The following is a 141439-nucleotide window of genomic DNA, read 5'->3' as shown; positions in this document are numbered from 1 at the left end:
TTTATTAGATAGCCGAAACCAGCTGGGGACACTGTTTCCCACCGTCACTCTTTCACTCTTTCCTGGTCTCTGCATCAGGGAAAGTCACTTTTGAATCAAAATTAGCCCATCATCCAGTCTGGTCATTTTGGCATTGTTTTGTCTGTCTGTCTTCTGTAGTCAATTTTCTCTATTCCTGTTAAACAATTGTTTTAATCTGCAATTGTATTTGCTTACACTTTTTTCCCCCTTTGCGCAGGTAAATTAAGGTTTACTAATGAATCATGCGGTCTTAAATGATCAATTATCTTCTACCGCATCAGTCTGCTCCATCTTCATTCATTTGCAAGTGCAGTGTTTATACTCCTGGCACATTTTCACATTTTGTCAAGTTGCAACCACAATTCTCTTGGCATTTTGGGGGCGTTTAAGGAATTAACTTGTGAAAGGGAGATGCTCTTATTAGATGAGACCAAAATGTAACGTTTTGCAACAAACAAAAGAAGAGAGAAGGTTCTAGCTGTGTCCTAAACCTAGTCAGAACCATAAAGGAATGGTTTAGAGGTGAACATCCTCATGTGTCTAAGCTAATATATAAATCCAATTAAGAACCTCTGACCAAACTCCAAAATTGATGTTCAGAGATCCTCTCCCTCAAATCTGACCAATCATGAGCTTTCTTGATTAATCTTAAGTTAATCATAAATAAACAGGGTTTTTTTTTAGAATATTGCTTATATCGCTTGAGTTTGGTTTTTCATTTACTTTCATACCTTTATTATTAGCTTTTTATTTGTAAGCTATCTTAAAAACTGGCTACCCTTTCCCTCCTCTGCTCAACTGCAAACTAGTGAAGCACAATTCACTTTACATTATGAGAACATGTACGAAACATTATGAGAACATGTACAAACATTATGAGAACATGTACCAATTCAGTCTATTTGCAAGAAAATTCCAGGTTTATGAACCTCCAATCAGATTTGCTGGAAACATTTAAAATCACAATGACGATGTTTTTTTTTTTGTTGTTTTTTTTTTTTCAAATTGGACATTTTGCTCTTTCCTTGACCACTTTTTAATTCAGCTGTTTCATATAAAATCAAAAACAAAATGCTTTGAAGTTTGAGGATGCCAAAAGAAAAAGTATGAATACTTTTAGAAGGTCCAGTATATTTTGATAATATTTCATGCTTTCGATAGCAGACGTTCCTGCTATGGAAATGAACCATTTTCTGCTTAGCAATTCCTTTATTGCCAGCATGCTTGCATGCATGACTGCTCACCTCCAAATAAAGACATTTTTAGCAGCTGATGCTCGCCATACACATTGCCGGCTAGACTCTAAAACAAAGACAGAGCCACAGTAAAGAGACGAGAGGGTGTTTTACTGAAACTCATGCATATGTATTGTACGTGTGTGTGCGCACACAGTTGATCTCTCCGCCAAGAATATCCTCCAGGTTATGGCAGTAAATGATAAAAACAACATGCATGTGTACACACAAGGGCAAATAAACACACTCTCCTGTCAGCCTCTCAGGAATCCTTCAGCACCTGGAAAAAGTTTGCTGCTGTCCAAAAACGTTAATGCACAACAGATCTCTCTGTCTCTCCCTGTGTCTCTGTTTTCCACTCTGCTTTTCTTTGTTTGGTCGAGTAATACTCCTGCAATTCAAATTCCTCTGTTAGAACAGTGTTCTGCGAGCATTTTTTGCTTTTGATGAAGCTTGATTATGTGTTTTTTAAGAAGCTCAACACCAACGGAGAGCATATTTTGTTAGGTGAGAACCTTATTTTCATAAATTCCAAAGTTTTGTAAGTCATAACATAGCAAAAAAAAAAAAGATAAAAATGGCATTTTTCTGTTCCTGGAGCGCAAGATAAATTTCCCATTAAATGGGCAACAAAACAGGACATATTATATTGTCAGAAGCAGTGCACAAATAACTAAGTGCATATCCCCACTCCCAAGAGAGGAAACGGCAGCATTTGGTTACCTAACCATCAACGAGTGTAACCCCTTCTCTGTGAGCAGACCTTTTAGCAGTTTATAAGTCTGGAGCATTTAGATTCCTGAATTTTGACAAGATTGATCATTCAAGATAAGCAACTGTTGCCGCCCATCAACTCTGGAAACAATAATCATCCATTTTCATTGAACATAGATTTCCTCTTCCTTCCCCGAGAAAGATGATGCATAAGAGGAACACCTGGAGAAAGCCGCTGACCTTCCAAGGAAGTGGTTGTCCCAGCAAGTTCAGTCCGAGGTCGGCTCGTGCAGCGATCAGGAAAATTTTCAAAAAAAATCCCCGATGGGCACATCTCAGACCTCACAGGCCTTACTTAGCATGTTGCAGGTTAAAATTTATGAGGGTTCAATTAGAAACAGACTGAACAAGTTTTGCTTGTTTAGAAGGGTTACAAGGAAAAAGCATCTTCTCTCTGTATAAAGAGTATGACAGCTCAGGTTGCAAAACATGTTTTTCCATGAAGCAAAGCATGTTTATTAAGACAACAACATACTCTGAAAGCATTAACACCGACTCTCATGGCAGAAGGGAATTTCTTTTAGGCTTAAAGACGTAGTGACTTTTTTGTCATTGCACTGAGCACCTATTCCTCTCTACACCAAAAGCTTCTTGGGTCCAGTTTGAGTCCATCTGGCTGACAGCTGAAGCTTGAGTGAAAACTGGTCATCTGCAGGACAATGATCCCAAACGCTTCCTTACGTCTACAGCAAAATGCCTCAAAAAGAGCAACAGTTTACTGAAACTCCTAACATTGACATGCTGGAAAGTAATTTAGAAAAAATTATAGCTGTTCATAAACGACACCTGAGAACTTCAGTAAACTACAGAAGTCTTTCAAGGATGAGTTGGTGGAACCTGTGGATTTACATAAAAGAAATTACAGAAGAATTGATGTTTGAAGTGGCAAGTTTAAAAATCTACCCAACTGTAGCACAGATGTACAGTGCTCTGCCTTTATCTTGTCCAGGGCATTACTGTAAAATAAATAAATAATTTCAATAGATTTATTTCATGGAAGAACAAAGGTAAAATTAAAAAAATATATATCACATAGCAGTGGTACAGTTACTGTTCATGACAATATTCAATATTCACGCACAGTTCTTGTGGGAAAACATGAAGCGTTTGGTTACAGGTCAAGCATGTTTTTCTCGTTTCCCCACTTGAACAGACATAAATTAAATAAGTAGGTCATCATCAGGCTCCCGTATGACACGCAACGTTGATAAATTTACAGTTTGATTCAGGTAGGGAGGTTCAGAGATACCGGCTCTTCAGAACCAGAATCTTCCGATGCTTTCCAATGCTGCACATGAGTAAAATATCTCACAAATAAATTGCTATATTAAAAAAAAAATAACTGTATATGCCTTCTGTTTGTACAATACATGATGAACATGAACAACATGTCACATTTTTGGCTTTAATTCACACTATGCAAATGTTACCTGCAGAAAAGCTGTAGCAAACAAAAGTGTTGATAGAAAAAAAAAGTCATACTCCACACTAACAAATAAAAACCTCACATAGAAAATAATCCATTAAACACACAGCATGATTAACATTAAGCAGGTCACTTTTACCACCAAGACAGAGAAAAATCCACCCATTCATCCATTGTCCATTATGTACAAATACACCTATACCTAAGAGAAATTGAGACTTTGCAAACAAGCCAGAGTATCCGAAGGGCCAATCCATGCAGAAATATTTGAAACTGGGATTCGAACTCAGGCTCTTCTTGCTGCTAAACAACAGTGTTAACAGTCTCACCATCGTCCAGCCCAAAGTCAAAATCAGTAGTAAACCTATAAAGATGCTGTAAAAAACGATTTTCAGCATCAATTTAGAATTAACTTTGAAAACCTAACAAAGCATTTTTCAACCCCCTGGTGGCGAGCTGGCGGCAGCACGGTGACAGAAGACGACAACATCCAAACTTTTGCTCGACCGAGAAAACAACCAGTGGAAAACGACGCGTTGGATTGACAGCAGGCAGAGGTAAAACTCTGCCTTGTCCGTAAGTACCGCTATCCACCACAGTCAGCAGAACAGCGAGAGATCGGCTGTGCTTGGACAACGCGTCTGGCCCAGGGTGTCTGTGTTCACAGAGCGACAGTGCGGCTAGCTTGCTGCGGCTAGCTTGCTAACATCGCGGCTGCTAACCGGGACGAGGCCAACGCCCGGCAGCTAACCGACCTAACCGAGAAAACAACCAGTGGAAAACGACGCGTTGGATTGACAGCAGGCAGAGGTAAAACTCTGCCTTGTCCGTAAGTACCGCTATCCACCACAGTCAGCTGAACAGCGAGAGATCGGCTGTGCTTGGACAACGCGTCTGGCCCAGGGTGTCTGTGTTCACAGAGCGACAGTGCGGCTAGCTTGCTGCGGCTAGCTTGCTGCGGCTAGCTTGCTAACATCGCGGCTGCTAACCGGGACGAGGCCAACGTCCGGCAGTTAACCGACCTAACAGAGGACAAAACCAGTGGAAAACGATACGTTGGATTGACAGCAAGCCGAGAGAGACAGTGCAGTGGCCTCCAACTGCTGAGTAGGAGCCTTAAGGAAGCGACAGGCAAAAAGAAGCGAAATAATGCCTCCAAAAGGATCCAAGACCGACGGGAGACAAGATGAGGACTATGTATCACTCACGCAAGTCAAAGAGTTGCTGAGCCAGCAAAAGCAAATGTATATGGAGTTACTCCAACAACAACAGGACAATTTTAAGGGTTTTGTTAAAATCATTGTGGACACTACTAACACCAGAATGGACGCAATGACACGAGAACTACAGGACATTAAAACCAGCCTGCAATTTACACAGAAAGATATTGACGACATTAAAGTAGAAAGTGCTAAGCACAAGAACCGAAGTGACACGGTGCAGTCAGACATATTTAAAGTATGTGAGGGTATGATGACTATCACTGATAAAATGGAGTACCTTGAGGGGCAATCAAGGAGAAACAATCTGGTTTTTGATGGAATTACTGAATCACCAAATGAGACTTGGGCTGAGACTGAGGAGAAAGTGAAAACTATTTTAAATGAAAAGCTAAACTTTCAACATAAGGTTGATATTGAGAGAGCTCACCGCACCGGTAAACATAGAGGAGACAGACCCAGGCCCATTGTTGTCAAATTTTTACGATACAAGGACAGATCAACTATTCTGCAGAGCACCAAGGCACTTAAGGGATCTAAGATTTTCATTAACGAAGACTTCACGGATGCAGTAAGGAAAAGGAGGGCGGAACTAATGCCGGACTTAAAAGCAGCGCGTCAAAGAGGGGACATCGCTTACCTACGTTATGATAAGTTGATCACCCATCCACGTACTAGTACCCCTAAATTATCCAACAATGTATGACAGACAGCCAGACATAGCTGACGTTCACTTCTGAAAGAGAAACATGAAACAGATCATGGCCTATGAGGATATAGAGCTACCAGTATTCCAACACAGAAACTATCATCAGCAAGATATTGAAACTGACATTGATCCTGATAACAACTTCTATAATGTCAGCAATGATAGTTGTCACTATTACAGCGATGATCAGTTCAACAACAGCATTAAAACAGAACAAAAGCTGTCAATAATTCACTTTAATAGCAGAAGCCTTTATGCAAATTTTGACAGCATCAAACAATACCTCCAACAACTTTCACAGACCTTCAATGTTATTGCCTTATCAGAAACTTGGCTCAATAGTGATAAGGGCATAGATTTTGAAATAAATGGTTATGAAATGGTTTGTAAGAACAGAGAAAACAAAAATGGAGGGGGAGTAGCTTTATATGTTGACAAGAAGATTAATTATAAGTTGATCGAAACAATGTCAACTGTGATGGACAACATGTTTGAATGTGTGACTATAGAAATACTCGTGGAAAAAAGGAAAAATGTCTTAGTGAGTTGCATTTATAGAGCCCCTGGATCAAACATTGAAGTACTCAACAACTGGATAGAAGAAAAATTTATAACAATTAATCAAAAAATAACATTTTTCTGTGGGGATTTCAATATTGACCTTCTCAATCCAAATAAACATAGAATGACTGAAGAATTTATTAACACCATGTTCAGTTTAAGCCTGTATCCTAAAATCACCAGGCCCAGTCGCATTACATCGCACTGCGCTACCTTAATTGATAATATTTTTACAAATGTGCTGGAAAATAATTTAACTAGTGGAATATTAATGAATGACATAACTGATCACTTACCAGTGTTCATAGTCTACGACTGTAAGTGCAAAACAGACGATCAAAAAATAGAGACGCATTACAGACGGGTTACGTCTGAAGAGACACTAAAAGCTCTACAAGCTGAGTTGTTGGCCTACGATTGGAGATTAATATATAAAATGAATGATGTGAATTTAGCATATGAAGAATTTTTAAAAACATTTAAAATATTATATAACAAGCACTGCCCAATCAAACAATATAACAGGAAAAGCAATCAAAAAAATGAACAGTGGATCACAAAAGGAATACAAAAGGCATGTAAAAAGAAAAACAAACTTTATAGAGAATTTCTAAAACATAGAACGTCTGAATCAGAAAACAAATATAAGAAATATAAAAATAAGTTAACTAATATTATAAAAACATGTAAAAAGGACTATTATCATAAATTACTGGATAGGAATAAAAACAACATTAAGGAAACATGGAATATTTTAAATAGAGTTATTAGAAAATCTAACAATAACAACTATCCAGACTATTTTATAGATAATGAACAGAATATTACTGATTTGAAAAGTGTCGTCAATAATTTCAATAGATTTTTTGTTAATATAGGACCTCAATTAGCAGAAAAAATACCGACTACAAAAACTGCAACTCAGCAATATCTAATTGAGAATAATCCCAGCTCCTTATATCTCAACCCTGTACTAGAAGAAGAAATCATAAACATTGTGAATAACTGTAAAAATAAGACTTCCACTTACTGTGATGATCTGGACATGAAAACTATTAAAATAGTAATTAAAGGAATCTCTAAACCACTAACTTATATTTGCAATTTATCATTTCAAACAGGATCATTTCCCAACAAAATGAAAATAGCTAAGGTCAAACCAATGTATAAAACTGGCAACAAACACCTCTTCACTAACTACAGGCCTGTCTCTCTTCTCCCACAATTTTCTAAAATCCTGGAAAAACTCTTTAAGAAAAGACTGGAACAATTCATAGAAAAACATTCGCTACTTATTAGCAGTCAATATGGATTCAGAGCAAACAGGTCAACATCGCTGGCTGTAACTGACTTAATAGAAGAAATAACCAACGCAACAGATAGTAAGAAACTGGCAGTAGGGATATTTATAGATCTAAAGAAAGCTTTTGATACAATAAATCATGAAATCTTACTTAAAAAATTAGAACGCTATGGAATTAGGGGAGTAGTTTCTGACTGGATGAGGAGTTATTTAAAGAGCCGGAAACAATTTGTGAAATTGGGAGATGTGGAATCTGATTGGCAGGAGACTGTCTGTGGAGTACCACAAGGATCAGTATTGGGACCAATTTTATTTAATCTTTATATAAATGATATCAGTAAAGTGTCCAATGTATTAAAATTTATCTTATTCGCTGATGACACAAATATTCTAGCCTCTGGCGACAATTTAGAGCATCTTCTCTCAACAGTCACTTCAGAGATTAGTAAGTTAAAGATATGGTTTGACCATAACAAATTATCCCTAAATTTGGACAAGACGAAAATCATGGTCTTTGGGAACTGTTATAAAAATACTGAAATCCAAGTTCAAATAGAGGACGTAACTCTACAAAGGGTTTTTGCTAATAAGTTCCTCGGTCTAATAATAGATGACAAAATCAGTTGGAAACCTCATATTAAACATTTACAGAGTAAACTCAGTAGAAGTATATCCATATTGGCTAGAGCTAGACATGTATTGAATGCTAAATCACTTCATATTCTATATAACTCTCTGATTTTACCATATCTATCATATTGCTGTGAAGTGTGGGGAGTTAATTACAAGAGCTCTTTACATCCGGTAACCGTCCTACAGAAACGAGCCATTAGAATCATCCATAATGTCGGTTATTATGAGCATACAAACCCACTCTTCATAAAATCCAGAATTCTCAAATTTGACGAGCTTGTAGAATTTAAAATGGCTCAGTTTATGTTCAAAGTATCTAAAAAGTTGTTACCTGAGCACATACAGAGCACGTTTTCTGAAAGAGAAGGGGGGTATAACTTAAGGGGTCACTCAAACTTCAAGATCCGCAATTTTAGAACAACAAGAAAAAGCTTCTGTATTTCAATTAAAGGTGTAAAGTTATGGAACAAGTTACATGAAGATTTAAAACAAAGCAATAGTTTAACACAATTCAAAAGAAAGTACAAAGAGGTAATTTTCAATAGATACACATATGGGTGACAGAAAGCAATAAGGTGTGTATTGCAGATAACTTGGTGTAAGGGTTTAGAAAGACAAACCAGCATAAAATGGGAAAATGTATAGGTAAATATTAGTAACTGTTACTTCTGACTGCCACTTTGATTGTGATTTTTTTAATGACAGTAGGACTCTAAAGTTTCAAGTGTTTAGGGGGTAGGAGTTTATAAGTTCTCACTTCTTCCTACCCCATTTTGAGCATGATATGTTAACTGAAACAAAAAAATCTGTATTTTCTCTTCTTTCTTATGCACTTCTTGTTACTGTGCACTATTTTATTTTTATATTTGTATCATGTTCGAATAAAATTTCATTTCATTTCAACCATTTAGAGGAAAATTGCTGGCTTTCATCAAAAGGTTTTATATAGAGGTTATATAGAGGTTTAATGGTCTTAATCCTCTGTCTTTTCTGAAAAATGTTGATCGACTGGAGAATTTCTGAGGGATGCATTTATCTGCCAGCATGTTTCTTCCCCTAAGATGAGCAAAATGGCTTTTGGATGCTTTTTGGTGAGTTATTTCTAAATAATTGGTGCCTATACAACACAGCAGTGTGTTTAAAAGGAAAAAGTAGAAGTCAGAACTCTTAAAATAATTTCAATTTCCACATGTACACTAGTTTAAAAACATGAAATAATGGATCAAATTATTATTGAATCTAAAACAAGCAATAATGAATATTAGGCCGTTTGAAAAAATACCAGTGTTTACATTTTTTCTTCATAAACTCAAACATTTACCCTAAAAGTACTAAACGAACCAGAGATGTGTGGTTACATGCACAAAGGAGACCGATCAGACGTTCTCGTCTCACCTTCTGTCTCCCTCTCTTCTCTTCTGTCCTCATACGCCAACCGTCCGGCGCTCCAAACCAGCCCCTACCTCAACAAATCACTCATTTTTATACAATTCCCTCCCGCTCCCTTCCTGAGCATGGCCGGGTGCAAGTGTCGCCCGTCTGCCTGCCATTGTGTGCTAATTTTAGGCCCATTATTTGCTGTAACAAATGTGTATTGGGCAGAGTCACTTTCACATTAATAGTTTGCACCCAGAGGGGAAGTCTTCCTCCTCATCATGGATCAAAGGTCTTCTCTATTGTATCGAACTTCCTGTTTCCCATTTTAACCACTGTGTGTTATTTTTTTCTCTCAATTTAGAGCAAAAAAAAAAAGAAGGAAAAAAAAGAAAATCAGGGAATCCGGGACTTAATTTTTGTGAAGAAAGGAGGTTCTCTGGTGGTCACTGTGAGATAGTTGGCAGAAGATTTAAGAAAGAAGTGAGAAGGAGGTCGTAAATGAAATGATTCCTGTACAGAAACATCAGCAGATAAAAGTCTCAGTAAAAATGATGTGTAATTACAAGTTGCTTTTTTTCTTTAGATTCGATTTTACACATCTTGATGAGTTAGGGTAGTATATTCATAGTTAATAATGAAAACAAAAACTTTTTTTTTTCTTTTTAGTTGTTAATAATTGTGTTATCGATAATAACAGGACAGTGCATGATGGAGCTCAGTCAGATGATACTGCAATCTTAAGAGGTAGCCAAACATTTACTGATAGTCATGAGTCCTTTGCTCCAGCATTGCTCCCATCCATCTGCACAAAACAAGGCACAGAGTGTATGCTGTCTCAAATCTGAACCCTCACGGCAGAGATGAATTAATTTGTTATAATGAGCAAATATTTCTCGTGATCTGCTGACAGTACAGTTTGCCTTTTCCCCCTCACCCTCACCTCCTGTTTTATTTAATCAGTGAACAAAATCAGACACTGTAAGCAGTGCTACTAAATGATAGTACTACCTGGGCTTTCCCTAAAGCAACAGTAAATGTGAAACACAGATCTCCTACTCAGGGAAATAACATATAACCGTCCTCCATCAAGTTTTATCCTCACAGTTTTATGGAGGAGCTACAGAAAACTAATTCAATTCTGTATGTAACAGATATCACAATATATTTTGCCCAACTGAGCTGTTGTCAAATTATTAAAAGGTTTTTAGGAAGAAAACACCCAAATGGCTCAGTCTGAGATCCTGCAGTCAAAGTTACTGCTGACTGTAAAAGTGAAGGGTGGGGAAATGAAAAGGTTTCAGCCAGCATAGCTGCCTGTTACACAAATTTATCATCCACTGCCATGCAACATTCAGTGTGAATCCAACAGGGACTGGATGAGTAGAGACTGAGCCTGATCATGTGCAACTTGCTCATAGTGCTCATGGCCTTGCAGATTTTGGTGCTGATGATTTCATCTGTTCATCTTCAAGTTGTTCCTAACTAGAACTATATCTTTACGTTCTTGTTTAACAGATTTTTCAGTGATTTTTTTTTCAGGACATAAAAAGACTTATTGCATCATGGCTCACTGCATGGTGAGACTGATGGTTTCCTCCACGGCACTGATGGGAGTCAGCGACGGCTTTTGATACGGCCTACGTGGGCTGTTGTCCAGAGTGGTGTTAGAAAAGGATATGCACAAGCACCATTTTGTAAAAACATAGTGCTGGTGCAAAACTGTCATTATGCCCTTAACGTGCTTCATATTGTTTTTTGTAGCCTTGCTTCTAAGAAGGGACAGATCAAGCTCAGCTTACTGTCTGCCACACTGAGCTAACATTGAGAGAGCTGCAAATTATCCTGTGTCTAGGAGGTACTTTTATCTGCGCTTAACCAAAAAAATGATGTTTTTGCAAACTGTGTTGTAGTACGGGTTGGGGAAGGAAAAGTTTGTCGATTCATTCAAGAACTCCCACTGGCTCCCCCTGTTTACACAGATTCTCTGGTAATTCCCCAATACTAAATTTAGATTTATCTCATCATGTTCCAAACATAGCAGCTTCTTGAGAATGTGATTGTTTACATGCCCACTGCTGGTTTGCAAGTGCATGCCACTTTGACGTCTACTGATAAACTGACTCATTACGTGATTCAGTTCATTTGGAGATTTTGAGGAAAAGTGAATCCACAGTAAACGAACTCCTGATACTAGAACATCCATTCATTCTTCTTATCCAAAGTTGGGCTGCAGAAGTTACAGATCCAGGAGAAAGTCACAGAGTTTTCTCTCTCCAGCTCATTGTGGCACAATCCAATGAGTTAATGGGCCAGAAGTTATCCAGTCATATTTAATATGTTAGAATATCACTAAAAAGGTTTTTTTTTCATTTGTTTAGTTAACTAATTGAAACAGATAATAGATTTATTACACAGACATACTGTATTTTCCACTTACAACTAAGAAAATGCTAATTTAAGATGACATTATTACATCAAATCAGTAAGGAAAACATTTTCATACACACATTTCATACAGCTTTCATCTGTTGCAGCAGAAGTTGTGATGGAACAAAGCAAACATATCAGTAAGTTTGGCATATTTTTTCTGCATTCACTTGTTGACTTTTTAGCCTTTTTCCTCAGCTTTTCTGTAACCGATGGTGTAGTTAAAATATATTTATAATATGCTTCTTTTGGTTAAATTATATCAATCCTTGGCTGGCCTATACATGGCGGGCATCACCTGTTAGGTTCCGTGTTTCTGTGTGTTTATTTTTGAGTTTTTCTGTGTTCAGCCCTGTTTCCTGTGAGTCTCTGTCCTGTCCTCCCCGTTGATTGCTCCCCAGGTGTGTCTCATTCCCTTAATTACCCCGTGTGTATTTAAACCCACCTGTTGTCTGTGTTCTTCGTCGGGTCCTTGTCGTTTGTATGTCGTAGTCAGTGTCGTCGTAGTATCACTCGCCAGTAGAACTGTAAAGTCCTGGTTTGTGTTTTTTTCGTCTAGTCCGTTTTGTCAGTTGCTACCGGTGCTTAGCTGCGTGCTAGTTGTTCCTGCCGTGCTGCCTGCCTTGGACGTTTGTGTCATCATTAAATATATTCATCATCTTCACTATAACCTGGGTCTCAGCGTCTCTCCTCACCACCAACAACCCCACTTCACGACATCACCCAGTATGTTTGATGATGCTTACTCATAGCCAAAATCTTGTTCTTTGAATCAGGATTTAATGTGCTATTAAATACAACTTGAATATACAATATCAAGACAAAATACAGAACTACAGATCACTTGGCTCCATTGGCATTTTCTGAGCATTTTAGGTTTTATAATAAAGGAGTCTAAAACTTTTGGGCTGTCTTTCCCATTCTTTTGTAATTCTGTGTGTTTCTTGCATTTTTACACAAGTTCCTATGCATTTACAGTGAACAAGTTTCTTTGATTTTAAGCCAAATCGATTTTATAGCAAAACTTTCAGCACGTTGTTGATAGCTTCCTAATCCACAAATGCATAATTCGTTCCAGCTTCTTGTGTTGCATCAATAAAAAATACCGAAGATAATACAGCTTGAGAAGCATAAAAAGTTGAAAGTTATATCCTTAAATAGGATGAAAATGCACTTGTCAGAGAAAGACAGAGATTTTTCTAAAGTTTCATTAGAAATGGCCTTTACGCACAGATATCTCTAAGGAAGTTAGTCTTATTAGGATAAACTGCTCAACTTCAAGAGCTTTGTTGATCTTAGCAGCAAGTTTCTTGTCATAATCAATCTAAATTTTAGGTTTAGGAATAACATGCGCCAGAAAGTGTCAATAACTATTTGAAAACACAGTGCAGCCGGTTTCATAGGCAATCAGCTTTAGGGTGTTACTATTATCCCCCTTTTCCACCGGCTCGACTCGGCCCGGCTCGGCTCGCTTTCCGAGCGTTTCCACCGGCTTTTTTTACAGGGCTAGCCCTGCTTTTTAGGGTCCTGCTTGGGAGCAGGACCCTGGTTTGGTGGGTGACGCAAGCTTCGCTGCTGTTCACTGATTGGCTGAGGGCGTGGACAGACGGAGCAGAAGAGAGAAGAAAAACGAAGGCGCAATGTTTGAAACTCTGCAACACGGAAGTGATGGAAGATACAAACAAGCTGTGAACTAAAAGATGCCGGCTTTTTTCTTTGCTTCTAATTTCAATATTCAGCGGCAGCTCGATGGAGCCGTGAGGAATGAGTCGTTTTTGTCACCGTAGTGGAGAGAATGGAAAGCCTCGTTAGCCGCTTCGGAGCCCCACGCAGCCTCACGGTGAACACCGACGCAGACGAAGCTAACGCCGCTGCTGCTCCCAGCCAGGTGAGCAGTTTGTAGATATATCTGTCTGGTTTTTACTACATTTAAGGTTGCATACATACAGTCATGGAAGACATTTAAAGCACAAAGTCTGCTGTATTTTTATTGCTGATTTTCTTTAGACACTCAGTTGCACATTACAGTTATATAAATAACTCAATATTGTACAGCATGTTACCTTCTTTTGTTTATCTTTGTGTGAATACGTGCTTCGATTGTTTCTCATTTTGCTGTTGCATCTGAGTTTGCCCCATTGTGAGATAATAAAACATGTTATATGACATCCTATTATTGTAAAATGGCTAGATATCAGTTAAACGATAGTGGTATTTTATCCATGGGTGTATGTCTGCATAGGTCTAAAACTTACAAGTAATTACATTTTGTCTTTAATTTACATAACTATTCCAATTATTTATAATTCTGTATGGCTGGATGATAAAAAAAAACTGTATATATAAAGTAACATGTCTGTTTTAAATAATTCTTTATGTGTATGTAACTTCCACATTAGTAACTATGTTATTTATGTACATCTATGTGCTATAAGCTGTAACATCTGATTACTTTTCCCAGGGAGCAGGGGAGACATGGCTGACATGATGGAGAACGATGAGGAGAACCATCAGAACAGGATCTCCTTCATCAGGAAGCAGCTACCAGCAGAGATGGCAGAACTCCATGGAGAATTGAGACAAACAAAAGAAAAATAAAAGTTGTTGTGTCTCAGTGAACAAAGTCTGTTTATTTCTGCTCACTCCACACATTATTGTACTTACTGTAGTTTATATCAAGGTCCTAATACAATCCTCCCAAAATGTGAGGAGCTTTAGCCAGAGTGAAAATAACATTATATTATATAAATATTTCATTGTACTTAACGTTGTAGATTACCAATGAAGGCATCCAAAACTGAATACATTATTTAGCAAACCAAACATTTTGGCATTATTATCGGGGCTGCTATTAACAAGAACCCTAGATATAAATCATGTTTGTTAGTTTCTAGTTTATACAACATCATTCTATCCACTCACTGTTTATCTGTCTTCCTGCAGAATCTTCAATGTAAAAAAATGAGAAAATGTTTCAAAAACCTGTAACCTTAATAAGTGATAATTAAGACTGAGTTTAAACTTTTAATTCTTAGTGTCCAAAATGTGAAAACATGGAACTAGAACCAGTCAGATTAGAAGGAATAAAGCTTTATTTGTTCTCAGTATAACTTGGATATCAGGTGAATCATAATTAAATGTATTGAGAAGTTAAAAACAACAGATTGTTAATGCACTTCAACTCTAAGAACATCAGACACTTTTTTTTTTTTTTATCAGAAATGTTTCATCAGCATATTGAGCTCATGTGATTCCTGCTCCAGAAAGGTGAAGGTCTCTGGACATCCTGATGGTAAACACCGACCAGCAGTCAGGAAGACGGACACTGATGAGACATCCTACAACCCAAAGGCTGCACGAAGAACCACGATGGTCTGCGGCGGCAGTTTACCAACATGAAAACACATTGAAATATATTATGAATTAATTCTGACATTTTTAAGTTATTTGCAACACCCTGACTGGCATTAGCTCATGTATATTCGGCACTATTACAAGTTTTATTGTAGTTTAATACAAAAATCATCGTTAGCTTACCTGAACCGTCTGAGCCACCTGCTTTCCTGCCGCTGCAAGGCGGAGATCAGCTCTTCCTCACCACATCGCTGCTTTCCTCCCACTGTCACATTTTCTTTAAGTCTCAGAAAATCGCAATCAGGCTATAAAAAATAGCTCAGCTCTCTCTTCTTTTGTATCAGAAAAACAACAACTCGCGTTAGGTCGCATATTAGTAACGAAGCACAGCACATAGCGCCTGGAGGCGGGGCGCTACACCCCTCCGCCACCAGGAGGCGGTACCCTGCTACAGAGCCAAGTTGGGCCGGTGGAAACGCGGTCACTCCGAAACAGAGCCGAGCCGGGCCGAGTCGAGCCGGGTTGTTGAAGTAGAGCCGGTGGAAAAGGGGCACACGATGCTCTTTCAAAACGAGTGAACTTGAAATATAAAGGCTCAATAACAAATACCGGCAGAGATATGGATCAAGCTTCTTATTGTCATTTCCTGCATCGCTATGGATATAGAAATAAATGAACTCAAACACATTACAATTAGAGTAAAATGAGATAAGGTCAGACTTAAACTGATTGTAAAAATGTTCACAGAGTTGCAACACTGACACTGGAATTGTAAAAAAATAAAATTAAAATTAAACAAATAAAATCAGGATTATTTGTAGTTTTTAACACGTGTTTTTATATTCATGGGAAGGTTTGGAGGCAACAAAGAGGAATGAAGTGAGCCACCTTTGTCCAATTGTTTTGCCAGCTGCCACACTGACACTCATACTAAAAAGATAACTTTAATAAATCAGCATTTGCTGTAACCTCTCTCTGGATTAAGGCTAAGTTTGGACCATAGTAGATGCAGTTCCTGGCCCCATCTTGGACGCTTTCATTGGCAAATATGTTGGCACACAGCTGTCATACAGCAGGGAATGTCTGCCTTTCACTGGAGTTTTTTTTTTTTTTTTTTTTTTCTGTAGCAATTATATTTTTCTTATTAGCTTCCTTCAAACCAATTTGTAAACAGTACAAGAGGTAGTCTTTCTAGATAAATTAGTTTTCAGTACGACTGCAGATACACGAAGGCAACAAAAAATGATGCTCACTGAAACTGTAAAGAAGATTAGCTAGAAAAACAAAAGAAAATCATATATCTGAAAAAAAAAAGCTATTGAATCCTTAAATGTTAGTCAGGCTGGATGAATGTGTCTCTGAGTTGGCATTTAACAACTTAAAGGAATCATCCATAGGATAAAGGATTAGTTCAGCTCAGTTCAACATCACGATGAAGGTCTTCTGCAAAAGCTTTGGTCTCGGTGTTAAAATGTGAAGGAAATCAGATTTCCGAGTTGTTTATGTTGCTAAGATATTACGTCATTTTGTAACAGATCAGTGGGACCTGTCAGGTATAATTCGAGCGCAGTCACAGCCTGTCGTCCGCAGCAGTTTGAGAAACTTTTTCTGCAGTCAATCCAGTCAATCATGCATTAATTCTGTTCAGCTGCCACTTACTGTGCAGGAAAGGCCTGCATCTTGAGCCTCTGCTTTGAAGCCAGCATGTCCCACCTTGTTACCCCTCAGATGAGAAGCTGTTGATTTAGCTGCACTGAGCTCCGCCTGGAACAGGCGCGGACAAATTGACTTTATCCTTTTCGTAAAGTTCAGGCTTCTGACAAACGGAGGGACACACGCAGATGGGGGGCGAATATTTCTCTGAGCATCTGTATGTCATGGAGTCATGGGGCATCTTTGGAGTGAAACGGGAGGCAGTGGGGGGCTAGTGCTGCGCGGAGTAGCACATACTGAAGGGGGGGCAGGTCATTGTGCCTTGGGGCAGGGTGGGCTTAGAAGGTAATTGGTAGTTTGGGGTTTGATGGTGAATGGTGGTGACAAGTCTGCGTGGCCAGACCCAGTGAGCTCCTGCTGTATACTCACTTTGTCGCTGAACATCGTGGCAACTGTTACAGCTCACTGTGCCGCAGAGATAGAAAGGGGAAGGGAGGGAAGACTAAAATGTAACCCTCCTTTACTTTTTGTCTTGCTTTTTTCTTTAAAGCTACTTGCTGCCATCTATATTCTGAGAATGAAGTGTCCCCAGAGGGGGGGGAAAAAAACAACAAAAAGAGCCATCTGACAGTTTCAAGTCAGCTAGCAAATGCGGGGAGTAGGATTTCAGGCTAAAACGACCCTGCATGCAGTATGACGCTGGGGTGACTCAGTCAAGCCCTCGTCCTAATTGTGGCCCAGGGAGTCTATCGTAACTGGGGTGCAGGTCACCCCGAGCCCCAGGAAGGTTACGTTGGCCCTTTTAAACCTGTTGTTGCCTGGCGCTCACATAAAAATTACACCTCGTAAATATGGACAGCAAGGGAGTGCGTGAAGCAGTACAGGGTCCTTTACTTTCCTGAACCCTGCCCTTTTAACTCACCGTCACCTTGGCCCTGGCGCTTACTGCCAGGTATCTTGTTCACATGCAGCCTGCACAGCACAAAAGACAGTAAAATCCAACAAATTTAGGATGTTTTTGCTGCAGTAATCTCCATTTCTCTTTTGAAAACCAAACGTGCATTCCTTTAGGTACTTTTAACATTGTTACTGTCTAGTTTAAAATGTATTTCTGGTGATTTAATAATTGTTTTTGTAGACTACAAGATAGACTCCAAATTTATAATGCTGTAATGTAAAGAGGTAAGGTAGTTTTCTGATATGAATACTAAAGCAGAATACTTTAATATATTAAAATACTAATATATGTTAATATACCTCAATATATTAAGTGTTAATATATTAAGACATGTTTTCAAAACCATATCAAGAATCTTTGAACAATGAAAGCCCAAACGCATGTAGACCAAAAGAAGTGAAGCAGATGTATTAAAACTTCTGATTCTGAAGAGGATCATTATTCAGGCAAAAAGCAAAATACAATGTTGGTAATGATTGACTGTGAGAAAAAAGATTTTATCTTTTCACACATATCTGTTTTCAACTATGTAGATAGTTGCACAGAACAAAATACTCTTATATTTTTTCTTTCTTTCTTTCTTAGTGTGAAACAAGTGTTCCTCATCTTCTAAACACTAAATCCCTTTTCCATGTGGGTTAAAACCATACATTCTCCTTTTGTGTGTCTTAATTGTTAAGTGATGGACTTATAAGCTTTAGTTATGTCAGTGACATGCTTCTTAGTGTGATATTGTTTTACAGCATTGTCATTCGGCTGCAGTCTAATCAGCCCCTTCTCTCTATAGTCAGCTTCCTTTCCTTTGGTTTCCCAGGAACCTATGGAGGAACAATAGATGTACAATTAACATCAGCCAGGCACCGAAGAGCAAACGTTTGATGTTGCTGTTGAGTGGCCAGCCTCCTTAGTGTGTGTAGGAAAGCTTCGCTTGGCTGTTGTGCTCCAGGTTTTCTGTGTTTCTCCATCTTTCTGAGGCTTATTAGCTCTCACATTATTAAAATTCAAGCCATAAATAATAGCTGATTGCAGCTGCAATATACCAGAAATAATGTTTACAAAGCCAAGACCCTCATTAACTCCACAAGGCCTAAAGTAGGAAGACAAGGAGTTGGAGGAAAAAAGAAACATGCTTTTAACCTCCTGGATACCTACTTTTGCTCCACTCTTCCTCACTCTTGTTTCCTCATGTTGCCACCCACACTTCAACTAAGAGGGAGATAAGACGTACCACTGGATAGAATCTGACTGATGGCAGCAATAGTAATGGAGATTCACTTCACTTGTTCCCCTCAAAGTGCCGGACATAGGATGCATGTGTATGAATAAAAGAAGGGAGGAATTTAGACAGTACTTTAATCTTCACAGGATCATTTTTTATAATGTAGTGCTTCTGTTGCTTTATATGAAACATCAATCAGAGGCCACCGATGATCTCCTACATTGGTTGCATTGGTTGTGCCAACACTAAAGTTACATTTCCCCTCTCTGGGGTGACAGAAAATATTAATCAGAATGACAGGTTTAGTGATTTCATTGATGAAAACTAAACTGGTACATTGCTTGTACCCGTTTCACTGGGGGGCCGTTGTCCATCTCCAGCCTGGGTTGGGGTACACCTTGGACAATTCACCAATCCAGCAGGGTAACATAGGGAAAAATAAACTTCACACACATAAACTCGCAATTTAGGGCAATTTGGAGTAACCAGATAGCCTAGCAGTCATGTTTTCAGACTGTGGGAGGAAGCGGAAGTACCCAGAAGGAACCCACTGATGAACAGGAAGAACATCCAAACTCCATGTAAAAAGACCCCAGGCCAAGTGTCAAACCCAGGGCCTTCTTACTGCAATGCAACAGTGCAATTAACTGCATCACTGTGCAGCACTATTATTATCATTACTTTAAAATTTAGAGAAAAAAAAAGTATTTTTATAGAGCAAATTAACTTTCATTAATTACTTTTGAGTAAATGTAAACAAGAGGAGAAGAGGCACTTTGTTGCTTTACACAGACATTTTTCTAGCTATGGTTGATTGCTCTAGATTTGATTTAAGCATAATGCTATGTATTTACCTAGAGGGAACTGGATCACATTGAGGTAGATTTAAATAGCACCTGTTCAAGAATTTTGCATGAGTTCTTGTAGCTCATACTACAATAAAAAAAAAACATTACTCACACAGAAAGTTTTAGTAAAATAACTCACTCCAATGAATCTCACCTGAACCTTATAGACCGCATTCTCATCTCGACTTTGGCATTTCTGGGGGAAAAAAAGTTATTAAAAATGAAAAGTGACCAAAGTCTGAAAGGCTGATAGAAAGCATTTATGTAACCTCTCATCTCTGATAAAGACCTAATAACAAGTGCATTCAAACACGTAATTATAAAATGTACACATGCTTAAAAATGTACTCCCCTTTTATTTGAAACAACAAAATAGCCTACCTGACTATTATTTGTCTTCATCAGGCCTTTTTGTCAGACCTGCTTTTTGTGGCCTCAGATGTCTCCACTAAAGAGCAGTTGGAGTGGGTCAACCAAATGAGCCCATGGACATAAGGACTTACAAGCAATTCATCCTAAAATGTGGACATGATGAGAAAGGACATTCAGGTCCATGCATGCTTTGTTACTGCACAATAGCCATTCAAGGGAGAGAAATAGCCATGAACTGGAATCATTTGGCTGCCCTGGCAACCTTAAAAAATTAGCAGTGGAACAGCAATGAAAGGTTGAGTTCAGAACCAAAAATAATAATAATAATTACCAAAACATGTATGTAACCGGTTTTCCTATCCTTTAACTTCTAAAACTCTACATGTTGATAAATGGATGGATGTGTCCCTAGTGTGTGTTCATGAGTGAAAACAAGAAGTAATAATAGGAAAAAAATAAAATAAAAAGACTTGACCGCTAACAAACCAGCGGCTAACACACCCACATGCACAAGCTGAAACACAGACAAACAAACCTAATGCGTGCTCTTTCAGCCCGGTGGTGGTAGCTGCTTGCTCCAAATTTAGTTGTGTCAGAGTCTTTGATCAGCAGCGCTGCTGATGGAGAATGGTGAGGGTCAGAGTGTGTTTTCATGAGAGATGAGTAGAGGAAGAACCACAGCATAACACACACACGCGGGCACACACACACACAAAACAGACCCTGTTGCTTTGTTTGAAAAGAAGGTCGGAGTGAGTGTTTGCTAAAGTGTGAAGTAATTAGAAGGGCGCTGAGGTCTCGGGAATCTGATCGGATTCACAATAAGGCATATTCCATGAAGGAGAATAAATAAAGAACAAAGACCGCCGCCTCAAGGAAATGCAATATGTGTTCAATGAGTTTCCATTTATTATGATGTGGATGTCATTGTTAGACAGGCTTGGGTTTAAAGTATTATTTAAATTTGACCAATGTGATTCTTTTGACTTTAATTAAAACTAACCTTTCAGTGAGAACCGTTCAGAAACTTAAACGTAGTAGGAGAATCTTGGTGCAGCTTTTAAAGATTAGAGTGATGACAAGGATGCCAATCAAGAACATGCAAAAAAGCTGGTTGATGTTATAACTCTTTGATCGCAATAATTTCATTAAAGATTTTCCTTTGAGCATTAAGGATGGCATAGATAACTCTTCACATGCCATTTTAAAAAAAAAAATTTTAAATGAAAACAAGTCAAGTGCTTTCTTCAAAAGTATCACTCTGTTCACTTGTTCAGAGAGCTTGTAAGAAACAATCTTTGTGTTTGAACACAAATCATTTTAATTGCAAATAGGCAGAGGTGTGAATGAGTTTGGGCTTAATCGTATAAACAAGTGCATGTAAAAGAGTGTTACCAAGTGTTTTTTTATCCACTTGGTAACCTAGAAAATTCTGATTCAGAGAAACGTACAATAATTTAGAGAAAGCTTCGTACAGTCCAATGATAATCTGAAATATTTAGTAGATGGGGAAACTTCACTGATTTCTTTCTTTTGTGAGAAATATTTATTTTCTGATGATAGTCTGAGTCAGAAAGTGATGTTCAAGGAGGTAGATTTAGTTTTAAAAAAAAAAAAGAGGTTGTACCTTCACATCTGTGCTGCAGTTTGCAGACGTTTTAACCGAGAACAATGAAGTTTTTCCACATGTGCAACGTCTGACACTTGTGTCTTGAAGTGTAAGGAACAGGTTGCGTAGTTTTCAAAGAAATCTCAAGAAATCTCAAGGAAAAAGAAGCATGTTTACATTTAACCCTTTTAATCAGTACTTTATCAAATCTGCTTTCACTGCAGTTATAGCTCATCTCACTTCAGAACATGTGAGATAATTTCATTTTCTGTAAAAACCTCAATATTTTCATTTTGCCAGCCGGTAGAAGGAAGCATGTTTTCCTTAGTAATTTGTCATCGGAAAGAAAAGAAAAAAGACTTTTAAACTATCTTTAAATAATGATGTTGATGTTAAGGATATGGTATTAAAATAGATTTCCTCTAAATTGAGCAGTTTAACTTACTTGGATAAGCAGAGGAAACACATGTGGTTTGTGTTGAGGTGTTGAAGTTTGTCATTGTGGTCACAGTAATGAGTACTTGGTTGGGTCAGCTGAAACTACTGTTTACAGTCTGCATGAATTCAAAAGTGAACAGAGAAGTACAGAGGCTAACTGACCGACCCAATGTTACAGAGTTTTCATCTTTGTTCTCAGTGAGAGCAATCTTAATTTGAGCTGATAAATGACTCAAACATTTGTTCTCATATCCAGTACTAAAACACACTATGCAGCTGATTATTGAGGTTATTTTGAGTGACAGTATTCTACCTCAGCAGAGAATTAGTATTCTCTGCTGAGAATACAGCAGAGAATGTTGTTAATAGGGGAGTTAATAGTAACTCCCCTATTAACAACACTAAGGTTCATTATAATCTCTTTAAGTAAAAAAAAAACACAAAACAAAGCAACGACTAATACAAAGTTTATTGTTGCAAAAAAGAGAGTAAAAACGGTTGTTCAAAATATGATCTTATCAGAGTAACGATTTAGCTTTTCTCAAATGTGGTTGTGGTCTCCCTGCGGTTGTGTCCTGATTTTGAACTAGAAAATATTAGTTTGAGAGAAGTAAAGGAAACAAGCAAAGCTTCCAGAAAACCTGGACTCGCCAGTTTGCAGAAGAAGCTGAACGCCTTACGATGTTCCGGCTCTTGTTGCGTCACCTCTTCTTGACCCGAATCTCTAACCTGCGGTCGTCACCCTGTTCTACACTCGATTCTCAGCTCTGGCTTTCTTAGCCAGGACTTTACCGGCAGACCTGTCTGGCCCAGCTCTTTGGATGTTTGATCACTTCAGAACCAACGTGAACATGAAAAAAAAAAAAAAAAAAAAAACACTTTCAAAGGAAGTCACTCAGTACTGCTTTTTATTTATTTTGAGATTAGTAGAAAACAATAAATCACTTAAGAAGTTCTTTGACAGGCTTTCAGTCAAGACTTCATTTCAGCAAAACACTTTAGGATCCTCCTTACAGAGACTCATGCTGAAGATTCAAGGTGTGTATGAGAGAAGAAAAGTCCTGCAAATATGTTTTCAGCATCATGCACAGGTGGTTGAATGTTTAGTTATTCAACAGGAGGGCTGGTGGGGTCACATCCCAAGAGGAAATTATGGTAATAAAGACTCATAAGATCTAAGATTTGACTGAAATCTTTGTCTTCTTGTTTTTGCTCTGATTCATGGTTCTTCTCTTTGTCATCAGATTAAAGCAATTGAAAACTGATCTGAACGAACGGCGTTTGAAAGATTTTAAATAAAAAGACGGTTGTTGAGTTTCAAAAGCTTTTTAATCATGGCAGGGTTGTGTAAAGTAAAAAAATGCAGAAGCTTGAGAATTAGTTTGGCACATTAACTTCGAAAGAAAGTCTTTTGAGAAAAATGTAGCTGGTTATAAATTTGGGGCATGAAGTGGCAAAACAGAAACTCAACTGCAATATTTCATGAAACGCGTCCTTTTCTTCCAGTCTGCAGCGGAGCTCCATTTTCAAGCAACGAAGAATTTAAATTTCAAGATGCCTTCAGCCAGATCTCTCAACCTGGTGAAACATTAGAGTAATCAGATTTGGAGATGTTTTGTTTTTTTCTTTCTGTCTTTCTTTCTTTTTTGAGGAAAGCAAGATCCCGGAGAAAGCGGGAGCCCCTGGTGATGACATGAGCTGAGCAGATTGGACAAAGTGCACTTTTTCCAGACTGACAGACAGTTTCAAACAAGGCTGCTCTCTGAGGGAACAGAAGCAGGGGGGGTTAGGGTCTCGTCCTCAGACATGATCCCTCCAGCAGCTCAGCAGAAAAAAACTTTGAGGAGGAAAAATGGAGTTCTTTGTGGATCCGAGGACACGTCCGCTTGATTTGTGGGTCTGATAAGGGGTAGGAGAACTGAGAGGCTGATAGATGAATAAATCTTGGCAGTTTCTGTTTAATCACATTTTAACATGCATGTTTGTTGTCTTTAAGGTCACTTCCTCTCTCTGTAGTTAATGTATTATTACACGTGTTTGTTTTTGTGGCTTGTTGTTGATGTTTGCATTTCTTTTACTGTCTGAATTTCAGGACATCAGGAGAACAAATAACAGATTTTTTTTTTTTTTTTTTTTTTCATTTTTCCTAAAACGCGTTAGAAAACTGAAACATATCTGCTGCCCTCTCTGGCGAAACGTCGAGACATTTGGACTCTGGTTACGTTTTCGCAAAGATCAAGCTGCTGTCACTTAGGTTGGCCACCGACTGCTCTCATGCTGTTTTGCAGTGACGTACATTTATCTGTGGAGGCTTAATGAAACGTGAGCTCTGTCATGAATGGGCAATGAAGCAATCAAAGAAGTGACTCATCCATCCCAAACAGAGCGTGTTTGGACAGGAGAGTTTGAAACACCAATTATGTTGCTCTATGCAAAACACAAAAGTTAAGATGCGAGTTCGTACCAAACCCCTTTTGATGCAAACATCAGGAGTTATATTGCTTACAACTTATTAGATCTGTATTAGCCCTTTCTGAATTAAATTGATTGTTATTAGAGAGTTGTTTATTTTATTTAATATTTTATTTTGGGGATATTTTTTGCACCCCCTTTGTTTGGTATTTACAAGGGAATTTCGGTTTTATTCATTTTTAAACATTAAGTTAGACTAAGCAGCAATAAAACCGGCTAACAAAGCAACTTAACTATTTTTTTTCTTATTCTTTTGTTGAGATGTTGAAGCACAACAATTCTTTGTGTGTGTGTGTGTGTGTGTGTGGAAATTACTTCCAGTAAAATAAATTGCATTGCTTCTTCGGGACATCGTGTAAGCACTGTGTGTTTGCTTATTAAAAAATATGTTGTTTTCAATATATTTTGGCTCTTACCGACCAGTTACGATGATATGAGCCAGTGTTCTTCTGTGGTTCTTCCCCCCCACCCCCATCCCCTCCTCTCCTGAAAACAAACAAACGCTGCTGTTTTCGTTTCTAAAACGGTGATCATGCAAACACATGGTCAGCAGAGTGACAGTGTCAAACAAACCGCAGGAAGCCTTTCAGGTGATGTCAACGGCCCAGCTGTTTGTGTTTGGCTCTTGCTGATCCATACTGTGCTGCGAACAGAGCCGGGGAGCAGCAGCAGCATGCAGCCGGGCAGGCAGGCAGGCAGGCAGGCAGGCCATGTGGAAAGCAGCGGCGCTTTGACCGCAACAGACCTCACTTTGCTGTGGTCACTGTCCTGCAGCTCACAGAAGCACTTTGATGTCCTTTTTTTTTTTTTTTTTTTTTTTTTTTTCCCTGCTGACTGGAGTAAAGCATGCACTGCTCTGTGCGTGCGTGTGCGTGTGTGTGTGAGTATTCAGAACCGTGCTGCGTTCTTGCTGCTGCAGAGGCAGGTACAGGTTCCGAGCACACAGAGAATCAAGCCGTGTGTTTCTGCGGAACAGAGACGGACAGACAGCAGTCAGGCGAGATAAGGTGATTGGAGACGCAGGCATGTATTTATTTGATCTTATTTATTTCATTTTTACACCTTGAGAAAAAAAAAAAAAAAAAAAAAAGACCCAAAAGGTTAATCTGCTGAACGCCATGATGGGACAGATTCCAGTAGTGATTTGCTGCTGCATGTGACTGTAGATCAGGCCCCGCTAGAATTTGTAGTTCACCATCGCTAAAAATTTAAAATCTGCAATGGCTTTATTACGTAATTTAGCAACAGGTGATAAATTCATATTTAAAAGAAAATGTGTTATTTTTATTTTTATTATATATTCAGTAAGCAAAATTTGAAAGTATTAATAAAAAATACAGAAATTATTTAAGAAATATATTTTTTGTATCTTTTATATTTTTTAATTAATATAAAAAAGCCAAAATATGTAGCTATAAGTATAACTTAGTTCATGGTAAAATATGACACGGTCATTAAAAGCCCTTTTAAGGAGGTGCAATTTTAATAAATATAATGTATGTTTTATGTCGATACAAAAAAATGAACAGCAAAAAATAAAATCCTAAATGTAAGCATATTCAAGCCACTGCAACAATATGCGTATATCTAATACCTAAAGCGTAAATTTGCTCCTATTTCACCGTATAATTTATACAGGTAAATCTCATTTGAAGCATTTCCAGAAGCGACCCAAACTGTTCTAAGGCGTTCAAATTCTAATAGATCTAATTCTACGTGTTCCTAAAACATAGTAATACAATAGCAAAGCAAATAGCAAAATACATTTCTAAAAACAGTTAATTTGAGGTGTTGTTTTTGTTTTGTCAGCAATTAATCCAAAAACAAAAAATAGGTGTAACGACGTCCCTTATTGTAAAGCATCGTTTTATTCCAGATCTTCTTCATATAATAATTCCAAAACGTTATTATTATTTTATTATTATTATTATTATTATTATTATTATTATTATTATTATTATTATTATTATTATTATTATTATTATTATTATTATTATTGATGGATTTAAAGGAGATTCTAACCTGTTATGTTAAAGCGCGCTGTCTGCGGTTCCTTAGCGCCATGCAGTGGCAGCTGAATATTTTCAATGCAGTCTAATCCTCCAAATATGCTAACCGTCCTTTATTTATCTTTTAATCAATAGCAATGCTGTATACAACTGATTAATTTAATATAATAATATTAAATCCTTGTAGTTTATTAGAATGTTTTCACCCCCTCCCGCCCCTCCTCTCCAATCCTCACTCCATCCCCTTTATATATATCTTTTCCCATAAGCTGTGAAATGTTTACTCTGAATTAGCAATTTGTTTCCGCCCCTGAAAGTGTCTAACAATTTTTGTCGACACCAAAATCAACTTTTGTTTAACTTAACTTTGATGTCAGCAATCAAACACGTCTCAGCAGCAAGATCCGCTCGAGGACGAAGCGCCCTAACAGCCTAATTGGCTCTATCATGTAAAATTGATACAATAACATCCCCTCGGTTCGCTTCAAAGACAGCCCAAAGAAAACTGACACTTTTTTTCTCCCTCACTATTCTTTCTTTCTTTGCTCTTCTTATTTTTGCGGTGTAATGACCCTTGCAATTTTCTTCCACCCCAGAGTCATTTGCGGCGCAAGAGGAGGAAATATTACGCGGGTCCATTTGAAGAGATGTTTTTTTTTTCCTCTTCCTTCTTTGAAACATTTTCTTCAGGTCGTTCCTGAAGGAAGTTTGAAAACATGTCGCCCCCAATTAGCGCTTCAGACATCACAAACGAATCCGAGAGTTACTCGTTTGGACTTTGACATCAATCTTGTGAAAAAATAAATAAATAAATAAATAAAAAAAGATCTCTCTCCCACCCCCACCATCAGTTTAAAACCTTGATTTGCTTGTATTTTTAATCCTAACATAAGAAGTTGAAAGCAGAGTATCTGTTTCAGTAAATGTGTAATTTATTTATCTATTCATTTAGGAATGAGCAACCATGCTTTGATTTGTGTTCATTTAAAGGATCTGCATATATCCTTTAAAAAAAATAATATATATATATATATATATATATATATATATATATATATATATATATATATATATATATATATATAACTTGTCATTTCCTTCTTAATTGATTTTGCCTTTGTTTGCGTGAATCACATTTAATGAGTCAATATGATTACCGTTTTTAATTCAGCTTACTTACCTTGTTACTGCTGAATTGTTTTGACATCCACAAGTCCGGCCACCCCAGTGTGCTGGTGGATTAATACTTATTTAGCATTACTGAAAAGATAGAATTGCCATTTTGCAAATTGATCTGAAAACGGAGAGTGTGCCGTCATGCAGCATGGGCCTCCTCAGTCACTCTGCATCAGTGATGATACCAGTATCACAGCAGTCATTTAGCCCATTGCCTATTAATCACCTTCCATTAGTGTCTTTTATCAGCTTTCAGATGGCTTCCATGATCCCTGTCTGTGTTTCAGGGTAAATTAGTCATCAAGCCATGCTTCAAAAATACAATAACAGACTGCGCATAGTTCCTGCACGTCACTCCAGCAGATTTTTTCATTATAGGGTGCAGAGTGTAAACAATAGAATCTATTCCCCCCCCCCCCGCCCCCGCCCCCCTCCATCAGGGTCTGACGTGTGACAGTATCTGGAGGGATCAGGAAGGTTGGTGTGGGCACACTGGGAAAGGGAAGCAGAAACACTTTAAAGAAGGAGGGTTCTTCATCTTGCTTTGTGTGGGTGGGGGGTGGGGGGGGCTGCTGACATGTGGAAACATCTGCTGTGTAGAAATAAAGACTGATGACTCAAATTATCTGCCATCAGGAGGACTGCCAGCTTACAGTATGGAGAGTGAAACGCCACAGAGCACGGATAGAGAGCATCCGTTCAGTTAAACCGGTGACCCCTCAGGGGGTTAGAGCTCATGGCCTGCAGAGATGCGACCCCTCCACTATCGTACAGAGACTGTAAAATGGATATAACACATCTATGGAGGTGTGTGTGTGTGTGTGTGAGGAGTGAAACTTCAAAGGACAGGCTGGTATGCGCTCGGCCCAAAGTGGATCCACATTATGTCAAAAGTGTAGCTCACCTTTGCGTGCTCACAAGAACAACCACAACAAAACGCGCTCTCGCACACACGTTTCAGCAGAGCTGTTTGTTGTCTGTCTCTAATAATGAACCTCTGCCATTTGATCTGTGCGGCTGAGAAAGTCTGCCTGCGTCCGCGTCGCCGTTCCTTGTTGTGCTCGTCCACTTGAGCGAAAATGGAATTTTTTTTTAGGGGGCACGTTTCACCTCTTGGTTTGCTCCGCAACAGCAGCTCGCCGATGCTTTTATGATTAGGGACGACTAAATTAGAACCAGAGGAAGGGCAAAAAATAAAAAAATAAAAATAAGCAGGAGAGAAAACACTGGAAGGACCAAAGAGTGAGGATCACCTAGGAGCCAGCAAAGCCTTTTGTTTCAAACAAAAAAAAAAAAGCTGCATGTTGTCATTGTTGTAATGATAATGGCTGCATTCAGAGCTCACGGAGAAAGCCCTCTGCTCATTGATAGCACGTCAGTTGTTATGATCATAAAGACAAACAGGCGCAACACAGGATCCAGCATTGTTTCATAACATTTCTCCACCATAATAGCCTTAATTTACATGCAATTGTGAGTGCTCCACGTGAACAACGACAGTAGAGGGGTGGGGGCGGGGGAAGCTTATGTTTTAGTCATAGTAAGCCTATTCTTCCAAAAGAGGCAGATCATGTCTATATGCAATGAGAGAAAAGCTGATGGATCATTATTATACGTCCCTCACGCTCTATCTTTTTGACTGCGGGGCTTTTGCAGCTCTGGCTTTGATTTGGAGCCATCTCTCCAATGTGACTTGAGTGGACTAGCTGAACTTAGATGTGATCTCCTCCAGAAGATTGCACAGTAAGTGCCTCTGGCAGGACCTTTTTATTTATGTAGCACTTGACTGTATTCCTCCCTCCTTTTTGGGGAAACACAGAGTGAGAGGGCTTTTTTTTTTTTTTGCTAAATTGTTTTGATTTCTTTAAAGGATAAGAATCATAGCTGGATTTAATGCTGCAATAAATATCAATAACCGAGTGGATTAGAGTGATCCCAATAAATATCAGGGGTTAAGTCGGGTTCAGACCTCTTAATTCTATGAATTGTGCTTAAAACTTCTTGAGATGAAGTGACACGTTTGGAACGGGGGATATTATTTAGCAAAGCAGCCAAGGTACTCATGGTAACTCTGGAGGAGCTGCAGAGAATCCACAACTTGGGAGAATCTGACCGATCTGACTTCAATGTAAGAGGAAAGAAAACTACTGCTGAAGAAGTCTTGTTCAGAGCACAGGTAAAATGGGTGCTCTGGCCTGACGAGATAAAACTCTGTACTTTTTGGCACGTGCACAAATTCTCCTGGTGACAAATGGTGGCGGCATTATTATTCTGTGGGGAGACATTTCTTAGGAAGCTCGTTAAGATTTGTTTGGGAAATGGATAGAGATAACGACAGGGCGATTCTGCAATAAAAAGAACATCCAGAGTTTTGAATGGAGGTTCACCTTCCCGTAGGACAATGAACACAAACGTGGCTTAGTCAAAGTTCAAACTGGAATTTAGCAATTCCACGAGACAGAGGCAAAACAGAAGAGAAAAGAAAAAAAAAGAATAGATTTCAATCTAGCGCTGCGTGGTTCACAATTATGCATTACTTTTGTTAATCTGTCAGACAAAATCACAATAAAATATATCAAAGCTTATGGTTGCAAATGAAAGACAGAATAATTATGTTCATTTTTGCAGGGTACTCTGACCGCACATCATTTGTGTCAGCACTTTAAAGAAACACGATCAGTTCTGCACAAATTTACATTAAGAAAACAAGCGGTTAAATTGAACTCGTCCTTGTGTTCAGCTTCCATGACAAATCTTTGCAGTTTTAAGAAACTGACTGAAATAGCTTTGTGTTGGAGCGTATCTGAGAGCCTTGAATTCCTCCTCATGGCATGTAAATTATTGCCTAGATCTCGGCATAGTTAAATCAGAGGAAGGATCTAAAATTATATGTTTGGCCTGCAGGATTCGTTCAAACAAGCAGTTCATACATTGACTTACAACTCTCCCTTGTGGGCACGAAGGACACTACACTGGGACTGAACAGTCTTTGAAAATGTTTTCATTGCCTCTTTATTCAAGTCAAGTTGCAACGCTCGCTTGATTCTCTCCCATGAAATGATGCACACAATGTAAACGTATCGCGAAGAAAAATAAACATTTCTGACTTTTGCGGATCAGAAAACGCAACGCATTTGTTTTGTTATTGTGCCACGAACGTGTATTAAATCCGATAAACGCGGTGGCCAGCCAGTGCAGTTACAATTAGGCCGTTGGTAAGAAAACACTGCAGTTTCCAGGCAACATCAGCAGGAGTGTATAATTACCAGTGTTAGTGGCAGTTTTCTATCAGCGCAGGAAACATTGAAATTCATAGCACAGGTGTGCTGTTGTTGCTTGCCTTCTTTTTCAGCAGCAGCAGCTTCAAACATGCCTCAGACAATCATAGCTGCCGAGTGGGACCTCCTCTTGATAATTGGGTCAAATAATTAATGAAATAATGAAACAATGAGCCTGGAGAGGCCGTGTTTTACATCTCAGAGGCGTTGATAGGCCTCATCGTCATTCCAAGTGGCGTGCTGAAGTGTTGGATGGCTTATTGGTTTTGAGACTCAGCAAAACACTTTCATGTGCTTTTGTGTTGGAAAAGGGAGTAAAGGAAGAGTTTGGTAAATGTTTGTTGTTTGTTTTGAAGAAAAAAAAAAAAAACCAAAGCATTCATAATAAGTAACAGGAGGGATTTGGTATGTTTGTGATGTGACGATCAATGGCAAACATCTGTTACAATTTTGCAGATTTTATCACGGCTGTCAGCTCTTTAACAGAAGACGTGACAAAGCAAAAAAGTTGGGCCCAAATATGCAAAAGCTGTTCAGGCACATAAAAGGCCTTGGCGTTTGCTTCGTAGACGTCTGTTAGTCAATTGTGGTGTTATTTGTGTTACAAAGATATAACTGGGCATTAACAAGTTAACTCTGTCAAGATTTAATAAAATCCTAAATAGTTACTGCTTCAAAACAACTAAAATATTCCATTGTACCAATATGGTTTCAAACCGTTTTAAGAGAAGCGAGCAGTCGTTATAGCAGAGCAGAGCAATATACAGCAGAGAGTCGCGCATTTTCCCCTTTTTTTATTACTGTTTGCTTCGAATTCTGATCGGTGTGCTAAAACTGCCTTCTAAACTTTTCTTTTGGTTGCAAAACAGGCACATTTATTTGAAAACATTTCAAATCAAGAAAAAGACTCATTATGGTAACTCCATGTAATAAACAAATGTGTAATAATAAAAAAATAACATAATAATGTCTGACATTTAAAGTGTAATAAATAAAAAAACATGCAAATAATGAAATAATGTTTTTGAGCCAATAAAATACTACAAAATGTAAATTTCTAGTATTTAAAAAATCATTAGAAAAGGTGATAACTGGACACAGTAATGTAACAGCTAGTAAACATGGCCGCATTTTTTTAGATATCAAATATTTTATGGCAGTTTCAGTGCATTTCGCTTAATCTATTGATTGATATAAACATTTATAAAATGAAATAATGTTTTTGAGCCATGTTATGTTTGTGAGACGACTTCACACAGAATACTGTTTATTGGATTATTGGATTATACATGTAATAATTTCATGAACGGATAAATGTGTTGAGAAATATTCACTCTAAAATGGATTCAGTAGCTATCGTACAGGAAGAGAGCAGAGGGCATGTGACCTACGTGTGTTGCAGAGCTACTGGCAAAACATTATATTATTGCCTTATCGTGATGTAACTTTACTACATTTTTTAAATGTCCCCATATTATTTTAATATTGGCTCATTGTTATATTACCGGTTGCTACATTATTGTTTAAAAAATTACCAAGAAACTCACTGCAGGTGGTCTGCTTGTGAAGGCAGCCAGAAATCATTAACCACCTAATAATAATTTTTTGTAGTTGTGTTACTCCATAAAGAGCAGAACTGTAAGAAACAGTTTAACATCGTTAGTTGTGAGAAGGTAAAATCTACTTGGCTACAAAATTCAGTGGATGTTTCGTTCTATAAAACTGTCTGTAGAACCAAATAAAAGTAACATGGTAATTTTGGGGGGAAATTGCACTGTAGCTGTGATGTTGAATATATGCGTTCATATTTTTAGCAGCAGTGGGACAAATTGGAGCTTTCCTAAGTGTGTAAGGTCAAGTTCGGAGGCCGTTCTCCTGAGCAGGACAAATGCAGCGTAGTCCAGCGTAAAAGCACATGCACTCGTCTCCCTTTTCTCCCTATTCTCAGCAGAAAACGGGGGACACGCACTCAAAACGCAGCTGCCAGCTCCTGACAGACTGCACATTCACGAAAGCAGCAGAAAGGACACAAGTTTTATCACAGCAGAACATCGTTTCCAGTGCAGTCGCGAACAACTAAATCAACAACCGCCACCAGTCCATTCATGTATTTTTATTTGAAAAGTAAATCTGTGATAATGTGAAAGTGTCATCTCTTTATAAAAGCTTATCAAATTGGGAGAAGCTCCGGCTGGTCCAAGCTTCGTCTTAGAGTGTTTAAATTTCCACTACGAGCAAAACAATAAGATAATCCAACAAACGTTTTATTGATTCAAATATATGTTACCCCAAAACCGGGTAATATTTGAGAGTTATTTAGAGGGAAGTTCTGATTGAAAATCATTATTTTTAAAACAATTAAAAAAAAGAAAAAAAGCTCATTATAGAAAGTAATATTAAATGCTGAAGTCTTTTTACCACAGCTTGCTAATGCTTGATCACCTCATTGAAAAGGGAACAAGCTTCGTTCAGGACGGTAAGTAAAAATTAAGAATTGAGCTCAGGGATGTCTTTTTTGTGCTGTTTTTCTGAAGAACCTAATGTTTTTTTTTTTTAAGTGCTAGATGCATTTAATCTACAGTATTTGATTGGGATTTGGTGCCGTTTAGTCTTATATTTTCTGTTTTAGCCATCAGTTAAGTTTATTTCATAACTGAGCTATGTATGAGCATTTTTTACATTGATTTGAAAACTGCAAAGTGATTAACAGGAAATAAAAACAATGGTCTACTTCTGAAAATATGAGACAAAATATAATTACTGTTTAAACTTTACCTTTAATAACATAAAGTTATCTAATTTTTAAAGTGCAATCAGTAATACTTTTATAACAAATTTATATCAGTGATGATTTCTTGGTTAATGTCAAGTTGTCATAACAAAGACATTTTGAATAATGTCAACTTTGTATTAAAAGTGTCATAATTTACCGAATGACACTTTATGACAACAGTCATAAATATTCATGAAGGCGTATTGGTGTTCATGACAGGTGTTATGTCATGTTTATGACAGTGTCATGACAGTCTCACTCCCCTTCAAATAAAGTGTTACCAAATATTTAAATATAAGGCTATGTACACTCTGTCTAATAGCTTTTGTAAGAAATGTAATCAGTTTTGTTGTTGTTTTTATTGTTGTAAAGTTTTTTAGAGATTCATCAATAAAATTTCCAAAGGTAGACATTTTATCACAGTTGAATCTTTTTGAACTTCATTTGCTGTGGACTTTGACACAACCTGACTATTCTTCTTCTACTGCATCATCTGGAATGTTTTTTCCGGTCAAGCTGGTTCACATTAGCGTTTTTGAGCAACCCCACAAGCAAATCTTCCCTATTTTTTTTCATAATTTTTTTTTTTTTTTACAGAACTCATTGTGCTGCTATTCTTATTAAAAGTCTAAAAAAAAACAAAAACATTGTATCATTGCGTCCTGTTTTCTTCCTTAATCAGCATTTTTTTTTATTATTATTATTATTATTATTATTATTATTTGGAACAACTTGCAGCATTTATGGTAGAAAACACTGAAATGGTTCTATTGTCTTTTCATGTTCCTGCCTTTAATAGGCCTGGTCCATGAAACTGTGATTTTACTTCTTCAGTAAAACATTCAAGAAGTTAACGTTTATGTTAAAATGTTGAGACTGAGAAATCACTGTATCAATGCAGTCTGTTTGTTGTTATTAATAACAATAATCTAGTTATTCATAAAAAAATCTACATTATTATTTTTGGTTTTCTTAACATGTTAGATTTTCCACCTACGCTTTGTGAACTGCTTGTGGCACGCAGTCATCAAGTGGATTAATGCTCCTCATAGTTTTATATCTGACGTAAATGACAGATTGTTTTTTTTTAATGGTTTGAAAAAGAGGAGCCCCTTTGAAGTCTGCAGAGCTTTTATCTTCCTCTATTTACATTGGCTAAAGTGTTAAGTGGAGTTCTCGTTTGGCCTGAAGGATGTAATGCTCTGCAACAAGAGATTTACAGGAAGCGAAATTGTAATTTCTAGCGTGTTCCTCTCAGGCCCTCCTAACGAAAACTATTTATGCAAATGGAAAAAGGCTAGAGATGGGAAGCACTCCCAGACAAAATCAGATGTTTTCTAAAGAGTGGCCGTGCTGAGTTGGCAGATGTTCTGTCACTTCAATGGGAGCTCATTTAAACAAAAGCCGTCGATGGCTCTCTGGCTGGAGTGCGAGCCGCTCTGAGAGGCACATTTTTCTTGGAGCCATCTGGGAGATGGCTGAGGATTTACTTGGATGGAGTCGTTCTACCGCAGAAGCACGGGAGAGTGAGCGGCACTAATTAAAATCAACATTGATGCCTAAGAGCAGCCAGCGAGCTAACGTCAGGGGAAGATATATTAACTCCTTTAATTAAAGTAAGAAAAGAATATCAGCACTATTTGACCAAATTTAAGATGGAGTGCTTAACATAATTAAGGCGTATCTCATTGATTTGTGAAAAAAAAAATACCATGTATCAATAGAGTAAAGTAGTCTACTTTTCAGATAAAAAAGACAAAAGTAAACCTGAAACATACATCCTGACCTAAAATCTTAAAAAACATGGTTATTTTTTGTCGTTGTTTGCTGCATCCTGTCTGGCAGCGTGACATTCAGAATTGCTGTCTGAATTATGTCAAAAGAAAGAGGAATAAAGAAATAGGCAAGAAACAACAACACATACATAAATAACAACAATAACATCCCTGAAAAGCACAAAGTATACATTTAACATAAGATGTATTTAGTGGTAACTGCAGCACAATATGAAGTATATCTGTAAACACCTGAATCCAAGCGCCTTCGTGTGTGTGTGGGTGTGGGTGTGTGCTTGCGTGTGTGTACCTGAGTGTTCTCCATAAGAATAATTAACAGCGGGTCTGAGAAGCCACAGATCTGTTCCTCAGGAGCCGAGGTAGAAACGCGACAGATCGGAGCAAAAGATTCTATGAGTTTTATACATAGACATTAAGTATCACCACAGGAACATCATAACTTAAAAGGAATTATGAGCAACTCTAACTACTTGTCAGTTTTGGAACAAAATATTCAAGTGTCGACTAGAAAACTAAAGAAAACGAGTGTTTCTCTGACATAATTCAGAAACATGTTTCTGCTTTTTGGCGTTGCTGTGAGTCCAAATATATGCCAAAATTAAAAGGATGGTTTCATCAAACTCAATTTCATAAATTTAGACATTTTCTATTGTCATTGGAAAATGACAGATTCCAACAAAAAAAAAAAAGACAAGACTAAATGTTTAGTTGTGACTTCATTCAGTCAGAAAGGATAAAGAGCTTTTGGCGTTCAGCTGAGTACATCATGGACGCTTTGAGGTTTGGAAAGTGTCTTTATTTTAAAATTTCTCATTACTTTATGAGCTGGAACTATAGTTTTCCTTCACAATGCCTAATTGCACAAATGAAAGACCTGCAGCATAAAAATAAAATATATGAAGTCTTTGTTGTGACACTTATGAAAAGAAAAAGTACAAATAAAAACAGCGATGAAAACACTAAAGTAAAATTGAATTATCTCTGAGGACATATTTTTTTGTTTTGTTTTGTTATTCTGCTATTTGTCTTTAGCTCTGTTTTCCACATGAAAAAGTCGAGCAACTATTTTTCCACAGTGAGACAAAGGGGAAGGTTTCATTTTGAGTGTTACAAAACAGGACTAATGATGTAATAAATCTCGTAGGGCTTCTTTCAAATTTGTTTTATTGGACCCAAAAATACTCAGAAGTTAGAGTTGTGAAATCTAAAGAAAAAGTATGATTAGGTCTATGCAATCTTACAAAAGTATATTTACCCACATTTAGACTTTAGACATTTTGTCACATAGAAACCACAAACTTCACTGCTTTCCATTAAATTTTTACGCAGTAGAGCGAAGTAGCACATTGTGAAATGGTAGGGACACGATGCATGTTTTTTATTAAATTAAAAATCCAGACTTGAGATTGCATATGTACTCATGCGCCTCTCCTCTCAAACCCCAAAACACAATCCATTGCGCTTCTAGAAGTTACTTTTTTACTAAATACAGGCCATTAGTGTGTAATTTAATTGAAGTGAGGCCTTGAGAAAATCAGAAAAGCAGTCAAGATCCCTAGTGAACTCTTGAGGAAGTTTCAGAGTCCACAACAATAAGCCATGTAGCAGACACAGCAAACATGGATAAAAATAAGACAGAAACCTGCAAAATGCTACTTCTGTTGTAGAAAATGGCAACGCACATCAACCTAAATGCACTGTCTCCAACATGGTGGTGGCAGCATTATAATTCAGTAGGCACAGGGAAGCTGGTCAGCGGTGATGAAAAAATGGATGTAGCTTACGATAAAGTTAAAGGTGAACGATATAATTGTAAATTACTTGCATTGCCACTCTTATTTTGTTGGTATTTTTTGCACACAGACAGCAAGAGGACACTATTCAAAGCACTCAGCTGTACTAAGCAAAGCTTGTAGAGCAATGACTTTGTACCTAACATAGTGCAGATATGGGACTTATTTTATAAATATGAAAACATGCTAACATGCATCAATGACAGACAGGCCTTCCTTATTCCAAAGTTCTGTAGCTAGTATTTCTTGTTATGAAGAAGAGTTGGATGAAAGTAACATTACAGTCAACACATCCCCCCACTCCAAAGTGACATTTCAAAAACAAACGTGCTTATGTGTTTGAGCATTTTGAAATAAATCAGATAAAATGTTGCATTAAAATACAGATGAGGATCGTAACCTCTACCACCCACCTTTCTCTAAGACCACTGAACCTTTCCTGGCACACAGGAGGTCACCGATACAGGACCCACCACGACGTCCACCCCCCCTGAGCGACTGCTGACTCCAGGCTTCAATGACAGACACCAGACAGAAAGCAACAGTTATAAAGTGTGTGTGTGTTATTCCTTTGCCTCTAACTTTAAAAGGATTAGAAGGCTTGATTTGCGTCAAGCTACAGCCTTCAGGTGCTTATGCTTTGGTAGGAGAGGAAATAGCAGAGTGCAACGTGAGGCCCTGCAGAATTCATGTACACAAAAGATGGATCAACAGAGTGACGTTAATTCTGTCCCTTCACCAACCTTTGCGCTGTTTATGCTGTTTCCTCAATCTCAAATTTGTCAACACATGCATTTACATTACCACGATAATTACAAGTAGCATCACAACAAAGCTTTTTGAAACGACATATTATAATCTATTTCAGTAAACTCTAAAACGCGACCATTTTGCTCTACGCTATTTTTCCGGCATTCTTTTCAATTGTGAGTCAGACGACATGGAACGTTTGAGCTCATCCATTAAGATCTGCTATTATGCTGGTCAGTAATAATGTCGGTTGTTTTTGTCTCTTAAAAACTAAATTGATCAGGTTATTTTAGGAATGCAATACTTAAATCACACAATGTATCTTCACTTGTCTTTTATATGTTGCACTAATTGAATCTTTTGAGAAAATTGGTTTGCATAAATTTAAGTAAATACAACCTATTTTTCTGCTTAGCTAGCCAGTTTGCCAGTTAGTTCCCCAGTCTGAACTTGCAGACAACGTCTTGATTCAATCAAACCTTCTATCCTTTATCTCTTGAACTCCAATAATCTACTACATCCGCTCTGTCAATGTTTTGCTTGCTGGTCGTCATCATGCTTTGAATTCAGTATCTTGTTTCTCTTACTTTAACCTGCCCAACTTGCATCTGATTGATATGTTAGTCTTTTGACGCCCGCCCAGTGAGGCGGCGCTTCACGATCTCCCTCATGGTTGTTTCACAAGAAGACATGGTGACTGAGTTTTGGACACCAGTAACCAGCTCATGCAACTTTTACTAGATGGGAGTCCTAAAAGTCCATACCTTTAAAATATGAATAAATACATACAATTGATCCAACAGAGTTAGAAGTTTGGTAATAATGCAAATCTTTCATCACATTTGCCACATATTTCCTCCTAATTCAGGGATTGTGGTTTCTTAATTTTACTGTTTATGCTACTGGGAAAGAAATAGGGATAAAAGAGGATTTAGAAGGAAAATAGTTGATAGTTGTATTTCCTGGGAGAAAGGCTATGACTAGTTATCAGGACAGAATGAGACCTGGAAAACTGATGGGTCCATATGACCCAAGGAGAGAACCGGTCATCTGCTCCAACAATTTCTTACTCTGTAGGAAATATTTTTGGTCACAAGGAGCAGGAACGTCACAACATCAGATGCATTTTTCATTGTTATGTCAGTGATTTAAAACTATTTTAAATAGTAAAAGTGCTTGAATGTAAAAGTCAAATATTGTTTTCACAGATAGAAAAGTGTTTATGAGTAGGCTTAACCGAGCTGAAGGAAAACAAAGACAAAGGAGAAATAAATATTCATTGATACAGAACCGAACTAGCAAATATCAATTTATGAAACTATTGAAACCTTCAAGAATCTTGGGTTGTGTAAGATATTTAAGAAAATAATACTGAAACTGCACTCATGAATTTCTTTATTTGGTTGTTATCTCTAAAATACATTTACTGTTTTTGTTGAACACCAGACATCTCACCTCTTTTCCACAGTTTTTCACTTAGTTCAACTACTGCAGTGGATTTTAGATAGTCAATGGAGGAAATTTACATCAACATGGAACCTGTTGGACAAACTGTTTCTAATCACACAGGTAAGAATGAAGTTACAGAGAAATCTAATATGTATTGAATTACATTTTGCTAAGGTTAAGGTTTTTGTTAAGGTTCGAGCAGCTCCAAAGAGGGGCTCTGCCTCGGTATGGTTGAATGTTTTACTTTTGGCTGAACTCATCGCAATCAGTGTACACAGTGAGTCTTGTTCTAGTCATCTTTTATTAAGCAGAATGTTTTGTTTTACAGTGAGGAAGGCCGGAGTCTTGCTTTAGAAGGCATCTGACCCACGCTTCAAACTCAGTACCTGTTTGCTCTAAGGAAAAACTTTGGTAAGGTTAAATTTAGTCGGCTAAAGAAAATCAAACGGTTCATTCTCTAACATGAGAAATCCCTTCAGGTGGTCAAGTTTCTTGTTTGTTCAGATCTTATTAGTAATTTCCATAGTATGATTACTAATTAACTATCAATTCTTTTGTGTCTAGAAGCAATCTAATCATTCAGTTCACAACTGAAGTTTATTATCAGGATTCTGCAAATTAAATATTTTCATAGTATATTTCAAACATTCTGTTCACACAGTTTAGGCTCCCTGAAAAGGAGAAATTACCTGTTACAGAGTCCAACAACAGAATACCACAGAACAATCCAGTACCCCCTCCAAGGTCTCCAAAAAGGATGGGTAATCTGAGTGCTCGGGTGGTTGCTAACGCAAAAACTCGGGTGTGGGAGAAGTTCACAGAGGCCATGGAGAACCTTGGATCGGGCAGAATAGTTCGAAGACCTCCTCAATCCTACCATCACATCTTCCACTGAGGAAACGAAACCTGGGGACTTTGGATCAGGCTCTGCTGAGTTGACCATGGTGAGAGGCACAGAGAAGGAATGCTGGCATTGAAACTGGCTCTAAGCCATCTGCTTGATCTATTTTGAACTGTGAATAAGGAGGATCTCTTAAATATATCACGTCTTGCCTTAATTGCTTGCTCTGTTCCTAAGGAAAACATTTAACATCTAATAATTACATTACCATTATTTTTTTTTTTTTTACATTTGAATTCAGGATGATACACCAAGCAGATCATGAGCCAAAGAATTTTATGTTTAATAGATCTAGCATTAAAATAATGGTCAAGTTTCTGGAATTGAAGTTGTAAGCAACAGGGTTGAGATGGGATATTAGAGCTTCTCAAGCTCAATGGGAATAATTTGAAAATAGAACTGAGTCTAGTTTGCTAGTCACAGAAACACATTCCATTTATAGTGACCTTTTAGTTGCCGGTTCCTCATTTGACCATTATTATTTATTTATTTATTTTTTTACCAGTTGTTTCTTTTGTGCAAATACTTAAGTTTATTTTGAGAGACACGCTCTTCCAGCGGTTGCAGATATAGAATAGCTTTCAGTGACATTAACTATTACTGCAAATGGCAATATTTTAAAATATTATTTAAACTCCCAACTCAGCATCCAAAATCCAGATGACAGCAGGGACACATAAACTAATCAGCTGTGTTCAGTGTATCTGATGGAGACAGAGGGAATAAATTGGATATTTTCCTCACTGAAGATTTTTCTCATGGATTTCATTTTACAAAGTATCAGGAAGACATTAATGGTTGAAATCCCAAATCAGTAAAGATCAGGTGTAAAGACAGATTCTAAACGCTATATGGTGATTAAAAAAAAAAATGGAGACTTCTTTTTGAACATGAATATGAACACGCAACTTCCTACAAAAGAAGTTTCCTCAACGATCAGGTCATTTATACCCCCTATTTTGGGCGGACAGAACCATAAAGATAAAGAAAAAATAAATTATAATCAGTCCCATGTTGTTTTGCCCTTTGTATCACATAATGGATAATGTTTAGAGGAACCTACGCTGTGTCACATATCCTATGCCAGACCTGTAGGCAGTATCCCAAATCTAACTGTCTATACACAGGAAGTGTTTCATGCTTTTATCTTAAAATCATGAAAGCTGCTGTCCTTTGAGGCAGTTTTACAGACCAGTTCTTGTATCTTTCAGGGTTCCTCATTTCATTTCATGCATTTTCTTTAATATTCAGCAATATCTGTCAGCTTAGGGAGGTGCACCTTGTTGAGATTTGTCAAGTATTATTTTAGGCACTCATTAAAATGTATTGCCCGTAACACTAAAGCTTCTATTCAAATCTCAAATGTCTTCAAGGAGAAATTAATTCTGCCTTCCCTCTTTGCTGAGCCACATTGTGGACACCGAGTTGAATCTATTGATCCAAGATTTATTTTTTATTTTTTTTCTGAAGAACCTTGACGTCTAAGGTAGTGCACTGTTGGCAGGAGAGACGCACTTGTAAAATATAATTGACTTCTAATTGTGTTTCCAATGCTATGTCAAGGCGGCCCTTGGCCTAAATTGTCCAGTCTGTAGGCCATTTGGCAGCAAAACAGCACTTGGCAAGCCACATTACAGGTGAATGGCCATGGTCTAATAGGTTATCTGTGGAAAACACATTGCAGTCAATTAAAGAGTCCACTTCCTTCAGTTGTGATGGCCATTAGACAGGCCCACCACAACAAGTGACTCTTCAGTGGCTTTTACTCCACAGCTAGCCAATCCCTTTAAGTCACAGTGTCCTCGAGCTGCCCAGTACCTCAAAGACATAGTTTTTTTTTCTGGTTTTGTTGTCCGCTAAGCTTTTTTTAGGTGGCTTAGAGACACAGTGTTCACTCAGTGATTCTGCGTGACCCTGATGGACAAATAAAACCATTTTAACAAGTGATTTTTTTTTTTTTTTGCTCCCACTCATCCTTAAATATTCTTCCCTGCTGCATCACACAAAGGGAACACAGCTCTTACCTTCTTTTAGGAGGACATCATTTAGAAACATTACATTTGCACAATAAACCAGTTCATAACACAGTCCAACATGTATGTGCGTGCCGTGCTCACATACATGCACACACAAAATTATTCTTACACATAACAGGCAACATACTCTTACCTCATTTCCTATTTTGTACCTATTCCGATTTTATCCACAGAGGACATTTTGGCTGTCAGTATTTTAATTTTACTGCAACGTGCAGCTTCCTGCAAGTTTGCTTTTATGATGCACATTTCCCCTTATTATCAAGCAGCTTGCACGCTGATCTGTGGGAGCTGAATCAGAAGGCATTTCATCAGCTCCTGAGGTGAGCCAGCTGCGTGTTAATATCCTGCTGAACAAGAAAGACCGACAGTTGGAAGAGTTCCTCAGCAGTGGCATTCATCAATTTTATTTGCTCTAACAAGCTTTCAGTAAATGCTGGTCTTTTGCAAAGGTTGTTTCTGCATCCCAACGTTTTACACAAACAAAAAAAAAGAGGCAAATTGGTAACAGGCCCTAATAATATAAGGTTTAAACCAGAAGTCTACACACGCCGAATAAAAAGACACTTGCAGCTTTTTTAATTTTTAATTTTGTTTTTTACTGTCTGACAATAGGTCAGGTAAAAAGTTTCTTGTTTTATGTCGGTTATAATTACAACAACTATTTCTGTTTGCTAAATGTCACAAATTTGAGAGATGGAATGTGTCAGATTTATTTATTAATTTCTTTAAAAAAAATCTAAAGTTTACATACGTTTCCTCAGAGTTTGGTAGCATTGCCTGTTGCCTGTATGAAAAATGTTTTATGGCCCGTTCTGGTCACATACTGGTGTGGCTGAGCCAGGTTTGTAAGTCGTCTTGCTCACACACAGCTTTCCAAATCTACCCACAAATTCTCCACAGGACTGAGACCAGGGCTTTTTGATGACTACTCCAAAATATTGATGTTTTGTTCTCAAGCTACTTTTAACCACTTTGGCTGTATGCTTAGGGGCACTGTTAACTTGGAAGACCAATCTGAAGCCCAAGCTTTAACTGGCTGGCTAATATCTTTAGATGTTGCTTCAATATTTCCACATTGAAATGTGGTCTTCTTTATGAAGTGCTCCAGTTCTTCCTGCAGTAAAACGGTCCCACAACAAGACGCTGTCACCCCCGTCCTTCACGGTTGGGATGGTGTTCACAATGTTCCCTACAAATACAGCGATGCTCGTCATGGCCAAACAGTTCCGCATCAGATCACAGGATATTTCTCCCAAAAAGGAGAAGGTTTTTGTCCCTGCATGCTTTGGCAAACTGTAATCTGCCATTTTAATTTTCTTTCAGAGTAATAACACCGTCTCACCAGCGTCAGCCAGCATCCTCACAAGATCTTTGGCTTTTGTTCGGAGTTAGATTAGCGCATTTCGAACAAAATAAGTCTAGCGCCTTCCTGAGCAGTTCGATGGTCGGATGTTCCCATCATGTCTAGACTCGCATATAATTGTTAGAACAAATGAATGCGTCACCTTCAAGCATCCGAAAATTCTTCCCCATGATGAGCTAGTCCACCACAAATATGTCTTCCTCATATGGATGATTTGTTTTCAAATTCCCATCATATCAAACTGGAAGGAAGTGTGTCTAAGGGTGGGCACCTTAAAATAAACCCTGAGGTGTGTCGCCAATTAACTCAAATGTGTCAGTTGGCCTATCAGGAGTTTCCAAAGCCGTGACTTCATCACTTAAACTTTTCATCATTGTTTGAAAAGAGGACAGTAATGAGAACCAGATGTACCAGATGATTACAGAGTAATCATCTGGTACATAAAGTTCTGATAAAAAATTTAAGTTGATCATCAAGGTACTAAAATTCAGATAAAGAACTTTTTGTGCAGGACTGTTACTAAGTAATCATCCAGTACACAAAGTTCTAATTAATGAGACATTAAAAAATACTTCATCATGGCATGACGAATAGAAATAAATGTGTTAATTCTAACTGACCAAATACAAGAGATGTGTGTCTGACGTAACTTCAGACACTGAGAAAGAAAGGTGTACACGTCTTTTTATTTGGTGTATGGAAATTTCTGGTATCAAGCACTTTTATCGTTATATCAACCTTCCAGACCACTCGGGTGTTCTGGTTCGAAACTACTCTGGTTCCCAGAACCAGAACCAAACATGGAGAAGCTTTCAGTTTTTATGCTCCTCTAATCTGGAATAAACATCCAGAAAACTGAGAAAATGCTGAAACGCTGAGTTCTTATAAATCAAGGCTAAGAACCCTCTTCTATAGGGTTGCTTACATTAATAAAAATAACTGGGTGTGCTGTGGTGGTCCAGGGGTTAAGCATAACCCATGTATGGAGGCCTTAGTTCTCAACATGGCTGTCGCAGGTTCCATTCCTGACTTGGTGACCTTTGCCACACATCTTTCCCCATCTCTCATTACTGACCTTCCTGTCAAATAAAGGCCACTAGAGCCAATAAAACCTAAAAAAAAAACTGGAATATTGAATAAATTCCCTTTTTTTCTGCAGCAACATCTGGATTTCAAAATGAAAAACAGAAAAAAAGTCGCCTTAAAAAGAAGCACTGAACACAGCATCATTCTCAAGAGTTTTAATAATTTACTAAAAAAAGAGTGTAAAAGTAACAGATCACTTCCACTAAAGGTAATCTGTTTAATATTCAAAGTGATGACAGATGTAACAAATTTTTGCACTTGTCTGTACATGTGTGTACACTTACTTGGCAACTGGCTGAAATTCAATGACTTTCTGCACATAATGCATCTCAAAAAACTCACGGCGGGAAAAAAAAAAACGATAATCATAAAAATGATATGAATTACTTTAAAATAAACCAACCATCATGAAATGTACAGCTCTGAAAAAAAATAGCAAAAATAACCCCCCCAAAAATCTGAAATGTGTATATACAAACATGCTTAGACTCTAACAAATAGCAGACCGAGGGAGGCGGAAGAAACTGAGCCTTTTCGATGGTTTGCTTGACATCATCTAGGAAAGCCAATGAAATAAATGGTCACTCTTAAAATATCCGATCAATTTGAACTATCAGCGAATTTTACTTCCTATTTCAAGTTTTGTCATTTATTTTTTTGGCTGAATATGAATACCTTATAAATATACAGCATACTGTATTTTCTGCATCAATTTAAGTTAAACTCATTAAATAAAAAAATGTCCGTAAGTTCAGAAAATAAAAAGAAAAAGGACAAAAATGCATCATAAGTGTGCGCACTTCCAAAGGGTCGGCTTTGCCCACCCCCGTCCCCATTGTTAAGTGCCTGTTTGCGAGAGGTAATATATATTTTTGTATTTACATTTATATATATTTATTTAGATTCATATATATCAAATTCTAAGACATGATATAATCTGTATAAATATGGCATTTTTACAATTGCATTAAATTGACATTTCATTTCGCATCCCATGACAATTAACAGTCACTTCGGGGGAAAAAAAGGCTTTGTTTCTTTCTCTCATTGTTTTTAAATATTAAAAAATAAGTCTCAATTCTTTGTAAATGTATGCCTTACAATATAAATAACACATCTTTTTTTTTTTTTGTCAAATAGTTTCCATTGCGTGTGTATCTGCAACACTTTAGAAAGTGAGGAAAAAAGTGGGGTCAAAACGCTCCCCCACCCCCACCCCTCAGGCAAAAATAAAGTTTCCGCGACCAGCCGCAAGTCCAGTGCAGAACCGTAGAACTTTGGAAACGCCGCCGACGAAACAAATCCATGTGTTTGTGTTGTCATGCAATCTGCTGGTTGCGCAGTGTGGAGTTACGTTGTCCTGCTCTTTCTTTCTGAATTCACAGCCAGAACTCCATTCCTTGGATGCTTTTTTTGGGGGGGGGGGAGGTGAGCATATTTGGAGCCATCCGTTTTGCTCTTTGCACGCCACCATCACAGAGTCACTACTGACCTCACTTCTCCACGTTTCAGCCCTGCCCATGAAATCCACATCTACTTCAAAGCAACAGAGGAGCACTGGCGCCCTCTGGTGGTCATAAAGAGGCACACAAAAAAAAACTGTAGTCTCCCATTAGTCCACAAAGCTACAGTATGTTCAGAATGGCGTTGTACATCTGGACCAGGACGGCAAGATGGACAGGCAGGCAGGACTGACGGTCTTGTGTGGCAGGTGTGCATGTCAGCCAGGAGAGGGCGTTGTACTGTTCCAACACAAACCTGCAAGAGAAATATTCAGATTTTTATCATTAGAAGTATACGAAATTCTGACAATGTTAAGGTTTATTTCATAGTTTAAAAATCTAGACAGTGCTGGTTGGTGATATGTATTCACCTTAAGACGTCAGAGGTGGTCTTTGAGTCTAAGGGGTGAGGGGTCCGCTTGGTCTTATCAGACGGGATCTCATCTGACTGAGCTATCGAGATGTGGTGGTGGAGAGACGCCTAGAGGGAAGAAACAAATTGCAGTGTGAAATTCAAATGTTTTCAAACATTTAAAATTGTTGTAATTTCCTGCATTTAGAGAAATAAAGCCAGAGTAACCGGGGAGAACCGGCGCACTCACAGGGAGACCATGTAAAAGCTCACACGTTACGATTTCACTACCTTAAGGAAGAGCGGACACTGGCTCTCAGCTTGTGGGCAGGACGCCCAGAACCAGTGAGGAAGTCCGTTTGCCTGAGCGGTGGAGACGTAGTAGCCCAGAGCCAGCGGCTGCTGCTTCAGCTCTTCTGGAGGGTTGTCCCTGGACAGCAGGCGCTCTCCCTGGCTCTACAGACACAAAGCAGAACCAGAAAAATCAGGACCTTCATTCGGCTCTTCCGTTACTTATCCATTGGTGATGTCACGGCCTGCTTTTGTAAGCTTTTGCTATTAAACTGAGGGTTTATGTTTCTAACAAAACTACCACGAATTTTAATCTTTACAGTGCAGATGAAGAGGCTTTAAAATACACTCACTTGAATTTACGCAGTTTGTGTTTACAAATGAACCAGGTGTGTATAAGTAAAATAAGGAAAATCTCCAAAACCTCCAGGGTAAATTTGAATTGTGGTTTCCTCTGTGTGCATGTAATTGAACTATTGCTACACAAAATAAACAAGTCGACTTTGAAGATTTAAACTAATTCCAAATGACATTTTTAATCAATATATGCTCCAAGACAATGTAATACAGCCCATTAAAGAGTTAAAAAAAAAAAAAAGCACATGAAAAGACTTCTAACTTATTTATTTTTAGTTGGCAATAATTGATGTTTTTTTTTCTCTAGGGATCATGTACAATTTCTATTCACGTAAATGTTATTTGCATAACTGATCCCTGACTCACCCTGGTGTGGTGAAAATGATGGCCTGATGGTGACCCAGGCGAGGGCACAGGAGAGGTGTTGGGCGGCGAGTGAAGAGATGTGATCAGCATCATGTCATGGCCGATATCGTTTTCCAGTTCATCAGGGAAGGGAAGATCAGGGAACATGTCATCTGAAGAAAGAAACAAACAGCAGACATGATTTCAAGTGTCAGAATGTAAATCACTCTATAGGAGCTTAGGTTAATCCCTGCTTCAGTCACATTTTACACGATTTACATCACTATATTTCATTACCATTATTGTCTTCAGTGGGGTAGGAGCTGGGAGCCAGCTGGGTGGTGGCAGAAGTTGGGAAGACTAAGATATGTGTGCAGGAAGCATCCTGAGGGGTGTTCAGCTGCGACGTCTGTAGGTTTAAAGCATTGCTGCGTCCAAACACAGAGCCCATGGTCACCGCATCTAGATGCAGAAAAAAAAAAGGAAATAAGATAGTGATTTTTTGTGCATATTTGCACAGTTAATAATTGCACAAGAGCAATGCCACAAATGAAACGATCCCTCTATAGAGGGACTTCACCCTCACATAATTCAGCATTAAAATCAAACATAAAAACAAAGATTCTGTGGTACAATTAAGAAAAAAAAAGTTTAACTTGGAACTGAATACAATTTATACTTTACGTTCACTATTAAAGCTTCCTGGATTTCTTAGTTACAATGAAAAAAAGGAGCATTTATTGTGCAGTTCCTACATACCTGGCATGATCACAAATGAGCCCTGGGGCTCCATGGCAACTAAGCAGGCACTGAGGATGGAGGGAGAATCAGCAGCTGAGATCCCACACACACGACAAGCCTCCCTCAGCTGCCGTCCAATTGATTGGAGGGAATGCTCCCCGAGGAGTGAACTCCAGTCTAGTTGGAAGATAAACTGAGTGAGAAGTCTTTTCCTCCCCTTGTATTCTATAATATCATCTTACATCGAGAAAGCCAAATGGCCTCTAGTATCAAAGATGCACTTAGAGAGACTGAGCAGGTTTCCTATAGTTTTTCATGGAACATTGCGATTTTCTCATACATATTTTTTTTTATTCTCTGTTCATTATTGAAAGTTTGAAATAATTCACTATGACTTTATTGAAGATATTTCCCCACAAATGTCTAGTAATGCTAAATTTAAAAATGGTAAAAATAGAAACAGAAAGAAGAAAAAAGAAATATATAAACAAGTACAGAAGGAAAGAAAGAAATCTCTATTCTATAATAGAAAACCAAATAGGGTGTAAATGTCCCATTATTGCATTTTTCAATTGATTTAGATGCTAATAATGTAAAATGTTATATTCAAAAGGCAGAACTTACATATATACCTTTTGGTATTAAAACTAGTTAATCCAGATGGGTATAAAGTCATTTTTCACTAGCCAAAACTTATCAGAAAAAACATTTCGTTCTGATCACTTACTCACCTTTAAGCTCCCCATGACCCAATCTGCCTAACCGACCTATAACAATCCTCCAAGGTAGGGAGGTCATCTGAATGATGCCAATGCACCACTCCCACACTTTCTGCAGTCCCATCTTCCGTGCTGATACTTTGGGACGCCTTGTTCTGTAGTGAAGAAAATGTAGATATAGAGAATTACTCACATTAGTTACATTAGTTTGACATGTCATCAAGAGCAGCATAAACATTAACAATAATTCTCATTGATTTCTCTGCATTTGATATAAAGTCATAATATCTGGACTCATCAAAGCTGCACAGGACTATTCTATGATGTGCAGAGATTCTGATTTGTAAAATCTCTATTCTGAAACTTAAAAAAAAAAAGTCTCCCAATTTTAAAGTGTTGAAAAGAGTGGTGCAGTTTGTAAAAGCAAAGAGAGTTTTGCAAAAAACATCAACAATGCTGCAAAGACTTAACTACTGGCAATGATTATAGCTATATTTATAAACTGGAATGTTTCACAGTGCGTTCTGCTTAAGCCACAGTCTGGAAGTAGAAAGAACATAATTTCACCATAAACTAGCAATAGCCTGTTGGGACTCATAGGATTTCTGAAGAATAATTAAAATAGTTATGGATGTAACAGTTATGTTGCAGAGAGATTCTGAAAACCTGGAAATAACAAAAACAGTCTTTCCATAAAAACAGTAAGTAATGCACTAAACCACAATGTCCTCTATGCACAAACACTGCAAAAACACTCAAGTGCAGAAAAAAACCAGATGCTGCAGCCTGTTTAAGGTTTGCTTCAAAACATTTGGTCAAGCAAATGAAATACTTGAAGAATATGATGTGGTCAGATGAGAGCAAAGCTGCCCTGGTTGGATGAGTGGTTCTGTACATCAACCCCAGAAAAACAAGCAGGACACTTAAAAAATAGCAAGAAAATATGCAGGAGGGAACGACTGGTACTGTCAGACTTCATAGAGCTGAAGAAAGAATGAACGGATAAATGTACTTGTAGATTCTTGAAGATGAAAAAAAGTGTGGATTTCTAGTCTCAAAAGCATGATAAGTAACTCTTAATTGATATAAAGTAAGTAAAAGTCTAACAATGTCTATTAACTAACTTGTTTCCAATTGAAAGTCTATGGAAAGAAAATAATTATATGGACTGCATTGAATCGGCACCCAGAATCTTAAAAGAAGTGAAAAATTTGATCAAAGTCACACCAGGACAACTGTGACTAGTTTCTTCAATCAAGGTCGGCCTGCAAGTCGTTTCACAAAAACCCCAAAACTTTTGTACAGTGTGTTCAACACATAGTCCAACATTGTACCTATAATTCATCTTGTGGATTCATTTGCTTTAATTTCCTGTAAATGTGTTTTACTTTGGTCATTACTGACATGCGGTGTGAGAGGTTGAAATACATTTATTGAGAAAAACTTTGATGTAATCAATTCTTATTTTACCCACTGAATACATAAATATATAAGATTGGGTGCAGAAAGAGGGGGTTGCCAGGGGCAACAGGCAAACAAGGACCGCCACTGCAGACAACCACAGCTTACCTATTGGGAACGTCGACGTTAATAACGCAGGTCTCCAGGAGCTCCCCCTGCTGGTCCGTGCACGACACCAGGATCCAGCGTTGGTCATGAGACAGGCAGTATCCTACAAAGAGCACGTTGAATTTGGGTGGGACCTCGGCCCATATCTCTCCTGGTTCTGGATGCTTTGGACGGTTCGGCCCGAGTATGAAGGGTGGCGAATAAAGCTGGAGTGGTCTAGGATACTATAAGAAAAAAGTTGAAAACAGAAATATGAGTAATACATATTAAAATGTTGGTACAAGAATAAGAGAAAAGTTAGCTTAAATCAAGTTAAATTCTCATGCAGACCTCGGGGCTCTTCAGAACCGAACTGACAGTGGACACTGGGCCGAAACCAGTAAGCGACTTGATATACGTTTGCTGGGGCAGCAACCGTCTGCACTGTGAATAGCAAGAGAAGGCCATGGAGCGCAGGTGCTGCAGGTACAAGCGGCTTTCTCCGCTCGCTGGCTGGAGGAGATACTGGCACGGCACCACCTGAAACACAGGCACAGGACGCAAACAAACCATCACAACGCGCGCCTTTAATTCAGAACTGCCGTACTGCAAATCAAAATATGTTCCTACCTGTAGTACCAGTGCCGGTCTCATAGTCTCAGGCAAGTTTTGCAGCATTTCTGTGTAGCAGCGGAGAAGCCCGAGAAGCCAAATGCTTCCTGACTCCACTTCTTCACCCTCCTCTTCGTCCTCCTCTCCCCCTTCATGTCTCATTCCACTTGAACTGAGAAAAGCGTCGACAACATAAATAACGACTGCTGGTGGGTTTGCAATGCTGTCTGCTGAGTCAGCCTCAGTGGGGATGCCGATTCGCGTCTGCTCCGAGGAGCTGCAGAGAGGGAGCAAAAGAGGCATGAAGCTGGAGAACACTTGCTCTTGTTCAAACATAATTTAAATCGCAGCAAATGCTCTGACTCTCTGTCTCCTTACAGTTCAGGAGTATCCGCTGGTGTGTTCGCTGCTGGTGTGGAACTAGGCTGGCCCTTTGGATCGCTGGATCCTCCTTGGGCTATCTCTCCAGGCTGACTTGAGAGAGCTCCACCCGGGGTTGACGCATTTGATGCACTGACAGCACCCGAAGCTTGCTCTCCGTCAGCACTCCAAGTCTGAGGCTGTCCAGAGGAGGACGTGTTGTTTACAGGAGGCTGCGGTTTGGGAGGCAACAGAAGACTGCTGTCTAAAGTCAGGGCTGCAAGCTGAGGGCCTTAAAGAAGAGAAAAAAAATATATATATACGGTTTATTATATATATTATATTATATTGAAAGAAACAAAATGGAAGAGACGAGAAAATAATCAGCTTGTTAATTCTCACCTAGTTGCTGCTTCAAGGCATAGGCATATAGTTTTAGTTTGCTTATATTGTCGCTGTGCTGCTGTCCAGCCCATTGTCCACTCAGCCACTGATCGACATTCAGCTCCTCCAGCTTTTCTGGCTCCACTTCCTGCCCAACTTGGACAAGGCCGTCCTTGGATACCTTGGACAAAGGGCGATGCTTTCCGAGACGGCACGTCTGCAGAACGATTCGTTTTCACGTTAGATGCATTGTTGATACAGTGCATTGAAAAGCATTTAAACTCCTTGAACATTTTTGTTTGTACTATGAAGTGCTTAATACGACATTAGTGGTGAATTGGCACTACAAACAGAATGTTCATATTTACGAAGACTGAAGAGTTTTGCCAGTCTTTGCAAAATGGCCAAAGTGCAGACAGATTAGACAGGCAGCATTTTTGAAGTTTTGAAATTTTGAAAGTATAAACTTTGACTGGGTTGTGATACTACACTGGTGTGATCATCACTCTTAGGGTTGCTGATGCTTCTAATTGTTACCTCGTAAACAGCACTGAGCTCCTGGAAGAACGCCTGTGATGCCGCGAGCAGCGAGGTGCTATTAGGACACACCACCACGTACGCCACGTCCCTCTGTCCTCCGTATGGTTCCAGCAGCAACTTTTCCCAGAAAGGCAAAGCCAGGGGCGACAACGCCAAGAAGTCTCGTTCTCGGTCGTAGCCTAATAGCACTGTCGGGATTGGCAGGGGCTCTGGTGACTCCTCCGAACCTGAGATGGATACAGATTATTATATCGGTTTCAAGGTCACTTTTACAAGAGTGGTCTCCAACTGTCCTTCAATTGCAGGGTTGGGTGTTCCAGCACATCTGATCTACGCTGGTTGAATTACCTTCTCAACATGTTATCAAATTCTGTAGAGAGCTGGGCAATGTGTTGGATCACGTCTGAGTGTAAAGCTTCAAGAGAGTGGTTCTCAAGGACTGACGTTTGAGAACCCTGGCAGTAAAAAGGTGTAGAAAAGAGGTGTGAATTCACCGTAGGAGCCTCTTCCAGCCATCTTGTGGAACTGCTGCCAGGTGAGCGGACCCTGAACGTGCTGGATGTTTTCCCAGGTCCGTCCTGTCCTCTTCTTTTGGATGGCATCCTGCAGGAAGGGCTGCATGGACAGCAGCATTCGAACCATATCCTGAGACGACAACCTGCTCATGTCCACCACTTTGGAAAGTGCAAACACACACACACAGAAGAAGGCTCATGAAAAGATGCAAAAACATATTAACATTGATTTCATTGACTCATTCCAGACAAACGCTGTGACGAGCAAATACACATTAACCCTAGGATGAATCTACGCATTTACACATGCAAACATACATACACACCTATACATTATGCACACTCACACAGTTGATCATATATGAAAAGAAACTCTTGTAAATAAATTTACACCAATCAATACATCTACTTTAACGGAATGCATTAAATCATTACATTACTAATAAAGACTAAATTAATCACTCTCCTTACCATTTGTGTGAGGCCAGGAATGAATAGCACTGCTTCTCACGACGGTGAGGTCGACTTTCCCTCCTGTAGGGTTGTCCACATACTGCAGCCCCTGCTCAAAAGCATTGAAACAGTCCACACAAGCGTCACTCGCGTCTGCCCACTGCTTTTCAGACATCCAGCTCTGGAGGAGCGCTCCCTTGCGGCCGTGACAAGGCGAATTAATTGGAAGGTGCAACGAAGTCAGACAGGAAATTGGCTGGGAGCACTGCTCCTGAATGACAACCATGACCGACGGAGAGCCAGGACCAGCGTCCTGGGACTGCTTAGCTCTGGAGTCTCCCATCATCGGGTCCCGGCGACAAAGAGCGAGCCTCCGCTCGGCAGCTCTGCCTCCTTCAGAAGTCCGACCAAATATGTCGAGCTCATCCTCCAGGAAGAGACCGGTGCCGTGAGCCAGCCGCCGGTTCACGATGGCACTGAAGCCACACATGCAGCGGTACTGATCTTCGCAAGTGGAGTCTGGGATGTACACCCCGACGTCTGCGCCTTTGACGTTCATGTTGCACGCGCAGATGCAGCAGCTGTCAAAGTTACGATCCTTAAAGACGCTGAGGACGGAGTCTGAGAGCAGAAGGACTACATAGAGGCTGTGAGCCTCGGGGATCGGGGGCCCCGGTCTAGCTAAATGCTCCACAGAGCTAAGAGGCAGGCTGGTGGAGGGGGTGGAGGCTGGTGAGCTGAGCTCAGTGCCATCCTGCTTCACCGAGCCCTGCCCTGAGCTGGCAGTGTTGATTCCCCTCGGTGTACGTGGAGTCCGTGGGGTTGGCACGGAGAAGCGTGGCGTTGCCGGTGAGGGAAGGATGCCGGTAGTGGTGCTAACAGAGGCAGTGTTGACACTCATCTGGACATAGTCTTGGTCTGTGAGGGTGTTAACACTGGGAGTGTTCCTGGAAAACACACATCAGTGGAAGCAAACAGTGAACCATCTGCATGATAGCTACGAAAAGTCACACGGGTCTATATATGCTTGTGCAACTTTAGCTGCAACCACATACTTACATGCTTTGCACAAAAAGAGACAGATTATCTTTATTCTTCTCAATTCTGTATCAAATCTGACAAATCTTCTGCAATTTAGGATTACCAAAACAATTTCTTGCTGCTAAATGCCAGAAAGCTGAGAGAGAATGGTTTAGAAATTCTCCCCAGATTGAAATTTACATAAACTTTCTTCATATTTGGTGGAATTGTATTTAAAATATAACCTGGGACTAAGACTTTTTGGGTATCATTTCACAAATTCTGGCCCATTTGGTCAGACAGAATTGGTGTAATTAAATGAGTATGTGTATGTTGACCTTTTCATCTCTGGCCAATCATTCTCAGTAGGGAGATCAGGACTTTGAGATGGTTACTTCAAAACGTTGACCCACTTTGTAATTGACTTGGTGATTTGTTTAAGGTCATTATTCTTTTGGCAGATCTCACTTATGTCCAAGATTTTTCTGGTTTCCTGGTCTTTGGGATGTTGCTACAATCTTTCCACATTATGTTTTTTCCCCATAACATCTATTTTGTAAAGTGAACCAGACACCCACTCAGATGAGTGTTGTGCCCTCAGGCAGCTGACCATTACACCTGAAGACGAGTAAATATTTGATTTTGGTAATCCTAACAGACCTAAAACCTGAATTATTTTGTCTGATTTAACATCAGACACTGAGCAAAAAGGAAGGGTTTCTTTCTTTTTTATAAATTTTATGTAAATGGTTTCAATTGTTCTCAGAAATTGGCTCTCAAAATCTTTAGGCTTCTTACGTGTATCCATCCTTGGTGAACGCAGCATTCTGTGGATGCATGATGGGTGTAAAATGCTCCATTTTGGGCAAAAGCGCCCAGGATGGACGGTAGTAACATTGTTCAGGGATCTTGAGTGGCGGTAAAGTTTGGCTGGGAAGGCAGGAGAGCGGCGCAAACATGGAGGATCCTATCTGTGGCTGGAGAGAAAGTCAGATGTTAGTTAAGGTTTTTAGGATGCGTCTCTCGCAACTGCTGCTCAGGTCGGTGGTACCGGCAACAACGACGCATAGCTGCAAACCCATAGAACAACTTGAAGAGTTAACATCCAACAGCCTGAAACCCTTAATTCAGCTATAATACCTTATACAACACATGCACTTCTCCAAGAGAGGTAAGGTTAAATGTCAAACTAGCTGACAGGTTTATAGCTTAAAGCATAATCACAAAGAATTTCTGAATGGGAAAAGGACTAGATCTGTCTACTGCAGTGAAAGAAGCGTCTACCTTAATGTCATCCTGCCTGGGACTAGTGGCACCGTCCTCCATCTCCATCATGTACTCAGTGAGCTGAGTGGGGGCCAAAGACGGGAGGTGGTCCGTCACTCCGCTGGCCGCGGGGGGCTCTTGACTCGGTGTGTCTCGATACGGCGTGATGGGGGAAAATGCTGGGTGTTGCTCCAACGAAGGAGGAGTGGGGAACATTCGCTGGAGATCTGCAACTGCTAAAAGGAGACGGACATGAGGAATGAGATGAAACGGAAGGAGGAGAATCATTTAAAGATATTTAATCCACAAATTGGAAGTTCACTGAGACATCTACAGAAAAATAAAGTAGGAACAACACATTGTTTATTTACTTGCTGCTCTGGGGAATTTGATAAGGATGTTTCTTTCCAACTATAGGTTTATTTCTCCAAAGAAATAAATACAAAAAAAGGGTTTGATAGCATCAAAGGTGCGTTAGATCACACATAATTGTTTTACACAGACAGGTATTTTGATGTAAACATTTTCCTCTATTTCTAAAAAAAAGGTTTTTTATGACAATTAGTGATTGCTATACAACAGAATAGTGGTGAAGAGTATGTTTTACTTACTTGGTGGATAAGATACATTAACTCTTCCTTCTTTGCTACTGAGACGATCTTCTGTTGACACCAGCAACTTTGTTGAGTGTTGGTTTGGATAAACAGGCTGTAAGATATAAATCAATGATCAGTTTTATCATTTCAAGCATTTTATGCAGCAAAACTAAACAAATTATATGTATATATTATATTTTATTATATTTCTAACACCGATGCATAGAAGGAGATGTCTTACCCCTACATCTTCTTCATCAAGTATGTTTTCTAGATCTGAGATGTTGACTGCCAGATCTTTCTCTTCGGTCAGAGAAGGATTAGTTTTAGTGGGAGCATCATCTTGACCCAAATCATCTAAAACACAAATAAAATCAGATCCGCAGTTAAAATATATCCACGAGTGAGTGATCTCTAAACATGGGAAATAAAACACTAAAACGTTTGTGGTCCATTTCCTCACCGGATTTTGGAGCAGAGTTAAAAATAGACATCACATCTTTTCCATCAGGCAGTGAACCGTTGCTGGTGATTTCCTCTCCCTAAAGAATGAGTTAGATAAGACTTTAGATTAGATTGTTGGCCACAAAATAATAATAAAAAAAGAGTCAAAAGCCACAGTTCGTGAATATTATGAGTCACGGGGTGCAGCATCACCGTTGACGTTACTGCCATACAAAATAGAAATATTAATTTCAATCTTCCTTATTTTTTGCAGAAATCTGTGGATTTTTTTTTATTGCATACACTCATATCATACATGTAATTATTCCCATCTCCCTCCACCCTCAAAAAAACATTTGTTGCCCCCTCTGCAAGGACGGTAAGCAACAACGTGCTCTAAAGAAATAGGTGCAGAAGATGTACATCTAGTTTGGATTTCAAGATCTGCACCTCTATATTTTGGCCACTTGGGGGAGACAATTTTGAAGGTGATTTGAGTGTTCTTTTTGCACTCAGGATTAAAGTATTAATTTGTAAAACCAATCTTACACATAGCCTCATTAGCATTCAAATGGAGTGTTGAAGCACCTGGTGAATTTAAGTCTGGTATTTACTCTCCGTTTAGCTGCTCTTGATTTCACACAACCTCCTGAGGGAAATGTCTCAACCTTGTGCTGCTAAATGTTTATCAGCACTTTCACCAGCCACTTGTTCTAGCTTATTTCTTTGCTGTCGCACCAAGCAAAATTTCTACCGTCAGAAAAAAAAAAAAACAAAAAAAAAAAAACACAGGTTTTCACTTTAGTTTTCGCCATATTCAAACTGGTGAATATGTGAAGCTGCTTTCTGCGGCTTCACATAACGGCGGCTTTGAATTGTTCAGTATTTAGCTTTTAAAATGTTTCTTCTGTTACCTTGGCCTTCTGCTTGGTTTCTCGCCCTGAGCCCTTCAACCTCTTGGAAGAGGGAAAAGGGTACTCAATATCTCCTTCCTTGAAGTCGTAAGGATCGTCCCCAGTTCCAGTTTCTCGCAGCGCCTCTACGCCCGGCTGCACAAACAGGCCCAGAGCGTGGATGTGCTCCGCCACCTTCTCTTCTGAGATTTTAAATCTCTTGTGGCTCCGACTGTACAGTCTGGAAAAGACAGAAAGGAACAGAATGAAGCAGGGGATTATTATTTTCTTTTTACATTATGTACTAGCTTTTTTTTTTTCTTTGTCTTTATGGATCTTCAACCTCATGTTTGCAAAATAAGTTAGCGTCACACCAGTAGCTGTATCTCTGCCATAACTAGCCTTGTAATAAGATGCTGTTAGCTCTCTTAACATCTTCGTAGGATCTACCGCAGAGTGACTCTGGGTAGTGTGACATCATGCCAAATAGAATGCAATAGTAATCACATATACAATTCTAAACTATTCATACTGTGCAAAAGTAAGATCGCAAATATTACATACAGTTGAAAACAGATATTTACGTACACCAAATTAAAATACACACACTTTTTATCCTCACTGTCTGAAGTGAAATCAGACCAAACATGTCTTGTTTTAGGTTATTCGGAGTTATTTAAATGATTTCTATTTGACAGAAAATTGCGAGATTGGTAACTTTTTTCAAATTTAGAAGTTCATATACAGCTCCAAGACAGTTACAAAACATCTCTAAAAATGTTCTTGTTAAGTTTTTTGGCATTTAGCAAATCTAAAAAAAAATGCTTTATAATTCTAACTAACCTAAAAAAGGAGAAGTTTGTTCTGATTGAACTTCAGACGGTGAGAAAAAAGGTGCACGTCTTCCAATTTATCTGGTCTCAACTGTATTTTTTTCCCCCATCATCTGCCACATTTCCTACCTTTTAAATGCATTGTTTACAGCGGATGTTTCTGTCTCCACTTGCTCTAATTTCTCAGAGGGGAGTTCAGGGGGCCTGAATTCACTTTTATCAGTGCTGGGAGTCCTGAAGCCTCTCCACCAGCCGGACCCGCTCTCCCTCTGCCTCAGCTGAGCAGTGTAGACCGCCGTCTCGCTGGTAATCACCCCCAGACCCGAGGCCCCATCCGGACACGCGAGCATGTCCACGGAGGCGTCTAGAACCTCCGGGTCCTGCATCCGGGGGTGCGGGCTGAGAGTGGGCGGGAGTGGAGACATGGATGAATGAAGAAGGGACTCCGGGGCTTTTCTTTCATTAGCGAGGGACTTGGAACACTTGCAACTTGGCAGAGAGCTCAGGGGCTCCAGCGGTGATTCAAGCGCAACGAGGGCACCAAGCTGGGGTCCTCCAGGTGAGTCCTGTTCCAGCGGGGACTCCTCCGTCACAGAAAGACGGTGGTGAAAGGGAATCACAGCCGGCCTCTTTGACTGTTTGTCAGGCTTTTCCGGCCTCTCGCTCGTCTTGTGTTTTGGCACGGAGGTGGGGTATAATGACGGGCCTGAAGACAGCGAGGAGCTGGAACAAGGCTGAATGTTAGCAGCGGGTGTGGTGGACGTGTTGAGCTTCTGCTGCTTTAACCTACAAAACAAAAGCATACAATTAAACAACCCTCAACAGTAGAATAAAATACGTTTTGCTGAAAGTATTGATAAGAAGCGATAATGCAGTACACTGAAAGACTTGTAAAAGTATTCATAAACCTCGGCATTCTTCAAATTTTGTCACATATTTTGTTGGTTTTCTATTTGACAGAGTGAGTCATTAGTGTGGAGTGGGAACCAGGACATAAACATCCACGTCAGCCGAGAGTTTAGGGGCTACTGGAGGATCTGCAGATATCTACATCTCAGTTCATAGTATTACTCATAGAAATTAGATGTTACGTTTAAAATTTGCTAAAAACATTTCTGTACGTTGTAGAAGAAATGATCCTGATCAGATGACACTAAACTACAACTTCTGGGCCAACTTATAGAGCATAATTTGCAGCAGAAAATGAGTATCTTGTTTCTCCTGAGCGATAAGGGTTGTTGCGGTTCGGTACGCTATTTTGTCTGTTTCCAAGAAAGCAAAGCTGGTGGAAGAAACTCTCTCCTGAATACACCGGACCACAAAATCGTAAACCGAACTGTAACAATCTCTGCTGTATCGCTCAATGGCAACGAAGCATCACACTACTTATCATCCTGAACAAATCAACCTATAGCGTAATATTGTGGTGTTAGAATAATGCTGCAGAGATGCTAATTTTCATCAGGGAAAGGAGTAACTGGTCAGGGCTAGTTGGTAGAAGGGTGGAACCAAATACAGAGCAATTGCAGGAATATTAAAGTGTGAGAAGCTACAAAAAGCTTGAGACTGGGGATGAGGTTCACCTTTCACCAGGACAGTGACCTGAAACATGCAGCCAGAGCTACAATGGATTTTCCTTAGAACAAAACATCGTTAGAATAGCCCTGTCAAAATCCAGACCGAGTCCAACTAGGAATCTGTTGCAGCAGAGAACATTGTTGTTCACTGAAGCTCTTCAATGCCATATTTAAGTTATTTTGCAAGAAAAGACAAACATTTGAGTGAAAAACTAGAAGGGACAGACCCCAAAGACTTTCTGTAATTGCAGCAAAAGGCGGCTCTACAAAAGTATGAACAAATTCATGCTGCACTTCCAGATTCCTGTGAAAACCATACATTTTTACTTTGTGTTGTCTTTCACATGCAATCCGTTTTTCATATGGTAGATCAACAGAACTGCATTTTTAGTGTACACTGTTTCAAAAAATTATTTTTTGAAAACCTCAGTGTTACCTGGAGCAGCTGCAGGGTGTTCGTGCTCCAAGATCGTTAAAGTTCCACGTAGCAACTGTGTTTGGCACTTCCTTTCTCTGCGACGCATCGATGAGCTGATTTGGTCTGTAGGGAAGAATCACTGGTTAATATAACCTATCATGAGTATTAGAATAATAAGCAGAAAAAGGAAGAAAGTAATTTAGAGGTAACTTACACGTGCTGAGACTGGTTGAGATAGCATTCCCTCCAGGCCTGGTGGACCACCTGGCAGGTCAGCTTCTTACCAGAATGCTTTGGGCTGAAAGTGGTGATCCCCATGCCGCTGTCCGGTGTAGGGACGTTAGAGGCCGAGGTCACAAAGCCACTATCCGCTGGCAAGGAAAAGAACAAATAGCATCCTCTCAGCGACAGAGTTTTAAATTTAGTCAGCAGTGAAAAATGTCTTTTTTTTAACTCATGCTCTCCTTTTCATTAATCTGTTAGCAGCTGAAAAAGTCAGGGTCATGTGTGAAAATATCCAACTGGTGCCTTTTCACAACAATTTGAAGCAGAAATGTGAGAAGGTCAGAGTATACTATCAGCTCTTGTTACACATTGATGGCTACTTCTGTCTGTTAAAGGTGGGTAGCATCATTGGGTCGTTTACACATTAGTCACTTTCTCATGCTTCACACAGACAAGCCTGGAAAAAAAGTGCTAAAGAGGGCTACACACTATTTATTACACGCGTAACAGAAGAAAGGAGATGCTTTTTCTCATGTTTGGTTTAATTCAACAGTCGGTGCCACAGCTATTTGGCTTTAAATGCTCAGAAGTTCCCAGCAGTCCAGGAGCGTGGCTCACTCCGCAGCAGAAATCCGAGTCATCAAATGTTACTACGTTTGAGACAAAGTGCTAAGTTTATGAACCGGAAGAGCAGGTTTTGTCCTCACGTGCTTAAAAGGGAACCAAATGTTACGAGCTAAATTATCACCGAGTCACATTAAAAGTAAATGTGAACAGTTTAGCAAACTGCTCCCCATGAAAAAGATAGGAGCTGGAGGTTTTAATAAAGACTGTAGTGATATGGGTCAAGTCGAAACATTTTAGGAAAAAAAATAAAGCCATTTGCTCCTTTAGGTGATTCTACGTCACTTGATTGTTTTATCAAACAATCAACAACATAATAGCTTTCTTAATGTATTTAGTATGTTGAGGCTGACCAGGAGAAACTCCTGTTGGGAAAAAAAGTAGCTTACTGTATGGAAAAATGTGTAGGAAAGTAATTAGGAAAGACTCATGTAATAGTGATGAAAAGACTGTATTGAAGTATTATTATTGCTGCATGTAAAATTATTCTTTGAGATAGAAGAATTGCACAGATTGCTGGTGTATGGAAATGTATATTAACCCGGGACAAAAAAATAAATAAAAATCAGGACATCCCAAGAACAAAGTTAAAAATACAATCAGACTCATTTTAAGTGGATCTAACAAATCTGAATTAAACTAGAATTGCCTGAATATAGAACAAGATACATTTAAAATACTTTTCAATCCTGGATCTAGAATCGATTACTTCAGGCTGTTATGACTTAAATTTTTACCGTGCAGACAAAACCCTGCACCATGCATGCATGCACGTGTGTGTGTGTGTGTGTTACCAGAGCAGGGCTGCTCTGGTGACGTCGGAGGAGTCAGCGGCACGCTGCAGTTGTTCAGCTCCTTGTTGAGGCCCAGAGCTGCAGGAACAGGTGGAGACTGCTCCACCGGTAGGTCCCCCTGGGCAATCAGCACAAAAGCAGCTGGGTAGGTCATCCTCACGCCGCCTAGGAAGGTAAGAAAAAAGAGGATTTGCGGCACTCGTTTGACAACAAATTTGTGAAAATCCTTAACAAATCCTAGCAAAGATGAACTGTGTGAGCAAAACATGGCATTTCTGTTAGAGATTTACAGCATGTTCCCAGATTTCAGCACGAATGGCCGCAAATGCACTCGCGCCAAGCGGCAGCTTTGTATTGCATTAATGCAAGCACACGCTTTCTCACTCACTGCACTGATAAAACATAATCAAATAAAACTCCTTCTACTTTCAGGCTTCTTCTGGCTTTCCTCTTTAGCTGTAAAAGCTGCCGGTATCCAAAAGAGTTTTAATTGTAATCAGGTCAAGTCAACGCTGTGGGATCAGACTGATTAGGCTGTAAGAGAACCTCCCTGGAGTTTATGGCTCAGCTTCCAGACTCTTCCTCTCTGCCTGTCTCACTGTATGCTCATAGCTTTCAGTCATCCCCCCTTCCAGGCATTTTGGAAGACTGAGAGGCTCATTGCAGTTAAAGCAGCACTTTTACTAGTTCCTCTGCTCAAACAAAAGACAGAGAGCAATCAATGAGATGTTATTGTCTCACCTTTTGCTTTGGGAAAGCAACATCACTGAAGCCTAATGTAATCATTCATTGCTATTTGCATGCTGAAAGGTCAGCAGTGTTCTTTTGTATTTGCTGAAATAAGACGGATTGTGCAGGAAACTGTTTTCTTTTATTTGGTGAATAAACTCCCTTTACATGCCGTATGTTCTTCAAATCTAGTAAATATTTCATTTTTTTTTTACAACTTTGTGTGATGTTTTTTCATTTTGCCATACCTACGATGACATCCACTGCCACGTGAGAGCTGCGGTCGTAGGCTTGCCCTGCTTCCTTTTGTTCCTTCTCTCCGCTCCCTTCTTTCTGTGGAAGCACCATGGGATAGAAGTAGCTCCACTCCTCTATCAGCTTCCGAGCGGCGGGGTCGCTCATTTTGAAGGCCTGCCCCGTTAGGGTCCCGCTCAGGCCATACGGACTCAAAATCACTGCACAGACAAGAGCAGAGCGGTCAGAGACTGCAAGGAAAGGAACTGCTTAAAACTAACGGCGATATAAATAAAACGGTTAAACACGATCCAATATGTTTCCTAATATGTTTGTGTTTATATCTGTTTTAGTATTTGCACCACCGTAAATAACAGACAGACTAAAGAATTTTTAATGAACTTAAATTTTACTTTAATACGTTTATTTACTTCTGCTTATGAAAACAGTTACAGAAAAAATAAAACTGTACTTTCTAAACTAATACACTTGTACTTATCACAGCCCATTATATAAATTTAAATCCAGTAATGTCAACTCTGCACTATATATGTGGTATAGAAAATATGCAGTATAATAAAGCAACTTTCACGTTTGGTAAATATGTGGAAGAAAGCACAATATTCTCATCTTTTCACCAGTGGCTGTTTTTTCTTTTTTCTTTTCTCCCTGTAACTGTTCAGCATTTTGTTGGAAAGTGCTGCTCTATGAAGCACTTTATAAATAATATTAAGAATATTTTTGAAATTATTATTATTAATATTAGTAGTAGTAGTATAATTTCATTGGAGTGACGTAATCTCATAATACAGACTTTTGAAAAATCATAACTTTAAAATATATGCTTCTGCTCAAAATGATTACATGAGAGCAAAATGCTAATGTATTAATTCTGATATAAATATATATGTGTGTGTGGTTGTGTGTGTTCATGTGTGTGTGTGTGTGTGTGTGTGTTACCTTGCACCGGAGTGGAGGAGGTCTGTGCGAGTCGGATGTGGCGCTCCGTGATGTGGTACGCAGGCTGGTGCTGGACGATCTCCACGCTTGTGCACACGTTGCTTTCGCCGTGCAGGAAGAAGGAGAAGGAGCAGGACAGGTGTTCGCTGCAGAAAGAAGATCGAAAAACAACGGAGTTCAAGGCAAAACACATCAAAATAGCCGAAGCACGTAACACGACTCGGAAATAGAGCCTGTCTTTGACAACGACTGGCAACATGGACTCGCGCTCCTGTCTTTGTCCGGTGTAATTACGAGTGAAATCACCTACACAATTTAATTAAGCTCAAATTAAAATGGAACATAATTACTTTTTAATCATGTCCAATTGAGATGAAGCAGACTGAAGATGTTAAACACGCCAGGTTTTTCAGCCTGAGATCTGACAGACGAGGGGAGCTTATCTACAGATCAGAGAACGCCGTCCGACAGCATGTTCACAAAACTCTGCCACCACTCATCTCACACACACGACTCTCATTGCAGGTATAAATCCCCATTTGCGTACGACTGACTGCGATGGCTGCATGTTTACATGTCGCGACTCTCTCTTTATTACACCAGCCAGCGCACAGTTCATCATGCATTGCTGTGTTGTGTTTTTTTTTTTTTTTTTTTTTTTTTTAATCAAGGAGGAGTAATTGTTGGAGCTTTATTGCAATCTATACAGCAGTGGGCGGGCTGGACGTCATTAACCGCCTCGACAGCTCCACTGATGTATATTTTTAATCTATAAACCACCTCACTACCTGGGTTTATATATATCAGAATTACAATAAAGTCAGCAGGTACTCTAATCGCTTTGTGATTACCCTGCTGCCTATGCAATATCCCCTTTGCCCTGAGGGAGTTGGACCTCCATTTGAGCTGTAATGGATCATCAAATTCAATAAAATGGCCAGTTCCACATGCGCAGCCAGAACTAAACACGCCGTATCTGAGCCGGATGTCTCGGTTCTGACTGCGAAAGCCTCCAGATGGCGCTGGATTCACCCAAGAGGTTGAGAAGGCAAGGTTTTCTGCTTCATAAACACTCCTCGAGCTCCCTGAGAGAAAAAAGAAAAAAAAAAGAAAAAGAAAAAAGAGAAAAATCCCTAATGACAGCAGGTGGTTCGAACATAAGCCTGCACAATCACGGGGAGAAGAGCACAGCTAAAGTGCATACATATGCATGGCTGTGATGCTTTCTCACCCCACAGATAATATCCTGAGCGAAACGCATGGAAACTCGGTGGCAGTTTATCATCTCTGCAGTTCACATTTCCGCAACACATGAGTCAAAAATGCTTTCAATGTCACTGCCCTCCAACCTCGTCCTCGGCGCATCGTTCCAGTCACACGAAGAGCTAAATATAGGTGCACAGGGAAGCTCGGGGAAAACAGCTGCAAGTCAAGGGTACCAATCTGCTCGGCACAAATACACACATAAGCAAAATTAGCGGGGAGGGACGTTCATCTCTGTCGCTTTTGTTTAATTTACAAGGAAAGTGAGATTTCTGCGGACTCATAGAGCTTCAAGACATTCAGGGGGTCCAGCAAATATTGCATTTAAATATTTTTTTAAAAAGTCCAGACATAAAATAAGATAGTTTCCTGTCCTGTTTAAAAAAAAAAAAAAAAAAAATATATATATATATATATATATATATATATATATATATATATATATATATATATATTTTTTTTTTTTTTTTTTTTTTTTTACTGTTATTTGGGAAAATATTTCAGGCTTACAGTATGAAATCTGTACAGACTGTTGGATTAATGGATGGATGTGCATGCTGTCTGTCCTGAGTGACCTGGTCAGAGTGAGTCCCACCTCTCGCCTAATTACCTCCAGTCTCGCCACAACCTTGGCCTGACAAGCAGGTGTACAAACTGATTGGAAATTTTTTACAAACCTTAATTTTTTTCTGAACTTATCGAGCCCTGCAAAATACTTGAAGCAGTTTTTAGACTTTTCAGTTGTTTTTTTTTTGTTTGTTTTTTTCCAGATCTGAGCCACTGATGGGTTGAATTATTATTTTCTGAAAGATGTCAACAGTTTTGCATAAATGTAACAATAATGGAGTGAAAATTAAGAATTGATAAAAAATGCATCTCTTTCCCATGTTGATACTTGCTTATGTAAGTGTAGACAAAGACTTTAGGGTTTGATTCAGATTGTTCCACTAATGCTACTGTATTCAAAAAAAGAAAAAATCAATGTCACAAGTCTCTCTGACAATGTTTACACAAAGTTTATGTAAGCAATTACAGCCAATAAATTCATAAAGTCAACACTTAAGCATGACAAGTGTAACACTAACTTGTTTTTTTTTTTTGTTTTGTTTTTTTTTAACTGCAATAAAATGTGACAACTTGCAAGTCAGTGAAACAGCAGAGCTACAAAAAGCAGCATCAAACTGCAAGATGACCCAGCTGGGAGATTGATGCTCCCTGTCCTTTTACAAAGGGCATTTTCCTGCACAGTAAGCGGGTGTGAGTGTGTGGACACACCGGGCTCCACACGTCCTCTGGGGGGTTTTGTTCAGTCGGCAGGCATAAGTATGTGTGTGAGAACGGCGGAGCAGGGATGTGTGTCTGTATGAGTACAGGTATTAATAAATGAAGAGGAGAGACGGCTGAGACATAACTAAGGGTTGACAGTACAGGAGAAGAGGAGAGTGGGGGGAAGAACTGATGGTGAAGAAAGAGAAGGAAAAGAAAGCAGAAGAAGACGATGGAGACACGGGGAATTAAGTCAGGTGGGGCTATGCAGGAGCAGGACGGGCACAAAATGGGAAAGTAGGGAGGAGTAAGAGGAAATTAAAGAGATAAGGAAAGGGAAGACCGGAGGAGCCAGACCAAAAGCAGTGTGAGAGACAGAGGAGGAAGTGAATAATTCAGTGCCACACACTGCAAATGCTGCACACATATCGATGAGATCAGAGTTTTAATAGGAGGCTACTGAGCATGATTTCATGGTGAAATCAATCAGCTAATGTAGAGGTATAGGGGAACACGCAGACATTTTACAGTCTGTGTGAATGTGTCACTTGCTCTGGCTTCATGATATCTGCAGGCTCCGTCTTGAATTTTGCATACTGAACATTGTGTGCAACAAATCTGCCAACAATGCCACGCTCCTGAAGGTAGACGGAGAAAAAGCAAGCACATACCCAGCGGTCAGAGCAGCATGTGGACAAGAAGAGTGGCTCGCATGCAGTGCCTTACAAAATGGTCTTTTGAAACATTTCACATGTCAAAAACCTCAATAAATTTACTGAGGATATTATGTAATAGAACAAGACAACATTGTGCCTCATTTTCAAGTAGAAGGAAATAGATCATGTTTTTTTTTAATGTATGCTAATTTTATGATATTTCAAATTATATCCAGACCTCAATGCTGCAAAATGTACTTTCAATGTAATTTGTTTAAGGTCAACTTAAACATGGATGAAATATATAACTTCATTGTGCATAATCTCCAAAAATTGACCAAGAATCAGTTCTGATAGATATATTCTTTGCATATCTGGTGAAACAATTCAATCACACATAAAAAAAAAGTAATGAAGCAATTTTGTATATTTCTAAAATGAAATGAAATTGATAAAATTAAGTGTCATATTTATGAATAACTACACTAAGTCTTTTTTTCTAATAATTTACATAAGTAAAAAAAACACAACTTCGCGGCAAATTCAACACTAATTCAACTTACTACTATAATCAGAGTACTTTTAGGAATCATGAATGCCCAATCAGATGTTCGGAGTTAACAAAGGCTCACAGCCTAACTTGGATGGTTGCACAGAAAACAACAACTGTTAAAATAGCAAGAAAAAATTACTAAAACATCAATCCACACACTAACCGTTAGGATTACACACCAGGCTTATATCTCCTCCAACAGACCCGTCTTAATCTGACGGCGCGATAACGGTGCTCAGCTAGCAACCACAGACACGTGAACTAATCAGGTATGATAGTATTTTATCTGGATTCTCTTAAATCTGAGAGGTTAATCTGCTTAAACTGAACCTCGAGTGTTCTCCCCGCCACCAGAGGAGCAGCTCCGTGAGTTATCCTCTTCCCTCCAGCTAACCCTTTTCCACACACACGTGTTAAGACGCTCCACTGATGCTTGTGGACCATTGTGGAGGATGTTTACACTCTTGTAAGCTCTCGTGAGCAGCATGTGTACGCATCCTATTGAAGCTGCTTCCAGAGTGCCCCCACGATTGTTTAATTTATTCCAACACAAACAGAGCGCCAACATGTAGACTCATTCTCGGGCTGAAGTGCAGGTGAATCTAAACGCTGCTGCATGTACACGTTCTCTGCAGTGTGCCGCCACGTATTAGAAGCAACATAAAGGCAAAAGCATTAAGTTTGATGTATTATTCAAGGGCTCTCGGTGGCTTTGAGGAGGACCGTTACCACAATGTTTATGCTACAACAAAATGTATATGGTTTCACAATAATAGGGAGCTGAGCTGCAGGATAAAATTACAGATTTAAGTACAGAATTCATGAAATTGCGCTTCCATAGGTTTTTGTTTCATATACGGTGCCTTCCTGTCCCTCCCAAAGAAAAACAACTCCACAGCATGATGCTGACACCACCGTGTTTCCCTGTCTGGCCATGTGTAAAGACGCTCCGTGTTTTTGGTTGGTTTTTAGCCACACATAGCGTTACACATACTGCCCAGTAAGAGACCAACTGGTGGTGGAAAGGCCAGTAAAATGGTATGCTCAGCTGCCATTGTGAACGATAGACTGAACAGTATTTTGTCAGATGTTGAAAACTTAGGATAAGACATTTAAAACACTCCTAACTTAAATTTATCCACAATTTTCTCCCTGACCTTCATGGTGCGTTCCTCTGTCTTCATGATGCGATTTGCTCACTTTTGTTCTCCGACAAACTACTGTGGCTCTCACAGAGCATTTGTGTTAATACTAGGATAGTTTTGCACTTCATTGACCTACTAGTGGACTTTTCAAGGTGATCTTATTAACTTATCAGCAGAAAGATGGACAAGAGCAAATGCATGTGGTTCTTTTCTGATTTTTTTTTTCTTAAAGATACACCTTTTTCAATACTTTAAAAGACACAACTTCAACTTAGTCTATCAAAATGTTTTTATTTGTATAAAATATAATTAATTCTATCATAATTAATTGCTGGTATAGTTAGTCACATGGGATCCTAATCAAAAACAATGTCAAGCAGTTTGACAGCATTTGCAAGGTACTGCATTGTTGCAATAAAAAAAAAAATGAAAAGGATCTGGTCATGTCTCTCATTCTCCTTTCTGCTCTAACATATTTTTTTCTATTTCTTTCTCAACTTTAACACGTCTTTCTCAGCTACCTGTGCAAAATTGCAAGTGGCAGCACCTTACGTGTCCACTCCTCAGACACACAGAACATATGAAAGAGTAAATGTAAAGGCACCACATTTAAGAAAATCATGCACTCATGAAAGAGCTGTGTCGGATTAATGCAGACAATGACTAAACGACACAAACTAATACCTCTGCAGGAAAGGTTACACTATGTCAAGTCAATCACTGAGTTCTGTACAAACCTTTTGCACAATGAAAGCAATCGACAAATTCCCTGGGGATTGTTGAAAGTGGTGTAACTTTTCATCTCTATTCTTACATTCAGTCACACATTATATCCAGTCAGTCACCACCTTCCAGTTCATTCACTCAGCAGCTACTTATCCATCCAGTCGGGCTGTCAGTGCATCTAGCAATCTGTGACTTGAAGGAGCATTTTTCTTGTCTGTCACTGTTCTAATTTAACCTGTCTACAACAGTTCCAACCCTTAATTACACCGTGACTTAAGGCTTACATGCTTTTACCAAATGGCAAATTGTCCTCACTTTCTCCTAAGCACATCTGTCAGATTGGTATTTATTTAAGACTTAAAAGTGTATATGATCACTAATAACATATTAGAGTAATGTAACACACACAATGAGATGCAGAAAATTAGATTTAAAAAAAAACAAACCTTTATCTCTTTTTCTTTTGTATGGGGGGATGTTTTTGCTAAGTTTCTGAATACACCAGAGAGCGAGGAGCAAAAAATACTAAGATGAGCAAAATTAGGTCAGATAGATTTTTTTTTTCTTTTTTGCTGGCATGAGTACAATTCAAGTGAGTTCTTACAAGCTCTGTCTAGCTTCCTTTCCCTCCCGCCGATCTAAATTTATCATGGCATTTGATTTGTGCAAACACATAAGAGCAAACAAACAGCACCGACATCAATGAAGTTATTCCACAAGTCTAAATGAAGATGCTGTCTCCATACCTGTGGTGTGGTAATGCTGAAAAAATAAAGAAATGCTGTCGTGACAGAAAGCACACTAGATTTTTTTTTATAAATATAACAATCTTGGTGACTGTTTTACGTCTTTTAGTTAATTTTCATCATTTTATAATTGAAGAAAATTGCAAAAACCCAGTTCTGTCAGGTCAGCGAAGAATTTCCGAGATTAATAAAGCAAAAACAAAAGGCAGCTGCCATGTTTTTCATAGCAGAGAACAGGTCTGCTACTCTGAACTACAAATATTATTTATGCATGAGTTTATGGCCATTAGTGAAATGAAAGCTGCAATATAAAAAAACACTGAGCGTTACACTTGGCATGCAAAGAATTGACTGAACTAATGAGGGAGACAGACTCTAATACATCCATTCAGCCGTCTATGGCGATGATTAATTTACGACCCCCCACCTTCTCTGATCCCCACCGCACCACCACCCGCGCCTCCCCGCTCCCCCCGCTCCTCCCCTCTCTGATGCCTCGTCTCCCCGTCCTCACTCTGCATCCCTGTAACGCTCTCCCCCTACTCGTACGTTCTCCCCTCGGCGTCTGATGCAATGTGTTACCAACCCAGAGAGCTTTCCTCCCATTCAGACACAAAGAGGGAATGAGAGTTGGGTTGAGAGGAAGGAGTGAAAAGGGGGGAGCAGGGGAAGGAGGGGGAAGCGGTTGTGGTTGAGGAAATCATCTCCTGGATCTAACGCAACCCGCTGTGCCCAATGGACACAAACAAGATAAACACCTGATAAGCCCTGACAAAGACAGCTATGCCAAGGCACTGAAACTGGCACGGGTGTGGAAGCATGGCATGAATGCTTCGCATCAATACGCCCCCTAATGGGGAGAAAAGGCACAGTGTGGAAGTAGAAAAAAAAAAAAGAGACAAAAGAGGTAATGAGATAAGAAGTCATTGTTAGTGAGAAATGTTCCCTCGTGGGCTGAAAATATTGCTGGTCGGGGATCTGAAGGTGTTCTCACACTCTCAACTTTGGGGCAACTTTATAACAATAGGAGCAAGAGGCGGTGTGGGAATATGACTGGAGATAACAGGTGGATATCAGCACTTCTTTTGTGCCACTGTGTGGTACAAAAAAGGTGTTGTAATAAAAATTCATACTCCTCACCTACACAGCACACACGCATGATTCGGGTTTGTTTTGGTGGGAGCTCTCAGGAACATTTCTGTCTTTCTCTCTCCGTCTCCCTTCCCATCTTTGCCTTCAGGATGTTCAATAATTCACAAAAAAAAAAAAAAAAGCAAGTCTGAATCGTCTCAGCAGGAGGGATGCGGCATATTCCGGCGGAGCTTTCGAAACGAGGAGGAATTAACATGATGTACAGAAGTCTCACTGCCACACACACACACACACACACAACAAAGGCCTGTGAAACTTCCAGAAGAGTCTCGGCACTCGTGTTTATATATGCGCATACTCATGGAGGTGTCTTCTACCTTAATGCTTTCCACTCCTGTTGCTCTATTTAAATTCATATTTTTCTTGACTTTATTTCATTGCATTCCCATGTTGAGTTATTTCTGATTATCTCTGTCTCAAAATCTCTTCTATAGAAAATTAGAACATTGGCTTTACTTGTTATTTCTAACTGCATTTTTCTAATCTTCTCTAAAATAAATTAAAAGCTTTATAGACAAAGAACAAAATAAAATCTGTACGATTTAGCTATAAAACATCCATGATAAATGAATATTGTCTTGATTTTGTTGAGCAACAGACAAAGGACATTGTAACTTCAGGGGACAGGAAACTTCATTCAAATAGAAAGGCTCACAAATGTTCTTTTAAATGTGGTTAGTAATCATGGAAAAACACACTTTCACACTTTCATGGTAAATTGACATACAAAGCAACCTACAAGAACTGCCAGTGCAATCAATTGCCCTCTTTCAATCTGAATTTTGTGCGTAGTGCCACGTAGTGCGGCCAACTTATTTAAGTCGCACCTAAATCATGCAGGACATAGGAACTTGAGAGGCAGGACTGGGAACCCCTGCTTTAAAAGCTCAGGCCCTGATTACCTGCCAAAAAAACCTTAGATACATACAAACTGTATGAAATCCTTTAATTAACCTCAGTTGTAGTTGATTTTACACAATCAGATAAAGGTGTTTTTTGGTCTCTAATGGTAAGTGTTATCTACTTTTCCACGATAAGAGCATGTAACTTAAATTGGATCCCCTTCAGACTGAATTCATTATTGAGCCCTTGTTGGGCTAAAGGCTACACGTGATAAAAACCATATTGAAAGCCTGAAAGATAGCAGTTAAAATTTTAATAAAGCTCCAATAAACAATTTCTGACGTGATTATTCAGCTCGGCCTCTGTCCTTGTGTCCCTCATTTCATTCTTTGTGAATGTGATCAGACTGAGTGGAATATTACGGAAGAAAAGGGTACTTTCCAACTCAATTAGTCATACCTTTCAGAAAAAAACAAAACAAAAACATATACAACCTTCATTGATTTTGCTGTTAGACTACATAAAAATCTTATATGCTCTGTGTTGAGGAGTGTTTACAACATAATTAACAGCAAAGGTTCATCCACAGCTCGGCCTATTAGAGCAGGGAGGGAGCATGGAAACCTTGTTCTGTCTGCAGCAGCTTCCTCCAGCTGCTTCTGGGGTATCCCCAACCGCTCCGAGCCAACTGGGAGATATAATCTCTCCAGCAGGAGCTGTGTCAGGACTGGGACTCCCTCTCCACCGCTAAGGTATGTAATAGCAACCGCATCACAGCAGGAGCTGAATATAAACTCCTCCATCTTCATACATCTGAGAGGCTAGAAGGGCAAATGTACCAGCCATTACAGGCCATTATTATTGCATGAAGTCGATCAATTAAAAAAAAAAGTAGATCAAGGTTTAAGTGTTGACATAAATCCTCTTAAGTGGATAAATTCACGGCTCCCGCAGCGTATTCCCTGGTTTTATGATGGACTTGAGATTCATCCCTTATACGCATTTGGCGGGCCCTTCTACCTATTGAAACTTTGGCAGTCAATACAATATCTGTTCAAGTTTCTGCCTTTCTTTGCTTCAGTCTGAAGCAGATTTCACCCAGACAGTGCCTTCGTAGACAGAGATGTCACCATCACATCAGCTCTGCACACCAAATTCCCCAGATATAAACTGAACAAGTGACATACACTCTCTCTCTCTCTCTCTCGACGTGTCAGGCAGTGTGCCTAAATCAGGGACTTCCACCTGCTCTCGGCTGCTGAACCTCACTATGCTATGGCACGTCACGGCAGAGTGCAATCGTGTCAGCAACTTTCTGCAGAGAGAGACTTCCCTGTGCATCACTTATTTTGCACCATGCACTGATAGCAAAGATAATATAAAAATACAGCAGCCTCTAATCTTCTTGCATGAACCACCTCTTTCTGTTATTCGTGGCATGGTCGAAAACAAGCCCAAACAAAATAAAACTTTTATTTGTGTAAACATCCTACCAATAACTAATCTATGTGTTGTGATTTTTTACTGAAGTGTGGTTCTAATGCTGGTAGGAAAGCCTTGAAAATGCTGTTTTTTTAATGCTTTTACAAAGTTTTAAAAAACCTCAAATTGTGTTTCAGACAACATATGTTAAATAACAAGTTATGTCTTACCAATGCAAACATGTATAAGTTTAAATGATCAAATTTAGTCAAAACTTTTTTTTTTTTTTAAAGGACATAACCTTTTGATTTATATGTTTTTACTCAGACACCAACTTCAGTGTCATCATGTTTCTTCCGGTACTTCAGCAGGCGTAAATTCCCAATAACAGGATATGCAAATAAGGAATAAAAATGTACTTAATGTGCAATTGACAACTATGTTCTCGATTGTGGTATTTCTCTTGTGGTCTGTCGCCCTGGGCAGACGGCCATATTACACAAATAAAAAACCGCCATCCCCTCTAAGCAATAGATTAGTTTTTTTTTTTTAAATGACACCACTTTGATGGCAAAGTGGTTTCCCAGCAGTTAGCAAACTCAACATGTTTCAATGCAATTGAAACAGTGCTATGTCAGAGATGTGAGGAATGTTGCATCCCCATTGCCCGGAAAAGTGGGCAGAGTGAGCTGTGAAAGGGATCTATAATGCCTGAAGCAACAAGTTGAACTGTCATCACACCCACCCCTCGTTTTACTCCGTTTCAGTCTCTCTGTCTGTCTCCCACGCTGACAACACTGTTACACAGCATGACATGTGCAAGCACACACACACACACACACACACATACACACACGCACACACGTCTCTTCACTCAGGGAAAGAGAGAAAGAGAGTGAGAGCGCTAACCTCTGGACACCATTCACATGCTCTGTTTCTCTTTTACAGACTCACCATCGGCCTGCTGCTGGAACATCAAGGCTTAACAAATACTGCATCACATGAAAGTCAGTCACGCCACCTCACAGAACGACATTACCGCGCTTTTTCTTTCTTAGAGCATCGCATGTACTAATGCTGACACACAAGCCATCTTAATAAAGAGTGTGTATGCAGTTTCTTACCTGCTGCCCAACGACTTTTCTTCAAGTTCATGTGGCTTAAAGAACCATTTTCCAATCCTCACGAAGCCCTTATCGTTCAAACATCTGAGCAAAAGAAAGACGTCAAAATTAGAAAATTCTTTCTGATGTCTATGCATGATTGACATAAGATCTAAATGATAGCAAACAATTCAAATACAATTATTTCACAAGGTAAAAAGTTTGATTCCTAATAGAAAAAAAAATTAGAAAATATTATTTAAGCACTTTATGACTGTAACTGAATAATCAAACAATGACCATATGTTTTTTTTCATGACACTCAAGCAATAACTGAGTATTTGAAAAAGAGCACACTCATCCATGCAGACATAAAGCTGTTGTAATCCAGCCGTAAACTCACTATGATTGTTTGTAGGCATCACAAAATCATAGCAAATGATAACAACTTTGAAATAATGGTTTGTTCTTTTTTCACCTCTAGCAAGTTTAAGTTCCTTCCAGGTACCATTTTGAACATAACCCAACGTCAAGCTTTATATCCTAATGAGCACCTATGGCATTTTTCAGATGAAGTTCAGAACAGTTGCACTATGCCTGCATGCCTGACAATTTTATTCCTGCATTTTGCCACAGCCAATGGAGGCATGCACAGTAGGGGGCGGGTCTTAATTTGGAATATCAACTACTGTTCAAAGGAAGAGAGTTCATCACGTCTCTGTTCAAACTTTCCTTTTTACAAAGTTATTTTTACTGTTATTGGGGGCAAATCGTCACACTGGCTGATCCAAACTCTGCAAAGAGGTTTTAACATCTTTGGAGTCACGTTCAAAACATCTACTGTATATGTATCCTAAAAGGACATGGAAGAGAGTAAACCGTTGAGACGCAGAACAATGAGAAAAAGAACTACTAAATGAAGAGGCATTTTTCTTCAGCGTGCAATTTTAGGGTAATTTTACTAATACAGTTTATTTGTCATTTATTATTATCATTACTGATGTATTACTTTTATTTCTATGCACTCTGAAAATCCACAGTGGAACCAGTTATCACATAGCGCTTTCATGTGCTGATCTCTGAGCAGATTAAAGCGGTGGGATACTTTATATCCACTAATAAATGATAATAAACTCAAAAGCCTGCTGCAGCGGCTCATAAATCTTTCCCCATAAATCTGGTGGAAGACGTTTCCCTTTATTGACTCAACAAAACGTCTGTGTCTCATTAGTTGATTTCCTTCAGACACTGAGCACCTTCTTGTTATGAAACATATCGCTGAGCGCCGGAGCCGAGCCGTCCTGAACACCCCGTCTGACTCATAACGTGAAAATAAAACATATTTATAACATTCAGCTTCACTTCTAATTTAATTAGTTTTCTCAATTATATTAATTACAATACCGCTGAAATCCAGCAATATTTGTAAATCACGTCAACATGGGATACTCATTAGATGCATTTGTGTAGATTGTTGCAGCTACACAAGAGCAAAGCAAAAGTGATCCCTCTAGTGTTGAAACAGTAAGCTATAAAAGGAGTCAGCTCCAAGGTAATAGGAAGGTTAATTCTGCCTTTCCCCTGTGATGATCACTGAGGCTTAACTTAATAGAGAGCAAATATGTGCTGCTTCATTTAACAGATGGCTCCGACTCAGAAAGGAGAGCTTTGGGTGCTTGAGCAAGTGATTCAGCGCACAGATTATAATTTCATTAAGATGAAACTTATGACAGAAAAGGTTACATGTATGTTTAACTTTCAGCTGTTGAAATACGCAGTAAATAACTAATGGCATATTAATTTAGAGCTACATAATATTATATTGTGGGTCTGATGAAAAATATTTAAGTGCATTATGCTATAAAGTACTTTCTTGGTGTTATGCGTTGCAGTAGCATTTCCTCTTTTTTTGTTTTTTGTTTAATTTAAAGGTGTAGTCAGTGTAAATCCCTTTCTAAAACACAGGATTTATCTAATTGTTTCACTCAGTGATCTGCAAATACCTATCCATTTATTGTTTTGAATCTGCCAAATTAAATAACTGAAAAACTATTGGACATGAAATTCAGGGGAATTTTAATCTTTTGTTTTTTATTATGTACTTGAAAATTAACTCTGGTTTGAAACACACACAGCAAATCCAGTCAACCACAGACTGGAAATGAACCAAAGGATGGAAGCTTGTGTGACCACGGCAACAGGTTACAGCCTCTGTCAATCTTTTTCTGTCCTGCTGCCTTTGTCTAAAGTATGCAGAGCAACATGCTGATTAGCTTTTTGCCTTCCCCATTGCTTGTCTGGGGGAGCTTCTCATGACAGCTCCTCAAACATGCAGCTGTTGTCTATGTGACATTTTTCAAGTGGCTTGGTCTTCTTTTCGGTGCAAGGTGAAAAGCCAAACTAAGTAAAGGTGTAACATTTCTTTGCTTTTTGCTGTTCAATTTAAAAAGTGTTCCAGACTGTCCTTGCACTACAAAGTCTTAAATAGCTTTGCATTTTCCATATCTGACCTTAGCTTTGATATAGTTATTTTATTCAATAACTTCCACCAGCTTTTGGCTTTAAAAAAAATTATATATATATATATATATATATATATATATATATATATATATATATATATATATATATATATATATATATATATATATAAAGGCAATATAACGGCCATAAAGATCACCTTATGCACTAGCAATTGTAGAGTATATGATGAAGTTTTCAATTCTCAGATTTCAATAGTTTCCCCAAAATTTGTTATCACTTACTGTTATGGTGGATCTTTTTTACTGCAAAGGTTTGAAGTTGAATAAAATTAACTTTCTGTTGCAAAAAGTTGCTGACCTGTGTCTCAGCATCCACTGTCCTCGTTCTTCTATGTGACCCACAACATTTTGGCCGAGATCCTGTGTTGCTTTTGCACTATGTTATATTCCTGCCAACACTTGATAGTAGAATATTTAGTAGCGAGGTAATTGCACGACTGGACTTTTTGCACTGGTGGCGTCCTATCGTAGTGCCACGTTGGGATTTGGCAAGCTCCCGGGAGCAAACCCATTCTTTCACAAATGTTTGTAGAAGCAGTCTGCATGCCAAGGTGCTGGATTTCATCCACATGTGGTTGGAACCTCTGAATTCAATGATTTGGATCGGTGAGTGAATACTTTCGGCAAAACAGAGTAAGCTGTAAAACCAATGGACTCACATGCCAGGGCTAAAAAACACAACTGGACTAAGTTATATTTCACTAGCCTATGTTTTTAAGGAAGTCAAATTTGAGTTTAGTAAGTTATTAAGTTAAGTTACTTCAGTTAGATTTTGCTATTAATGTATGTCTTAAATTTGAACAGTATTAAGATGTTCTAAAAAGTCTTCCTAAATGAGATCCCCCCTGTTATTCTGTTTGTTGATCATCGGTTTTACCTTTCCAGCAGGTTGTGTATGGCTTTGAACAGGAGGGTCCTGCACTCGTAGGACAGTCCACACTCCCAAAGCCCCTCATCAGCCACTGAAAAAGAAGGGGGGGGAAAAAGCAACGTTATAATTTATACATCTCACACATAATATCATTTAAAGATGATGATATCAGAAATGATGAAGCACACATATTGCTTCGGTGCGTGTGTGTGTGATTGTGTGAACAGGGGTTGCTTGGCTGTACAGCTGTCACACTGGCTGCTCTGACATCCCAGTCAGCCCCCACCTCCCCCCCTTGCAGTTGTCAACCCTTGTTAGACAGACAGTGTGAGTGTGTCTGTTTTTGTATAGGTTGATACACATGCCTGCGTGCTTAGGTTTCCACATTCACACGACCGTTTTAGCTGTTCTTCTTTGCAATTTTGGGAGTCTGGAGGTTTAATATCCTTAAATCAACTTTGGCAAAGCCTGCGAGACATAAGCAACGACTACACAGATCTGTCATGTGAACAATCCTGCAGCCTCTCAGACCTCTCCCTAAATCCACCCCAGCACCACCCCCCACCACCCCACCCCTAACCCTTCATTTGCCCTCCCCCAAAAAGGAGACACACACACACACACACACACACACACCCCGACAAAAACATACACAGCGGCCAGTTAGCAGTGTTTCTCTTTGTTCTTCGCCGTATACCTGCAGGGCTGCTGAAGAACTGGAAGATTGTGGGTGGGTGTTGTGTTTGCTGATAGGGTGGTGGCAAACAAACCAAGCATCACAGAAATACACAAGAAAAAAAAAAAAAAAAGGAATGAGAGGCAGAGAGGCAGTTCGCCTGGGGGATGGGTGGCACAAACCCCACTAGATGTTTCCTTCTTTTTCCTCCTGCCTCTTTTTTCATCTCCTCCTTTATTTATTTATTTTTTGATTATGTATTCCTTTCTATTCCTCTGCTGCATTGTTAATACCTCCCCCCCCCTTTGTTTTTGTCTTCTTCTTCTCATACCAAAGTGAATGAAATTTCCTTACTCGCCAGAATTACCCTGTAACCATGGAAACGCTGGCGGTGAGAACATGGCGCCCTGGCATTCAATTTCAACACTGGATTCCCTCCCTCCTTGCCACCCCTCGCCCTCCTCCCCTTCTCCTCCTTCCTCTGTTCTATTGCTTCCAACACCCCCTTTCCTACCCACCCCTCATTTACTCCTGCTTCAGGGCTCAGACAGGAAGCTCGCTCCAGCCAGCTCTTACACAGCGGAGAGAGATACAGCGAGCACCATGAGCAGAATGCAAAGTCTCTGGAAAATCCAACTCATTAGTTCTCCCTGTCTCTACATCTCCCTTCTTTCTCCTCTTGAAAAAAAAAAAAAAAAACTTTTTTTTTTTTTTTTCATTACCAACTCTCCCAGCTCTCTACAAGTCATCTTCATTCCCTCTCCTTGTGGCAGCCTAGGCGGCACACTCCTGACCCCCCATTAGTCTAAATCTATGTAAGCGACTCCTCACCCCTCCATCATTTCAGCGCATCCTGCCAAAAAAGAAACTAAACCCATATTCTTAAAGAGACGACCATAAACAGGAAAAACTTTTCACATTTGCTCCCAGAATTCCTGCAGCACTCAGCACGTGTCACCAATCTCAATAAAGTGACAGCACCATATTTTTAGGAGCCACATTTAATGTAGATTGCCTGTTTGTCTGCTTAAATCGCAGTTGTCAGCAAGCCAGCTCACTGCGCCATATCAATGCAAGGTGTGACAAATCGCTGTAGCAAGAAATTAAGGTCAGGCATCCACAAGAGCATCTGCACACACACACAAACACACACACACACACAAAAAATCATTACATATATAGAAAAATAGAGTGTGAAATACAACATTTGTCTGATATTTCAAAGCAGTAATATCCCAAATGAGTGTGAAACTGACACCCCGTGAAACTGACATTTTTCCCAATAGTCAGCTAGTAACTGCCACATTTTTAGATGTTGCTTCCAGTTAATCAGAAGAGCAACGCGGTTGGCCCAGGGGACGAGAAGGCTGTAAACAGTAAATGCCCCGCTAAGTGCAGTGGCTGTTTTTATAGCGTTACAATCAATCATTAATCACAGATGGAGCTACATGAAGTACAACTAAATATTCTCTCACACCATCGCCCCTTCCAAATGCGTATTACTTCAAGTTCAAAGTACACTGCTCATGACTTTGGTTTCCATTTATGCTAATTAAGTGACACAAGGATTATAATAAATAGCTTATTTTCTCATGCACTCGTTTTGTTTTTAAATGTGGGAACTGAAAATCAACTCTCAATATTCAGTTTAGTTCAGCTTAATTCATTCCAGCACATTTAATTTACTTCTGTTTAAATGAGTTTAATAATCTGTTATCTGTGTTTACCTGCTTGCTCCAATAACTGGATGTTGACAGGATTGGTGCCTCTGTTTTAATTAAATTCAGTCTAATTCACAATTCACTCATATTTAATTAAGTTCAAATTAATTCAGCCCAACTCAACTCACTTCAGTTCAGTTCTATTGGATTTTATTCAAAATCAGCTCAGTCCAAATGAATTGAATTCATTTCAGTCAATTTCATGTCGCTTCTTGTTTTATTTTATTCAACTTGATTTAATTTAATTCAGTTCAATACAACCCAGATCAGTTCTGGTCCGTTTAAACGACTTCAGTTCAGTTCAATTGATTATAGTGTTTTTGTCTTTCAGATTCAATTACTCACACCTCAGTTTAGCCCAGTTTCAAATCTCTGAAATAGATTTAAATTTAGATACACTCTGGTTTCTCCAGGGAAATTTTCCAGTTTGAATTCAGTGAAATTACGAATAAATTCAGAAATAAAACCAGTTTGAAGACATTTATAGCTAAGTTGATAGAAAATTAGTACCTTCTCTCTAACAAAAAAAGTCAATAAAAAAGGTAGTTTAAAGAACAATAGCCAACAGACTGCATTCAATCTTCATTTTGATTAAAGCCCCTCTCCTGAGCATACATTGAATGGCATGTAACAATGGACAGGGGAAAATTTTCCTTTAAAAAGGAAGAGGAAGTTTCTCCTTTTGATAAAATCAGGTAATGAGAAATAATCATTCTGGGAATTCCCACTAGTCGTTTTCAGGCAGAGTCAACAGTAGTGACAGACGCTAGTACCCGCCGTGCGGTCATTCAGAGGCTGGTGGATTACAGTTCTGAAACCTCAAATCTGTTGGGACTTTGTAATTTAGTGCCAGGAGTTAAAATGTTTGGAAAAGAGGAAGAGAGACGAAATTGGAAGGGAAAGATCAGACGGTGGGTTACACCTGAATCACAAAAAAAAGGCAAAATGCTACACACAAATTAAATGCTTCCTAAAAGGGTCAATAATTTACAAAAATAACCTCACAATATAATTAGAAATAAGTGATTTAGACAATACGTGCACTGGAAAAATGGCTGACAGTGACATCTGTTATCTTATTACTGATTCAGATCAGGTTTTAAACTACCAATCAATAAATCTTTCAACCAATACAAGACATTTAATAATCCGCAATGAAAGTCAAAGAGCAATCGAAAATAAATTGTGCCATTTACCACAATTGTTTTTCTTTCAGTGTAGCACTTTATGATTTATGAAAATTAAAGCTTAACAACATTAATGTATTTTGGTAATGATGTTTAAGGCTTTAAGTACCGCTAATTAATTGAACTGATTTCCATAAATACCACGATTGCATAATATTAACACTGTTTTTTTTTTTTGCATCCAGTTATTTGTACTCCTTTATACATGTTATTATTGTTGTCATTGCTTTTAGAAACCTCTAAAATTTGCTTTGAATTTGTTTAATTTGTGCACATTTTACTTTTCATTCTTCACAGCGTGGAAAAATAACCGTTTCCTCTGCGACTATCTAATGTAAGATCTCTTCTGTTTCCTGTTTTTAAGAGCTGCATGAATGACAAAGTTTTATCAATTAAATATTCTTTGCCAAATGTTTAGGTTTAGGCGGATAGACAGATGGACATTAACCGTCGTGTGTTTTTGATAACTCAAAAAGATCAGTGAGAAGTTGTACGGGGTGAACGTATGAAAGCTAACATTTTATTAATGCATGGTAGCTAGTACTGTCACCCAAGGTGAATTCTCATGCAGATATATGTGTTGGGCTTGACTTTGCATGATATATGGGAGTGAGGTCATGCTCTCACAGATGCACGCTTCCTTCACACAACCTTCTCCCCCTCCTCATCTTTGTGCCACAACGCTCTTTACTGCCGCACCGCTCAAAACACAAACAAGCAGTGATGGAACTGGGTCGCCACTTCCACTCTTTCATTTCTTTTCCACCTCTCTTTCTCTCCAGGTCTAGCCCCAGCTTTCCACCTCCCTCGTGTTTGTCCTTCAGCCTCTTTCTCCCCCTCTCATCTCCCGACTGTGCCCGTCTCACACCACAGGAGAGAGTGACCGCTCACTGCTTCAACTCGGTGGAAACAAATACAAAGAGGGTATTGATCTGAGACGGGGAGAAGGCGAGAGTTGAGCTGTGACAACGCTCCATCTTGCACATGATAGTCCCGTGCTCCACGTTTCCTTCCTCCTCTCCCCCACCCTGTGTCTCTCATTTGTTCATTTGTCTTGGATCGATAACACCAGGCGCAGTGATGTTATGTTGTGTCTTTTGCAGGGCGTGTGCCTTCGGCTCGAACCGGGAAGGATGACGTGTGTGCAAAATTCACTCGTTGTCAAAACGCTTCTTTAGTAATTAGCTGCCCCTGCCCTGAAACAGAGGTTGATCTCTTTTAGCTATTCACTGAGGGTTCGGTGATTGCTCATTGTGCTTTCGTCAATAAAAAGAGGGAGAAACATTCACGAGGTCGTGCAGATGGGTGGAAAGCGAAACAGAGCAAAGATTGACACAAGGAAGCAGGGATAAAGATGGTAATCATACATTTCCTAAGTGGATGTACTCATATTGCTCAACACGCTTTTAGATTACAAAGAACAACTGGAGGGAACTATAAATGTGTTTCTACATCTGAAAGTGAGGCGCATTTCTATTTAAAAATAAATAAATACTAAGTTTTACAATTACAAGGCAAAAGCTGAACGTAAATTTCTTTCGTAAAGCCTCAGTGATTGATGCGTAAATACCGACTGGGATGAGCCCAGTCTGTTCTTTTTGTTTTTGTCAGGCTTAAACGCTTTAGATCATCAAACAAATGTTAATATCTCGCAAAGAGAACCTGATTAAATACAAAATAGTTTTGAGAGGATGATGTCTCTTTTATTAGGAGACATCGCCACTACAACATGGGCTTATTTAAAAAGTAATTACCCCCCTAAGCCCTGGTATTAACAACTCCATCTAAAGTTTGTAATGAGTGGCCAATGTTGCCAAGCAGGTGGAGTCTTCTCTCATTTGTAGAGATGTTGTAATTCAGCCAGACTGGAAGGTTTCTGAGCATGAAGGCCCTGTGTGAGGCCATGCCTCTGATACTCAATCAGATTTCAGCCCCTCATCTGAACACTACATGTTGAATTTAAGTCAAATTGCTTCCCTGGTGCACAACCAAGGTGAGTCCTTTGTGATCTCCTGGATGAGATTATAATGATCTCTTGGGGTAATTTAGGTAGATGGTGATTCCTGGAAAGGTTCACCACTTTTCCATGTCATCTCCATTTATGTATAATGTCTCTCACTGTGGTCGCTGGACTCCCACAGTATTAGATACAGTTTTGTAACCCTTTTTGTTCGATACAGTGATAAATGTCATTAACTGTTTCACATATGACATTTCTGTAAATCAGGACATGATGTGACGCTTTTCGGGATCTGCATCGTGTTGTCGGATGGTTATAAGTGATCTTTCATGATTTTGTAGCTAGTGGAACAGAACCAGCAGTCTGAATTAGAGTAATTATCTGAATGAATGAGCCCATCATCTGAACACTACATTATGAATTTAAGTTACTTAAATTTACTTTAAAAATTTGTAAGGGTGCAAATACTTTTTTAAAAGTGATGTCTCCTAACCATGTAACTGAATTGGTACAATGTAATCATGTATTAAGAATAGAAAACTCCTGATATATAGGAAGAAACTGTGCACATAAGCACACAACTGTCTGCGCTGCGTAAAGCCCAGAGTACATTTATTACAGTCAAACTGATGAGTATAGGTAGTTTGAGAACACCCTTAGGTGCTGGATAAGGTCTTAAGATGCCACACAGGAAAACTAAGAGGCCATAAAAGCTGACTGTTATATATCCAGAAAGCATTTTGCAGAGTTTTTGAATCAGCACAAATAAAAGTAATTCTTCTTCCGCATCATCAATAATGCTATTAAAGCTTTCAAGTGTTGATGTATTGGCAACCTCTTTTTTGTACATTTATTGACTTAGGTAATCACCAAATCACAGAGCAGCTGTTGTGGTTATTCAGTATTAGGCAGTTTGCAAACGGGGCATCTCAGGAAAGGGCAGTTTCACGCGCAGCGCTCAGATGACAATAACAGCAGGAAGGCTGTTCAGGAGAGAATCAAGACGTACAAGAGGGTTTAACTCCTGTTATTTATAGTCTTGTGCTGATAACACGCGTCAGGGTCTGGGAAATGAGTATTTATGTGCAGAAAAAGAAATGTAGACACTCAATATTCGCAAACTGAACTGTCAATTCTAAGTTGGAGGGAACTGAAAGGTAATCCACATTAGCATACTCAGAAACAAGTTAAAAAAAAATACATTCCTATTGATTTCTGTGAAACAATGCACTCCAGTGCGAGACTGTGTGCCTTTCCAAACCTGTACCACTCAGAAGTGTCAACGTTGCTCAATGAAGCAAATGCTACAACATCCATTGTTTTTTAGTAAACCAGCCAATAGGAGAAGAAATTACAACAAAGCAGCAAGACATTCAAAACGACATATGCTCAATTTGACTGCAATTTTAATAAGCCATATTTAATTCAGTGAGATGATAAGGTAATTAACATGAAGAGCCTCTTTTTATTTAAACAGTATTCATACAGTGTAATGATCCTGTGAATTGATTATACTGAATCATCCCTCAACTTATCAGCCAACAAATTCATCTCGTTTTTCAAATTATAGGACTGTCTTTAGTTTAGTTTGTTTTAATGGTGGAATTTTCCACACATTTTTTTTTTAATATTTACATTTCATCATTTTCATTCATATAAAATGTGTCCAGCAGGTTATGAGGAAGATATGCCTTTCACTGGAATGTCAGCTCACCTCTCTTGTTTTCATATTGATGAAATATCCTACAGTAAGGTGACAAAATAAATCATGAAGAACTTCTAAAATACTTCTAAAATTAGATTCAAAGATGAACTCCAAAGTCAAAATTGTCTCTATTTCTATAACTAAATGAGGATAACATTGAAATTTTGACAGAATCAGAAGAAAACACAGAACCCACAAAGTCACTCCGCTGCTTTCACTCAGCAGGAAAATAAAAATATTTGTTTCCTGTTCATAAAAGTCCCTGCTGATGTGATTTTATCCAATCCAAGTTTGAGGGTAAACAAAAAGGTACATCAAGCAATGACTGCTTCAAATAAACCATGTTGTCTTATAAGTTAAATAAGAATAAACACACAACTGTCATAATTATTTAACCCTGATGCATCAATTACAAACTTAACTCACAATAAATTATTCATACGTGCTGGAAAAAGCAAGCATGTCATCTGGCATATTGTATGTTACTTTGCACCATTAGCTTCGCTTGTGGCTTGTTAGGTTTTATTATCCCAATTATTCAAATCCAGGGTCAATTTGTCAGAAATATTATGTACTGCAGTTGATGTGAGATTTGTGATCTGCTTTTTTATCATCTCTTGCTTGATCTTTCTCTCTGACGCTGTGGAAATCTGTGAAAGTTGAAATAAAAGTTTGAGGACGAGCTAGCCTTTAGCCGTTACTTTTTTATTTACGGTTTCCAGGTACAAGACTCATGTTGTGAAAAGAAGCTCACTACACACATAACGTAGTCACATGTCAGGCTGTCTGAAAAGTGTGGTAATTCTGGAGGAGATTGAATATGAATGCGTACCAAACTTTTAAGTTTTTTGTGTAAAAAACATTGAAAACCACTTATCATTTCTCTTCTGTTTCACAGGAATCTGCTACTTTTTTGTAAGTTGGCATCTGTATTGTCTCCATCTTTTTTTAAGCATCTTCTTTAGTAATAAGCTTGTAAATCATAAAATAAAAAAACTCTATTAGAAGCAATGATACAACCACCAACCTTACAGCACTTTGAATTTCAAGCACATAAACATTGCATGATTACCCTAAATAGGGCTATGTGAAATCAACACATTTTAATATGCAAAACCATGTGACTATATTTTAATGATAACAAAAAATGTGTGCATGGAAGGCAGTGAGACCCAGCAGGCCTGGAGTGATGGAGAAAACCAAGAGCTGGGGTGACAGCAAGGAGGAGGAGGGGGAAGACAAGGGAGAGGAGGAGGAAGAGGAGGCCTGAAAGAGTGAAGGGATGAGGGGGAAATCTGGAATCAATTAGGTGACTGAGCTGGAGCTGCTTGCATAGTTGTGGGGGTGAGTCAAGTATAGAGCCAGTAGAAGAGACTGGGTGTTGTGCCATCAGAGTGTGCGTTCACATAAACACAAGCTCACAAAAATAACTACAGAATTTTCCAGCTTGACTTGTCAGTGTGAATCTTGTGTCTGCCTTAATCTTCTTTTGTAATTTATCCACCAGAGTCATGTTTCTGCCAGAAAAAAAAAAAAAAAAAAAAGGCTCCACCTCTCCTCCGCTGAGGTCAAAGCGGAGGGCAAGAGCGGATGGCTGGCACAGATCCAGGCTATGTCAACACAGCAGCTCATACACTATTCCCTTACACAACTTCTGCTCGTTCCTTCTCTGCACCAGATCTACAGCACTTTGTTTTGTATCACTGGCTCTGTCAATGGGGGAATTTGACTTGAAGGAAAAAAGAGAGAGAGAGAGAGAGAGAGAGAGAGAGAGCGAGAGAGAGAGAGAGAGAGAGAGAGAGAGAGAAGCACATATTGTAGAAAAATGGCTTGTGTCTTGCTGTGAGTGGAGATTTGGCATGCCGAAGCAATTTGAATTTGCAAGCAAAAGCACGGAATATATCAAGACTCAGCTTTAGCGAAACATGTTATGGTCTTAGTGTTTTTTCTTTCCTTTAGTGAATCATATATATATATATATATATATATATATATATATATATATATATATATATATATATATATATATATATATATATATATATATATATATATATATATATATATATATATATATATATGTTTTATGCATAACAGAATATGCAGACTGCACATCAACTGTACTTTTTTTATCTCCCACAAGAGGACTCTAACTTTTCTTACAGGTACTACATATGTCAACATAACATATTTACTTAATATAAACAAAGCCTGCCACAAACAGAAAAAGTGCTTCATGAAACATACTATTTTCTCTCCAGAGCTTCTGGTAAAATGTCTTATTCACAAGCAAGGCATGTCAAAAGTTCTGTTGTTGGCTGCAAGGGCAAACAAAGATTCTTTATTTGATCCTGACATCAGTGGAGATAAAGCGGGTGACTTATTGTTCATGGGAATTTTCCCAGGTCTTTCAGGCTAAATGGTTAGTAGCAGAGAACCACCGAGACTGATAATCAGATAACAAAAGCTGCTGCTGAAATGCACTGTAGACAAGCAACAATAGGTTTTTTGCTAACAGTAAAGAAAGCATGAGCAAGATACTGATATCAAAGTACCTCGAGGTTTTAAGAATATCAGAAATGCTACATTTTCTCCTCTGTACCATTTGCACTCTTGAAAATGCTTTGGATGACTACAGTTGTCTCTTACTCTATGCAGATGACCGTCCCCTTCCTGGGGCCCATTCAAATGGCTGCAATGGTTCCTCCAGAAAGCTTTGTAGGAGGGGCTGAAAAAGGAGCAACTAATAATCACGATCTGAGACACCAAATCAAAAAGCCTGAGCAGAAATTCAGTTTTCCTTAGGTATGTTTTAGAGCCAAACTCAAATTTAAATAATTTGAAAATAAAAAATTTGATTCTCGTGAGTTTTTACCCTTGTCTGACTGTTACAAATCTACCTTACCTTTTAATGCTGAAAGAAAACACAATGATATAGGAAAATCCAATTCTGGCATCACTTTAAAATGTATTTTACACTGCAGCAAACACAATCTGATCACACGATAAACCAGGACAGTACAGATTTTGTTGACAGAATTGGCAACGTCAACTCAAATATCACTATGCTACCTGCACTGGTGAAAACTGACTTCCCTCAGCATGATGAAAGCTTGAAACTGAAAGTGAAGTGAGGAAATGAGAGCATTAAAATGTGTGTTTGACATAATTAGAAATCTTAGAGTCCACACTTTCAGAATCTGTAAAAAACTCAAAATCCCCTGAGGGAGGATTTGTTCCAGGTTTTGTCATGGCCAGTCATATATTTATTTTTTCTGAATTAGATATAAAATTAAGAATTGATATAAAAACTTCTAAAAGCAAATATTTTAACTGTAATAATTAGTATGTGTTATCTTAGCAGAAAGACTTTTTTGGATGCTTTTATATTTTTGAATAAAATAACTTGCTGCACATTTTTGTATTAAACATTTTGTGAACAACCTGACACTATAAGATCAAATGTGAGAATCTCTTTTCATGTAGATAAGGGGGTGAAAACCACATAAAAAACAAATTCAATTTTAACTGAAAAAGAAAACATTTTGACCAGCTTTTATAGGTAAGAAAAGAAAAAAAAAAGACAAGGTAGGCTGTTCTTCTGCCAACAATGAATATGAGCCAATTGTAAAACTTTAAAATGTTCAGGTAAATGGTTAGGTACTTTAAGCTTTTTGCGTATTTGAGGCCTCGAAACCAACATCCCACGTGGTTCACATTGTAAAAAAAAAAAAAAAAAAAGTACAAGGCACAATGTCATGTCTTTACAGAGAGAAGCATGTAATGACATGCCAAAAAAGAGAAAACAAGCACGGTACGCAGCATGACTTGGCATGCTATTAATGTATTTCATGAGATGCGGCTAGAAAGAAAGAGAGGTATCCACAGACAAAAAAGGAATCAATAAGAAGTGGGAACATGTAGTACACTTTGAATGTTACTGAATAAGTGTTTCAACAGAAACTGCGCAGTTAACAGAAGATTAAAGCTAACGCATACGGTGAGTCTCTAAGGATAAAAGATATTTTATCAACCCAAGAGGAAGGAAATCAGTGCAGGAAAACAGGAAATAGGGAAGAAAATTAATAATTTAAGACTACAAAGAACAATCACAAAGCGCACAATGCTGCAACATTATGCTAACAGAGAAGTACCAGCTGCTTCCAGCTCAAATTTCACATCAGATAAACAAGACAGCGCACATCACACCACGACTGTCTTCAAATTTTAACAAGTAATTGACTTCTTGTGCATGTTTTAGCATTTTCTTTTTTCTAAAGTTATGTCTAATTCAGTAAACAAAAATGACACAAACGCTATAATTTATTCATCAGCTCACCAGTTAGCCCAACACTAATTTGGAGAGATGCTGTGAGTGATTTCAGAGTTTCCCATTAAGAAGAGCTTGTTGACAGCATCATTTATAATTTACACGGATATTTGCTGTATGAATGTAAATTCAGTGACGTAATTAGAGATACTGAAGACAATCCAGCTGAAGCTAAAACACCAAGAATCAAAAGTCAAATAAGATAGCATGGGCTGAAAAAGCTGTAAGAAGAAAATTAGATTTAAAAAAAACAAACATTAACAGAGAAGAAACAACAATGTAAGGTGATAAAATGTAGTGACAAATCAAAACTAACTCTGTATGATACCAAAAAAAGGAGTGGGTTTTTGTGTGCTGCTGCAGATTCGTTTCTTAGGCTTCTTGCCAACCGTGGCAATGAAAAAAAGGAGCAAACTGTGCAAAGGAAGGACTGCAGAAATATCCCACATCCTTACATAATTTGACAGTCACTTACGTAGTTTATCCACCCCAGCACAGACTCGTTTGTGCACACAACGAAGCACCCCTCACACATCTTTTTTCAATGTCCGAGAAGCTGTGAAAAGATGTATGCTGAGTGCTAAGTGTTTCCCCTGAGGTCACAGGGAAATAAATAAGCGAATGGAACATGGTCTTATGCACTGTTTTCCACAGACAACTCGTACAAAAAAGCACATTTGTCTCTGTAGTCTCAAAGGATTATAATTAGCCTTTTGGATTTTAGCACAGAATCAAAAAGAAGAAGAAAAAAAACTGAATGAAAATTAAACAAAAATTGGCCTCAGTGCCAATCCTCAGTGGAGATGAAATACAAATTCCCAGCCAAAATGCTGGGTTATTCCTCTATATTCCAGTCTCACTTTAAAACTAATCTTCCATCTGTGATTTAGTGCCCATAAACTGACTGCTTGGTTTTTCTGACAGGATTGTTTTTGATTCTGTACTCTTCAAATATCCCTTAAAATCTGGATCTAGTAACTTTCTCAGGGAATTGTGCCATTAAGTAGTCATTGTTTCAGTTTGTTTCATCTTGTTAACTAGGAAAGCATTATTAAAGTAACTTTTACACATTTTATCACAATAAAATTACAAACTTCAGTGTGTCTTACTTGCATTTAATATGATAGACTAACGTAGGGTAACTTATATCAGTGAGGCAAAAAATAATTTTGTTTTCTTTTTACAAATAAAAGTAAAAAAAAACATTCAGACTAAACAAAAAATGTAACTTTTTGGCCTACACACAAATTGCTATGAGAGGAGGTGGGGGGGGAAATCTTTTACATTTTCTATAAACAATTTCCACAGAGACACACGGCAATGGGAGTATCATTGTTTGGGCGATGCTTTTATTCAGAAGGTTGATTAGAGGCACATCTAAGCTAAAAATATTACAATGCATGAATAAAACTTGTAAGAAGATGCAACAAAAAACAAAAACTTAAGAGTAGAGGTTCTGGTTCCAGCAGAATAACATCTCTAAACATTTACTGACAAAGCCCAGTCAAAGTTCACGCTTAAAGACAACAGAGAACCGGCAGCACTTTGCTGCTAACATAGATGCTTCCTATCACTGAGTTTGAGCTGTTTGACGAAGAAGAACAGGCAAGAAAAAAATTAAGAAGTTTGTTGTTTTAACATAATAAAAGCTCTAAAGGTGTAAATACTTTTGCAAGGTACTTTACTCGTGTGCATTATCTTTACAGTTTCAGGTTTAATAACTGCCGCATAAATTAGGTGTCAAACTGCCACCTCACGCTAAATTTCCTGCAGCAGGCTGCAGTGTCTAATGCGTTCTCTCAGGATTAATCTCATTTGTCTGCGTTGACAGGCAGTAATAGAAACTGTTTATTTCAGCTTAGATAGCTGAATGAGGTGAGGAGGACTCGGTATTTGCAGTTTGCTTTTTACAGCAGCAGATGTTTATGATGACTCCCGTGGTGGTCTAAGTGGGTGTGAAAGGTTGGAATGTTGCTTTTCCAAAAACTTTTTTAACCTTCTTCCAAACCACAGGTAAACATTGCAGAGGATTTGGAAAGACTTCTACTCATGCAACAGCCTTTTTGCCATTAAAAAGAAAATCAAAACAAAAAACCCCACCAAGATTAACTTACTGAAGATATCTTAAGAAAAAAATGCAATATGATGGAAAGGGAAGATTATTTGAAGCTTCCTTTATAAACAATCCTTCTCTAATTGTCCTGGACTGTTTTTAATCCTCAATCTGAGAGTGAACCTTGGCTGTACCTGTTCGTACTTGTTTAACCCTTGCAATAACAACAAATCAGACTCACAACTGTGCATTGTGCAACTGCACCGCTCACACCGACACCCAACATCAGCCGGAGATATTAAATGACATCAAAAAAAAAAAAAAAAAAACAGCAGCGAGGGAGGTCCTGAAGTGGAAGAGTAGAAAGTGAGTTTATCCTAAGTGGCTGTTGTTTGTTTTAAGCAATGCCAACTGAAGTGCACAAGGTCTTTTTGGGACCTTGATATTAAAGAGCGTTGTTCAGTTTGTGTGATCCACTCAGTCTACCTGCAAATGTCAAATGTTAAGCACCCAGTGTTGCTGTGGCATGCAAATTACACCAATTAGGCAAAGGAAAACTGTTTATCCTCGACTTCAGCTGATGTAGGTGTTGAATGACGACTGCTTAATATCATGTAAACAAGCTACGGTGAAAGGTTTTGTTATTTGCACAGAAATATATATATATAAAAAAAAAAGTTTGGCAAGCTTTGCAAATGATGCATAAATAAAGTGAATCATTTGCAGATGAAAGCATAAGAGCACGTTATCATTAATCACTTAAGTGTTTCCTACAATGACAGAGCAAGCCGAGTAAAAAAGAACCGTTCCTGTGTGTTGACCCTTGTGTTAAGCCATAGACACTTGAGCACCTCATTAGAAGTGAATGAGCCTCGAGGTGGGAGGCAGGGCAGCTATTGAGAGGCTTAACAGGACTCCACAGGGCTTCCTAACCGCCACTAGAGGCGAATCGAGAGAGAAACAGAGAAAGTGACAAGCAAAGCTCTCTCTCTCTCTCTCTCTCTCTCTCTCTCTCTCTCCCTCCCTCCCTCCCACTCTCTCTCTTTGTCTCAAAGATACAGCGAGGACGGATGGTTCTCAGCTCTGCCCTGGCAAACCAAGTGGCAGTTCAAGCAATGGCTGAGTTGTCTGAGTTGGTCCCCGTCTGACCCTGGGAGCACTTGTGCCCAGAGGACGCATAGTTTGTGAGGTTTTCCACTTCAGTCAGTATTAAAAATACCGAACACTTCACATCTGTCCGCTAACATCGTCGTCATAAAGAAAATCGATTATGAGAAACAGATGCAGTTGAGTCGATGTATTAAATAAAACAGCAACAGTTCGTCAATGTGGTTCAGTCCCAATTAATTTGTCCGATAAATTTTCTGAATATGTTCATTTATGCAGCACGCGTAACACTGAAAGTTTCAGCTAGTTTAAACTTATTATTGTTGAAATCTTCGTGATCAGCACTAAATTCACTCACTACATTTGACAAAAATGAAGGAACCGCATACTCGCAGCAGAGGATATGAGGCAACATATGTAGGTTTTAGTCATTCAAAAGACACTCTTGTGCATCCTAATTGTTTACACAAATAGCTGCAGAACCTGCAGGAGAACAAAAACCTGTTGTGGGGGGCAATGATTCGCTGGCTTCTGCAACAAAATCAGCATCTCGACACTTGTGACAAAAACGCCAGGGGAAAAAATCAATTTGGCTCTTGCACTCACTTGATGCACACTGAGAGGCTTCACAAACTGCAGATATCAAAGAGAAACGGCTCGTCTTCAAAACGCAGGCAGGGCGTCAATTTAATCCTCAATCTCCCATTTGAAACTATAAGTACATAAAACTCAATCCTTTCATCATTTCTACTAGTAAACTAACTTTACTAAAGCAGCGTTAATTTATATAGACCATAGCTACCTTGAGGCATTTATTCATTTTTTTGTCACAGCGTAAATCAATCCTCCAGGTAACACAACTTACCACGGTTTATAATATGTGTTCAATATCCTTAAAACTGTCAGATGTGACCGACTGAACTCCCCGCTGACAGGGGCTTTTAAGATCCTATTGTGCATCGTGATTGTGGGGAAGATTGTCAGATAAATAATGGAGGGGGAAATGTGAAGCAGAAGTGTACTGTGGGTGCCAAACTGTCATCCTGAGGTAGCGTTAACATCTATAGGCCCATCTCAGCCATTAATTTTGCATATGTACAGGCGGAAGGTGGGGCTGAGCTGCTCTTGTCTGTTCATTGTTCACTCTAGTCCGCATGTAAATGCCTGGTAAAGTTTCAATAAGATTTATTTTTTTCTAAACACTGGATGTTGGTGTTAAACTGGTAATTAACAGAGTCTGATCATTTGTGAACTTATACATTCAGTATTTATCTAGTTTGTAGTTGATTTACTTTGATTCAAGCCATAATATGTCCCTTAATGGGTATATTTAATCATATCTTAGAGTTATACCCACACTTTTCTGACATAGTAAAAGCTTTTGGAGGCAGTCATTCATAAAAACAATTGACACCACTGTGTATGCAGAGTTAGGAAGTGTTACGAGGCACAGCAGAATGTGACTCAGTCGAAATAAACTTTGCTATTGGGAATACAGAAAGAGTTGAGTGAGCGCTTTTACTTTTCTCAAAGATTTTCTAAGCAGGATAAATAAAAATGTTAAGAAACACATGGATTTCTACTCACTGACACAAAACAGTGTTTATTTCTTCAAAATACGTCTTGCTAAAGGTTTATTAAACCGTTGTTTTAAGTACATGCAGAATCTTGGCTTTAAAAAGTAAATAAACTGTCATATTGGATAACAGTATGACAGTTCATGTCAGTACAATAACAAACGGCTCAAACCAATGAGGCAGAAAATCAAGAGAGCATAAAGTTTCTTAGGCAAGAAGATGTGTAGTTCATGGTTTGTTGTTTAAATGTGTCTTATGCCACACAAAAAACTCAGGTAATGCCTGTAGATTGTTTTTCTAAATAATATAAAAAAACAAGTCATCTTAACTTTTCCCCTGCGCAATTTTACCAGCAATAATTAGATGCCATTTTCTACAGCACCCAGCTAAATAAAAACGTTTTACTCTACTCGGTGTCTAATTATATTTAGGCATCTTCACTTCTCATTTTCACCACATGTGTAGTAGCATTAATCTGAAGCAACTCTGCAAACCTGAACAACACACTCTTGTCCAAACACATGTTGAATTTGCAGAGTTTGAGTGACCTCACAGATGGCGTCTTCAGAATAATGTTTGACAGCTTTGTTCCTACAGAACAGCTAAACCCCTCATGAGGAAAATAGAGTTATTGAAGTTTATTTAGGGGTGAGATTTCCAGCTGCTTCCATTCACTGCTATGGTGCTTTACCAACCCACAGCACAGCTTGCTTACAGCGCATCTGGAAACTATTCATGGGGCTTCACTTTTTCCACACTCTGTGATGTTGCAGCCTTATTCCAAATTGTATTAAATTAATCTCTTTCCTCAAAATGCTATAAACAAATAGTTCATTAAGAGAAAGTGGGAAGCTACTTGGAAGATTTTTGCTAATTTATTAAAACTCAATCAAGAAATTACATATACATAGGTATTCATGGCTTTTACCAGGAAGAACAAAATGGACTTGTTTCCGCTGATCATCCTTGAGGTGTTTCAACAATTTAAAAGACGTCCAGCTGATAGGACTTGATTTACAAAGGACCACGACTGTCTACACGAGATTCAACAGCTGACATCGCATGTCAGAGGTCAAACACCAAGCAAGAAATTCAATTAATTGTCTACAAACCTCAGAGAAAGGATTGTGTTGAGGCCCAAATCAAGGGAATAAGACGGCATCAAAAGTATGCCTTAATAAAAGGTACATGTCTTTGCCAAAAGACACCCGAAGGACTGTCAGACAATGAGAAACAAAATTCTCTGGTCTGATGAGACAACGATAGAGCTTTGGTGTGAAATCCAGGGGATGAAACTCCAATCCTTCAGGTATCTTTCTACAGTCAAGCACGGTGCTGGCAGCATCATGCTGCAGGGAATTTTTGCAGCACACAGAACTGGCAGACTAGTCAGGATAGAGGAAAAGATGAATGCAGCAATGTACTGGGTGAAAACCTTCTGCAGAGCACATCTGACCTCAGACTGGGGAGACAGTTCATTTTTCAGCAGGATCACTCTGTGGATGTCCTGGAGTGGACAGTCTAGACTTGAATCCGACTGAACATTTCTGGAGAGATGGCTGCACATACATCTCCCATCCAAGGTAACTGTCCCTGCATGCTTGGTGCTTAAGATGCACAGCACTCTATGCAGTTCTCATTTTAAACAACAGGCAGCGCTAATAAGGGAGATGTATGGCTAAACAGCAGAAACGGCACAAGAAGTAGAGGCATACGAGGGTTAATTTCATCATACACAAACTGAATTAAACACCCAAATTAGCATTTGTTTTAGGGATTTTTGTATTCATGCAACAGTCATGAAAAACGGACCCTAAGTGCTTGTTTTTTGTTCCATAAGATTCCTGTAAAAACAAACCCTCCTGCTGCATACGCTTCCTGTTTTAACAGGCGAAACCGGTGGAGAATGGGGCAAGTTAGAAAAATCAGTCACCCAAAATGACAAAACCAGCCTTGTGCGGCGCTGTTTGTGAGGCAGAAAACACCAGGCTGAAAATGAGTTTAAATTCACTGGTTTAAGCTCATTTACTTTTTTCTTTTTCTTTTCCTTTTTTTTTTTTTTAACTTATTCCACTTATGAAAATCAGCTCTTTGGCAGAGCAGATTACACATGAAACAGAAAAGCATAATAAATGTGAAAATTATATATATATATATATATATATATATATAATAGGCTTTTATTAAGGCTGTGAGGTCTAAGTTGATCATATTGAGCGGAAACAGAAAAGTCAGTCTCATTTCCCCTCCTTACCTCATACAAGCCTCTACACTCGTCCAATAATTTACCCCTCCCCTTAACCATGTTTTACTCTTTCTGAGTCGAAGTCGACATTTAAAGACTCCTCCAACTCTCTTTTCTTTTCTTTCTCATTTTAAAACTCCCTGTCCCCCGTCTGCCCCTCACTTTGTCTTGTCCTCTTTTCTCTCCCTCTTCTTCTCTGTACGACACACACAAAGCTCTCATTCTTTCAGTTTGTGGCTTCTCAGAACGCGGAGCTTGTGAAGGGAGAAGCCTTAGCTCCCACCCCTTCTCTGTGCAGCTGGGAAACTTCACCCCTGCCGTTGCATCTTTTTTTTTTTTTTCTTTTTCTCGTGCATGCGCATGCACACGCATACACACACGTGCAACGCAGGTTCAGGAGGTCACGGGCCACGCCCCGACGGCTAACAAAAGGGGAGGAGAAGAGAAGAAGAAGCGGGAAATTAGAGATCGTCCATCCTTGGCCACATATTTAAAAAGAAGTAAACATAACTGAGGCATTTTTTTTTTCCCCTTAATCCCTGTTCTCTGGCTCATTATCCCGACTCCCTTCTACTGCCAAAGGAAAGCATCGGGACAAAGTTTATTCTGGAGAAAAATCTTGTTTTTTTCTTCTTCTTTGTGCTGTGAAATTGTCAGACCGTCCACACCGCTAGAAACTGCCACAGCCGAAGAACAGACTGATCTTTTCACACGGATCTGAGACGAGAAAGATGTGAACAGGAGGTGTGAAATTTTTCCATTTTCAAAAATATGCGTATGTTGATTTTTTTCTTTTTTTCTCATTCTGGCAACACAGCAAACAAGAATCTTAGGGGAGAAAAGAAGAAACACGTGCAGAACACCACACCAACTGCATAACCAACTCGCGGAAATCGCAGATGTTCTCCTCTCCCGCAAAACAAACCACCTCTTTTCTTCTCCTTGAAGCATGAATTCACATCAAAAAACACACACTCCCTTTCTTCCCCTTTTTTCCTGCCCGCTTTCTCTTGTTCGTGGACTTCTTTTTTTTTTCTTTTTTTTTTTTTTCTATCACTAAATTGCTGCTTTCCACATGTGACTCATTTTTTCAACAGCCTGAGCCAGACAGGGGGGAAAAAAGTCAAATCATGAGTCTACTCGCAGCCTCTCAGTTTATTTAAATCTCTCTCACTTAGGTGAAGCTGCATTCCTCCAGGGGGGGGCTCTTATAACCTCCACAGATCCCCCATTTTCTTTTCCGGCAGAGTCGTTCCCTACTAAGACGTGTGTCGGCCTGGCGACCCAGTTCCCAATTGAAGGAAAATTTTGGGGAGGCTAATTATTCAGTCTTACTGTTTTGAGTTTCACATCTGAGAGCTTTTTTTTTTTGTTCAAAGACAAATCCTGGAGGAATAAAAGAAAAGGAGGAGGCCTTGATTGGCAACCGTACACCCACACCTTTTATTTGCCAAGGAACTGAGCGTGCTCGCAGACATCCACCACCCTGACATCAGAGAGAGCGACCCCCAAAAAAAACAAGGCAGGAGGGGGGGGGAGGAAAAAGCATCAAGCACAAAAAAGCGTGAAAAGGGGGAGGAGAAGCAGGAGGATGGGGCGGGAGGGTTGAGAGGATGGAGGGAGGGCAACTTGTTGACATAGAAATGGAGATAGTGAGTCATTTTATTATTGGAAGACTGGGATTTATATTGTGTGTTCATAAAATAAAGGATGAAGTCTAACCTGTGCTTCTTTGCTTTACGTTTTTTCTCATCTTTGTGGATGAAAAACACACTTAAAAACCTCAAATTAATTGAAAAGTGATTAATTCATGTATTACACATGCATAAGATACATTACCATAACTATTTAAATATGAAACAGTTGAGCAATCAAAAAAAAAAAAAAAAAAAGAAAAACTAATTTTCCTCATATCTATTTTATTCACATCCTGTCTGTGGAACTCGGCCCTAATTGACCTGTCCTGGAGGAAGTCTTGTTAATCTTTAACTCCAGTACGATTTATGACAGAAGTCACAACCTTAAATGCTTTCTAAGAAAACACACATGGAAATAAATAACCACGATCACCTAAAGAGACACTGACTCTGCTGTCCGGCACTTATTTTTAATCTGGTTCATATTTCAACAAGGTATCCTGGTTGGTTTGGTTGAGTGTTTCTACAGAAACAACTGGCCAAACGTCACTCTCCTTAAGTGCAAAGGTGTTGATATGTAACTAAAATCTCAATAAGACACATTAAAATGTGTGGCTTTAGGTTGACAGACTTTGGAGAGGTCGAACACTTCGAAACTACGCTGTACTTTCCAGGCCTCAAAATGCTACTTACTAAAACTTGGCAGAGAATAAAGCATACAGAACGTTCTGATGCATGCTGCCATCATTAAATGATCGGCGCTCAGCTCACTCTACAAGATGAAGAGTGAACACTTTATTCTTAGCGGATTCAATCCTGCCAGCGATAATCAGGGAGGTGAAGCGGACAGCAGTCACATACCAACCGAGATGCACTTCAGCAAAACACCAAACGCTGCCATTGAGATGAGCCACCAGAACAAGGCTGGCTGTAACTGGGCCGCCAGCTGAATGGGGTCCAGTTTACAATTAGCTAAACAATAGCAGTCAAGTGAAAACGTAATACTATTGGGAGTTATGTTTAAGTTATCAACAATGAAGATTATTGAACATTTTTTAAGTGGCAGTATCCAGATGTTACAGCCTCACTCAGCACGCAAAGAGGAATATTTTATTCAGTTGAACCAAATCTGAAGTGAGACGATCAGCATTTTATTCAGATGGACATGAATTGGGCTTTATGTCATGACACTGGTCATAACTTGTAATGTCATAATGTCACAACTTGTAAGGTAATTTGAGGCTTTCCTTGTGTCTGGTGAAAGCATCTCTCTGCAGAGACATTACAACCAGATAAAGTAAGTCTTAATGCCAAAACTGCCTGTTTTATTTGCTTGAACTTCATTAAAGAGCTGTCCTAGAAAGCAGGATTAGTAGTTTAGCCAGCGATGTTGAGCTGAAACGCTAAATTTAACAACCAAACATCTTTTGAAGATTTCATCTATTCCCAAGCTGCTGATTCTTGACTTTAGAAAGATGGAAAAAAAACAAAAAACAAAAAAACGCTTCAGTCTCCACATGATGAGATGAAAGGGAATATACAATGGGCTCGATTTAACTTGAATTAATAAAGTGACTTGTTCATGATTACTGGACAACTAAATAAACACCTTGACAGAGGAAATTAGTGCATTTCTGCATAAACCACTGCATAAACAAAACCTAGCCCAATACTCTCAGCTGTAAGCAAATGATGCTTTCCCATTATCAGGGGCCCAACTCCCCTTTTAATGCACATGCATAAAAGCAATAGAAAAAAAAAAGCTATATTTTATTAAAAGGTGCTTGCGTTTACGCTGGTCACCTGCCCATACAACCCACATCAGAAACTGCCCTGGATGGAAGTAGTAGATTAAAGAGCCGTTTTCTTGAACTTGCTGTAGGTTAAGAGAAGGAGAGCGAAGATTTGGAATAAATTTGTTTGCAGTTTGAAGGAATATCAAGCCTTAATAGCTTTTCCAAACAATGTTGCCTTCAGTGTCTCAAAGAACAAAGTCCCTTGACCTGGAGTAACACAGGACACACTCTCTCACCAGTGCTGCCACCACCAACAGGTTGCAGTGCACTTCTCATCAGATTACATATAAGCAACACAAATTGAGCCGTTCATAGATATTTCCAGTCATAAAACCAGAAAAAATAAAGGAAATGGAAACAGATAGCAGTTGACTGCAGGCTAACAAACCAGATAATCACACTATTTAACCTGCTGACATCATCTTGTTAAAGTATCAGTGATCCTTTGAAAATCTGAATGATACCTACATTTACTTAAAACTGATACTGAGCTTACTTGCTGTCCTTTAAATTAAATTTATGAAAAGTACTGAAGCCTTTCTGTCTTTATTAAAAGTAATTGGATCACGCCACATACATTTTTTGTACTTATTATTTGAATGTGGTATTTTTTGCTTGCAGTGATCAAACTTGAGAATCTTACTACTCCATCCCTGGTGAGAACAAAAGAGCCAAAAGGGAAGTGGAGACCTGTGACAGGAAGGACAAAAGTCAGAGTAGATGACAGTCATAAGTTTTGTCACAAGTTATAACTGTTAAATATTAGCTCAGCCTTCTCAAAGTCAATGACATCCACCACTAATTTTGTTACATTTATAAACGGTTGGGCGAACTGAAATGTATCATTTTTACTCCTTTGTTCATTACAAGCTCAAAGAAACAAATCTTATTTTTATTCTTCATTTATTCTCTTTCCGAAGCATGCTTAAATTAATTCAGAAAAAAGATTTTCAGTCGTGACTGAAGACGACGCAACTGTGTTAAATACCTGTCTCTAATGAATTAATTACCTCATCTGCAAGGAGAAAAAAAAAAAAAAAACACGTCCTTGTGTGTTCACATTGCTGCCGTCTAATTTCTTAATTCTGAAGAAAAAAGGCACAAATGTTTTGAGCGCAGCAGAGGCGTAGACTGTCAAAGCCAAGCTTTTTTTTTTTCTTTTGTAATATAAGCTCTCTCAGGTGCATATAATTAGAGCAAATCAAGCAGGAGCATTTATCTGGAGCAGAAGTTACGCCCCTCTCTGTGAGAAAGCACTTGACTGTTCCTTGTGTCAGGATTTGATGCTGCTGCTGCTGCTGCAAATACCGAAAAGAACGCTTAATAAAACTTTAAGCCCGCTCAGAGCAGAAAATGTAAATCCAGAATCGGTCGGGCAGAGCCGCAAAAAATAAACAGGAAATTATGTACGGCGCTTTAATAACTGAGCTTCCTCTGCTGGCAGATCCATGACAGTAATAACCTCAATCTAACCTGTATTTCTGAAGCAGGCTGGTTTGTCTCCACAGGCCAGATTATGAGTTCACAGCCAGACATGGACAGATGGAGGCAGAGGTTAGTCCTCCCTCCTGTGCTCTGCCACACACACACACACACACACACACATTTGGCAAGCACTTTTTCACAGGACAATTACCTTACGACCTCTGCCAGCCCACACACACGCACACACGGGCACGCACGCAGGCAAACACACTTGGCCAATTACGAACACACTGAAGGAATGATAACAGTCACAGAGGAGCCACTCACACAACCTGTCATGGTGTGCACATACACACTCTACAACGCCTCTAGCTCTGTAAAATATGGCAAGCATCTCTGTTTCTGAAGGGCACAGCGCCCATCTGTAGCTCTAGCACACAGAAGACAACCAGACTGTCAGAGTATCCCTGTGTTCTGTATTTATTAGATTATTTTTACCTTATTTAAACCCTTGCAAAAAAAAGAAAAAAAAAGAAAAAAGGAAACTCTTTTCTTTCTGCTGGCTGATGAGGTCTAATCATTGTGCTGATAATGCAAAGTTGCATTTTTATTCCCTCCTAGCATTTCTGAATTAGCGCTCTCATTTATGGTAACTGTGATGACAAGAAAAATACACAGGATGAATATGATGGTTGTTTTATAGTCAACTACTTTGCAAGTCGGTATTACAAATGTGATTCCCAAAATTTAAAAATGATATTTTCTCTGGTCGGCCTCATGTCTATGCTGCCTGGCTTATTCTCCTCCAGATTAACTTCAATACACACAGTGGCTCTGAAAAGGTGTACAGACTCTGTTTAGAGAGCCAAGTTTTGTAATGTAGAAAAATATGAAATAAATTATTTTAGAAAATTGATGATATAATATCACAATTTGTCCTGTAAGATTTCTAAGAAAATAAAAAAAATCTATTCGTTGGGGAATGCAAAAAATAAAAAGGTTCAGAAGATTGGTTGCATAAGTTTGCACGCCCTTTAACTACTCAAAATACTTTTCTGATGTAGTTTCTGATTTACTTTCAGCAATCAGTTTTCTTGAATTTAGAGCACCTAGGAGACAGAAACTAAAGATCAGACGGACTTCATTGTGGAAGTGTTTAGTCAGGTAAAAGATTTGAAAAGTTACATATTTTTAGTTATAAAACATGGCTCAATAAAGCCAGTCTTCGATAATCAGAGAGAAAGTGGAACATTATGTCTTTAGTTGTGTACTACATGTTGTTATATTTCGTCACTTTACAACCGCTGGCTTAAACTTAAAGAAGTGCAAATTCGTGAAACGGAAAGAAGATAAGGATTCATCCATCCAATGTCTATATTTGCTTATTTGTGCAGTTTTCTTCTCTGTGACTTTCTCCTCAAATCGGAGACAAAGTCGCTGATTTTTCCAGACACTGAAAGCTTCTCAAACCCCACAACATGATGCTGCCACCACCATGTAACATGATGATCTCGTGGTTCAGGGTGATGTGCAGTGTTAGCTTTTCAGCACAAATAGATTTGTGAAAGCCAAAGAGTTTAGATTTGGTCTCATCTGACCAGAAACCATGGGTGCCGAGTCCCTGACAGGCCTTGTGGCAAATCTGAAATGCACCTACTTATAGCCCAAAGTACCACAATCTACATGTTCTCTAATTTGGTAACGTTTGAAGGCAAGTGGTAACTTTGAAATGACCTATTATGTAAAAACCACATAAAACCCCCATTGAAATGTATTGATGTCTATGGCTTTAACAAAATATAAGAAATGTCAAAACAAAAACAGTAAAGCTGAATTCTTAGCTGACTGAGTTCTCCACAAAGATCCTAAAATATGTGATAGGTCACACTTTAAATGGGAAACACCTGCTACACGTGGCTTATTGAATGGCTCTCTAACTCTTTCTTATGTTCCTGCATTCACCTTGACCACATGCCGTTTCAGTGGCACATAGGAGCGCCACCTAAGCGTTATCAAAGTCATCAGCTCTTAGTTTTCTGCGATTGAATCTCCTGAATAGGTGATATTTCACCCACACCCTTCCTCCTCCTCCTGCTGTTGGTTTTATTCATCCGTTGTTAAAGAGCACATTTGCAGGCTCATAAAACAAACTGTCACCTCATTTTTCAGGGATCAAGCAGATGCTTTTATGAAGATTTGTGAATTAAAAAGGAAGAATAATTTGGATTTCGTGAACTGTGAACTCGGTGTTAGGGTTGCCGTGGCTGCAAAGCAGTTTATGTGTTGCTCATTGACGAGGTCGCATAGAAAAGAAAGTGCGCCTGCAAATTTAATGACTGCTTAAATTTGGCAAACTAAAAAGCTCCTTCAATAACAAAAAAAAAAAAACATTGCAAGGAGTAAATAAACCAAAGAGCTTCACACCTGAAAATATAGCTGATAGCACCATTAAGCAGATTAAGAAACTGCTGCAAGAAAACAGGCAATATATATACAGACAGGACAATCAGTTGAAAGTTTACCAAGCTTCACCATGAAAGGTGAAAAAGAAAAATCATTAAAGCTCAGTTTTTATAGAATAAAATTATACTGCACTAAAACATAAAAATATTCTAAAGATTTTTACACGTCTTTTCACTGGGTGGCAGTGAATGTGGAACATGAAGAATAAAGGATGGAGGAAGTAAGAAAACCTTATACTCTATTTAGATCCAGAGTTGTGACTCAAGTCTACGTGTTTAGGTAGAGTTCATTTAATGAGTCATATTTTAGTGTGAAAGTCGCTCCGCAGGGAAGGAAGGAGATAGCAGCTGCTATAGTGACTGCGAAAAAATAATTTGGCCTTTGCACCAAAACAGAGAGGAAGGTGTCCAAGTTGTGACCTGAAAGCACTTGTTTCAGATTTTAGTAAGATCCAACAAAATTGGAGAGCTGAAGCTGCATTTCTGTCTGCCAGCTGATGGATGAGAGAAGACGATCTGCAGTGATGGATGCTGTCAGATTTTGAAAATGAAGCAGACGGAAGCTGTTAAAATGTCGGTTTTACAAAAAGAACCTCTAACAGGCTGCGTTTTATACAGTATAACCTGTAGCCTAAGCAGTGTAGATGCAGTGAATGCATCGAGATAAACAGTGCCCTCCACAAATATTCTACAATATTAGTAATGTGTGAATAAACTTTTAAATAAATCAGGTCTCTAGCAGTGGAGATTGACCTTCTTTACCACCTAAACTTGAATCCTTCCCACACAAATGTGACAAATATTTGTCACATTTTTCAGGCGTTAATTACTGCTCTAACTACAGGGAGGAGGAAGTTAATCAAAGTAGTTTTTCCAGACTTTCTGGCCCTTACTCTACATATTAGCTGTTGAAGTTCACAAGAATGTTGGAAAAAAACAAGTCTGACTTGTTCGGAAGAGTATTGAAGAGATGCCAAAACTCTTCAAAAAACTCTTCAATGAAAGATAATAAAAGCAAAGTATAGATGCCTGGTCATAAAATGTGCAACGTTTGGTCACAAAAACCTCTTGCCAAGTGTGAAATGTGTATCCATCTGTTTGACAGTTAAAGCTCGTTTTACGACAGTCAATACGTGACAGAACAACTCAAAACACAGGAAAGAAAATCAACAATTAAATTATTTAAAGAAAAAAAAAAGGCCTACAAATACATCCTTTGAATCATTGCTGCTAAATGTGGTTCTGTAAGCTTCCGAGTTGCGGGGTGTACTTAGTTTTTTTTTACTCATTGCTTTTCCTCTTTGGCTTTATTTTTATTTAATTCTGCCAGCATCTAATCTGTGTGTATTTTTGTACCCTTGAATTTTAAATCAGTTCAGTACCTGGTGAAACCAGAGCCTGTTTTTTTATTATGACCTGATACACAAAACCTGAGAATTGAAGCCTTTGTGTGTATCGAGGATGGATTTTCTTTTTTCCTGTATCAACTGAATTAGTGTTTGTTTTCTACCTATAAAATCCTTCAAGTTAAGCTTTGGTGACGTGTAAATTTCTAGAAAGCCATGCAAATCTCTGGAAAAATCACCGGCTTATGTCCTCATTTCATATTCGCCCTTACCTAAAATTTACATTTCCACAGATTAACCAGATAAGAAGCTAAAAATGCTACATTACAGAAGGCTAAACGGGTTGTTATTTGGTTCTACTGGACGTGTTTTTGGTTGGTGTGAAGTGGCGGCTGACTGCAGACAGCTGTGAGTCTGTGACTAAGACCTTATCATAGTTGACTCAGACACATTTTTTAGCTATTTGTCTCAAAGGGGAGGACCGGTTTTATCAAGTGATACTGCTTGTTATGACCATTTACAAGGTCAAAAATCCCCACATATTTCCACTGTCATGTGTCGGGATAAAATAAACTGGATTTGATTAACTCTTTCACCCTCTTGTTTGACTTTTCAGTCTGTAAATGTGTTGATTTTGTGACTAAATGAAAACTGTGTGTGAATAGAGTTGTGGAGGTTCACCTCATACCAGAAATAATACAGCTGAAAGTTTTAAACTGAGTCAATAATTGATTATGTGTTTTATGTGAAGTATTTCACAAATCAGAGATTTAAAAAAAATGCTCAATTTCTCTTGACGAAGAGATCAAATCCTGTGTTTAATTTTTATCCTATTCATTTATTGTACTACAGCTAAGAATCCCGCCATGTTCAGGTTAACGACACTTTATTTAAATTGGCACACTTTTCATAAACTTTCATAAGTTCATAAAAGTCAAATACGGAAACTAAAAAAACTAAATCAAAAGATCCTGCTGGACATTGTTTTTTCTTTTTTGCATGATAATCCTTGGAATAGAAAAAATCAAAATAGCTGGAAATGTTAAAGTCTTTATATTGGTCTCCATTTGTTTATTTTGTTCTCTGTTGGATGCTCATTTTAACAGTTTTTTTTTTCCTGCGGCAAATTAAAACCAGATTTGAAAAAGTCCCCAAAAATACTTGGTCAGTTTCAAAGAACTTTAATCATGATTGTTCAATAAATTCCTGAAATTACTGAATCACAAAACCTACAAAAAACAAACAAACAAACAACAAACGTCTTTGATACTATTTCGGCTGGAAAAACCGTTCGGAAGAAAAGTTGAACGTAGTGAATTGAAATCAGTCCACAGTTTTGTGTTTAAAAACCTCACTGCAGAGCAAGCTTAAAGCGGAAATCCAAATCCTGTAATGTAAACAAATGTTTGTTAGTATCGGTGTCTCTTTCCTGCAAAAAGCAGCTGAGGCTCGATTTAAAAGTCCTTCAGATTCTACAGCAGCCATTCACTCCTCACACTCAGCGTAATTTAAGGTTGATACAGAAAGATTTGCTCAGTTCAAGTCAGCTAAAAAAAACACCAATGTTCATTTAGATGTTTTCGAAACAATATGTGTAATAACTTATTATGATACACAATGCACCATAATAAGGTATTACCCTCAGCCACAACCACCAACGGTACACAAATGGCAAAAAAAGATAATTTTTTTCCCCTTATTGTGAGCTGACAGAATTGAGCCGAGTTCTCATTTGAGATGGAATTACTAAATTGTAAAGTATAAAAATGTGAAATTACTTTGACTATATCAGTAGCATTAGCTTAAGTAAACCACAGATCCCTGTACCGTTGCTAATAGTCTGTACAATATTTATTCATGTAATTGATCATTTAAATGATCATTAAAGATCATTTAATTTAGTTATTTTCACTTTATAAAGACAAAAGATCCTTTAGTTTCTTCCTCCCTTAATTGACGCCAGCGACAGACTGTCTTCAACACTAAAAAGCTGCACTGCATGACAAGTTAATTCATTTGAACTATGTTTATTAATCTCCACATGTAAGGCACAATCTGCTATACGTGGAGATGAGCTACATTAAGGTGGTATGGTTTTACACGACTTGATACGTCACTAGAAGGAAGGACAAACTATTCCTTCTTTGACATTCATGCGCTTTTTTTCACAAGGCCAAGTTAAGTAAATCCCTTTGTTCTGATTTTACCTTGTTATGAAAATGACTGGCTGCTTTCAGAAGACGGTAAAGATTTCCCACAATTTCCATATAACAAACAACGCTGGTCTTTGAGAATCCAACGCTTCCGGCACGAAACATAAGTACATGAAAAGGCAAATTACAGAGAGATTTTCTTATCAGCAGAGTCTTAGGTGCAGATCTCTCCTTGTGTGAGCGTTAAGTAACCTTTAGTGCCTCGCTAGTGTCATTTATTACTTTATTGATTGTTAGATTCTATAAAAGCATATCAACATCAGAGGTCTGGTATAAAAACCGCTGGCGAGCCGCCATGCGTTGCGATGGGTTCTTCAAATTATTCTGTAATGAAATCATTACAGAATAGAAACAAGCTAATAAGCATTCAAGATACCTAACCCTTCTGCATGTGGATGCAAATTTACTAGATGTTAATTGATACCTTTGTGAGATTACTATAAGTCTAACCATTTTCTATGTTCGGGTTATGCATGTGTGTCCACAACAGCCTGCTCATTTGGGTGTGTGTGCGTGTGTGTGGGTGTGTGTGTGTGTGTGTGTGTGTGTGTGTGTGTGTGTGTGTGTGTGGGGGTGTGTGTGTGTGTGTGTGTGTGTGTGTGTGTGTGTGTGTGTGCATTCATATTTATGTCCCCCTGTCCAAAATATGTCACTTTCTCTCCGGCTGTGCTGGCAACATGCTGATGACTCAGCCCATTCAACACATTAATCCTGTTTCTTCGCAAAAACTGTACTCGGCCCACGCCGAGTTTTTAATATGCTGCATATATTACAGACCATCTGATTTCAGGAAAGCAAGTCCATGTGAGCTGAACTTGACGTCTTAAGGTTTTTCGTTAGGAGCCATTACAGTGCTGCGGTGGCAGAAAAAAAAAGCGGTAATACTGGGTCAAAGGTGCGCACACTGTCAAATCTATGTCAGAGTCGCGATCGCTTAACTCATATCGACATTTACACAACAGCAATGAAAACAACACATACTAGGCATTTGCATAAACTTTCATAATCTCACTTTAATACTTGAATACAAAGAAATGTTAAAATGGGCCAGTGAAAAATGGGAAGTTAGTAAAACAGACAGAAAACGCAGTGAGTTTCTAGTCATGGACGCCAGTGATAAAGTTAGAGCAAAGGGAAGTGACTGAAAGACTTATCATGCTTTACTGTGTAAACATTACTTTGTTTTATAACTTACCATAACAAAATATTTCATAACATCTTTAACAGTCATTATTTCTGCTATTCAATTGGCCTAACAGCCCAATTTAAAAACTGCTTTCAAAGCCATACCACCACTCATAAATAATATCACACTTTAATTATAATCTTCAGTAAGAATCCAGAGGTGTCAATGTGAACTTTTTGCACTTGTAAAACATATCTCACAGACTAATCCTGACGAAAGAGGGCAAATTAATTTTACTGAGCCAGACTGAGCATGATTTTCATATATGAAAATCTCAATTCACAAGTTCTTAAGGTGATATTTCAGTTATTGGTATTCTACTGTAATGTTAGTTATATTGTAGTGCTCAGTTTTCTAGTCTTTTGAAGCTCAGGTCAGATTTCAAGTAGGATTCCTCCATCAAAATCGATAAATATGTACCAGCAGGAAGTTGCTTAGAGTTATGTTTGTTTTGATCAGACGTTATAAAGCCTTATATTTCATAAGAGTAAACCAACCCAAGATGGGATCAGAACCATGATAGCAATAGTGTATAACATGAAAGTTTTACAAATTAAAATAGAATTAAATGAGGGATGTTAGCATTTGGCTGTTATCCCTTTATTGATGAAAATAATTAGCTCAACTCAAAGATACTAACTGGTGCAAAATGATTGGCTTTTGGTCATCGGGACAAAAATGTAACACATGAATCAAAGAGTGAAGGAGCAGATTATTCTAGGGTTGTTTTGTTGTTGACATCTTTAGTTTTTCTTCTAATGTTTTATTAAGTGTCTAGAGCGGATGTGTCGTTACCCTTCGATTTACAGGTCAGATTTAGTTACACGTCAACATTGTCCACATATTCAAAAATAAAGCAGGCTATTTATCTGTGTACCGAAATTGAATTTAAGTGTCTTTAACTAAATACAAGTTTAAATCATTGGATCTCCAACGTAAGTTGCATTATTTTAGGGCCTGTTGGAGTTATTACACGTCTTGTTGCCAACAATCCTTTATTTTGTGTAAAATTCCGCAGTCTAATTTTGCACCGTTTTGTAACGAGTGTTAAGCAACATCCTGTTGCCACCCGAGCAATTAAGCCTTCTAAGAATTTTCCAGACGGACATCAGTCTTCGCCTTTTCACACAGAAATCTGCACTGCTTTAATTTTCATTTATGACTCAAAACATGAAACAGCCTGCTAATTATTCACACAGCGGCAGCTGTTGCCGTTCTGTCAAATCTGCATAAATCAGCCAGTCGTTTCTGAATGGAAGAGCGTCTCCGTCGCAGGAATTAACTCGCACAATTTGTGAGTGGATATGGCATCGATTAGCAACAACAATCATTAATTTGCTGCGACTGGTTCGTCTAGATATTCGTTCTGAAAACCCCTTTGGTCTTCATAAACAGAAAACATTGAATAGTAATTGATGCAACCTCTCACAGGAGCTGATGTACATCTTATGTTATTAAAAGCTCTTTACATCTGTCTAGTCTGAAATTAGTTCAAGATGCTTGCGAGACCCAAGTTTTTAAGAGAACCTCGGGTTTCTAGCACTAACTGAAACAACAGCTGATCATGTAATGCGTGGATATTATTAAGACACAGTATGCTGCAACTGAAAGGCAACAAGGCGCCTTCACAAAACCAGGAGATATCAGATAAAGTTAGAGGAAAAAAAGAAAAATCTCATGAGGGAGACAAAAACCAAAGGAAAGAGAAGCAAACTCAGCAAATAGATGTTCAGGTGTGAAGCTTCCTAAGACTTGACAAAACACTGATATTCCCCATGTTACGACTGACTCTAATTTGGAGAAAATCCAGCCTCTTCTTAATTAACAATTACCAAAATCCCGTTCACACCCCAAGTGCTATTTTCAGCGCTTAATGGGACTTATGAAGAAAAGCCTGTGAGATTTTACAAAATAAGCGAAGTAGTCTTGTTATCATCACTGAAAGAAGACGGTGTGTGTCTGCGGGATTGTGCGACTGTGTAGGTGTTTGTGTGTAAGCGAGCACCTGTTATTTTTTTCCAAAGCAATCCTCCTAAAGAAACATTTATGCAAATACTGAAGCACACAGCCTGCAGTAGTATCACCTGTTTTCAGTTAAACTTTCCAGATACGCCCAGGTTTCTCTTGAGTGTCATGAATCTTCATTCTTCTGATATTTTATGTAGCGATTTTTGGAGAAATTAGCTGGTCAGAAACTGAAAAATCCTATCCTTTTCTGATGCGTGAACATACCATCCTTAAAGGCTCGCAAATTGCAGTAACACAACTCCTTTTCAGTAAGGACTAAGTTAGGTATTTTGGTATAGCTGGGGTGATTAAAGATGTGACTGTGTGATACAGACATGTTCAGCCATGTCTGTGGCTTATTCAAACTTTAAGATAAAAAAAACAACAAAGTTGCTCTGTTTTATCCTTTAAAAAGTCAAAACAAAGGAAAAGGTTCATATTCTGTAGCCAATAGACAGGGAGAGCTGTGTTTACAGGTAGCAATGCTAACCATGCAAAACCTGTTAGCATTATTATGCTAGCAGTAGAATAAAAAAAATTAATTTATATACAGAATTTTTACTGTTTTAAAATACGAGTCAAAGCCAAATTTTAAAGAGACTATATGAGAAAATTAATGGACACTCAAGTTTAAACAGCAATAATTATAGTTCTTACAAAAAACTGTGAACTCTGCTGCAAAACTCTGATTGGTGTTATTATTAGTCCAATGTAAAACATGATTCTTTGTATGTGAGTTTAACTTTTCCGCTACTACTAAAGTGTAATAGTGTAAAGTGCGTTGGGTGATCAATTAATCTGGAAAAGCTCTACGTAAGCTTAGTCCATTTATAAGCAGTAGATTTGCAGTCTGCAGCTTTAGGAGTAATCATTTCAACAACCAACTTTGTACTTACAAATATGTACTTTTCAGTCACCTAAACATGACGGCAGGTTTTGAAACAAAGCTCAAACAATATAAGATTACAATTAATTTCTCCAACAGCAAAAAATTTCCATAAACCCGAGACATGGAGGGAAAAAAAAAAAATCGCCCTTTGACACACCAAACTTCTGATTACGTCTTTATTGTCTGAATGAATAAACAGACAAATAAAATCACACTTTTGAAAGCAGTGACACAACTGCAGCAGCTCCGAATCAATAGCCATAAAATGTAATAGAATTGTCTCAGTTATTATCAAGTTTACTGGACCTCAAAGAGACTCATAATCAATATTTTCGGTAGCCATTAGCAGCGCTTAAATTGGTGAGGTAATGCTAAAATTTCGCCCTCCTACATACTCGTTTTATGGGTTCAGGTAATGAAGTTTTTGCTCTCAAAATCAAATCGCTGCCTCCTCCTCTCGCCACACTGACTCATTGTGTTATTATGATAGTTAGGAGCCCGTGTGGATCTTTCGAAATCAATAAGTACGACAAAATGCATTATTCAGGGAGGCCATTGTGTGCCACTGCAGGACGGTGCACTTATTTGTACATAAGTACAGCTTGATGCAAATATAACTCTATGCTGCTCATTTGTACAGAGTAAAGGGCTCTCCCTGCAGCAGCAGTTAGAACATTTGGCAAATACTTACTGCAGCCCCTGAGAGGCCTTTTCACATCAAGTCAGCTTATTAGGTAACTGATGCTTCAACCTCTCAAACCAATATACCTGTTTTCCCCTCCTGGCTGTTGTTCTGCAAAACCAAGCCCATTATAATCCCTCTCCTTTCCCCCCCTGTCTCCCACTGTCTTCCTGTGGCTCGGTCGATATGTTGGACAGCCATACACGTGCGTGGGGAGATAATGCAAATGTCTCTATAAATAGGGACAATAATGCTGACAGTAGCACTCTCCAAAGTGAGATATCGCAGTGTAATTTTCACTAACACGCACAGGCACAAATCCAGGTATCCGGTAAACAGTAGCAAGGGGAGGAGAAGAAAAAAAAAAAGAACCCCAAACTCCGTCGCTCTGTGCTTCATCACAGCGATACTCCTGAAGCAGCACAAAAATGCTTGAGTTTGCAAACCAAACACATTTCACATTTATGCTATATGAGGCTCAAAAACAGGAGCGCGCCACAGAAAACAGATCAATGTCTCCAGAACATCTTGAACAAACAGCACAGCAACTCCGATCTGCAGCCGACTAAATAACCTGAATATTGACTTTGCTATATGTTGGCCTCTGCGGCTCATGTAGTGTATTATGTTCAGGCACACTTTAATGCTCAGATCCATTTGGCACTCAAGCGGCTCACATCCCTGGCATGCACCTCCATCTCATTTTTTATTTTTTTTTTGCAGTCGGTTTTTCATAAAAACCAACTAAAACCAGAATATAGCTGTATCCCATGCAATATTTCCCCAGTCTATATAAGTCAGCGCAGCGTAATAAAGAGCAGCCATCAAATTATGCCTGGTGTACAAGCTTCTAACCCAAACTTTGAGAGCACAATAGAAGCTGAGGTAAAGACCGATGGGATGAAAAAATAATTGAGACGGATAGAGCAGAGCTGCGAGCCTCATCCTTCATCTCTGTCACGCTTTTTTTTCTTCTTTCCCCTCCCTCGCTTTCTCACCTTTCAGCTCATGATGAATGACATCAGAGAAGTTGGGCTCCTCGCCCCACCAGAAGATCCACAACTCCCTGGCATCGGGCTTGATCTTGCGACGCCACACACACAGCAGGTTGGCCTGTACGCAGTGCATGAAGCTGCGCAGGACCGGGTCGTCCTGGGCCGGGGCCGAGATCACGGGCCCGTACTCCCCGCCGCTGCAGAAGCTGTAGCGGCGCCATTTGATGCCCGTCAGCTCCGCCTGGAAGAGGAGAGTAATGATTAAAGCGTTGCAGCAGTGAATGTTTAGCTATTCGACAAGCTAAGAATTAGTTCTTGTTAGGCAATGTTATCACTACAGTCTGCTCAGAATAATGTTTGCTTGTAGCTGTGTGCTTGTGTGTGTGTTGCTATTATAAACATAAAGATGCTCCAAGTCAGCTTGAGCACAGTTATCAGACACATATAGAACAATAAAGCCTTATATAAGACATCTTGCTCTAAGTAAAACTTATTTTTCCAATGAAACGATAAGAATAAAAAACTCCAGTATAAAATGTCTTAAAATATTCAAATTTTACACAATAATATCCCTTTGAGTTTGACACTAAACAGTTTTCTGCATCTTTAACGGATATGAGAACAACAGCAGATCTTGATCACCGAAGACAGAACTTAATGTTTTACATCAATAATTAAAATTTGGGTAAAGCTCTGAAAATGCAGAAGCAGAGACGAAAATGTTCAACATGTTCTAAATATCAGCAGCGGCCTCGTTTACTGGTGATCAAAATATGTAGGCCATGGTGCGATGAGGTTATAATTAATAAAACGTCAGACGTCACAGACCAACTGCTTGTCATGGAGAACATGATGTCACTGGTGCTGCTGACGAGAGACAAAGCAGAGTTATGATGCATGCTCTGCATGGATGTTGCTGAAAGAGCATACTCCAGCACTTCTCTAAACTATAGGACTATATGGGTGAAAGTGACTGCAGAGCAGCAAGCGGCTGCATGAAAAGTGGGACTTTCGTCAGCATGCGGCCATCTATGCTGCCGTGGAAGTTCAGGGAAACAGCTGCTCCCATCAATCAGCCAGTGAAATGATTTCTGCAGGTTTTCATGGATAGCAAAAAAAAATACCTGCTAGTGTTAGGTAGAAAGTAATTAAAGCTTCATTTCTATGTCACTGATGTGTGTTACGCTTTAAAGACTTTAAATAAGACACAGACTTCATATTGTTAGCAATTTTTACAGTGATAACACTGGACAACACAGCCACAGACCTTCCATATCAGCAAATATAAACATTCTATAGGGCAAAACTGATTAATCAATTTTCCAAAATAAGGGGCTGCTCACTGGCAGGTTGCTGCCCTGGGCAGTGAGCCACATGGCCGAATGACTGACACTTTGAGTTCTTCTTTGGTTCATTTGCTGCCAGGCTAATCTACAAAGCACTAATGAATTCATGATCATCTCCAGAAGTTTTCACCTTTCCAAACATTTGTCCACAACCAAAACAATTTTTTTTAACTTTCCTCGTAACATTCTACTGCAACAAACTGAACTTATCACAAGGACTCAACAGCTTAGGAGCAACACAAGGTTGTTGTAAAAATACAAAATAAAAAAATAGGAGAAAAGGAACATCAGTTATTGTTTATCAGATGCTTAAGAGGGAAGTTTTGTTATTGTATGTAAATACTCCATAAAGTGTAGCAGGAAACTGAAACCGAGCCAGATGCTGTCATGTGTAGATACTCTTGTAATGAACATTCCTCCGTTGCATTTGTGTACGCTTCCTAAGGGGCAGGGTAACAGTTTCTAAGCATGCTGTGAAGATCTTTAGAAATGTGGACTCCAGAAAGAGAGCATCAGATCTCTTTATAAACACTCAGGGCAGCCCTGAGACACAGCTGCTGCAAATGCAAAGCTCAATTTGGACACTTGGTTGCATAGCAGTGAACTATTAGGGACTTATGGGAAGCATTTCTGGACGTATCATAACACATCATACAGTTTGGAAAGACCAATCCTACGTGCTAAGCTTTCCTGGAAGTTCCTGAAAAATATCTTTAAGAAATAATTTAAAGATTGTTGTAGCCATGCAATTCTTTCTGTGAGAATAAACCAGCTACCCCAGACAGCACTGGGGTTAGGTTTCTTCAAAAGGAGTAGGACTTCTTAAGTGAAGTGATGAAATTATAAACAGTTAATTTCAGCAACAAATCCACACAGAATACACCCAAATCAAAGAAAGATAATGAGAGAGGACAATTATTGTCTAGGAACGGCCTATAGGCATTTAGTTTGGTGCTAAATTTTACCAGAAACCTGTGATGTGACCTGCAGATGGTTGCTGACAAGAGATGATGTCCTTACAATCAGGTATTCAGACAACTTTTGCCAGGCAGCGAGTGCAAATGTTGCTACGTCTAGATGTGTGATGCTGATAAGTTCATGAGTGTGCAAATGCAACCAGGCCACTTCAGCTTTTTCATTCTGTTGTTTCTCATGAATATGTCTCTTTTTTAGTAGAACTGTACATCTTAATTGTCACATTATATACTTAAATATAAAAATAATTTTCAGTGATTTATCTTTTTTAATTTTTTTGTATTTAAAAAAAAACAAAATATATATATTTTTTTACAAGATTCTGTGTCTTGTAAGTCCATTATCTGATTTTGAAGTCTGCTTTTTTTCTAACATATTGTGCTTTCAGATCAAAATGCTGATCAGACAGAGCTCGTTTTATCAATAACTCCACAGTCGCTGTCAGCTTTTGCCCTCTTCCTGTTTGCATGACTACAAGGCTTGAGAAAATGTTTAAGATCAGTCAGTGTCTCGCTGATAAGCTGTTAGAACCTCGCACATGGCATCGCTTCACTTGAGGAAGACTAAATAGTGTAATCGCCGCAGAGAGACGAGGAGAGAGACAGCAAGGCATAAAAACGGATATGAGAGGAACAGCTGAGTGAAGTCAAGCTGAAGAACCAGCATGTTGACTCATGAGGGAGGGAGAAACAAGCAGAACATTACTATCTGGATACTGTTTGTGTTGCTTTTACCAGTAACGGATCCAAGTTACAAGTTTGCATACACTCATCAAGGCTAAGATTTTTATGTGACATAAATTTTGACTTTTAGAAACCTCTGACCTCTTTTAAAGGGGGGAATGAGCACACGTCATACGTGTTGCACACGGCTGAGGTTTCTGTGGAGTTTCTCTAATCCACACATTGTCAAAATTCTACATACATGCTCAAATAAATACAAACATACCCCACTAATACTTGGTTTCATGTCACTTAGCAAGTTGCAGAGAAACATCATGGCCATCAACCAGTTTCTCGCAAAATTCTGGTTAAACATTTGACAGCTTTCCTTTTCAGAACTTGGTAGATATCTCCTCAGTTGGTTGCTTTCCTGGTATTCATTATTGGTTTTCAATGCAAGGTCCATAAATTTTCCAAAAGTAACACATCTGCGTTGAATAAGACCCTCATCATGATGCTACCAAGAAGACGCTACAATAAAACTTTTCTCCAGAAAGTGACTGCACTTGGAAACTAAGTGACATTTAAGGAAGTATTATTAGGAGTGAATGTAAATATTTAAAACTGTGCAAAAGACAAAAAAACAAAACAAAAAAAAGCACTTAATTTTAAAAGTCACTGAAGTTATATTTTGAATCTATAAAACAAAGAATTCAAATTCATCAGAAGAATTTAATATGGATTTAATGCCGTTGATACGCATGGAAGTAGATGTCTTCCTACAAATGTACTTTTTTTCTGTTTCATCAGAAACAGATGCCTACTCCACTTTCCTTGATCTTTTGGGCGTTTTTTTTTTTATTTTTTATTTTTTTTCCATGAAAACACTCTTGATCCTTCTGTGCTTTGGAAACTTTTTACTATGTTTGTTTGTGTCTTTGTGCATGCAACTGTGCATGAATGAGCGCGGTTCACAAAAGGCATTGCGGAGCAGGAAAGAGATTTGGCATGTAGGGGCAGGGGAGAAGTGGAGGGGCCGGGGTCTCTCAACACTTTGCGCTGCCCTCCTCTTCTCCCCTGTGTCCACCCAGCTGTGAGGATCGTGTTTGGCACACTAGCCTGGGCACCGAGCCATCCGACGACAACCGAGAGCAGAAAAATACTGACCCATTTTCACACTAGGACAGGTAGAAAGAGGGAGCTGAAAGGAAAACAAAGCCTGCAGAGTGTTTGAGTGGATGAAGAAAAGCCCGCTTTTTTCAGGTTTGACGATTGTGGAGGAAGGCACCAAGCATGATTATGTAAATTTAAGTGCAAAAAAAAAGAAAAAGAAAAGAAAAAGAAAAAATCTGCATAAAACATTTGACTTCTACAGATCTAACCTTCAATGGAGCATCCTAAAGGTGAGCACACACTAAGCCGTGAGCATGACCCCTATGAGCATCCAAACAGTAGAGTGCACCCATAATTACAAGGATGTCCCTCCTGTAATGACAGCATGTGTAATGAAAGACATAAACATTGGCGCTGTGATAAGCCAAGCACTAAAATTAGCCATGACAAGGTCAAGGATGCTGTTTGTCCCAAAGCAAAGAGAAAGACATCTGCTTGCACTGCCTCGTCACTCCCAGTCAATGTCAAAAGTTCCTCCAGTGTTTGGCGCAGCTGTCTGCCAACCGCTGAATGTTAAGGCAAAGACGGGGGTTTGGGGCGGAGGGAGGGGGGGGGCAAGCAAGACATCAGGAAATGTATTCACAGCTAAGGCACACCAGTTGTGTTAAAAAGCAAAACAAGCTCTCCTTCGAACTCATTGATAAATGGGCCTCTCCAGACATGTAAGACAGAAAATTACTCATCTCGGAAACATTTTTTTTTCACTCTCTCTCTCTCTCTCCCGCGAAATGCGAAGAGATGAGAGAGGAGCTGTGCTCGTTCCAGCTAGATTCCAACATCAGTCGGATGATGATAAGATATTTTAGAAGGGTAATAAATATTATATTTCAATCTTCTTCCTCTCGTTAAGGGAATCCATGAATAGGCAAATATGCTTAATTAATAGTATTTCACTAAAACTGCCTAAGCTGGGTACCAGATCATGATAAGCGTGCAAACTGGTTGAAACATCTCAAGATACATCTCTCAGAATCTATATGATGCATGTTTTATGATCGTAGTGAAACATTCCCCTTTCATGACACGAATGTGAAACGAGCCTCATCCATTATTCCTCACTGTCAAATAACAATGTGAAATGTTTTTTTTTCTTTTCATTTTTGTAGTGTAGCAAAAAAAAAAAAAGAAAAGGCTCGCTGTTAGCGGCTTATAAGATCATTTATATTTCCTGGTTTAATCGGTGGCCAGAGGCTGTGCAAACGCAGGTGTTGTGTATTTATCGGCCATGTGGAAAACGCTGTCCTAACACCCCGCTGAACTCCTCTGAATAATTAGCAGGGCCACGGTTGCAGGAAAGGGAAAAGAGCTGCAGTTACATGCTTGCAGGCAGCATCCAGACACGGTAACGCCGATGCTGCACGCCCACATCCCGCTGAGCAGCTATGAGAATGAGCAGAACAGAAGTGCTTGAAAAACACTTCTGTGTTTGGGAAGCAGAGTGGTTTTCCAGCTGATGTACAGTCATGCATCAGAGAACAAAGCTGAGATCCGCCTGCCGATCTACGTTCATTTACTGCCTCTCGCAAAGGTGTTCAGAAATTTGACTTTTCATAATGTTTTTGCTGTTATGAAACACAAAGAATTGCATAATTTGGTTATAAAACTATGTAACATTTGAACATATTACATCAAATGTGATACTCACTGTCATCCAAAAATAATACAAAGTAAAATCGCAAACTTAAAAAAAAAAAAAAAAAAAAAAAGAAAAACAAAGATTGTTGAAGTAAAAGTCATAAGAATCTGTTTGCGCAGTTTCCCCAAAGTCATGGAGTGGACAAAGCAAAGATGTGGAAAAAGCTGTCTGTTGACCTTTGGCCTTAAAAAATTCACCCTACACATCTCTCTGAACACATCATCTCTACAGTGAAACATAGCAGCATCATGCTGTGGGTGTTGATTTTCTTTCAAAGGAGATGGATGGAGCTGCAAACAAGGCAATTTTGAAAAGAAAACCTTCTAGTCAGCGCAAAAGACTTGAGAGAGGACCAGAAGTTCACCTCTCTGCAGTATAAAAAAGCTCCAGCCAGAGTTACAATGGAATGTTTTGGATCCATTCACATCAAAGTCCAGACCAAAATAAAATCCAGAATTTGTGGCTAGACCTAAAAATCGCTGCTAAAAGATGCTTCCCATCCAATCTGACTGACATTTCTTTACTAATCTGCAAAAATCTGCTCCAGTTCAAACTCTGGATGTGCAAAGTTAGTAAAGAATTTCCCCAAAAGGACTTTCAGCTGTGATTGAAGCTGAACATGGTTCTTCAAAGCTCTGACTGAACATCACACATTTATTGTTCGTACTACTCCTTCCAGTTCAAACCTTTGCACTTCCTTTTGTTGGTCTGTCACATAAAATTCAAATAAAACACATTAAAGTTTGTTGTGGTGACATGATGAATGTGAAAAGTTTAAGAGGTATGAATGCATTTGTAAAACACGATAGATGGGTGTTTACACAATCGTGTGTGCAGAAATAAACATCAGTGTCAAATCATCTGATAACAGGCTGCCAGTTGTCATATTTATTTTGAAACCATTATCACTTGTAACACATAGACAATCTGTCAGGAATGTAAATGCATCTGACTGAATCTACTTAAAAACAGATGCAGAGCATTTACAATACCAGTTAAAATATAATAAATAGAAACAAGCTTTAATTTATCCAGTTAGGGGTGATAAAGGCAGTGTGGAAACAAATTAAAGCGGGTTGTTTGCATTATTTCAGGTAAATGCTACTAAACTGAAAATGCATTACATCATAAAGGTTGACATGAGAAGAAATAACTTCGGGGGGGAAAAAAAAGTCCTCTGTTTGGAGTCCGTTTATTTTTGATTTGCTGCTCGCTCCTGAAGATCACATCTCGGCCCTTGCTGCATTTCACTGTGCAAGAAATCAAGGATCCTTCTCTGCTTCTTTAAAGAAAAAGCAGTGGCATGAAAAGGAAAAGACAAATAGGATGGTGGATTTTGTTTCTCTGTCAATAAAATATGAACTACTCCAAGCCCTGTGTTCGGCAGGAACCACCAGTTCAATCTCTGATTGAGTGCAGAACCAAAAACAAGAGCTTTTTCCTTCAATTGCCAATACGGACTGGAGCTTTGACCTTACCCTCACCTCTATTATCTTCCTTGTCTTCACTCTCACTCTCATCTCTCAGCACTCTCTCGCTGTCACAGATGCCTATTGAAAACGTGGAGAATCTTCTGCTCTTTTTTTTTTTTTGCCTTATTCTAGTCCTTTTTATGTCTCTTTGCAGAGTAAACACTGAAGTAAAAAAATGAATATTTTTAGGGTAAGAAAGAGTACATCACACTGCCTCTATAGCATTAAAAGAAAATTCAAACAAATGACAACATTTATATCTTTATGCGCTACATTTGTTTTACAAGTAGTTCATCAAACCTCTGACACCACTGTGAGCTCAGGATGTATCATCATTTCTATCTCAACCGTGCTTAGATCTCAAGGTTCTTGTAAAATAATCAAAAGCTCTTAATGTGTGGCATATTTTCCTCACACAGAAACTGGTTATGAACATGAGGAAACTATCCAGCTAGTGATTTAAATATTTGTCGTTCCAATAATCTTGAAATGAGAAGGAAATCCTTCTGCAGACGGCAAAGACAGAAAGGCTGAGACAAAAGAATCTGTGAAATGCACCTTTCAGGAATAGCTCTGGAGGATGAAAATATTTCAGCTCGTCTTGTTTTGTCTTTCAAAAATCTTTGCCACTTGAATTGAGGTTTTGAACAATTCGCGATTCCAGCGTGCTGTGTATGTGAAGTGCTTCCTGAAAGGTTTTAAGAAGACTTTTGTGTCCCTGACTTCATTTTACAGTCCCTGTAAGTCGCTGTTAATGCATTTGTTCATTCATCATTCTCATAGTTTACCTTCATACGGTGGAAGCAGGAGACTGATCCAGCTGGTGTCAGGCGAAACGTGGGATATAACTTGGGAAGCTCACTGGTCCAGTGAGATAACCCACCAATTACAATCAAACTCCCTCTTAAACTCTATATAAAACCAGTAGGTCACTAAACATGCATGTTTTTAAAACATTACAACCCACAGAAAGGACTGCACAGACAATATTCGAAGTGGCGATCCTCCTTCTGTCAGGGAACTGTCTTGATATAAGATGAACCGAAATGTGAACTCTTCACCATGCATGAGGAAAAAGCCAAGAAAATATGTGTTAGCTTTGCTTGTGCGCTGCTTAAGGCCTAGACCTTCATGTTCATAAATCCAAGGTGCTTGAATCTCATCGACAAGCACACTCTCTTAGTCATAGCCTTGTTGGCTTAGCTGAACCACAGTGTTCCACTCGGGAAATGCAGTTCGGACTGAGTCCTTATAAGGAGCTATGATGTGTTGATTTGCACATTTATTACTCATAGAAGAACTGAAAAACAAAAACAAGCCAAGTGATTTCTCACCAAGATGTCGATGCAGATTCCTTGTCCTTGTGGTTCCTAAGAGATAAATCATCTAAACGGGGATCTCCCCACACTCTACTTTTCAGAAACAATCTTCGTAGTCGTTTTTCTTCCACTCGCGACAGAACTCACCAGTCTCTTTACCTGCTGCGTGTTTGTCACTTCCTTTTAAATGGGACTCTTATTGTAACTCTCAATAGGAAGTCACAATCAAGTGGGAAATAAGGTAAACGAGGTACACAAGAGACCATCTACTCATGGTTCAAAATTGTAAATTCACTTATTTGAGTATTTTTCGAAAATCCACATATTCACAGATTTTTTTTTTCAAAGAAAATATTCAAAAGAATGGAAAGAAAATGCAGTGTGGGAAGTTTAAATAACTGGGCACAATGCAGCCAGCCCAGAAGCACGATTTATTTTTATTTGGGCTGATAAGAGTGGAGATAAGAAAGACCACTGATATTAGCTCTGTGGTACTGTTTTAACAACTCTAGCTGTATGGAGCATTAAAGCTAGGAGCTTGGTGACTGCAATGTGTTCATGCCTATGTGAGCATAAGCTACACTTTTCACAAATCCTGCAGTTTGGAAAAATCTCTGGCTAGTTAGCATAGCCAACCAATGACGACGGATAAACAATTTCCCCTTAACGGTAAGTTGTCTCTCTGCCATAAGCACAGCTGCAGCAAAACAGCAATCTTAAGCTTGTGCACAATGCTTACACCAAGCAGCGCATACACAAGTGTGATCAACAGCGCTAAGACCCTCCTCCTGCCTCTGACTGGTTGCTTCTGACCGTTCTGTGTACTTCTCCATATAGCAGTAGCAATAGTAGCAATAGTTTTGAGAAATATGTTTAAAAACACAACATATTTTTTAGAAAAGTTACATACTGCAGCTTTAAGAGCACTAACCAACTGCAGGCTAGCTACCTGAGCAGATATCCTGACTAATTAACCACCAGCTAGTTATCCTTATGTTACTCTTTAGAGTGTAACATTCTGCCCAGTTAGTCGAAAAAAGAAGAAGCATAAAGAGTTTCTTCAGTTTGATTGTGCTAAATATTTTGGTTTAGATTTTTGGTGTTAATATTGTGAAACTATTCATTCTCACGATCATCATGCTTACTGTGAGAATGTCACGTCAGCCCAGCCCACCTGTGATTCTGCTGTTTGAGCTTTCTCACAGCCACAGTTCAACATCAAGTGCAGCTAATGCGACTGATCTTACATCTGACTGGGTTTGTGGTTAATACGGCATCCCAGCAGATGTGCTACTTCTAACAACGTGAGAGCCTCATCCTAACAAAGAAGGCACTTTAGCCTATTGAGAGGCATACTATATCAGCAGTTTTACGTACTGTGGCACATGCAAAACACTTAATATGAAAGGTATCCCTTTTTCATCCACGTCCAATCTGCTTAGATGCTTGAGAAACTGCTCATCTTCAGGGAAAGACAAGATCCATTGTTTGTTTTACCAATACCTGATATGTGTGGGTTACATTTACTTCACCATTCCTCATTCCAGCAGTGCCACGACTCAAGCCACCTACTTGCAATTTTATCTTATTGATGTAAGCCAGACTGTTTGCTGCTCCTTCAAATAAAGTAATCAACAAGCGTAACGCTGGGTTGGTTTTAATGTGAAAGAGACTAGATACAGACAGCACATTATCTGCACAATCTCGGCTTCAGATGTTTTGCTTGTGGTGTCAGATCAGATAGAAACAAATGCAAAATAAAAAAAACAAAAAAACAATTAAGTTCTGCATGAAATCGCATTGCAGCAGCAAACATATCCAGTTGACGCTCGTCCATTGTTAGCGTCTGCTAATTTGTGTTTGATTTTTTTTTTCTTTAAAATAAAGAAAAACGAGATCGTCTGGAGCAAAGTCTGTGCAACTAGCACTGAGAAGTCACCAATTAGAAAAGCCAGTGGCAGAAATAAGACCACGCATCGACTCCCTCCCTCCCCTTCATCAATTAACCCGATGAAATCAAATTAACCCACAAGGAGCCGTACTCCCCTATGGCATTTTGCAACACAAATCAAGAGCAACGCACATTATCACACATGGGAGACAGAGGGGGAAGAAAAGTGACGAAAAGCACAACGTGTGTGAAAAAGGAGGTTTCTGTGTGGGTGCTGTGGACGCCAAACAGATGCCTTCCCTCTACCTTCTGCCACCACCTTTAAATGTCCCCCACAAAAACAAGGGGCTGTCATTTGATCTGTGCTCTGCTGTAGCATCCAGCTCTGGGAGGTGAGCAAGCCAAGCGACCTAATTAGAGCGAGCGAGAGTCCCAGGGGCTGAGTGACGGATAGACCTGCCAATCACGCGGCAGAAAGCCCTTCGCCGAGCCACGACTTCTCTCACCTGACACAAAGAGAAGCAGGCAGCAGGAGCAACAGCGGCGGAGGAGCCAATAGGATGCCACGGCCATTAGCAGAATAAAACCAACTGGAGCATCGGGGACAGTCAGGTGGTCTCTGCTTAAATTATTCACGTGGAAATAAACAATTTTGTCGTATTTTTTTGTTAAACTAGAAGCAACAAAGGGAAGAGAGCTGCAGAGGAATAAATAAAAATCCAGAGACACAAAGAAGAAAAACAAGAAGAGAGGGAAAAACAGTTACTAGGCAACATAAAACATCTGTACGAATTCAGTAAGCTCAAGTTTAGAGATTTCTGTCTCCAGGGTTACAGTAGAAAAATAACACGTTAAGTCCCTTACTGTACTCTAAAAATCTGCGCGTGTGTGCATGCGTATGCGCACGTGTGTGCGTGTGCGTGTGTGTGTGTTGGCTTTTCTAGGGCAGAATAAAAAGCTCAATTTGTTCTCCTGCAGCTGGAATTCATGAGCTCAAATTTACCAGATGATTATGGCTTCATACAGCAGGATTACTGACTGAGAGCAGTTAGAGAACTGCTTAACTTGTGTTTAAAAATTACTCTGGTAATTTTAGTCCAATAATTGTGCAATTAGCACTGCATGGTGGCTTCTGAATTGGCCACAAGAAGCAGCCAGTTTGATTGTTCTTGAAACTGGGCAAATGGAGCAGAAGCAGAATGAAAAATGTCTCATTTGGCTTCTAATTTCCTGCATTGATTTTTAATTTCTTTCTTTTTTTCCGCTGCAAAAAAAAAAAAAAAAAAAAGACAGCAAAGCAAAAGTAAGCTTTTAATTTTCTTTTCTTTGCTATCAAAATATCAGTGGAAAAACAATAAATAACCCTGTGTATGAGCACGCAGGACGTAGCCTGGGCCGGCCTGTCAACATCTCCGCAGGTCACACCTGAACAAGTTCCAACTTGCAACTCGCCCGACTGCTGTCTCAAATCTGTTGTTTACTTACTAACCGGGAGTGGCCGCCAATCTGAGCTTTAACGCTAGACGTCATCTGCCGAGCAATACAAATATGAAAGGAGTCACACAGCTTATGCGCCTCACAATATATTATTCCCAAGACAACTTTGGCTGCACCTGTCTGTGTGGACCACCTTAGAAAGCCCAACTTCACTCTGTCACGCCGGTTCAGTCACTTCCACAAAACCTGTCTGCGTCTCTATTGTCCTCCACTGCCCATTCATCCTGTAAAGCAAGCCAGCACTGAAATAGAGCTGTACAAACTTTCATTAGCATCTGAAAAATCATGAGCGTCTGTCTAATTCACGACGGGAGAGAGCGCCGTTCGGCAGAGCAGAGAGAATCAATGCAACACAAACGCTTGTGAATCAACCGTCTGTGCATAATGTGTTTGTTCTCATCAAGCACCCGTCCGATCGGTTGCGGATAATCTCTCAATGGAAGATCAACACGTGATAATTAGAATTTGCAACAGCGCGCCAGGCAACGTTAATGTTTTCTGTTTCTCTCCCCCCTCTCTCGTTCCGCAGCGCTGACATCCTTTAACCTGAGAGCGCTCTAACTGCTGCTGAATCCCAGCCAGCCATGATATCGGCGAAGCTGTCTGGCTTGCAGAAAATATTTGCCCAGTTACAAGCGGGGCAGTATCTCCCTTTAAAGAAATTCTCCCTGTCGATATGCGGGCAGTCAGGTGAGGAGACTGAAAACTCAGACAATTCCCTGAGTTACTCCTGTTTGATGGCGAAGAAATACCCAGGTCTACACATTTCATGGTTTTAGAAAGTGTCTTTGAAAACAACACTGGGCTTCAGGAATTTAGCTTCATTAGAAGGCAGTGTAACAACACCTTAAGCAGGGCCAGCCTGACATATAAGCAAGCTTTGCTACTATTTAGGCCCCCCGCAGGTTCCAAGAGAGATTCTTCAATGATGTTGTACACATATACAGGTGCTGTAAATGTTAAATATCAAAAACTAAATGGGACAAAATGACTTAAAAAAGGCTGAAAGGCAAACGAGAGGAGACACCGTCAAAAAAAGAAAAAAAAGAGTACAAATAAACGTTTTTCTGATATACTGACTTAATGTAAAAATAAACTGATATTTATTCAATGTGCATATCAACAAAAGCCTGCTTGAAGTTCTGGGAATTATTCACACATATTCCAGTTTAATGCTAGAAAATCAGTGAGATTTGATAACTGCTGCACACTATTAACAATACAAGCCAATGACAATGTATTTCTCAACATATTCTGAATTTGAATAAAGTAGCAGCATGTTTACTAATGGATGTATGGAATAGCACTACAAGTTATGAAATGTAAGCTGTCAGTAATGTCAATAAAGACCTAGCACTCTGTTTTACGCATGAGGCAGCCATATTGGAGTTAGAATTACAACTTGCACATTAAAAATAACGATGCTGACAAATAATATAAAAAGATCATTTATTCAACCGATAAAATGGAGAGCTCAACTTATATGTCTTAAACCCTGACTTGCGCTGGAATAAGTGAGATATTTCACAGCATACTTTATTTAGCATTAAATAAATAAAGCAGCATCGAGTGATATTAGCGGTTAGTATGCATGTCTCGGCTAACGAGCCGACTTTCTCGCTATCACAGGCATTTGATGGCACCACTTCCCGCCCATTCCTGCCAATCCTCGTTTCACACACAGCCTTCTTTCGCCCTGCACACATGCTGAAACACCAGCAGGCACTAAGAATAGAACACAGCTGGCACAGCAGGACTTACATATTTCACACTCAAGCCACCATGCTCAAAAAAAAAAAAAAAGAAACACCAGCCCATCCTGTCCCAATTCCAGCTCCGGGACCAGCGGTGGTTCCCCTCCCGTCTCCTCCTTCCCTCCCTCTCTCTCCCCACTCCGCCTTTGAACTGTTCTTCACCTCTGTGGCAGGGCTCTGACAAGCCTGCTGCTCAGATAAGATCCATGACTACGCTCCGGAGAATTTACTAGAAAAGAGATGTGTTGTAAAAACAGAAGTGAGAAGATCCCGGCCTTCCTGTTTCCAGCTTACACTCCACCCTGTTTCTCTGACCCACGGCGAGGCTGACTCACAAATCATTTTCTTTACAGCAGCCCGAATGCCTGTTTTTCTCTCTCTCTCTTTCTCTGAGTTACAGTGTTCAAACTGTCGGGATGTTCTCCCATCGCGATGACAAGGAATTCCCACAGCAGTGACAGGGGCAGATTAGTAGGAGGTACCTCATATATACTCAAGGTGAAGCCAGCTCTATCTGTCTGGACTGTAAGCAAGCAAAGCCAAGAGCACAGGTTGGGCGTAGGGGGTGGATTGTTTAGTGCGAATCAACCAGATGGAGATGCTCCGCGGGGCATGCAGCAGAAGACAAAGATGCTGCCTTGGAAACCTGCACTTTTTTTGTTCCCTTGACGGTGGCGCGGTCTCAGCGTCACCTGTAATCCACACCGTCGTAACATTTACATTTCAATCCAATTAAAGCAGAAAACGCTCAGACCAGCAACTGGTTACAGAGCGCTTGCATTCAAAATGGTATAATTATTTGTATACAGTCATTATTATGTAAAATGTATTAATGCTGCAGGTGAGGTTGTACAAAAAGGGATGAACAATGACAAGCTGGATAATGAACTATTGATTTTCACTCCTGGATTTCACTAAATACAAAGATTTATTTTCACTGAAGGGGAAAAAAAAGACTGAAAAGTCTTTGTACTTAAGTTGATAACATCACAATAGGCACAAGAATGGAGCTCAATCAGCTGGCATTACCAGACATAACACCAGTTAACGCTTCTGAATGAGAAATTTAATTAAAAGATGAATAATGACAAGAAATCTAGGAGGAAAATCCAATATTTAGACTCCAGCATTGCATCATATTTTATTTTATTTTACCAGAGCAATGTGTGAATGGGACCTTAAGAGTTTTTTTTTATTCTAAATCATTTTTTAACGAAACACTTAACAGCTGCTTTCCAAGCATTGAGCAGAGGTAGATGAATCCCCCTCTGCTCTGAGAGGTTGTCATTTTTTCTGCATTCCTAATGTACTTGCAACTACTTCTCAGCATGGTTTCTAATTAGACATGCAGATGGTGAAAGAAAGAAAGAAAGAAAGAAAGAAAGAAAGAAAGAAAAAAAGAAAAAAAAAGACACAACAATTTTAAACAGTGTATGGTCAGCAGTGGAGCTGGGAGACAGGCAGGTTTAAAGAAGATGGGTCCACCTGCTTCATCGTTCTCGCTGCAGGACTGTCTCAGTCTCGGGTGGCCTACACCCAAGAGCGCATGTAGAAAAATAAATGAGAATGATCTCATGGGAGACTCTGGTGACATCATATTAGATGAACAAATTGACTCTCCTCTCCAGAACAAGAGGCTCCATATTTTTTTTCCAGCTCTATTCACCTTTTTTTTCCCACCAATTTCACAGTTATTTTGCTGCGTGCAACCTGAATGTAACCAATGAACAACAAGTAAAAAAAAAAAAAAAAAAAAAAAAAAAAAAAGGGAAACCTTGAATCTTGATCAAACTCTGATTTATCAAAGCGGCTTTGTCTTGGAGATTAACTGGGCATGAGAAATAAAAGCTGCTTGAGTATTTCTTTTGCATGCAGCAAAAAAAGAAAAAAGTAATCGTGTCGTGACATATAAATACATTTTCCTTACTTAGCACTGAGCACACAGACCATTTTTCAAGACAGCAGTTGCCTAACTGATTATATTCAGCCTGAATTTCTCTGGTTAAATATAGACTCTTTTTTTAGATTAAGCAGTTTTACTCCTTATTGCACAATTTATAAATCAAACTGTAAATATGTAAAATACATATTTCCAAAGTAATGTGAGAATCCATTTCTCTAACGTTTGTCATAACTTAGAGTAGTTCATTTTTTTTAGCCTAATGTTTTGTGCCACAGGCAATTTCAAGATTGCTTCTTCTTGTCCAGTACAAATTAATGTCTTTTTTTTTTTTAAATTGTCTGTAAGCCAATTTAACAAAACTTTTAGCAAAACTATTTACTTTTATAATCCCTAACATCCTGTAAACACTGACAATAAGTGTCTTAACACGAACTTTATATTGTAAGCAGCTTGAGAATTATGTTTATCTTCAAATTTGATTGTGGGTTTAATTTCAAGTAACAATATTTTAAATGGACCAGGTCATTTCTATAATCCACTTTAAAAACTCTGAAATGGCTCCATAAAAATTAACCGTCTATTTGTCCATTTATTTTTTATGTGTTTACGTTGCTGTCTGTTTTATCCCTTTTCTGTTGGCTTCATAAACTACATTTTATAGAGCAATATTCATCAGTTTGTACCTTTTTAAAATGGCTTCTTTTACACCCAACTTTTTCCAGGCACTGCAGGAAGTTTCATACTGACCATGCATCAAATTGCAACCTATAAATAAATGTTTCTAGGCTCTTTTTTTCCCTGTAAGAAAATGTGGTTATTTTACTTCCACAAATATCAGCTGCTTTCTCTGAGCTTTCAGTTATTGTGGGTTGATCGGGGATCTTATTTCATATTATTCCTAAAAAGGAGTCAAAATCAAATTAAATGGGCACGGGTGTAACATAAAGCCTAAATTTAAATTATATGTGAAATCTGAGAAATATTATGACTATGAATCTCTACATTTCAAGAAAATAATTAGCAGAGAAGAAACATATGCACCATGCAAGTACTAAAGTAAGAAATGGTTTGCTTAGGGATAAAAAGTAAAGGAAATGGCACTGGTGCTAAATGAGGTACAAATAACCAGTTTAAATCAAATACACTTTTTGAGTATGGCTGATCTCAGACTGGATGTGCATCAAGTGATTTATTATAGACTGCATCTTCAATTGGGAAAAAAAGAGAAAGCAACTTACCACTTGCCTATTTAAAACTTTTTATCCATTTGTGCTTAGGTGATCATATGTGACTATTAAATGCTAAAATGCTACAACTGAGCCTGCAAACAAACCTGACCAAGGTAGTCACTGAGACATTTTACAGCTAAATACTAAACAGTCTCAAGGTGACACACACGTCCCTTTTAAACGTACTTTATACTTCTACACAATATCTCATTAAGATAATGGCTTTCCAGTATTTACACCTGATATGTACTTTCCAACATTTACTAAAATAATGTATTATTCCAGCTGGAGTGAAGCAGGGCTCTACAAAACCTATTCACATTTCCCAGTGTAAGAAAACACCTTTGCTCTGGACTCAGCTCTCCAATATTGCAGGAGCACAAGCTCATAACTACATTTCTAATGTTTCCCAGGTTTGCATTAACTCCCAATAATTCATCAGCTCAGCAAACACTTTGTCCGAGCACTGCCTCTTTCTCATCCCTAAGCATCCCTGCACCCTCCACCACCATTAATAACGAGAGCAAATGCAAACAGGATGTATTAAAAAGGCACCACTCCTGATTACCTGCTTCTCCTTACAAGCCATGGCCACTCACCTGCCATAAATCACCACGCTGCAGCTATCTCCTCGAGCCTCATCTTTGAGCACTTTATTTCCTCGCCAGAGAGTAGCATCATCGTTATACAAGCGAAGATCGCTGTTGGGATACAGTTGGGCTAATGAGCACCTCCTAGTTGATCGCATTAGACCTCTACATGAGGACACTTAATTACCAGCGTTGCACTCCGCGCACCTCTGTTGAGAGGAGAGGAGAAGTCCCTTAATTAAGGCCTACCTCTGTTTGCACAAACCTGCGTCGTCGGGACGCAGGGTTTATTCACAAGCCCAAATATGGGCGATAAAAAGGAGTGGTGCACGAGTGCGCGTGTGCAAAATGCAGCACGTGCTGCATTTGTGGTACATATGTTTGTGTGGGCACCGGGATTTTTCCCTCTCCCCGCTACTTGTGTTTGTGAATGCGTCTGTGTGTGTATAATATGATGGCTGTTTGAAGTTTGTCTCCTGAGTCTGCGTGGTTTACAGTGCGCTCAGTATAAACACACACACACACACATACGCGCACGCACACACAGTGAAGCTTCCTGTGTTGTGTGGCCTTTAACTGTCTCCTCCTTGCCTTTCATAATCAGCCTGGAACTCGGTGTTAAAAGGAAACCTGCCCAGTCCACAGAATGATGTTTGTTTTCTCTGCCTCTCTCTCTCTTTTTCTCTCCCTCATTGCTGTCTCCCTCTTTAATTTTCTCTCGTGCTCTGTCTCGTTCTTTCACTCTCAGTTTCTTGCTCAAATAGGCTGAGGCTTGCAGTCAGGAAATGCACATCACTCATAATACTTTCCTAAAATGAAAACAGATTCTGCTGCAGTCCTTCAAGCCTCTCGTTGAAAAACCTTCCTCCACCCTTTTCCCTCCTTCACTGCCACTTCAACTCACCAGCCCCGGCTCTTTTCTCCTACTTACAAGGGCCTAGTTTGCTTTCTGTCACAGATGGTTGATCACCAGCACACAAGACAGTTGTTCTGTGGGTTGTGTGATTGCAGACGATCCAGAGTATCTTATACAGGCCTTGACAGTAATTTACTGTTGCCCCCATAAAGTCCCCTCAATATGGGCACTTATGCTTTCTAGTTAGCTGTTGTTTTTATTTTATTTTTTATTTTTTCTTTACTGTTGTGGGTTGCAAATCAGTGTGAGGGACAAGGTTAATGCATGCTGGAATGCCGTTTAACAGCCTGTCAAGAGTTTGCTACAAGACCTTTGTCTAAGAGTGCAGCCATCATGACCTACAGGGAAAGGTTGGGAAGTTTCCCACCTTATCATTTGTGGAACCCTGACAGACAAAGCTAACATCGCATTAGCATATTTTCTGAGCCAGTGGGCCATCTAATGGATGGAACATGCTTACTGAGGATTAATATCATTTGAATGTTTTTTTTTGTTTTTTTTTTAAGCTTTCAAAGCATTTAATGTTGATCTGATGGCTTAAATCAAACAGCTAAAGGCTGCATGCTGGTAATAATAAAACTCCAAGAAATTATAATGAAAATATGTGCTGTGTTTTATTTTGTGCAAACTTCCATATTGTGCTTTCTCAAGCAATGTGCATATGAAAAAAAATGCTATGGCTTTTTCTTGTAATTTCAGTAGCATATTATTGCCTATTTTACTTCCTCTTGTTGTTAAATGTGAAACTGGATTAAATTCAGTGATGGACTTTGTGTCTATGTGGATTTATAGATGCGCTTCACAGTGTAAGACAGGATGCTGAAGATCCCTACGGTAAAAACTTTACGTTTGCATCCAAGTCGGAAAAAGTGAGGAATCACATCTGTGGCTTATCTTTTTTTTTTTTTTTTTTTTTTTTTTTTTTTTGCAAATAAAAAATATGAAATTTTATTAGCATATTTTGTGATCAAGTAGGCCATCGAAAACAAGCAACATGTTTCTGTGCAGTATTTGGTTTTAAATGGTAAAAAGCATAAAATAAAATAAAAAGAAACAAAATATCCCGCTTATCATTTGAAAGCATTAGATGATTTTATATCAGCTATAAAATATGTATTTAAACGCTGCATGACGCCAGTAGCAAACTTCAAATAGATTTTACAGTTAACACTTACACAATATTAATTTGTGTTTCGTGAGCATGAACAAGCTAAAGACGAGGTCTAGACGGAAAAGTACAAACTTTAAATATCCCTCAGGTGAAAAAGATCTTAACCCAGATATGAGAGTCGAAAATGTTTAGTAATCTTGCTCTTGCTTGTCATTTATGCAACTTTAACTGACGACGCTTGCATGTGATTCCTGTATTTGAAAATCAAACATGTTCACTGAGACAAGTTATAATTCTGTCGAAAACTACCATCAGATGAAGCATGAATGATCTAATGCTAAATATCGTCAAACCACTTTATGCTTTATAGAAATGTTATAAAAAATTAATATTTACAGTTTGCAAGCTGCCAAAAAGAAGCTTCAAGGGGATTATGATAGAAATAGCTTAGCTGTGTTAGAACAGCAAAAAAAGTGCCATGTTTGAAGATTTATCTAGTAAAAACAGAACTTCACTTATAGATCAGTCTGAAATATTTAGAGTTTATTCTCAACTTAAATGGGAATAAACTCTGAATTTGATAAGCATGTTTTTAGTTCAGTTTTGGGTCAGTGCATTGAAGCAATACGCTTACTGAGAATTAGGATATTTTATTTTATTATGCAGGCTAAAGATTATTTCAAGGAATTTGATGCTAATACAGCTTCCACAGAAATATAAAGACAATAGTTTAATGTGAAAGTGTGAATAAAGTTTTTGCTCCTATTTTCAAAATAAAGTGAGAGCATCACACCAAGACAATTAAGTCACTTAAAAAAAAAACTGTTTTACCCTCTGTATAAATAATCACATTAGTAGCAAAATTAGTGCTTCTTGCAAAAATGAGCAAGTCTGGAATGTTATTAAACTCTGAACAAAGCCAAGGCAGCTCCATGTTTAATAATCCATCTGGGTAAAACTAAAGTTGACTTAGAGATCAGAGTGTGAAACACTGGCTGATTTCGCTTTCCAAGCCAAAGACACTCCTCGTCCAAACCGTCAGTATCGGTTCAGGTCAAGAAGTGCGTTCATATTTTCTGATAAACACAATTGCAATAAAAAATATTTTATTTATACCGATTTGCCACAAATGGAAACAACTTATTTTTCTGCAACGTCTTTGCAGAAAAAAAAAAAAAAAAGACTTCCTTATTTACAAACACTGATGCCACCCCACACCACCGACCCTTAAAGTGTCAACATCAAGATACATGTTTCGCTGCTGCGTCCGTCTCAAACCAGTACACACGGTGTGCTTTACAATTTTGTCCTGTCTTGGACTCCCCTGCAGGAACCCCGCCAGTTAGTAACCGCTGAGGCACTTGCCAGTCATAAATATTCTCAACAAGCCGGCTGATGGATGGTCTCTTTCACCCTCAGTTTGAAAAGGATGTTCATGATGGCCAATAAAGCTCCAGTGAGTGAATGAGAGCTTTTTTTCTTTTTTTTTTCCCCCCCACAAAGGGAATAGCCTCGGATGAGACGGTGACAAGGACACAATCACAGTTTTCGGCTGTGTCAAGCAAGGAAAATTTAAGATGCACAATGCTGCATGTGCACCAGAATCAGTGCAGAGGAATTCATGCAAGAAGCGTCTGAATAGTTAATGATACCACTTTAAAATTCCTCTCTCCCCGGTGTCAAATACGTTTTTTTGAACAAAAAGTTCTGCGCAAGCCTCAAAATTCAAAGAAATTAAATAAAAAGTCTCCGTTTCTATTTAAAAACATTCTCTGAGACGTATTTAAATAGCTTTGGTGTCACACTTAGTGCAGCGTAACACAGTCTGCTGCCGGTTCGCAACCTGCACCATCACCTGAAAAGCCCCCAGGACCCCTATGTTGTTGTGGTTCTCGGCAGCCTGAGATCAGTCTCCTGCATGCCTTTACACTTGACTGCTTGCTGTGGTAAGACAGTTAACTCACTGATTGCAGGAGGAAAACTGTGAAAAACACGACGCTTTGTCTCCTGCAACCTCAAAACCAGTGAGTTCTGCAAAAAAAACAAAAAAAAACCATGACACTGCACGTATGGAGTCCAACAGTTTTTTGTTTTTTTTGCAGCTTCCGTTTAACGCGTGTTATTGTCAAAATTTTTGAACTCCTTTTTTTTCTGCTACTCTTCAACGCTCTTCATGTCCTGCTGAAGTAATTTCACACGTTAACCTATTTTTTCCCCTCTTTCTTTCAAAGCAAATGAAATAATCCTGAGATAATAAACAGAGGCTTCCTCCTTGAAAGTTAGTTTCTTGGCATTGCAACAGAGTTCCAGGAAGATTTCCAGCAATATGATTAAGTAAAAGGATGATAATAACAATAAAAAATCTACTGCTTTTTGTGTCAATATATGCTTGGAACACATTGGATCTTCAAATGCATGCAAAAAAAAAAATCCAATGTAATTTGTTAGATTTTTTTTTTTTTTAAATGAGGTTTTTCTTTATAGGTTACACAGAAATGATTAATCTAACAGGTCTAGTGGTAAAATGTGATAGTTTGCATGTGTGTTAATGATTGCCCAATAACAACATCACCAATTGCTTCACCTTTGTACAGCAGGCAGACATATAAGCGTGCCTCCCACGGTCTTATGACCTGTCTATCATAGATGGCCGAGCATGATTTATTGATACCGTACCAGAGAGAAGATGTTGGAGTGGCAGTCCTCAAGGCTTGCCCCGTTAGCCACCCAATTCGCCGTTGCAGTCATAATCGTCCGCCTTTGGGGTCGCCAGCGCAGGGCATGTCGAAATCCTTACATCGGTATCCAAACACCGATCAGGGGTGACAAATCGGTTCCCTTGTACGAGTCTTACAAGAGCCGCGGATAATAGACTCGGGATGGTCGGTATGAGAGAATGGGCGTATTCAAAACGAAGTGCACAATGCATCCATAAAGCCCGTGCGTATAAATCCAAGCGTGTGTTGAAAGAGCGGGCGAGCGAGAGAGAGGGAGATGATGTGGGGAGCGGGGAGAGAGAGACAGAGAGATCACAACATTGTTACAATCCAGGTCAGGCGATTCCAAATGCGATCACTGTCATATAATAGATCCATTTCAATCCACGCGCAGAGGAAGATCGGCTTGTCTCCAAATCAGTCTTTCCGCATGTAGTTTCATCATTAAATCGCCCCGATCCATGAGAAAACCACTCCTTTTCCCCTCCTTTCTCAGAAAACAGCTTCTTCCTACCCCATTTTGAGCATGATATGTTAACTGAAACAAAAAAATCTGTATTTTCTCTTCTTTCTTATGCACTCCTTGTTACTGTGCACTATTTTATTTTTATATTTGTATCATGTTCGAATAAAATTTCATTTCATTTCATTTCAAGATATGTAGAAATTCTACGCGTCGAAACTTTAAATAGAAACGCTGCAAGGAAGAAAAACAAAAAAAAAAGATCTACTCAATACGAAAAAAAAGGCGATTGCTATGCAGGATATCTGATTCCGTGTGCTCCACAAGCTGATGCACCACTTGTGATAGTTTTTGAGAATTGCATGCGCTATTTATAGCCCTTCTTTCTCTTGCCACAACCGTTCCTCTCACAATGTAAGCCAGTCTGGCTCGCACAAACAGGGCGCTGCGAGCAGGAATATTTAATCCCTCTGTTGCTTCTGAACCAAACGATCCGAGGAACCCGATAGCTGTATATATATAAAAAAAAAATAATAAAGACAAAAAAGAAAAGAGAAAGAAAAAGATCCACCCCCCCCCTCTTCTCCTCCTTGTTCTGCGTTGCTCCTGGCGGACAAAGTCAAGCGGGTTCCCAGCAATAACACCCAAAAATCATGGGTCAAACCATTCAGGCAAGAAGAAAGAAAAAACTATTCTGACACTCCACCAACCAGGAAAACGAGAAGCAGGCGACTGCTGTAGACGGAGGTTTGAAAAAATCCTTCCTTCCTTTCAGTTTTATATCATTACGAAACGTCCTCTCAAAGCCACAAAAGCCCCAGCGTTGCAGAAAAAAAAATGTCAGATGGGGCTTTTTTTGTGTGCGTGCGTGTAAATGTGTACACTTCCAAGTCAAAAGTCACCCTCCTCGTCTGGCGCCGATTCTGACATAAAGATTATGTTGAAAGGCTGCAGATCGCTCCCTCACAAAGCGCGCATCATCCGTGTATTTTGTCGAGAAACCGTGCGAATGTCGATTTAAATCCTCCAACATGTGCATGATTTCCTCAACCGCAGCGGCTCCTTCCTCATTGTTTATCTGTCAGAGTGCGTTATTATACTGCTCGATGGGCGTGCGCGCAGTCTGAATGTGTCACTCTCTCTCTCTCTCTCTCTCTCTGTGTGTGTTTGTGTCTGCGCACGCGTATGTGTGTGTATGTGTGTGGGTTTTACGTGAGGTGCTGAAGCTTTTCTTTTTTCTTTTTTTTTTTTTTTTCCGCGAACCGTAGTCCAGCCTACAAGGCATTGTAATAATGTAATGGCGGAAGCGTACTACAGAGACTCGCCTTCCCATTTGGCCAAGTTTGCACTCACGTGACCAAAGTCTGGGATTACAATCCTGTTAAGTATCTGTTTGATGAGACGCTGGATAGCACGATGGAGCAGCCCATCTTACTGGGAATCCTTTTAAATCCCCCCTCCGCCCCCCTTTTTAGCCAGTATACTTTCTAATATTTTGGCGTGGTGTCATTCTGCATGCATCAGTTACATAATATAACAGTTCTCACAACAAGAGGGTGTGACAGAATAGAGGTCAACATGACTTACTTAGCTTACACTGTGTTTCATAAGATACGGAATCTATGTAGGTTAGTCTCACAAGCTGCGAAATTGAAATTCACTCTGGACAAAAAGACGAGATCTCTGGAGTTATTCAGGACTTCAGACAATAAAACACAACATCCATCTCTAACCACCCTGATAAGCTAATTTATTCATTAAACAAAATTAGGATTCACGTTCATCGTGGCACCTGTTAGTAGATGAGAACTATCTTGCAACAAGTGAGCATTTTCTCTTAAAACGTGTTATGTTAGAAGGGAAAATTGGAAATGATTAAAGCACGTTTGACAAAAGCTAAATTGTGATACTTATACGGCCAGAGCATCTTCAAACCTCCAGATGTTGTGGGAGGTTGCTGGTCTCTAAGACAGTTTTAAAAGTGGGGTGGGGTGAAGTATTGGACTTTGTTTCACTCAGAAACTGTGATTCCCGAGTTGGATGTTACTTTGACATATATCACCTAACTAAGCATCGTTGCAGACCTTGTGTCTTTTCAGAAACAGTTCAAAAATGATTTGAAAACAGGTGTAAGGTGTTCGCTTTGTGCACAAATTTATTAGACCTGTAGGATAAACAAGTAGAATCTGTGGAGGCCCCACAGCCTGAGAGACTGTTACTGACCTACAGACTCTTTTCCTATGTTCAAATGTAAAATCAAGAAATAACCAACAGTGCTGAGACGTTTTGATCACTTTCTTTTCCTTCACTGCCGGAGAGAATGGCGTTGCACCACATGATGAAGCTGCCTCTCCAGAGAGACTCTTAGTCTGTTGACAGACTCTGAATTTCAGCAGTCTGGAGCTGCAGGCCCCTCTCTTGTCCTCCAGCAGATTTCATATAACAAGAATCTGAAGCTGGTGAAGAAACTGCTTTGTGTTCCTGACTTTTGCTGATTAAAGCATTAAAGTTTCAATGAAGAGCTAATTACAAACATCAATCTCTGTCTAACTGCAAGAAAAACACAAGTTTATAGTTATTTGGAATTGGCGGCTCATGTTTCCTGTCATTCAGGCTATTACGCATAGTTATAGATATTTGCATTAGAAATGGAAATTAATGTGTAGTTTTTCTGAATACTAAGTAATTTCCCTACTTTTGAATCCTGTTTTCTAAAGCATGTTTCCATTATAAACACTGAGTGTTTGTATTATGTTTTCCTCAAATTCATTAATTCCACATTTCATTCCCTTAACACTGACTGATTTGTTTTCTTTCACCCAAGCTGAGTAACTCCAGACTTTTTTTCTCCCCATTTAATGTCTCCATAACACTTTTTTCCCTCAACATTCAGTGATCCCATTGTTTTCTCAATGATGAGTGATTTGGTAAATTTTCTCTCAGCAGTAAGTAACTGTAATTTGTGTTATTGACACAAAGTGATTATAGTTTTTTGTTGTTTTTTTTCACTTTTTTCTCAGAAAAATTAAAACACTGCGATGTATTATGGTTTTGCGTGGTTAGCTGCCAATAGCAGCTTTTTCGTCTTTGTGCTCCTGCTACAAATGACTGCTACAAATTCAAAGGGATTCTCTGGTTTTGCCCGTGGTTGTATGCTAATGAGATTTGGGTGGGGATCAAAAGAATGAGATTGCAGATACATAACAAGATTTGCTTTCTTGTTTCAGCCTAAAGAATGTGTATTTACATGATGACTGTATTCTCTTTAACTACTACGGGAATGTTTCATTCTATGTCTGCAAAAGAAAACTGCAGAGGCGGCAAAACAGTAAAACGTTCCATTTCAAAAAGAGAGAAAAAAAAATGTGTTTTGAATGGAGATTTCAGATGTTTGTGAATAGCTTACATTTTTTTTGTATGCTCAGCATTTTTAATCCAGAAAAACAATTTTTTTTTTTTTTTCCGCACAGGAAGTTTCAGTTCTTACAAAAACCTAAAGTGACACTTTATGTGCAGTCAGGCATCGATGTCAAAAGCGCCAACATTGGGTGAAAGTCGTTGAGAAGCAACAACAGCAGAAACTAGCGTGTCAGGTGTCTGATATGATTCTGTTATCCAGCACAAAATTTAAGCAAATATTGACAGAAATTTGTTATTGAAATTGATATTCCTCCAATAAAGTGCTTGGTGATATATTCTAATAGTTTGCATGAAATGTTTGGTAAAAACGTGACGTAAGACTATATTGATCCAGTATTATTATTAATTATAAACATATGCAACATGTTTAAACTAGTATTCTCTGGTTTTATTTCTTTATTAGAGTAATTTTCACGGATATACTGAACATCTTTACATATGTAGCAACCTGTAAGGTAATCATATTGACGAATATTATTCTGTCAGTAAGGATTCTGTCACTTTATGAAACCTTTGATCTAAAATGACAGAGTTTGTTCCAGGTGCAAGCCGGCACATGATCTGCGACTTCTTATTTCTTCAACAAAAAACAAAACAAAAAAAGCAGGGGGATGTGGAGGAGCGCTGGTAAGGGAGGGCGAGTGGTGAAAGATATGAATCAGATGGATGAGCAGGGGCTTAGTCTGGCGGTTATTGATCCCTCTGCTCCAGGAATGATCCAGATCTCATTTGGACACTTTTGTCTCCTTTTGTTCGATACATCCTCAGCGGCTTTGAAAAGACTTGGGCTCGGTTTGACACACTTGGTATGGAGCTGATGGGATGAGATGCTTATCAGTTTGAATAAATCTATTTCAATATGCTGCGTGTTTTCACTCATCAGGCCCCCGCTGACTTCATCTGCGCGAGGAGAAGAGACGCATCTTTGTTCTGATTAAAGATAGCACAGTTGTCCTGACGCTTTGTTGAGGCAGTTTGACGAGATTAAGCATATTCATATGTAGACACAAGATGTAGATGTCGATGTCGATGTAGATACAGACTGAATCATCGCCGCTTAACGCGGTAGATGTTTGTTTGCTGACAAGACTGTGGCTTAAAACCGAGCACGGATAAAAACCAAAAATAAAATAATATAAACACAGGGAATACAACCGTCTGCTGGGAACATTATTACCGCATTGCATATTCATGAAGGTAATACAGTGTCTTGCATATTTCTCACATTTTGTCACGTTACACCTCCAAATAGTATTTTAGGTGTTACACAAAGTAACGCATAACTGTGGTGTGCTAGAAAAGTCTTTAAATATCTTCACAACTGGAAAATCTGAAAAGTGTGGCTGCATTTGTATTCAGCCCTAAACAAATCTGATACCCCTAAATAAGTTATCACCTTCAGAGGCCAGAGAACATGATGGAACAACTTGCCTTATTAGGACCGAGGAACACACCAAGCTGTGGAGAAGTTTGGAGATGTAAGAAGAAATTCACACCTGCTTGTCTTGAGACAGTCGTGACAA

The 141439-nt window shown here is 39.0% G+C and overlaps 1 protein-coding gene across 2 annotated transcripts; it reads right to left on the bottom strand.

Annotated features, from left to right (window-relative positions):
* Positions 1–45162: 45162 nt before the first annotated feature.
* On the bottom strand, positions 45163–138122 carry LOC106917413 (mediator complex subunit 13L). Of its 2 annotated transcripts, none has more exons than XM_014986364.2 (31): positions 135993–138122; positions 113846–114083; positions 78650–78734; positions 75251–75334; positions 64355–64500; positions 63409–63615; positions 62432–62596; positions 61003–61159; positions 60807–60911; positions 58923–59579; positions 57982–58201; positions 57087–57165; positions 56865–56980; positions 56639–56735; positions 56046–56263; positions 55560–55738; positions 53760–54688; positions 53268–53447; positions 52771–53000; positions 52252–52450; positions 51868–52141; positions 51508–51766; positions 51229–51417; positions 50899–51122; positions 49342–49484; positions 48629–48787; positions 48167–48331; positions 47891–48042; positions 47168–47332; positions 46896–47005; positions 45163–46780 (listed from the first exon to the last, which is right to left on the bottom strand). In XM_014986364.2, the coding sequence occupies exons 1-31, from the start codon at positions 136062–136064 to the stop codon at positions 46648–46650; spliced, it is 6336 nt and encodes a 2111-aa protein (XP_014841850.2). In that variant the 5' UTR covers positions 136065–138122; the 3' UTR covers positions 45163–46647. The 2 variants fall into 2 exon arrangements, with proteins under 2 accessions (XP_014841850.2, XP_014841851.2); XM_014986365.2 differs by having other exon boundaries at positions 56046–56260.
* Positions 138123–141439: the final 3317 nt, after the last annotated feature.

The sequence above is a fragment of the Poecilia mexicana genome, unplaced genomic scaffold (genome assembly GCF_051168715.1).
Source record: "Poecilia mexicana isolate PSO_F unplaced genomic scaffold, ASM5116871v1 scaffold_12, whole genome shotgun sequence".
NCBI classification, from domain to species: domain Eukaryota; kingdom Metazoa; phylum Chordata; class Actinopteri; order Cyprinodontiformes; family Poeciliidae; genus Poecilia; species Poecilia mexicana.
Note: the sequence above shows the minus strand (reverse complement) of the source record. Positions and strands in the feature narration are given on the sequence as shown.

Coding starts and splice junctions, on each gene's coding strand:
- LOC106917413 (XM_014986364.2), bottom strand. CDS start 136,064: ATGACTGCAACGGCGAATTGGGTGGCTAACGGGGCAAGCCTTGAGGAC. Junction 63,616..64,354: donor CTCCTCCACTCCGGTGCAAG/GTAACACACACA, acceptor TTGTCTGTGCAG/TGATTTTGAGTCCGTATGGC. Junction 46,781..46,895: donor ACCACCTCTGACGTCTTAAG/GTGAATACATAT, acceptor TTTCTCTTGCAG/GTTTGTGTTGGAACAGTACA.